The sequence below is a fragment of the Glycine max genome, chromosome 17, assembly GCF_000004515.6.
Source record: "Glycine max cultivar Williams 82 chromosome 17, Glycine_max_v4.0, whole genome shotgun sequence".
NCBI lineage: Eukaryota > Viridiplantae > Streptophyta > Magnoliopsida > Fabales > Fabaceae > Glycine > Glycine max.
This window is the reverse complement of record NC_038253.2, coordinates 32,700,296-32,844,474: the sequence shown is the minus strand read 5'-3', so window position 1 is coordinate 32,844,474 and position 144,179 is coordinate 32,700,296. Positions and strand designations below refer to the sequence as shown.

The 144,179-nt window shown below is 37.8% G+C and overlaps 2 protein-coding genes across 5 annotated transcripts; both read left to right on the top strand.

Moving 5' to 3' along the window:
• Positions 1 to 53,154: 53,154 nt before the first annotated feature.
• On the top strand, positions 53,155 to 99,531 carry LOC100788741 (protein TIC236, chloroplastic). Of its 3 annotated transcripts, XM_014769699.3 has the most exons (23): positions 53,167 to 55,450; positions 63,468 to 63,666; positions 63,765 to 63,824; positions 64,603 to 64,707; positions 72,768 to 72,908; positions 75,817 to 75,879; positions 77,940 to 78,170; positions 78,431 to 78,514; positions 79,694 to 79,851; positions 88,226 to 88,748; positions 89,748 to 89,918; positions 90,068 to 90,127; positions 92,283 to 92,405; positions 93,250 to 93,519; positions 94,177 to 94,242; positions 94,451 to 94,582; positions 94,667 to 95,488; positions 95,568 to 95,848; positions 96,029 to 96,288; positions 96,685 to 96,932; positions 97,075 to 97,266; positions 98,099 to 98,371; positions 99,071 to 99,531. In XM_014769699.3, the coding sequence occupies exons 1-23, from the start codon at positions 53,496 to 53,498 to the stop codon at positions 99,215 to 99,217; spliced, it is 6,564 nt and encodes a 2,187-aa protein (XP_014625185.2). In that variant the 5' UTR covers positions 53,167 to 53,495; the 3' UTR covers positions 99,218 to 99,531. The 3 variants fall into 3 exon arrangements, 2 of the variants coding, with proteins under 2 accessions (XP_014625185.2, XP_040866992.1); XM_041011058.1 differs by lacking the exon at positions 72,768 to 72,908; XR_005889273.1 differs by lacking the exons at positions 96,685 to 96,932; positions 97,075 to 97,266; positions 98,099 to 98,371; positions 99,071 to 99,531 and having other exon boundaries at positions 53,155 to 55,450; positions 95,621 to 95,848; positions 96,029 to 96,171.
• Positions 99,532 to 103,362: 3,831 nt separating this feature from the next.
• Positions 103,363 to 106,126, top strand: LOC100527261 (CUE domain-containing protein). 2 transcript variants are annotated; one of them, NM_001250250.2, is made up of 3 exons: positions 103,363 to 103,487; positions 104,215 to 104,685; positions 105,569 to 106,126. In NM_001250250.2, exons 2-3 carry the CDS (start codon positions 104,251 to 104,253, stop codon positions 105,728 to 105,730), a joined length of 597 nt encoding a protein of 198 aa, NP_001237179.2. In that variant the 5' UTR covers positions 103,363 to 103,487; positions 104,215 to 104,250; the 3' UTR covers positions 105,731 to 106,126. The 2 variants fall into 2 exon arrangements, with proteins under 2 accessions (NP_001237179.2, NP_001349366.1); NM_001362437.1 differs by having other exon boundaries at positions 104,211 to 104,685.
• Positions 106,127 to 144,179: the final 38,053 nt, after the last annotated feature.

Sequence of the window (144,179 nt, the reverse complement as noted above, 5' to 3'; positions counted from 1 at the left end):
GGTGTTTCGACAAAAAAAAACCCAAATATGTTGTTGCAATCACCCTTTTAATAAGGCCACAAAATTCAAATGTATTAATACTTCATTTATTGTTTTCAAACAACTATTTTATTTTTTATTTTTAAAATTCATATCCATTTACTTATATAATTAATTCATTTTGAGTATCAATAAATAAAAATGGATTCTGAATAGAAAAAAAATAGTTGTTGGAAAACAATAAATGAAGTATTAATACATTTGAATTTTGTGGCTTTATGAAAGGGGTGATTGCAACAACATGAATTCTTATAACAATTGTGCTTTAAATAGAGAAAAAATTGCTATCTAAATTGTTTTAAGGACAAAAAACATAATTTGTAATGGCTACAACCAAAAAAAATTACAAGGATGGATAAAAATAAGTGCTAAATTGCAAGAACTAAAAACGTATTTAAGCCTATTTTGTGTATGGCTGGCTAAACACCCTAGTTGGGGATTTCTAAGGAATAGTTGATGTAATTATCTTTAATATCTAATTAATTGTGTTTTGTGTGTTCAATGCTTAATTACTGCATGCTCTTGGCCTGATCACCCATTTGTGTGTACTGTTAGGTGACTTTAGCATTGGGAAATGTACTGTTACCTTAGAACTTGATAGAAACAGGACTAAATAACTACATTACAAGGGATGGATTGTGGGGTTTTGGTTTTCTGAATATGCTGTGATGATAATGCTATTTAAGTTAAGCCTAGTCTTACAAGAGGGATCTGCGGACGAAGCTTAGGTTAAATTAGTCTAAACTTACGAGGGATCAAGGTTTAGTACTTTAGGCTACAACGTAGAACACAAGAACATGATTAATTAGAGAAATATCCTCATATGCATCAACTTGTTTGTTAGAAAGACCCAACGCTTTTTACCTTTTGTTGTCAACTTTTACTTACTTGCATTTACTATTTTTACCATAGAATTAGTTTATTTCTATTTTTAACCATCAATTATCAATGTTTGTTCCAACAATGCCTTACTTCTGAATAAAACTCTGTCTAATAAGCAAGTTCCCTGAGTTTGATACTCGGATCACTCTGTTTTAATTTTAAATACTTGATGACCTGGTGCGCTTTCTGGTATTTCATTTCCCTTGAATATATTTTTAAAAATTGGAGAAAAAGGAACCATATGGGAAAGTGAACAAAGTATTTATGGCACCGTTGTCGCGTAACTTAATTCATTAGAAAATATTGACTTTTCACAACGGCAACTTCAAAGACAATTCAAAACCGTTGTAGAATGCATCCAATAAATGACTTTAAAACGCTTTATTGTAGTAGTTATCTCACCCCCTACACAAGAGAAATAGAAGCAAGGACCCCATCAAGATATGATAGTGTTCAACTACCATTCGACAGGAACACTTAGTTTGGGGGACAAGTGTAGGAAAGTTAGGGGGTGGTTCCTAGCAGGAACTTGACAAAAATATGGACCAGCAAATGGATAATTGGCTTGGGCCTTTACAATGTTGTCTATGGTACTGGCCACACACGTACTTATAGGGAACTGCTTGGGGCACCCAGCAATTTTCCAAAATATAAAAAATACCCATTTTGGTTACAAATAGCATATTAGTTTTTTCATTTCTGCAATGCCTTTTTTTTCATAAAATCGCACTCTCTTATTGTAACTTGCTTCCATTAGCATCCTTTTGTGAGTGTTTGTTATTGTCGGTGGTGCACGTGTGTTGTTTCCAGATATACGGTGAAGTTCGGTGGTTTTTCGTCACCGGAGAAGAAAAAATGTGTATTAAAAAAATTCAAAACATACAAATTTGACAATCCGTATGTTTTGAAGTTTTTTAAAAATTATAATTTTTTTATTTACAAAATTTGATAATTAAACAAATTTGATATTTAACTGGATGTTGTATGTAGATATTTATTACATTAATTAATATTTAAATAAATTTGATATTTAATTGAATGATGTATTTATATGTTTATTACAACAATTGATAATTAAATAAATTTGGTATTTTTTTACATATGTAAATTTTTATTAAACCTATGATTTTTATTTACAATTTATATATGTAAAAAAAATTAATTATTAAATATAAATTAATTATCAAAAAATTTATTATGTAAATTTACATGTGCATTAAATATATATTAGAAATTTTAGTATTATATATAACGACATTAATTATTTTATAACATAATTGGTTTATTAGTTCAGTTGGTTAAAATATTGTACTAATAACATGAAAGACACAGGTTCAATTCCAAAATTATATTTTTGAAAAAAAAATAAAAAAAATTCAATGGGCCTCTTACGGATTGCTATCTGTATTGGACTTACAAACGAGCAAAATTGACATTTCGTTATGCCGGATGTACCAGCAAAAGTTTCTCTCCAAATTCAATATTTTTTATTGATTTAAATTTATAGAAAATTAAAATATAAATCAAAACAATTAATTAAAAATTAAAATACATGCCTAAACATATTTAAGTATTTGAATCCCATAACATTTTTTTCATTAAAATTTTTCCCACAATACATTTTTCTCATTTTAAAACTTTTTAATATGTTAAGAAAATTCATATTTGCACACATCTTTTGTTTATATCTTAACCTTTACAAGGATATAGAAGATTTCTAGTACATGTATTATTTTTTAAAATTAAAATTATCCTTTCTTTCCCTTTATTCCTATTATTTTCTTCATATTTGTTTTTGGGCCTTGGTTGTACTGCTTCCTGGCCGAACTATTCTCGTCAGAACCTTTTGTGGCTTAAAATGGTACAAGACTTAATAAGATGGAATGTAATATAAATCATAAAAAAAAATTAAAATTCATACCTAAAGCATATTTAAGTATTTTATTTTAATTTCTACTTTTCAATCAAATCTTTTCAATCACGTATTTCTTATTTCCAAAAAATATTAATAATTTAAGGAAAGAGACTTTTTTTTTTGAAGCAGGAAAAGAGACGTTCACACGCGTCTTTTTGGTTTTATGATTTTATCTAAACTTTTGCAAAGGAAATAGAATTTTTCAATATAGTATGTATTTTCAAATAAAAATATAGTATTCTTCCTTCTTTTCTCCTTTTCATTTTCTTTATATTCATTGTGCTCTGCTTCTACCACACTACAACACTTCTGTATGTGCTTTTCTCTCTTAACACTTTTCTCTAAACTCTTCTTGTTTCTACTTCTTATATATAGCTTAATTCTCTGAAAGTCTGATGAAATATGTTCTTCATCCCATTTTTCTTAACGGTATGCTGTTAGCATGAGACATCTCACTCCTCAGGTACTGAGTTTCATTGTTCTTCAAGCATAACTAATTTGTTGTATTTAGGAAATAGGGTTTAGGGGCTATTATAAATCCAATTCAATCTGCGAGGTGGATAAACTGGATCCAATTCAAAGGTAGAATACAAATTTGTTTGATTTTCGAGTTAAAGTAAATAGAAAAGAGTTTAACTTGACCATTGTTTAAACAGGTATTAATTAGATTCAAAACCTTAAAATATGAGAAACCCAACTAAACTCGAATTAACTAAACTTTCTCCTTTTCCTTTTGCTCCTACATTTTTTGTTATTTTATTTTTTAAAATCATAAAAAAATATAATATATTTTCGTTACTCATATGTTTATGCCAATAAGTCATGTATTATTGTTATTTAAAAACATTACTACATCTGCTATGCATAGCAATCTCTTATCTTTCTTGAACTTAGCCACATCGTGCAGATGCTCAGCCTAAGCTACAGGCTCCAATTTATATTTGGACTTGCTCTTGTGAGATAAAGATTTAGAGATATGATTTTCATTACTATATCTCCCTCTGATACTTGTTGAATGATGTTTGAAGCTGCCAGCATCACGTGGTATGCTATTCAAACCGACACTGAAAGTGAAAACCTTATTTTGATATGAACGTTCTAATCTCTTGTTCAGTGATTTAAGATGCCCAGGGTTCAAACAGAAAGCAGGCATGGGCTATTGTTGAATCAATTATAATTTATATCAATTTTATAAAATCAATTATGCCAATGTTAATTGAATTAACAATATTTTTCCTCTATTATTTTTTCTATAGTTTTTCATACTTACATTCCTTTGGAAATGGCATACACACGTGATAGAAAAAGAACAGCATTTATTTTCAAGACCTTTCAATGTTTTAAATGATACTAATACAATAAAAAACAAATTGCACTCACACTCCCATGAGCTATCTTTTAAAATTACACATAACTCTAATTTTCTTTCTACTCTACTACCCATTTTATGTTTGAAAATGTTACTCTAACATTATCTTATATGTTACACTAACACTCATTAATATTTGAAAACATTAAACTGACACTCCTTTAGGACTTGTTTGGGGTGATTTTTAGTTGTAAGTTTAAAAAAGTTTGAAAACAACAACTAATTTTTAGTTTTAGTTCCAAAAAAAAAATTAAAAACCAGTCTTTTCTATCTTATTTTTGTTTCAAGATAAACTCATTTAAAAAAAATTAAGAGTGTGATTTAATTTGTGGTGATGACAATAGGGTTTAAGTTTGACTCAGAGAGTTCTTCTGCATCACCAACTTCACCTCACATCCATTCAATTCTTCAATATTTTCTTTAAATGCCCTTGGCATATTACTGCTACTATCACCTTTAATGGATATGTGTGTGTCTTCTTCTCATTTTTTGGTTTTCTTTCTTACACTTTTCAAGCTCTTAGTGTCATCCTCCTCAACGAATGAAAACAATTGAGAATTCACTTGTTTGTATTCTTTTGCAAGTCACTAAGGAAACTCGATCTTCCTCAAAAAGATATCAATTACATCTTCTTCATTGAGAAAAAGAACTTACGAATAGAGAAGATGCAATTGATATCATTTTGAGGAAGGGTTTCCTTGTGTGGCTTGCAAAAGAAAAACAAGAGAATCCTCAATTATTTTTATTCCTCAAAAAGGATGTGAGACTTTGAAGAGCCTTAGAAGCAAAGCCAAAAAAAAGAGAAGGCACATCCATGAAAGGTGTTAGTAGCAATAATATGCCAAGGCCATCTAAAGAAAAGATTCAAGAATTGAAGGGATGTGAGGTGAAGTTGGTGATGTAGAAGAAACTCTCTAGTAAGACTAGCTTGAACCCAAACCAAAACCATGCCCACTTCTCCAAACTTTTCCCATAAAGGTTGCTGAAATCAGGACTCGTAGATTAAATTAATTTCAAGTATAGAAGCATAAATAATCATATCTCAATTTATTAAGATTGGACAACATTGATAGATGGATTGTATAAATTAATATCATACACTAAGTAATAGAAATAACATGCATCACTATTATTATTCAATGCCTAACAAAACTCTGCTTTTGATTTGAAATTAAAAGGTCCCTATGATAGATAGATTCAATATTATAGGTATTACAAAGCTAATAAAGGTATTTTGAACATTACCTGAAAGTGTTGTATTAAGGTCATTCCCTTCCTCTACTTTCTTAGCTTCCAACATTACTCATCTATCTCATTAGGAGTAAATAGATCATGCTTCTAAACACATGCAGCCTTATCATATATATTCTCTTCACAAACATCTCTTCTAAGATCCAACTCAAGTCAATGTTATTCTTTACAGAATTTTGAACATTTGAAATCCACCACTTGTCCTCACATTATCCATGTCATACAAAACATGATAGATCCACAGCCATCTCAACATCCTTTTCAACCTGTTGGAAGAATTGACTACTCAAAAGTTACCTCACATCCATTATCAACATTTTCTTATATCAAATGAAAACCAAGAATAGCTATGCTTTTAAATGAAGCAGCACACATGTTCCAGTTGTAACATTCATCATGCATCTCCTTAAAAAGAGTCCACTGACTTCTATCAGAAACTCCAAGATTCAATCCTTCCTTACTTTCCATGTCATTGCATGTGTAAACTGATTTGTTGATCCAACCATCCAGGCTTATGTCCTTTGTATGAATACCTAGTGTATTTCTATTGATGAATGTGCATACCTTTGTTATCTTGCTTGATCTGAAACCCTAGAAAGAACTTAAGTTCTCTTATCATACTCATTTCAAACTCACTCTTCATCATATCAGAGAAATCATTGCACATAGATTCATTAGTAGCTCCAAAAATAATATCATCTACATATATTTGAACTATAATGAAATCCTTCCAACTTCTCTTCTGAAAAGAGTTGTGTCTACTTTGCCTCTCATTAAACCATTTTTCAAAAAGGAAAGAGCTCGGTGTGTCATACCAATTGTGTGGTGCCTGTTTCAAACCATACAAAGCCTTTTTAAGATTGAAAACATGGTCTGGAAGAGTATGATCCTCAAAACCATGAGGTTATTTGACATACACTTCCTCTTCAATAAATTCATTTAGAAAAAGAACTTTTAACATCTATTTGAAAAGGCTTTATGTTTTTATAAGCAATAAATGCAAACATGATTCATATAGCTTCGAGTATAGCAACAGAAACAAAGGTTTCAGTGAAATCTATACCTTCTTGATGTTAATTATAGCCTTGAGCTACTAACCTAGTTTTGTTTCTTACCACTTTGTCTTGTTCATTTAGCTTGTTTCTGAATATTCATCTTGTTCCAACAACACTTTTGTTTTCAGGCTTAGGAACAAGTGTCTAGACATCATTTTTGGCAAACTTGTGAAGCTTTTTCCATCACAATGATCCAATGATCATTTGTCAGTGTTTCATCTATTGTCTTGGGTTCTATTTCGGAAATGGGTGCATAAGATACAAGATTTTTGAATGATGATCTGGTTTGACTCATTCAATCTGATAGGGGTGGAGGGTTGCCAAAAGGTTGTGATGGCTCACCAAAGAATTGTTAGACATAATGGAAGGTTGCCGAAGATCGTCACTCATTCAGCCTCACATCTCTTTGTTGCAAAATTTTGTCAATTAGTGTTAGTAATTAACTAATAGGTCAACGTTTATGTTGATGGTAAACAAAAGATATTTGGCAAAATATCAAAATCATGAATTAAGAAACTAGGAGGACTAAATGTCTCAATTAAATTTCAAGGTGACTAAATTCATGAATTTATGAAGCTAAGAGGACCAAAATTGCAATTTAGCCAAAAGTTTATTGCACATTTGGTCCACTACATTTTGAAAATTTATCAATTTTCATCCACATTGTTATCTACTGTCTATTTCTTAACAAAAATTGTTGACAGAAAATGATGTGGCAATTTGACATGTATGCTAACATGACAATCCAAATTTTAGTCCTATTTGTCACATCAACACACTATCAATGTCAAATTAATATTTGTGTTGAACTGTCAAGTCATCTTCTTATTAGCATATTAGTGTCACATCATCATCACTAAGATGTCACGTAAGTATTTTTTTTTTCATTAAAAATTTGGCAACAAACTAAAGTGAACAAAAATAATTGATAAATTTTAAAAATATGAAATAAAATCTTTTTAGAGACCAGAATTGCAAATCCTAAATCTATAGGATGTATTCATAAAAAGTACTTACTTTTTCTTCGAATCTTAGCAATTGACATCCTTTCATTTAAGCCTAAATTTTTTAAATCATCATTGCAAAGTAAAATCAAATCTAAAAAATATTTAATATAATAATAGGAATTAGGCATAGAAATTTAAAAAAAAATCCCTTTTTCTAGAATTTAACTCAAAATATAATTTGAAGGTTTAGTTCAAAGGTCATAGTCCAAGAGTTTAACAATTGATTTCATTTGACCAACAATGAAGCTCAATTTAGCTTCATGGAGATGGTGAGCTCAAAAAACATGAGGGACACACAAGACTTAATAATTTAAAATGAACACGAGTAAGAAGGGTTGTAATTATTGAATATTAATATATACTCATAACAACATAAAAAAAAATGATAAAATCTAACTACATAAATAATATAAATAAACAAAATATGATATTATTTTTGTGGCTTACATATGTTTTAGATCCCTAATAAATTAGTTAATTTTATTTTCGGTCCCTAATAAAAGAAATGCTAAAATATGTTTGTCATCCTCATAAATATCCAAATGTTTGGAATCTGTCCCTGCAAAAAAAAATTCCTATTTTTCGTCCTTGCAAATTTTAAATCTATTATTTTTTATTCATGTGTAAGTTTGGATATTTTCGAACCTACATATCTAATGACAATGCACATAATCAGTCCATTAGCCAATTGAATGCTAACACATACAAAACTCTAACTTTATCTCTCTCTTGAATCCATGGACCAGTAAATTTAGTTTCAGCCTCAAATCCTCTTCCTCTCCCTCCCTACGATCCATCTCCACAAAACTCACAACCTTGGTCATCACAAACAACTCTTTGTGGATCATCATTGAAGGAGTGCACCTCTCTCTTACCGGTGTCATCTCTGTTGACACATTTGAACCTAATGAAGGGTATGTTCGCACCTTGGCATTGTCACAACTGCTTCTCTTTCTATGTCTTCCACAGTGGCATAGATAGCCCATGAAACCATTGAAATTGGCGATGGCGCCCCGTGCTGCAATTTTGTATGGTGTAGGGAACTGTTATTTGAAAGCCCAATTTGGGTCCCTCTCTTTAACAAAGCAATTACCCTTCTTTCTTCTATGTTCTTCTGAATGGTAAAGTGTTGTAAGACCATTTCCAATGTGGTAACCAATGTTGAAACTCTGCAATTTGTGTATGTCTTAAATCCTGGCTTATGACGCATTTGATGAGCCTAGATTCTTGTTGTTGGATTGATAAGAAAAAGATTCTCATTGTTGGTGAACAAATGTTGAGTGTTAGGTGAGTTTTTTGTGGTGGTTGTACCAGTATTGACTATTGCTGTCTTTGTCTAAAGTGGCATTAGAATTGTTATCGTTGAGATTCTTTGTGTTTAGAAAGCAACCATTGTTTCCTCTTGCCCTTCTCATGGCATGAAGAGTGGTAATGGTAATCGAGAAAAAAATGAGGATTTTTACATCGATTATAAATATAATTGATGTATAATAGCATTTTCAACATCGGTTATACATAGATCCGATGCAGAAAAGTTGAAAAACTAAATGTTGACTAGTAGGTTTTGATGTAGGTTCAAGTTATCCAAACCTAAGTTTGGGCCAAAAAGTAACGAGTTTAAATTTTGCATGGACGAAAAACAAACAAAAAAATTTGCAAGGACAGATTTTGAATATTTTAATACTTATCGGAATCAAAAACATATTTTAACCTATAAATAATTTGTTGTAGATCCCTGATAAAACAAAAATTTGCTTTTTATCCTTGTTGTTAGGTTTCTCTATAACTAGTGTCGTTGCCGTTAGCTTTTTAAAAATATGATTTATGGCAGTTTTAAAAATGCCAATATTCATTTTGAATTTTAAATTACAGTTTTTTGTGGTTAAAAATTGCCATAATCACTTAAAGGAGAAAATAAAAAAATCAGCCATCCATTTCATTTTCTCCTCTTCCTCATGTTGTTTCAACTCAAATCAAACATGAACCAAGAACTAAGATCCTAGTACAAACATCGACTAAATACCACAACCATATATCCAGAGCTAAGCTTTTTAATTAACAAGATTCTAACAAAATAATTAAAAAAACACAACAAATTCTTGAATAATTTTTAGACACTAGACGATCCACACTGGATGACCTAGACATCTTTTTCAGTTTTGATGAAAACAAAGATATAAATTTATGTTAACCACCTTGTTGCATGTAAGTCAACAAGTTTAATGACTAGAAGCAACACCGGGAGAGACATATCCATTATTGGATAACTAGTCTACTGGAAGCACGAAGTACTCATCCAGTTCATCCAAACAACTAGTGGAATAAGCACTTTATTTGAAATATCTATTTATTCCAGTTTATAGGATTCTATTTAAAAGGGAACATATTTTTGAAACTATTTTTTATTTCCTTTTATATGTTTAACGATCATATTGAATTATGAATGACATATATGAAAACTCATGGTCCTATTAGACAAAAACACATAGTATTCACTTAATTCATGAAACAAGATCAATATGCACAACGGTCATAACATTCAATTCCGAAGATACTCTCCACAATTACAAGTGTCTTTCTACCTATAAATACAACATCAAAGATAGAAGAAAATTGATGAATGTATATAAAAAGACAAGAGTCATGAATCAAGAAACGAGAGAAACGAAAAGCATTTCTGAGAAACACACTAAGCCTAAGAGACTTCATTCTTTGTAGTATACAAAGTATCAGTGAGAGATAAGAACCTTATTGTGGAAGCAAAGCTTCATGATGAATCAACAATGATTCAAAGGTGTTTTGATGATAACAATGATGACAACAAAATATGATGAAAAAAAAGCTCAAGTGAATCAAAGAACATCTCAAGAGAATCAAGAACAAGTCAAGAGTTCAAGAATCAAGAAGAATTCAAGATTCAAGAAGAAAGCCTACAAACAAGAATCAAGATTCAAGATTCAAGATCTCAAGAATCAAGATCAAGATTCAAGACTCAAGATTCAAGAATGAAGAAAAGACTCAATCAAGATAAGTATTAAAAAGTTTTTTCAAAACTTTGAATAGCACATGAGTTTTTGACAAAACCTTTACCAAAGAGTTTTTACTCTCTGGTAATCGATTACCATATTGTTGTAATCAATTACCAGTAGCAAAATGAGTTTGAAAATGTTTTCAAACTGAATTTACAACATTCCAAATATTTTCAAAAGGCTGTAATCGATTACAATGTTTTGGTAATCGATTACCAGTGCCCTTGAACATTGAAATTCAAATTTAAATGTGAAGAGTCACATTCTTTCACTCAAAAGCTTTGTGTAATCGATTACACTTATTTGGTAATCGATTACCAGTGTTTGTTTCTGAAAAATCTAAAGATGTAACTCTTCAAAAAGGTTTTGACTCTTTCAAATGGGTTTTAAGTTTTTCTAAAAGTTATAACTCTTCTGAATGGCCTTCTTGATCAGACATGAATAGTCTATAAAAGCAAGGCTTTGTTTTGGATATTCAATTCATTCTATCAATCAATTATTCCAATCTTGAACACTTTTCCAATTCATTAAAACAATCCTTTACAAGCCTTGAAACTCTTTGAACTTCTTTTTCTTCTTTGTACCAAAAGTTTTCTGAAGTTTTCTGGTTTTCCAAACCTTGAAAACTTGTGCTATTCATCATTTTCATTCTCTTTTCCCTTTGCCAAAAAGAATTCGCCAAGGACTAATCGCCTGAATTCTTTTTGTGTCTCTCTTCTCCCTTTTCCAAAAGAAGGAAGGACTAACCACCTGAATTCTTTTGTGTCTCCCTTCTCCCTTGTCAAAGAATTCAAAACGACACAGTCTGGGAATTCTTTTGATTCTTCCCATTCCCTAATACAAAAGCGCTCAAAGGTTTAACCGCCTGAGAATTCTTTTGTATCCCCATTCACAAAGTATCAAAGGTGTAACAGCCTGAGATCTTTGTCTTAACACATTAGAGGGTACATCCTTTGTGGCACAAGTAGAGGGTACATCTACTTGGGTTTGACTGAGAACAAGAGAGGGTACATCTCTTGTGTATAAGTTCTAGTGGAAGGTACATCCACTAGGTTCAAAGAGAACAAGGGAGGGTACATCCCTTGTGGATCTTTGCTTGTAAAAGGGTTTTTACAAGGTTGAAAGAAATCCCAAGGACCGCAGGTTGCTTAGGGACTGGAGGTAGGCACGGGTTTGTGCTGAACCAGTATAAAAATCCTTGTGTGTTTGTTTCCTTCTTCCCTACTCTTTTACTTTCCGCTGTGCATTTAATTTCCGCTTTTACTTTTTTGTTAAGTTTCTTTTCTACTCCATATTCTCTTAACAACATAAGTAAAAGCCTTAAAAGAGTAATTTTTAATTATTAAATTTTTAGGAATAATTAATTAAACCCCCCCTTCTTAATTATTCTGAGGCCACTCGATCCAACACTTATTGCAAATCCACTCTCTGAGTTTTGTAAAGAATATTTAATTCTATATCAAACTTCTGTTTATGAAAGACAGGAGTAGTGGCTTAGTGACAAAACCATACTTGGGTGTTCCTAGATTCAAGAGCAGTCTAAGGATTATGCCATGAGTGGCCTTAAGAATACTTGTATGCCAGAAGTGGCAGGTGTTGGACATAAGGGGAGCAACATGAAGACTTAGCCTTGAAGCTTGAAGTAGAGTTTGAAAAAGCTTTGTGTTTTACATGTCCAACTCTCTTGACTAACATTTGCATTGATTGTTGTATTGTGTGTTGCATCTTAGTCTCTATCATTTCCTATGTGCATCATGCATCATCATGTAGGAGTTAGGAGAAAGTTTCTAAAGTTATAAAATTTCTCTAGTAGTTCAAACTCTCTGTTTTAATCAATTACAGGCCGATCGTAATTGATTACTCAAGTGTTTGAAGCTAGCAAAGAAGTGTCTTGTATCGGTTTAATCGATTACAGGCTCATAGTAATCGATTACACAATTCTTTTTGAGACAATGATTGATTTTTTTAGGAGTCTCTACTTTAATTGATTACTAGGTGATATCATTGATTACACGATGGAATCTTGCGGGAGGATTGCATCATTACTTCTCTCTTAAAAAGTGTTTCAGAAGTGATCAAGAACACTTTAATTGATTACATTGAGAATCTAATCGATTACATGGTTCTTGAAGGTTTTCTGGATTTTAGGAAGAACACTTTAATCGATTGAAATAGTAATATAATCGATTACTTCTTAGAAATAATCAATTACATTGTATATTTAATCGATTACGAGCGGTTATAATTATTTTCTCTATAAATAGCCTCCTTGTGTTCTCACTTCAAACAAGTTCTAACAAGGTTTAACAGCTAGAACTGCGAGCTGACATTAGTAGAAGAAAGAAGAAAAGAAAAAATGCTTAGAAACAATGTGACTCAAAACTTCTAATTTTTTATCATGAATATCATTTTGTGAAAAGTAAGTTGTGATTCTTTCTTAAGTTCAAGAAGGCACTCATTCATTCAAGCAGGGTTCTTGCAAAGGATTGATCAGCTTGTGTTTATCTTTGACTCTACTTTTTCATGTGTTTTACACATTACTTGTTTATGCATGAATGTCTAAAGGAATGCTTAAATAGGTTTTTCTAGTTTGGGCTAAGGGTAGGTTTCTCTTAGGCTCTTATTCACAAAGGACCCTAGGGATGGATACCTTAGTCTCTTTTTCTAGGGTAGGAACTAAGATTGCTTGTGATTTTTTGTAAGAATTTTATATGCATAGTAAAAATCTAATTTGGGTTTGGATTAGATAACTGGATTAGCTTCTCTAGAGATAGAGAGTGAACTAGTATAAAAATTGTTGTACTTCTTCTCTTGATTTTATCGTTGTTTCTCATCATGGTCTTGATTAATTTACTGATGGTTAAAGAAAATATCTTTTTGAAAGAAAGAACTTTAACAAAGGATTTTGTGTAAAGGGTGATTGATTACGTATTGGTTTACCAAAGTTTGTGATACGATCCATGCAAAAGAAGTTTCTTTTAACTCTGGTTTTAAAAGTTTGTTTGATTTAGAAATCTATTCACCTCCCTCTTGGTATGTGAATTGCATCATCTTTTTCAATTGGTATCAGAGCTACATCATGTAAGTTACTCAAGATCACAGTTTTTCTAAAAATGGGCTCAAAGCAAATCACTTTCAAAGAGGGTGAATCTTTACATCGACTTCTTTTGTTTGAGGGAGAACATTTTTCTTTTTGGTAAAAGAGAATGGAAATCTTTATTCAATCAATTGATCCCGGTGAATGGAATGCTATTGTTAAAGGTCCTTGTATACCAACTAAAGAAGTAAATAGTGAATTGGTATCCAAAGAATGGGATAAGATGAAAGATGATGAGAAAAGAAAAGTGCAAGATGATCAAAAAGCTAAAAACATTTTAACTTCTAGTTATATTCTAATGAATTCTTTTGTACTGCAAGGTGAAAAAGTGCAAAGGAAATATGGAAAATGCTTGAAGTTGGTCATGAAGGCACAACGGATGTAAGAAGAGCAAGAAAACACACTCTTATATCTGAATATGAATCTTTTCGAATGAAGAATGGAGAAACCATTTCAGAACTTCAAACAAGATTCACGCATATTGTGCATCATCTTCTTGGTCATGGAAAAATGTTTGAAGATGATGAGCTGAAAATCAAAATCCTTAATTGTCTTACAAGAACTTCGGAACCAAAGATCACAATGATCAAGGAATCCAAGGACTTGGCATCAATGTCGATGGAAGCTCTCTTTGGAAATTTGCTTGCATATGAACACGAGTTGATTTAACAATCTCATGCAGAAGAAACATAAAAGAAAAGAGAAGGAATTGCACCCAAAGTTAACTCTTAAAAGGAAGATTACAAAGAAAGTTCCAGTGATGATGAAGATGCAAAGAATTTAAGCCTAATGGTAAAGAAGTTTGGTAAATTTCTCAAAAAGTCCTAAGATAAAAAATTCTCTAAACCTTCAAAGAAGATAGAAAGCAACAACAACACCTTCACATGCTTCAAATGTGGAAAACAAGATCATATCAAATCTGAATGTCATGTATACCTTAGAAAACAAATTGCTAAAATAAAAGGGAAGAAGGAAAGAAAACAGAAAAAGGCCTACATAGCTTGAGAAGACAATACATCCACATCCTCCGACTCTTCTAGTGATGAAGAAATTGCAAATGTATGCTTATTGGCAGATTCAATGGATAACTCATCAACCATTGAAGAAACTAAGGTAAATTCTGAATTTAAAGAAGTTATGTAAGCATTTAATGAAATGCATGAAGAAGCTCAAAGGCTTGCTGTTTTAAACAAAAGGCTGAAAAGTTATCTAAAATTGCATATCACTAAATTGACTTATTCGCAAAGTGAATTGGATAAATTGAAGCAAGAAAATGAAAAACTTGTTTCAAGCTATAAAGCCACTAGTTAAGTTTGTACCTCTACTTCTCTCAATATGCATGATTGCAAGTCTTTGCAAACTGAGTTTGAAAATTTCAAAAAGGATCACTATGCTGAATGTATGAAGTTGCAAACTGAGCTTTCCTATCTTAATCACTTGCTCAGTGTGTAAAAGCATACAACTGATAAGATTGGTTTGGGGTATAACAAACAGACTACCTTTTCTAAGAAAAATAAGTTAGTATCCTCTAAAAGGGTGAACCTAAACAAGGTCTCCAAAAAGAAGGACATAGTGCATTATAAGCCAAATGTAAAGACTTGTCATTATTGCATGAAAAGAGGACATACATCTTATAAATGTTATGTTAGGAGATTTGACGTTCCTAGAGGCAAATGTGTCTAGATTCCTAAAGATTTATTTGTGAAAATTAACCCCATTGGACCCAACTTAAATTGGGTACCACCTCTCTCTAATTGATTTTGTCTTGTAGGTGTGCCTAAAAGCAAGGGACTCACTATGGTACTTGGATAATGGCTGCTCTAGGCACATGACGGGTGATGAGTTCAAACTTACTGACTTTGTGTCAAAAGAAGAAGGATATTTCACTTTTGGAGACAACAATAAGTGAAAAATTATGGGAGAAGGAAACATTGGAAATCAGTATAAGACACAAATAGAGAATGTTCTATATGTTGATGGACTAAAGCACAACCTCTTGAGCATTAGTCAACTATGTGACAAGGGCTTCAAAATTGAATTCAACAATAATTGTTGTCGCATTAGTGAAGCAATGTCCAATGAGGTTGTCCACATTGGTAAAAGGATAGGAAATATCTATATGTTAAACATTGAACATGCATCACATGAACTTAGTTGTTTGGTAAGTAAGATTGATGGTTCTTGGTTATGGTGTCGTAGGGCTGCACATATAAACATGCTTCATCCCAATCATCTTGTTAGAAAAGAATTAGTAATTGGTATTCCAAAACTCAAGTTTGAGAAAAATAAATTGTGTGAAACAAGTTAAGAATTCTTTTCAAAGTAAAAACGTTGTTTCTACTTCAAAACCCCTTGAACTACTTCTCATAGACTTATTTGGTCCCTCTAGAACTATGAGTTTGGGTGGTAATTACTATGGTTTAGTTCTAGTAGATGATTACTCAAGGTTCACATGGACTTTGTTTATGAAAACCAAAAATGAAGTCTTTTATGCTTTTCGCAAACTTGCCAAGGTTATTCAACATGAAAAAGGTCTTGACATTGTTTCAATAAGAAGTGATCATGGAACTGAATTTCAAAATGAGTCTTTTGAAAAGTTTTGTGAAAAAAATGGAATTCACCATAATTCTTTTTCCCTAAGAACACCTCAATAGAATGGTGTTGTGGAGAGGAAAAATAGATCCCTTGAAGAAGGAGCTAGAACTCTTCTAAATGAAATAAAGTTACCTAAGTACTTATGGGCTGATGTTGTACATACTATTTGCTACACTTTGAATAGAGTACTTATTAGACCTATTCTATAGAAAACTCCTTTTGAACTTTATAAAGGAAGAAATCCAAATATATCTCTCCTGAAGGTTTTGGGTTGCAAATGTTTTATTTTAAATAATGATAAAGATTCTCTTGGAAAATTTGATGCAAAGGCCAGTGAGGCTATTTTTCTTGGTTATTCATTGTAAAGTAAAGCATATAGAGTGTTCAATATGAGAACTTTAAGTGTGGAAGAATCTATTCATGTAGTGTGTGATGAAACTAACTCTATTGTTCCAGATAATTCTTTAGAAGATGAAGATGCAAATTTTTAGGATAAAGATTATGCTCTTGAAGCCAAAGTTGAAGAACATGAACAAAGCAAAGAGATCTCAACCACAACTCCTAAGGACCTCCCTAGAGAATGGAGAACTCAAAAAGACATCTCCTTAGATAACATATTTGGGGAAATATCAAAAGGAGTCTCTACTCATTCTAGACTCATGATTTTATGTAACAACATGGCTTTTGCTTCTTAGGTTGAACCAACAAACATAGATGAAGTGTTATGCGATGAACACTGGTTGATGGCTATGCATAAAGAGCTAAATCAGTTTAAGAGAACTGAAGTGTGGGACTTAGTTCTTAAACTGGCCTCTCACAAGTCAATTAGAACCATGTGGGTGTTTCGAAATAAACTTGATGAATCAGGCATCATAGTAAGAAACAAAGCTAGATTGGTTGCAAAAGGGTACAAGCAAGAAGAAGGAGTCGACTATGATGAAACCTATGCTTCAGTTGCAAGGTTAGAAGCCATTAGGCTAGTGCTTGTTTTTTCATGTATCATGAATTTCAAATTATTCCAAATAAATGTGAAGAGCGCCTTTCTCAATTGTCACATTGAAGAAGCGGTATATGTAGACCAACCACCAGGTTTCGTGAACTACGAACATCCTAACCATGTCTAAGCTGAAAAAGGCTATGTATGGTTTGAAACAAGCACCAAGATCATGGTATGAGAGATTGAACAATTTTCTAATTTAGGAATCTTTTATAAAAGGTCAAGTTGAAAAAACATTGTTTATCAAGAAAGTAAACAGTGAGTTGTAAATTTTACAAATATATGTTGATGATATAATCTTTGGTGCTACTAATGAAATTTTGTGTAAGGAATTTTCCAGTTGTATGCAGAAAGAATTTGAGGTGTTTAGGATGGGAGAGTTGAACTTCTTCCTTGGACTCCAAGTCAAGAAGATGAAACATGGATCCTTCTTATGTCAAATCAAATATTGTACAAAACTAATTAAGAAATTTGGCATGAAAAAATGCAAAGAAGCATCAACTCTAATGGCAACTTCAACCTGTCTTAACTTAGATGAGAAAGGTAAATCAGTTGATAAGTCAAGATATAGATGTATAATTGGCTTACTTCTTTACTTAACTGTAAGTAGACAAGTTATTGTGCTTAATGTTTGCTTGTGTGCAAGGTATCAGGCTAATCCTAAGGAATCTCTGATGCAATCCTACCCCGCAAGGGCATTGGATAGAAGACTCCAAGTAGATTGGGCTAGAGATCCAAGGGAAGGCCCTAGGGTTCTCATGAGCCTTAGGGTAGATTTCGAGCCCATGAGCTAAGTATGAGCCCGCTTATCTTTGTAAATATTAGAATAGGTTTTTCCTTCGTTTAGGCCTTGTATTTTGGCTATTCTAGTAGTATAGGGTTTTAGCCTTGTATTTCGAGGCATTTTGAGTAGTCTTTGTAGTAGGGACTTTTTTTGTATTTTCATGTATTTTGTCATGGGGGTGAGCTTAGCTATTATAGGGGGCGTGTAGCTAAGTTCTAGCTTCTCATCTCAAGGAGGTGAGCTTAGCTATTAGAGAGGTGTGTGTAGTTAAGCTCTAGCTTCTTTAAGAATCTTTTCAAGGAAGCTTGTCAAGGAGGTGAGCATAGTTATTAGAGGGGTGTGTGTAGCTAAGCTCTATCTTCTCAAGGAAGTTTTCTCAAAGAAGCTTCTCAAGGAAGTTTTCTTAAGAAAGCTTCTCAAGGAAGCTACCTAGTCTATAAATAGAAGCTTGTGTAACACTTGTTGTAACTTTGATGAATGAGAGTCTTGTGAGACACAGCTCAAAGTTCAACTTCTCTCCCTTTTTCTTCCTTCAATTTCGTGCTCCCCCCTCTCTCTTTCTCTTCCTCTTTCTTTTCCTCCATTGAAGCATCCTCTCCAAGCTTCTTATCCAAGGCTCATCTTGGTGGTGAAGCTCCTTCTTCCATGGCTTATTCCTTAATGGATGGCGTCTCCTCTCACCTCTTTTCCTTTGTCTTTCGCTGCATCTCCATGGTGGAAAATCACCATTAAAGGACCCCATTGAAGCTCAAAGATCCAGCCTCCATAGAAGCCCCACAAGCAAGCTTCATAACCTATTCTAATATTTACAAAGATAAGCGGGCTCATACTTAGCCCATGGGCTCGAAATCTACCCTAAGGCTCATGAGAACCCTAGGGCCTTCCCTTGGATCTCTGGCCCAATCTACTTGGAGTCTTCTATCCAATGCCCTTGCGGGGTAGGATTGCATCAATCTCACTTGACATCTGTTAAAAGAATCATTAAGTACCTTAAGGGCACAACCAATGTTGGCTTGTGGTATCCCAAACCGGCTTTTCAGATTCTGATTTTGCAGGGTGCAAACTAGATTGGAAAAGCACAAATGGGACATGCCACCTATTAGGAAGCTCTCTTATATCCTGGAATTGCAAGAAACAAGCTTGTGTAGCACTATCCACTACATAAGTTGAGTATATTGCAGCTGGAAGTTGTTGTGCTCAAAGTCTCTCGATGAAACAACAACTTGAAGACTTTGGAGTAATCCTTTATCAAATTCCTTTAAAATGTGACAACACAAGTGCGACCAATCTAACTAAAAATCCTATTATACATTCTAAAACCAAACATATAGAGATAAGACATCATTTTCTTAGAGATCATGTTTCAAAAAGTGATTATTGCATTGAGTTCATTGATAGTGAGCATCAACTAGCAGACATATTCACTAAACCACTTGCTAGAGATAGGTTCTTCTTTATTAGAAATGAACTAGGAATCTTAGATGGATTTAGTAATGAATGATATTGTGTTTAGTGCATGTAATCTATTGCATATTGCAATCTATATCTCTTGATTTCTCTTAAATGTCTTAGTTAATTGATATGTGTTTTTTTAGTCATTTATTTTCTGAAAATTACGTGCTAATCTTGATTATTTCGCTTTTTCTTTCTTTTAATCGATTATGCATTCGTATTAATCGATTACTACGTGTTTATGGTTATGATCAATTTTCAAAACATTTTGTTTTAATCGATTATCCCTTGATTTAATTGATTACCATTGCTTGTTGTGCGTTATTAGTTTTGAAAAATTGTCTATTTTAATCGATTACCCGATGTCTTAATAGATTACCATTTAAGTGTTTATGGTGTTTTTGGTTTTAAAATGGTATGTTTTAATTGATTACCTATTTGTTTCATCGATTACATGCCTGAGCGTAAAAGCTTTATTTGGATTTCGTTCTGTTTTAATCGATTACCTAACGTTTTAATCGATTACCATGGCCTAGGGGAGTTTTTGTGGCATACTTAATTGATTACGCTTGCATTTTAATCAATTACTTATAGCACCTTTTGATTTTGAGTGAAAATGAGGGTCAATTTAATAGATTATAATGTTATTTTAATCGATCACTTACGTGTTTGTTGTGTGTAATTCGTTACATCTCTTCGTCTTCACCTCATCAACCACCATTATTTTTGCATTTACTTTCGCCACCAACCTCAGCCAACCAGAACGACCCAACCTCTCTATAAAAGGCAACCCTAACCCATCCACAAATCACACTAACACCTCATCTAAACACCCCTCTCTAAACCTAACCTTCTTCTACTTCCAAACCCTTTGTCTCCTTTCTGAAAATGGCGAGCAACCCCCCAGAGCTAAGAAGAAAGTCAAGACTCCCAAAAGGAAACAAGGTGAATGCTCTCAAGCTGCTCTCAAGAAGTTGGATATGTGGTTCACTGGTGAAAGTAAGAAGAATGATTACAAAATGATTTACGATGTGAAGAATGTAAGAATACCTAAGTATCTGGACTTGGAGTGGTTCTCTCAGCAAGGGTTCAACTTCCCTAATCTGCTGGAAGCTCAAGGTTTGTCCAAACTAGTGTAGATGAAAGGAACATTTTATTAGGAACTGGTCAAAGTCTTATACACTTGTGCATGTTCCGACCTAGAAGGTAATCTCTTTTCTACTATCAATGGAGTAGAAATGGTTATCGACACTAAAGTACCCAAGGAAGTAATCAAACTGGACATAGGTAGAGTCAGTAAATTTGAAGAAATGGCTGATAGGTATAGTAAGATTTAGACCTATAAGGGAATGTTTTTTGACTCAGCAAGGAATTCGACGAATCGCTTAGGAGTAGGTGGTCTAACAACAGAGGACAAAATGTTTGTGTACCTCATTACCTACATTCTCACTCTAAGGTCAAGTAATCATGCTCAGGTAACTGGCAATGATCTGCAGATTGTATATGATCTGCAATCTGGTATCAAGATGAATTAAGTACTTTTGATTGAAGACATTATGTCAAAGAGTCATTGGTTAGTGGACTACGAATTTCCTTATGTTGTGCTTGCCTCAAGATTCATTGACTACTTCAATGTCGATGTATTTAATGAGATAATGGATTTTACCAAACCATCTAGTGAGATTACCAAAAGGCATCTCAAGAAACTTAGGATGAGGTTTGTTGACCATTAGTGGATTATGGCTCAATAGCCACAAGCAATAGGAAACATGGAACAGATGGAGAAAGAAGCTGAATCTCTACAAGAGTCTCCCCATCAATGGAGTCCTTTTGAGTCTCTTATTATTCAGAAGATGGATGTTATACTTCACCTCCATCAAGAGCACTCAACTATAATTCACAACTTGCTAGAGAACATCACTACTCGACTGGAAAACATAGAAACTAGGCTAACCCTTGGCAACCTCCTTAACCCCGATGAGGATGAAGCTTAGTCTAGTTTAAGTGCTTGCTTCAATTGTTTGTTGTTTTGATCTGCTTATGTTCTATTTGTTACTATTTATCTCTATTTAATTAAAAGTCATTATATCATTTAGTAGTTTGATGATTAAGTTGTAAAAGTTTTATATGAATGAAATGCTATGGCTCTTTCTCTTCAGTTTTTTGTTTGCTTTGATTCTATGAAAACTATAACTTTATGACCTTGTTAATACCAAAACAGGGAGAAGATGTATTAGCATAGCATAATTCATTGCATTAGCATTTGTTTTGTATATTGCCTTAGCATTATGCAAAATGGGAGAATATATTGCATTAGCATTGCATCATACATTTTATATATAACTCTACCTAATGATGATGATGATATGGAATTGATACTTATCTTAGTGTTAAGAAACTTTCAGGTTAACTACAAAAAGCAAAGTCTCTACTTTCAAGACTCTACAAATGCACTCAATGGAAAATTCAAGTTTGGCATCATCAAAGCCAAAAAAGGGGAAACTGTTAGAGATAGAGGGAGCAACACAAAGACTTAGCCTTAAAGCTTGAAGAAGAGTTTGAAGAAGTTTTGTCTTTTACATGCCCAACTCTCTTGAGTGACATTTGTATTGATTGTTGTATTGTGTGTTGCATCTTAGTCTCTATCATTTCATATGTGCATCATGCATCATCATGTAGGAGTTAGGAGAAAGTTTCTAAAGTTAGAAAATTTCTTCAATAGTTCAAACTCTGTATTTTAGTCGATTACAGGCTGATAGTAATTGATTACTCAAGTTTTGAAGCTTGCAGTGAAGTTTCTCATATCAGTTTAATCGATTACAGGCTCATAGTAATCGATTTCACAGTTCTTTTTGAGACAGTGATTAATTTTTTCAGGAGTCTCTACTTTAATCGATTGTTAGGTGATATAATTGATTACTTTCCATTGAAAATTTTATCGATTCCATGGTTCTTGAAAGTTTTCCAGTTTTTGGGAAGAACTCTTTAATCGATTGAAATAGTAATATAATCGATTACTTCTTCAAAATAATTGATTACATTGTATATTAAATCGATTACATATGGTTATAATTGTTTTCTCTATAAATAGCTACCTTGTGTTCTCACTTCAAACAAGTTCTAACAAGTTTAACAACTTCTGAATGAGCTAGAGTTGACATTAGTAAAAGAAAGAAAAGAAGAAAAAGTTCTTAGAAACAGGGTGACTCACAACTTCTAATCTTTGATTCTTTCTTGAGCTCAAGAAGGCGCTTATTCATTCAAGCAAGGTTCTTGCAATGGATTTCTATCTTTGACTCTACTTTTTCGTGTGTTTTACACATTACTTGTTTATGCATGAATTTTGAAGGCATGCTAGAATAGGTTTTTCTAGTTTTGGCTACGGGTAGGTTTCTCTTAGGCTCATATTCATAGAGGACCCTAGGGTTGGGTACCTTAGTCTCTTTTTATGGGGTAGGAAGCTTGTGATTTCTTGTAAGAGTTCTATATACATAGTGAAAATCTAATTCGGGTTTGGATTAGATAACTGATGAGCTTCTCTAGAGATAGAGAGTGAACTATTATAAAAATCGGTGTACTTCTTCTCTTGATCTTATCTTTCTTCCTCATTATAGTATTGATTAATTTACTGAAGGTTAAAAAAAATATCCTTTTGGAATAAAGAACTTCAACAAAGGTTTTTGTGTAAAGGATGATTGATTAAGTATTGGTTTGCCAAAGTTTGTGATACGATCCGCACAAAAGAAGTTTCTTTTAACTCTGGTTTTAAAAGTCTATTTTGATTTAGAAACCAATTCACCCCGCCTCATCTTGGTTTGTGAGTTCCATCATCTTTTTCAGTAGGAAATAACACTTGTTGTAATCAAGGTTAATTAGTGGAACCCTTTATTGGTTGGTAAAGGAAAACTTGACGTAGCTCAGGTTGAAGGTTGAGTGAACCAGTATAAAACAATGTATGTTTTTATGGTTCTTCATTAGCTTACTAAAGTATTTAATTTTTCATTATTGTCACACTTTAAACACAAAGTTTTCTACTAAAAGACAAGTTTTGCATCTCATTGGACGACAGACCACTTTTTGTCACTAGATGAGGGTTTTAAAAACTTATTTATTATAACATCTTCCATTGCAAAAAGGTTATAGATTTTGATTAACATATGTCGCAACCTACCCTTCGACCGGAGGGCGACACGGGGCTTACGAGTGGGTGCGTCTTCCAAGAAAGGAAAATGTGCGGAGTCACCACCAACGTTTATTTAAGGAAAACGTCAAAAAAATCGGAAAAAGACGTGGTCTACGAACTTTAAGTGAAAGGTTCGGGAGTTGTATTTACGCACGGGGAAGGTATTAGCACCCCACACGTCCGTCACAAGGGATGACAGCCTTTTAATCAAGTGTGCAAACATGACTTCAATTTGTTTTATTTTCCCTATTTTATGTTCTTATGTCTTTTTATGCCTTTTATATTTTTTCTTTTTGTGGCCGACAGGGGTGTTTCCCTTGCTCCTACGTATTCCTCAATTGTGGTAAGGAAATCAGACCTACGTAGTTCTTCCAGAACTAAACGTTGGTTAAGTTGTTTTTATCCTTTTTTGCAAGATATATTTTGATTGAATAAAAGGTCATTTAAGGCGTTGGACCATTAAACGATCTTTCGATTCTTTTGAAGGGAGAGAAAACATTAAGGCATTGGACCATTAACGATCTCTTGGTTTTTTGAAAGAGGTGAGAAAGCTATGCGTTGATTTTAGGCTTTTAAAAATCCACATTTAACCAATAAAAGCGGAAAAGACCATTTCAAGGCGTTGAACCTTAAAAATGTTTTTTTTTAGGTGATGACAAAAGCTTGATTTATGAATTGATTTTAGCCTTAGTTTCATATTATTATTTTGCCTCTTTTTGGTTTTAAACGTGGTTACGGCATGAAAGATCGGTCGGATTTTATTCTAACAAAAATTAAAAGATGTTACAATTCAAATGATCGGTGGAAATTTATTTTATTTTTGATTACGCGAGAAAATGACTTAAATAAATGACTAGAGTACGTCAAAAAGGGGGTACGGAAAGTAAATGAAATAAAAATAAAAGCACGCGAAACAAGTGGGGACCACTAAGGGTACATAGAATGAATTGAAAAGTTCAATTTTGGGAACTTATCGATTGAAGACATAAGAACGACGAAGAACGAACGAAGAACGATGAAGAATGGTGCAAAATCTTCACGAAATCGCCCACAGAAACGTCTCGGAAGCGTTACGGAAGTGCCTCGGCTTAGATTTTCTTCACGAAAATAATTTTTCTCACTAATTTTAAGTGATTCTCAGATACCAAGATGGTTGAACATTTTTGTTCTGCCATCTTTCACTATTTATAAGGGAAAAGAGGGAGGTGAGGTTGCTTCCACCAAGCGAGCTAGGTGGCTTCCACCAGAAGGCATTGCCTTCTGTTGGAAGATCCTGGAAGGCCCAAGTGGGCCTGATTGCTATTTGCACACCCCTGTTTACTAAATACACTCCCTCTGCCCTTTTCTGCTGATTCTTATTCTGTAACGTTACGAAACTTTATGAATTACGTAACGATACTTGTTTTCTTTCCGTGATGTCACGAAACCTTACGGATTATGCAATCGTCCCCTTTATGGCTTCCGAAATGTTACGGAACTTTACGGATTGCGCATTAACACTTCCTTTCAACTCCCGACATGTCATAGAACTTCGCGGATTGCCTAACGATGGGTGTTAAGTACCTCGAAGTGGTCAAGCAAGGGTTGCATCCCAACAAATAGATGGTCCCCGAATGAAATTAGGGTATGACAGTTGCCCCTCTTTACTTGTCTTTTATTGGAGATAAAAGGGAAGTAAAGATAAGACACTAATTTCGTTCGAGCGGAACACCATTCGGCCGGTCAATCTCCCCGCCAGCAGAACCTGCAAAAATTTTGAAAATGATCAGTACCGAATGACCAACATCATCCTGATACTGCCAAATTCGTTCCTCTCGATTAACGAAAGGCGCGGATGACCATAAGGTATCTCCGCATGTCATCGGGCTCGTCGCCTCTGGATGACGAAAGGTTCAGAATGACCATAATTTGTCTCTACGTGCCATCGGACACGATTGTATCTGGATGGAAAAAGGTGCAGAATGACCATAATTTGTCTCCGCGTGCCATCGGACATGATCGTATTTGGATGGCAAAAGGCGCAGAATGACCATAATTTGTCTCTGCGTGCCATCGGACACGATCGTGTCTGGATGGTGAAAAGGTGTACGGAATGACCATAATTTGTCTTCGCATGTCATCGGGCTCGCCGCCTCTGGATGACAAAAGGCGCAGAATGACCATAATTTGTCTCTACATGCCATCGGACACGATCGTGTCTGGATGGCGAAAAGGTGTGTGGAATGACCATAATTTGTCTCTGCATGTCATCAGGCTCGCCGCTTCTGGATGACAAAAGGCGCATAATGACCATAATTTATCTCTGCGTGCCATCGGACACGATCGTTTCTCGATGGCGAAAAGGTGTGCAGAATGACCATAATTTGTCTCCGCATGTCACATGACCTCAGGGCCAGTATGACAGAGATTGTGGGGCGTCCGACAAAAGCGAGGCTCTTGTTCCTATGTATCCTCAATGAGGAACTCAAACCTACGTAGTTCTGGATAACTGGGAGACTAAAATAGTCTCGGTGTTTTCTTCACTAAAAATGCGAACATGCTTTAGTAAAGAGACAAAACTTCCAACTGATCAGAGCAACATATGCCTTTTGGATGAAAAACAATGTGTCTACCGGGGAAGGAGAGTATGCTGATGAAATTTTCTCATAACCATAAATGAGATTTTGGACGTTTTAGCATTTCGCTTCTAAATGACCATTTAAAGGAAACACTAGGTTCAACAAAAATAGAAGAAAATCACTCAAAGTGTATCAACCTCACACAGGTAAGTGTTTCATCCTAATTCCGAACCATAGATATGTCATGACTTGATTTCGCAAATCATTTCCTATCAAATCAAAGATTACATGCGTGATCATGGATCAATAGGATTTTTTCTTGGGAATGGATTCTTTTGGTGGGAACTTTGGCTTTGAGTGTTCCTTGGCCTTTTCCTTTTCTGTTTTTGTTTAGTGTGAGGCGAACAAGTCACCGACGCACAGGATTTTGGTTGGCAATCAACGGGAGAGGACCACTTTAGGTCGTGGTTTCCTTTCCTTTTTTTGTTTACTTGGTAACAATTTTGTATTGTTCAGATATTGTCTGGTCCAAAGACTTTTCTGCATATTTCTTTTGTTTTTCTTCCGATCCTTGATCGGGAATTCTTTCTTCTTTTTTTTTTTTGCTTTCTCTCACTCTTTGATTGGGAATTTTCTCTTTTTGCTTTCTTCCGACTCTTTGATCGGGAACTTTCTTTTCTTCGTTTTCTTCCGAGGGCAAGGTTTATGGTAAGTTGGGATTTTGGCTCAAGGCTTGTAGAACGGCTGGACATGGTATATGTCAAGGTTTAGCCAACGGTTCGGGGATAAAGGGGATGCCCCACATTATTTCCATCATACACATGCAACAAATGATGATTTGGAAATTTTATGCAAAACTAGTCATGTATGCACCCATGTGGACACTCAAGTGTCAAGTTTTTATGGTCATGTGATGCTACGGCTCAGGATTCATTTTTTGTATTTAAGTCAACCCAGTGCTTCCAAAATATGTTCTTTTATCAATTCATGCATTCATCCGAGTCTGTTTTGGGCGTTCGGGAAAATTTTCACAGCATTCACTCTTCAGGTGTATTCACATTTTTTTTCAAAAACTGGTTATGATCATTGAAAAGCTGGAAGTTATCTCCTTTCAAAAGCATGTTGGTTTTCTTAGCTAGACAACTTTTTCTTCTTTTTTTTCTTTTTTCTTTCTTTTTTTTCTCTTATTTTTTCTTTCTTTCCCCCTTTTTTTTTTCCTTCTCTTTAAGTTATTATCATTTGTTCATTTCCTCTCCTTTTTTCTTTTTCTCTCTAAAAAGATCGTGTGGACGGGGGCGCACACCACCTACTTACGTCTAACCGCAAGATAAACGAAAAAATGCATGAAATGGTAAGTCGCAAAAAACAGTGACGAAATAACTGAGAGCCATAACGCCAAAAATTCTAACAGAAACAAAAAGTAATAACAGTAACGTTAGTAACCATATAGACAATAACAGAAAACAATAATGTCAATAGCAATATAGACAATAACAAAAAACAGTAACGTCAATAGCAAACAAACAAAAAACAGTAATGTCAATAACAAAAGTGCGATGACCTCGGTCACGTGGCTCCGCTTCCTCCCAAGAAACCGAGCAAGTCCGTCATTTCTTCATCCATACGGGCCTCCTCTGCCTCACCGGGGGATCCTGCAGGCTCCTCCCCTGCCTGGGCCTCGGGCCAATCTCCGGGCCATGCGACCTCAGCCCCAAATTGCTTTGGAGTAGGACATGCAAAAGGAGCGAAACCCTGCCCCTGCTGACTAAGGCTGAACCGGTAGAGACACTCATGTATCTGCACCTGCCCCCAGTGGTTGGCCGCCTGCTGGCGAACCAAGTGTTGTAGATAACGCTCCATGCCTAGTGATCCAACGGGATCGGTCTGATGAGGTGGTGGCAGTGCGTCTGCGGCCTGATGTGCATCACCCTGTGCCTGCCTAGGCGTGCAGTACTTCTCGATGAAGGCCCGGGTGATCGGCGGTCGGATCACCTTACTGGGGGTGACGGGAACCCCGAATGACTGGCAGAGACCCGTGATCAACCCCGGAAACCCCAGGGCCCTGTTAGACTTATCCGGGTCCAGAGGGTGCCTGGTGGGTGGCATACCTGCAAACAAATAGATGGCGTCAGCAATCACTTGGGCCACGTGGACGCTCATCCGTGTCAGGATGGCATACACCAACTGGCACTTAGGCAGAGGGAGATCGGAGTTATTATCGCTAGGCAAGACATTGCTGAGCAGCAGTATCATCCACGTCTGGGTCAAGGTGGTCATGCTGGTGCGCATGATCCACACCTGCCTCCCCACAGCGGTCCGAGCGAAATCCTACCCCGGTGTGCATAACAGCTGGGTAATGGCCTCCTCGTCGAACCCGTCGACCCTGTTCCTCCTCTGGTTGAACTCACACTGCTGGCCTTCCTCCAAAACTAGCGGGCCACCCAGGAACTGGCTGAGGGCATTTGCGTCAAAGGGAATCCACTGACCCCTCACCCATGAACGCATGTCTCGCACTCCCTCCTCTATGGGCCAAGCATTAGCATAGAACTCCAGGACTATCTTTGGGTCAAACTTAGCCATGGGAGTCACCAGCGACGTCCAATGTCTGTGAGCTATCTCTTCCTGAAAGTCTATATACTCATCCTCTCTGAGCTGGACACGCCTCTCTCTGTGGAACGACCATCCTTTGATGGCCTCAAAGCGCTATTGGTGCTCGGCGCTCCGAAAACGGTGGCTATCAAACTCGGGGGTGGCACTGGACCCTTCCGCTGCGATGTCTCTTCTAGACCTCTTTGTGGAAAGCTTTTTCGGAGCCATTTCCTGTGAAGACAAACGTTTGGAAAGTCAAATTACAAGGAAGTGTCATTTTAAAGGCTGACCAAGTAAAAATGGCATACAACTGCTTCCAACACAAACATCAATTTAAATTTAGGGCAAACTCACATACATACTTTTATGATCATACATGCACGCAAGATGCTCCGATATCTAAAAACTATACTCATGTACATTCAAAGCATTTTGCTACCCAAATTACATACATGCATTTCTTTGCTAAACTTATACACATGCATACTTGAAGTATTTTTGCTACCCAAAGATCATATACATGCATGTCTTTGCTAAACTTATACACATGCATACTTGAAGTATTTTTGCTACCCAAAGATCATATACACACATGTCTTTGCTAAACTTGTACACATGCATATTTGAAGTATTTTTTGCTACCAAAGAAAATTACATTTCATGCGTATTCAAGTATCTTGCTACTCAAATTACATTTCAATTCAACAAGGTTTTTGGCGAGGTATCTTTTTGCAATCTACATGCAACATACATATATCTTGTGAGGTATTTTGCCACCTACTCTACATCTATATGTGCATGATGAACTACATTCTCAAACATCTAGGTGTAAGGCAAACATCATAGTGCAGCCCCAAAAATCAGCTGTTGGCCTAAAGGGAAATCCCTATCACAATGCTTTCATTTTCATGCTTTCTTGCACTCAAAACCAAAGGCTTGGATTCCTAGGTCCAAGTCCTTAATTTGGGCACTTATTCTAACCTCTACATGTTGTCCATACACACACAAGTCAGCCCCACAATTCAAAGTTCACAAAACCATGCCCAAATTCCATTGAGGCATTTCACCGAGCACTTGGTGGGCACACTTTTGGGTGCCAATAACAAGGGAATAGGGGCAATGTGGCCTGCCCCATCATTTCAGAACACAACCTAGGCCTAAGGCTATCCCCTACAACCCCTCAATTCAAAGAAACAAAGCCCAAATTTGCCCTAAATTGTCTCACGGAATTGGCAAAATTATGTACCATTCAAAGCATAAAAGGCATCAATGGAAAGCTAGAAACCAAAGGGTAGTGCACTTACTTGTATAGAGTGACCAAAAACACTAAGAATGGAAGCAAAAGCGCAAAAATAGCGGCCTAGGGGCAAAAATCTGCAAATCCCGTGGGTGTTTGCGTTTTTGAATGAGGGAGGAGAGTTTTGGGTGGAGAGAAACTCCCCCTCCCTCATTTTTATGTTTCCAGGTGTAGGGGTGCTCGCCTAGGTGAGCTAACCTGTATTTTTTTTTTTGGGAGAACACAGGTATGCGCTCTTTACGGGTCGACGTTCGCTTACTCAAACCCCCTTAAGGTAGATTAGGCATCCGACATTTACTTTAAAGACACAACAGTAATAATTACTGGGAATTTAAAGGATACTAGGCTGCCTCCCAGCTGCGCTTTCCGCTTGTCCAGAGCTGGGCATGGGACGACGATCTATCGATCGTGATCCTAGCCTCTACTTGCATCCATCCCTAAGTACCTGAAAGCAGGAAAAGACATTACGCAACAAACTGTGGCCGCATTACTGTTTACCTTGATTGGTCTCTGCCTCTGGATCTGGCGCGGCATCTGACCATTGCCTCAGACGATTCTGCTCCTGTCATAAGATAACAAAATATGCATGTGTATGCATATGCATGAGCGTTTTCAAATGCAATAATCCTTTTAGTGAAAGCTGGTCAGGTTCAGTTTTAATTAAGCGCTTGGGGCATCCCATGGACTGAGCAAAAAGGCTCAGGTTATCAAATTCTAGACATAGTTTGAGACACAAAGTGAGGATCGGAACCTCAATCCCATGTTCTTTCCTTTCAAAAGACTGCGATGATAAATTACAGAGGATAGGAATCCCTGGGGGAAACCAAGAAGGACAAACAAAAATAAAAGAACATGCAGCGACTTTCCTCAATTGCCCCAGATCCTAAGCGTAGTACCGCTTGACAACATCGGAGTTCACGGGTGAAGGTAGCTCTTCGCCATCCATGTTGATGAGCACTAGGGCCCCTCTGGAGAAAGCCTTTTTTACAACGAAAGGCCCTTCGTAGTTTGGGGCCCACTTCCCTCTGTTGTCTTTCAGAGCTTGGGAGACTTTCTTCAACACCAAGTCCCCTTCACTGAACCGGCGCGTACGTACTTTCTTGTCAAAAGCTTTCTTCACTCGTTTCTGATACAAACGCCCATGACTCATGGCGGCCAAACGCTTGCCTTCTATGAGATTAAGTTGATCGAAACGTGCTTGGGCCCATTTTGATTCCTTTAATCCAGATTCCGCCAAGATTCTTAATGACGGGACTTCCACCTCAAACGGTAGCACAGCCTCCATTCCATATACCAACGAGAACGGTGTTGCCCCAGTTGACGTGCGCATTGAGGTTCGGTAACCGTGTAACGCGAATGGGAGCATCTCGTGCCAATCTTTGCATGACACGGTCATCTTCTGGATAATCTTCTTGATATTCTTATTGGCTACTTCCACGGCTTCGTTCATCTTTGGTCGATAGGGCGTGGAATTGTGATGTTGGATTTTAAACTCCTCGTACATTTCCCCCATCATCTTGTTATTCAAGTTGGTGTCGTTGTCCGTGATAATCTTCCTCGGCAAACCGTATCGGCAGATGATTTCCTTCATAATGAACCTGACCACAACACTCCTGGTGACGCTAGCGTACGACGCGGCTTCGACCCACTTAGTGAAGTAATCGATTGCCACTAGGATGCAACGATGTCCATTTGCAGCTATGGGTTCAATGGCCCCAATCACGTCTATTCCCCACATGGCAAATGGCCACGGCGCGGCCAAGACATTCAGAGGCAGGGGTAGAGCGTTGACATGGTTTGCGAATGTCTGGCATTTGTGACATTTCCTCACATGGAGACAGCAATCGCTCTCCATGGTGAGCCAATAGTAACCTGCCCTTAAGATTTTTCTAGCCATGGCGTGCCCATTAGCGTGCGTACCAAAATAGCCCTCATGGACCTCCCCCAGCATGTTTTCTGCTTCTTTAGCGTTCACGCAACGTAGCAGAACCATGTCATGGTTTCTCTTGTATAGTATGCTTCCGCTCATGAAGAAGTCGGCCGTCAATCTCCTCAATGTCCTTTTGTCGTTGTCGGAAGCCTCCGGTGGGTACTCTTTGCTTTCAACGTATCGCTTGATATCGAAATACCAAGGCTTACCGTCCCGTTCCTCTTCCACCCGACAACAATGTGCGGGTTTTCCACAACACCAGAACTCAATGTACAGTAGGTCCACGTGCAGTGTTAGTTGGAACATGGACGCCAAAGTGGCAAGCACATCTGCCATTTGATTTTCCTCTCGGGGAACGTGATGGAAGGAGATCTTATCAAAGAAACCAGCCAATTCCTTGATATAGGCTTGGTAGGGTATCAGCTTGGGGTCTCTAGTTTCTCATTCTCCTCTCAGCTGGTGAATCACCAATGCTGAGTCCCCGTACACCTTGAGTAGCTTGACATTGGAGTCAATCGCTGCCTGGATGGTCAGGGCACACGCTTCATACTCAACCATATTGTTGGTGCAGTCGAACCCTAGCCTGGCTATGAAAGGTATACATTGATTGTCCGGAGAGATCAATACTGCTCCAATGCCATGGCCTAAAATGTTTGACGCTCCATCAAACCACACGATCCACTTGTCCTGGTCCTCGTCTAGCTTTTCCTCAAACAAGGCCATGATGTCCTCATCCGAGAATTCGGGATGCATGGGTTGATAGTCGTTGAGAGGCTGCTGAGCCAAATAATCTGCCAAGGCGCTTCCTTTTATCGCCTTTTGGGTGACATAGACTATATCGAACTCGGATAGCAAAACTTTCCACCGGGCGATCCGCCCTGTGAAAGCAGGCTTCTCAAAGATGTACTTAATCGGGTCCATCTTGGATATCAACCAGGTGGTATGGCTTAGCATGTATTGTCTTAAACGGTGGGACGCCCAGACTAAAGCACAACACATTCTTTCGAGCAGGGAGTAGTTCTTTTCACAGGTCGTGAACTTCTTACTCAAGTAGTAGACAGCGCGCTCTCTCTTCCCGGACTCGTCATGTTGCCCCAGCATACATCCCATCAACTCATCCAAAATCGTCATATACAAGATAAGAGACCTTCCCGGTACCGGCGGCATAAGCACGGGAGGGCTCATGAGACACTGTTTGATCCTTCCAAACGCCTCTTGGCAATCCTCGTTCCAGCGGACGGATTGGTTTTTGCGTAAGAGTTTGAACAACGACTCACAAATAGCAGTGAGCTGTGATATGAATCTAGCAATGTAATTCAAACGTCCCAGGAAACCTCGGACCTGCCTCTCGGTACGGGGTTTCGGCATCTCAAGGATGGCTTTCACCTTTTCGGGGTCCACCTCTATCCCTTTCTAGCTTACGATGAAACCTAGCAATTTCCCTGACTTGACCCCGAAGGTGCACTTAGCGGGGTTTAACCTCAATTGATATTTCCTAAGCCTTTCGAACAACTTCTGCAAGTTAACAAGGTGTTCCTCCTCGGTTTTAGACTTGGCAATTATGTCATCCACATAAACCTCGATTTCTCGGTGCATCATATCGTGGAACAAAGCCACCATAGCCCGTTGATAAGTTGCCCTGGCATTCTTGAGTCCAAAGGACATCACCTTATAATAGAACGTCCCCCACAGGGTGACAAAGGTAATCTTTTCCATATCCTCCGGCGCCATTTTTATCTGATTGTAACCGGAGAACCCATCCATGAAGGAAAACAAAGCGAAATTGGCCGTATTATCCACGAGGATATCGATGTGTGGCAGAGGAAAATTGTCCTTGGGACTGGCTCGATTCAGGTCCCGATAATCTATACACATTCGCACCTTCCCATCCTTCTTGGGGACTGGTACAATGTTGGCAACCCATTCTGAGTACCGAGCGACAGCCAAAAAACCAGCGTCAAATTGTTTCTTTACCTCTTCTTTTATTTTCAATGATGTCTCGGGCTTCATCCTCCTCAGCTTTTGTTTTACCGAGGAACACTCAGGATTTAGAGGTAATCTGTGTTGTACGATGTTCGAACTCAAACCGGGCATATCTTGGTACGACCAGGCAAAGATGTCTTGGTAGTTTTTTAGCAGGGCCATCAATTCTTCACGGATGGGTGCGGTCATACTCGTGCCTATCTTTACTTCCTTTTTCCCACTGTCAGTTCCTAAGTCTACTAGTTCCGTCTCTTCTTGATAAGGCCCCATCTCTTGGTCCTTATGGACGACTATCTTCTCCAACTCCGGGGGAAGTCCCACATCTTCGTCGTCTTCACTCTCCGTCTGATCCGTTTTTTGCTTGAAATCGATGGTCGGGTCCCAGGTATTAGTACCTTCGAGGGACTCGTCGTCGGATCTAGCGTTTTAAGCGTAAAGAAATAAACATGCAAATGAATGAGAATGGGTAGAGACGCAGGAACAGATGAAGAAAGATCTTTATATTATAAATTCAGGAACAAAAGACATAAAGCCTTAACAAAAGAAAACTCTAAAGCCTAGGCCCAACCGTAGAGTTTAAAAGCGACAAAGGGTTACATTATGCTTGTCGCGTAAATGTCTGGGCTCTCCTCTACTCGCCAATTTCCTAGTCGGAAACCAGGAGGGCATGGTCGTACCAAATCCGACCCACTCGGAGAGTCATCCTCGCATATCGCAACAACTTGGCCTTCGTGTCCTAGACTCGCGCTTATAAAGCTCCTATTGATGTGGCAGGGCGGGCCCCCTTCGACTTTTCGTCCCAATTGCGAACCTTGGCTTCCGCTCTTCCTTCCCGCGACACTCTTCCTTATGTCCGCTTGCATGGGTTTATAGCCTAACCCAAACTTCCCACGGTTTCCTCTGGTGCTTATCAGGCTGGTTCTGTCGCCGTTGTTCCTGCCTAAACCCATTTCGGGTTCGTAACCATTCCCCAGCATCACCCGGGCCACCATCATTGTCGTATCGAACAGGCAAGGTTGCCCAGAGAAGGAATCTACGGAGGCAATGCTTACTACCTTCAAAAGATTGGAAGGCTATTTCTAATGACTCCTCCGCGGCTTCCATATATGGCATAGAGGACGGGCAACTTACCAAGATGTCTTCCTCCCCCGACACAATAACCAATTGCCCCTCTACTACAAACTTCAGTTTTTGGTAGAGTGTAGAGGGAACGACTTCCACCGAGTGGATCCATGGGCGTCCCAAAAGACAGTTGTAAGCCGGGTTAATATCCATTACTTGGAAGGTAACCTGACAGGTATGGGGGCCTATCTGTACAGGGAGGTCGATCTCTCCCCTAACCTCTCGATGTGTGTCGTCGAAGGCACGAACCACCATGGAACTTGGCTTTAGATGGGAAGCATTAAATGGAAATTTCTCCAACGTACTTTTGGGCATTACATTTAAACTGGAGCCATTATCGATGAGTACCTTGTCTACTACGTGGTCCATGCATTTGATTGACACATGCAAAGCCCTGTTATGCCATCTCCCCTCGGTAGGGATTTCTTCTTCAGCGAAGGTGAGATAGTTGTTGGCGGTGATGTTATTAATGAGTCCTCCAAAGCCTTCTACAGAGATATCTTGTGCTACATGAGCTTCGTTCAAGACCTTTACTAGCAAAGCCCGATGAGGCTCAGAGCTCATGAGTAGTTCCAAAAGAGAGACCCTGGCCGAGGTTTTGTTGAGCTGCTCAATGACCTTGAACTCGCTTTGCTGAATAATGCGGAGGAACTCGTGTGCCTCCGCTAGCGATACTTCCGTCTTGCCACAACCACCCTTTTTCTCTGGAAGACCTTTTACTGGAGCATTCTCGTTCGAAGTGGGGATCATTTTGTCATCCTGTCCTTCCGTTATTTTTGTCTTCCCTTTAACGTTTGCGGGTTGTGTCGGCAGGTTAGGGGGTGCAAACACGCGACCCATGCGGGTCACGCCGCTCAGCCCCGTAGAATGAATTGAAAAGTTCGATTTCGGGAACTTATCGATTGAAGACATAAGAACGACGAAGAACGAACGAAGAACGATGAATAATGGTGGAAAATCTTCATGAAATCACCCACGGAAACGTCTCGGAAGCGTTACGGAAGCGCCTCGGCTTGGATTTTCTTCACGAAAATAATTTTTCTCACTAATTTTAAGTGATTCTCAGATACCAGGACGGTTGAACATTTTTGTTCTGCCATCCTTCCCTATTTATAAGGGAAAAGAGGGAGGTGAGGTTGCTTCCACCAGGCAAGCTAGGTGGCTTCCACCAGAAGGCACTGCCTTCTGTTGGAAGATCCTGGAAGGCCCAAGTGGGCCTGATTGCTATTTGCAACCACTGTTTACTAAATACACCCCCCTCTACCGTTTTTTGCTGATTCTTTTTCCGTAACGTTACGGAACTTTACGAATTATGTAACGATACTTGTTTTCTTTTCGTAATGTCACGAAACCTTACGGATAACACAATCGTCCCCTTTTCGGCTTCCGGAATGTTATGGAACTTTACGGATTGCACATTAACACTTCCTTTCATCTCCCGACATGTCACGGAACTTCGTGGATTGCCTAACGATGGGTGTTAAGTACCTCGAAGTGGTCAAGCAAGGGTTGCATCCCAACAAACAGATGGTCCCCAAACGAAATTCGGGTATGACAACATATTATTCAACCCTCCTTCTAGTATGATTTGTTGTATTTGAAGAATCAAACCAAATGGGTCTATGACACCTTTTACCCCGACACACATATTTATATAATATCATACATTAAAATGCAGAATTAATTAAAATGATTATATTCAATAAACATAAAAGAGCTCACATGGGTAAAAGGTTCACATTCACGTTAATCACCAAATTAAAAATTTATCAAATAAGGGTATGAAAACATCTCTGGCCCAAAATAAGGCCATCCAATTTTATTTTATTTTACAAAAGGAAACAAGTTAAGCGGCGAAATAACATAAAGTAACATGTTCGAAATATTATGCAAATAATACAAAAACTCATGTCCCAATATCACATCCTATCAGAGCATTGTGTTCCAACATCCTCAAGCATGAGGTTCTCCATAGCTATCCACCTAACCATCTACTTCCACGAACACAAAGTTCGAGATCATCACACGATCCAAACACAAATAGCACACAGGGAGTGAGTTATTACATTCCTAACTAATAGAGAGAAACGGAACAACATAGATATACATATCATATAAATGAAATACATCTTAACACACAACTCACATCATTCCACCACTTATCGCGTGACATCACATCTCAACATTACACGTCTCACACATTTTCACATCATTCATGTACTCAAGAATCAAAACATAATGTCACTCAACCAATCAATATCGATCAATACACAAGTATTATGCAATAAATATACTAAGACTCGATCCAATATGTAATATGGTACCATGTTAGTGAAAAACCTCATCGGGCACCCAGGAGTACAAGGCAAGACAGACCACACACTGGTAAGTCAAGTCACTCTCACTAGGTAAAATCATAGGGAGACCAGTCAGGGTCACACTGTTTTGTGAGAATGCTCCAACTATTTGGGGTCAACATAAGCTTAAAGGAACACTCAAACAGGGTATATTTACTCCCAAGGCCTAGACTCCGAAGAGTCCATCAGGGTCTCTCCCTCCTAATTCAGGTCTAACCCAAAAAAACATTTTAGTACACAGACTCTATCTATGAACTGTACAAAACACACAACTCCTCAATTGTTCTCAAAATAATTTTAACTCATCGCGCCTCAATGTGATTAAACTCGTCGAGTTCCCATAGTTGATCCCATCACAATACTCGTCATGAATTAACTCGTTGCCTTTAAAGGGTATTACAGTCATGTGATTGTACGATTCATAGCTCACAACTCAATGCACACAATATCTCAATACACATGTATCTCACAATTCATCACATATTCAATTTATCACTTACACAGAATCTCAATCACAATTTCATGATCCCAATATAACAATCTATCATGTTAATCTAGCAAATCTTGTCCAAAACACAAACAAATTGCACAAAAATTCTTCTCACAACATGAGGAGTAAAACCCCTCAAAAAATTTCACATAATCATATCAAAATCAAAGGAATCAAAATCGTAGGTTCAAAAACAAAACAAAAAATGTCAAGGGCAATCAATTTTATCAACCAATTCGCAACATGCCATCAATCAGCCCTTCAAACACAACAATCTCGTAATTATAATCATACAGGAAGAATAACAATACAATAAACATCCCAAAATAAACCCCAATTTAATCCTCTAAGGATCCTTACACATGTTCATTCTAATCCCAATTACAATAAACTCATTTGTTACCTCTAGCGGGCTCATGTGTGTAGTCTAGTAGTGATAGTGGAATCTCTAGCGGTTCCCTAAGATACCTCAAGTTTTCCCTCATGTTGCTACTAGGGTTTCCAAGCATTAGAGAGAAGGAGAAGGGATTGGAGCCTTCATTTCACATTCTTCGTACGAGGGACATTTCTCTCACCAAAGACATTATTTCACAAATCCCAATGGTGATAATGTGCCAAAATGAGTTATGAACCTGGCGTTCAAATTTAACGATGATCCAACGGTTACAATTTCCATATCTGAAAAAAAAAAGCTACGTGAGAGGGATATTCCACCCACCCTAGACACTATTATGCAAATCCCAATGGTGGAGATGTGTAAAAATAAGTTCCAGACCTGGTGTTTAAATTTCACAACAATCCAACGATCAACGTGTCTGGGGTCGTAGTTTTACTGAGATAAGTTTGAGTGTATATGGGGAAAAAAGAGGGTTTAGGAAGAGAGAGAAGGGAAAATGAATTTGAGAGGAAGAGAGAGCATAGAGACGTATCGTAAGAGTAAAACTGACCTAATATATCTCTATTTATAGCTAGGCTAGTCTATTATTTACTCTATTTTTTATTTTTTATTTTATAAAAATAAACTTTATTTTACTCCCTATCAAATTAATAAATAAAATCTCCTTTTTATTTTCTAAGAACATATATTTATTTTATTTACCTTAAAATAATGTTTTAATTAACAAAACTATTTCTTTTTATTTATTTAATTACAAAAACCTCATTATTTTCCTAAAACTCTATTTATTTTTAAATAAAATCATTTCTAATTTATTTTATGAAGAATGGGATGTTGCAGAGTCCACCCCCACCGAACAAACTCAAGCCCAACCTGATCAACAACCCCATCAACCAACATTGCAAGAACAACATTATCTAAAGCCCATATTTGAAACTCACATAAAAAAATACCTAGATCTAAAACCCACATCAACAAATACTCGAATATAAACCATATCAACAACCTACAAATACACAACATTAAGTACAATCAAACTTGAAACCAAGAAATTAAATATTAGGAGGTAAAATAGGAAAAGAGAGAAACGACATCATCGCGGAGGCAGATGAAATCACAAATGGCACAAATGAGGCGGAGGAATGTAGCGGTGTAGGACAGTATGGGTCTAGAAGTGGAGGCCCTTGATGACATTGATGAGGAGGAGGGCACCATCACGAGATCCAAACTTCATCTTTGCGGATTTCAAGACTGAGTTCGACTATGCATTGGGGTTTGGTTGTTGGTCATGATTTCATCAATTGAAGTGGACCGCTGAGACTCAACTCTAGCCAAACGAGGGTGACCACGGAGGAGGGGCACGCCACCGTGATGTCACCGCAAAACACGAAGGGCGATCCCGGTGACTAGATGTAGACAACAAGTGCCTTCTCTGGCAGGAAAGTAAAGTCATTGAGGGGGAAGATGCAGAGCTCATGCACCTTCTTCAGATCTCTCTAATTCACGCCCTTAAGGCACCTCAAGCATGACACGAGCCCTAATTTCAAATCTATTGTGAAACCCTTTCCTCTATTCCCTTATTCTCATTGAATATGAAGTTTAAACTTGGTTAAGTTGTCTATTTTGGGTGTTTTTCGATCTAAATTGTAATAATGGTTTATGTTGTGTGTTTATTTTGATTTAATTTTTTTCATCAATTTATTTTGATTTATTTGATTGCATATATCTTGAATCCAGAGAAAATAAGGGTTATGTTGTTTGGGAAACTTAAAATGTAATCTTAATTTTAAAATAAATAATAGTAGTTTTTGAATTGTCAAAAATTGACTTAAAAATTTTTAACGGGCACGTCATAATTTAACAGAGAAATTCTAACAATAGCGACCTAAAAAATTTTAATATATTAGGAATCCAACCAAAAAATAGATATTAGAGACCCAAATTAAAATTCGAAAATTTATTGGGAACCTAAAACATATTTTAGCCTATTTTCTTTGTAATAATGTAAAAATTTAAATTATATTAATAAAACTATTTATTTGTATATTATGAATTTACATATGTACAATTATTCTTGTCATTTTATTGATTGTTTGAAACAAGTATGTTTCACTCTACTTAGAGGCAAGTATTTTTAATTGAGTATTTTTTTTTTAAATAGGCTGCCCTTGGGATTGTCATCGAAACATTTTTTATTTTTCTTATTTTGTTTTCATAATGATTTTATTTTGAATGATTTTTAATGAGTTTGTAATGGCCCCCACACATTTATTGATTTATTAGTTGTGGTATCAAGTACTTCGGTTTCATTATCTTCTTCTTGGCATTAGAAACTATCGTTATAGCTTATGTTGCTATGTATGGATATTTGCTAACTTCGTTAACTACAATTTTATAACCTATGGATGGTTCACTCATTGCAAAAAAAAAAGGTGTGAGCAGATTTTTTAATTTCCACTCATCCAAGACCGAAACAAACCAGACCCAAATTAAAGTGTGTAGCCCGTCTATATTAGATGAGCGGGTAGTTAGATTAAAGGAAAGAGTAAGGAATTGGTACATCTAGTTGGGCTTAGTTTAATTTTTTTTATCCATAAGTACCCGAACCCGGCCCATTATATCAATATAACATAAGAAATGCCTAAGTATAAAAGCTATTCTAATCACTTTAGGGTTTCATTTTATGTTGCACAACTCTTCTTGCCTATCTCTCATCTCTTCTCTTTGCGGCCACCTACCCCTTCTCACTCTCTTTTTTGTTTTCCTTAGCTTTAATCCTGATGACTAATTCTTGTCTTGTTTGCTTGGAAATTATAGTAACTATGCAAGGGAGGACAAAGCTCAAAGCCAAAGATAACACAAGGGGAGCTTAGAAAATGGATGGACATTTACATTGCTCTATGCTACCTACAATATATTTTGAATGCACCAAAGCTTAGTGCTTTTGGTCTCCCTCGCCATTAGAGAATTAGGGTATTTGTAGGAAATTTTGTATTTTGATATGGGTTTTGTTGTTTTCATTTTATTTTTTGCTTATGTAAAACTAACAACCCCAAACCCTCATCATCCAATATGTTTTATGAGTGCTCAATGATTTAGTTGAAGTTGACAAGCGATCTAGAGGCCCAGGTACGTGTTCTACAAATTGCTCTCCATGATAATGATTATGCATATAGTTTAGATTCATTATGTAAATTTGAATGTCACTTGTAGTGCTCCTCTGTAAAACATTTCTTAAATAAAATTTTCTTTCAAATAAAAAATTCTTGGATTTTGACTAGTTAAAATGCTATATTGAACAAATACAAACTTTTGCTATTAAATAATGTATGGCCTATATTTTTAAAAAGTTCTTAAAATTAGTATAATAGATAACAGTGACAAGTTGACCAAACATGCTAGTTGTAACATCAAAATGTTTTCTATACAAATTCATTTAAAAAAAATTCTCATTTGTTTTTCCCTACTTAGGTTTAAGATCCACTATCAAAAGCTCCTAAATACTAAGTTTCTGCAAAAGAATTCCCTTATTCATTAGGGAGACACCTGCTCAATTTTGAATTATATACAAGGAAACAAAAAAAATTTCTTGCCTTTTACATACGAGGAACCCAATAACTTAGTTTAATTGGCATCATTTTGTTCATTCTTAGGTAATTGTACTTTGTTTTTTCTTTATTATTTTAAACTATAATGTCAAGTAAATGTGTTTTCTTCTTTATCTTTGGTGTTAAAAAACCATTTACTAATATTGAATGCTAAGCCTCGTTTAATTCATTGCAATTTCTATTGGACGTCGAATTGAGAAGGAAATTAATGTTAAGCATTCAAGATTGTAACTTTCAATTTTTATTCCTTTGACAATGTTGGGTTATTGTTGATTTTAAGCAAATCATATCTTGATGCATACCTTAATCATAAATAGATAATTTTGAGGATTTGAAATGTTTTTCGCTAGTTTTATCATATCCCCTAATCTTTCTGTCAACTTTATTTATTAAAAACTTTTCTTTTATTTTTTCTCGAGTCAAATTGTGCATGATGCCACTAGAGCTAAATATTGAGGAACCTCTAGTGATTTGTATCAGAGGAAAGTGTTGTTTTTAGTGCTTGGCTAAAGGGTAATGAGAAATAAGGTAAATAAAATGGACCAAAACAACACCATATATTATCACTTTTAAGTTCTCCTAACAGTGGGCCCTTTTTATGGAATTGTACAATTTAAACGTGCTAGCTAGTTTCTTGTGCTAACTTATCCTTACCACATGCACATTAAGCAATTAAGGGAAATATATATATATATATATATATATATATATATATATATATATATATATATATATATATATATATATTGCACATGTAAATGTAACAAATCGTGTAATTTTTTAGGCTTCAATATATTTTTGGACCTTGTAGTATAATGTTTTTCTTTTTTTTTGGTCCTTATAAAATTATTTTTTAAAATTTATTAAATAATTTTGGTCTTAATGGTATTACAGGTCTTGTATGAGAAAGATGCAATACCAAGAAGAACCATTTTGATCTCGAAAGAGGTGATAATTTGACAGTGGAATGATATGGTAAGTAGGCTCTTACTTATATCCCTCTACGTTGACAATTTTTTTTTTTATAGAAATCCTTCCATTTTTCATAATTCTACCACATTAGCACTTTAGAGGTATGCCATTTTTATGCATCACTTCTCCATTTAGCTAGCATACAATAAGAATTTTGAGATGTCTTTCCTAAATACTAATATCAAGTTTTTGATTATATTTCTTCGCTAATAATTGCCTAGGGATAGAGATTTACTTCTTATACAATATGTTATAGTGCAAGTGTGAATGTGAAGTCACACATTGAATAGAAATGAGCAAGTTTAGCACATAAAAGTGAGAAAGACCCATAAACCTAATGTCTTAAGGTTTTGAGTTGAAGGTGGTATCAAGTTTACTTGTTTGGTGTGCTCTTGGCCCATTGACAGAGTTTCCTTTGGTGCTTTACTCTCCTCATATTCCCTACAAAGTAGTATTAGAGTCGATAGTTTGACTTGGTGACCGGCTTGAATGAATATTTGAGGCTTAGCAAAATTGGTGGTGGATTCATGCATGGAGATGAATTGTACTTAAAGTCTTCTTGGCATTGGATCCATATATGGATTTGAAAGTCTTCCTAAAAATGTGAAAAAAGTCAGGTGATATGTCTTGTTATGGAGCTAAAAGGGAGCATACCATGTGTAAGAGATTCACACTTAAGTGGGAGATAGTTAGAGTGCAAGTGTGAATGTGAAGTCCCACATTAGATAGAAATGGAAAAGTTGAGCAAAATAAAAGTGATGGAGAAAGACACATAAAACTAATACTTTAAGATTTTGGGTTGAATGTGGTGTCAAGTTCACTTGAGTGGTGTGTTCATTGCCTATTGATGGAGTTCTCCTTTATCTTTTACCTCATTCATATTGCCAACACCATGCAATTAACTGGTAACATTTTAAAAAATATTACATTAACTTAGCACCAATTTTAAAATGTTATAAAATTCTAGAGTATTAAAAAAATTAAGGGTAAACTGTTTTTCTCTCCTAAACTTTTTCACATTTGTGATTTTGGTACCTAAATTTTTTGATGACCCAATCAATGTTCTCGACCTTTTTTTACATCACATATTTTAGTCCTTTTCTTCTACTTTGGCCATTAAGTGATGAATGTTAGATGTTCATTGTTTTTGCTGGTTGCATGGTGATTATTACTTGTTTTCATTGAATTTTCAAGTGGGTTCTTCAATTTTTGGTGGTTTTTAGATGCTAGAATACATAACCAAATAAAATAATAATAAAACCAACGCCACTTCATCACTTAATGGCCAAAGTATAAGAAAAGGACTAAAATATGTGATGTAAAAAAAGGTCGAGAACATTGATTGGGTCATCAAAAAGTTTAGGAAACTCTGTCAATGGGCCAGCGGAAATTAAAATGCACAGCGGAAAGTAAAAGAGTAGGGAAGAAGGAAACAAACACACAAGAGTTTTTATATTGGTTCGGCAACAACCCGTGCCTACATCCAGTCCCCAAGCGACTTGCGGTCCTTAGGATTTCTTTCAACCTTGTAAAAATCCTTTTACAAGCAAAGATCCACAAGGGATGTACCCTCCCTTGTTCTCTTTGAAACCCTAGTGGATGTACCCTCCACTAGAACTGATCCACAAGAGATGTACCCTCTCTTGTTCTCAATCAAACCCAAGTAGATGTACCCTCTACTTGTACCACAAAGGATGTACCCTCCAATGTGTTAAGACAAAGATCTCAGGCTGTTAAACCTTTGATACTTTGTGAATGGGGATACAAAAGAATTCTCAGGCAGTTAGTCCTTTGAACACTTTTGTATTAGGGAACGGGAGGAATCAAAAGAATTCTTAGACTGTATCGTTTTGAATTCTTTGACAAGGGAGAAGGGAGACACAAAAGAATTCAGGCGGTTAGTCCTTTGTTCTTTTGGAAAAGGGATAAGAGAGACACAAAAAGAATTCAAGCGGTTAGTCCTTGGCGAATTCTTTTTGGCAAAGGGAGAAGAGAATGAAAAGATGAATAGCACAAGTTTTCAAGGTTTAGAAAACCAGAAAACTTTAGAAAGCTTTTGGTACAAAGAAGAAGAAGAAGTTTAAAGAGATTCAAGGCTTGTAAAGGATTGTAAGAGATTGATTGGAAAAGTATTCAAGATTATTGAAATGCAAAACAAAGCCTTGCTTTTATAGACTCTTCATGTCTGGTCAAGACAACCCTTAGAAGAGTTATGACTTTTAGAAAAACTTAAAAACCAATTTGAAAAAGTCAAAAACTATTTGAAGAGTTACATCTTTTGATTTTATTCAGAAACAATCACTGGTAATCGATTACCAAATCAGTGTAATCGATTACACAAAGCTTTTATGTGAAAGGATGACTCTTCATATTTGAATTTGAATTTCAACGTTCAAAGGCACTGGTAATCGATTACCAAAACATTGTAATCGATTACAGTTTTTTGAAATTAATTAGAACGTTGTAAATTCAATTTGAAAACTTTTTCAAAACAATTTTGCTACTGGTAATCGATTACAACAATCTGGTAATCGATTACCAGAGAGTAAAAACTCTTTGGTAAACATGTTTTGAGAAAAATCATGTGCTACTCAATTTTTGAGAAAAACTTTTCATACTTATCTTGATTAAGCCTTCTCTTGATTCTTGAATCTTGAGTCTTGAATCTTGATCTAGAATCAAGAACACTTATTCATACAATCCTTTACAAGCCTTGAATCTCTTTGAACTTCTTCTTCTTCTTTGTACCAAAATTTTTCCAAAGTTTTCTGATTTTCTAAACCTTGAAAACTTGTGCTATTCATTCTTTTCTTCTCTTCTCCCTTTGCCAAAAAGAATTCGCCAAGGACTAACCGCCTGAATTCTTTTTGTGTCTCTCTTCTCCCTTTTCCAAAAGAACAAAGGAATAACTGCCTGAATTCTTTTGTGTCTCCCTTCTCCCTTGTCAAAGAATTCAAAACGACACAGTCTGAGAATTCTTTTGATTCTTCTCATTCCCTTATACAAAAGTGTTCAAAGGACTAACCACCTGAGAATTCTTTTGTATCCCTATTCACAAAGTATCAAAGGTTTAACCGCCTGAGATCTTTGTCTTAACATATTGGAGGGTACATCCTTTGTGGTACAAGTAGAGGGTACATCTACTTTGGTTTGACTGAGAACAAGAGAGGGTACATCTCTTGTGGATTTGTTCTAGTGGAGGGTACATCCACTAGGTTCAAAGAGAACAAGGGAGGGTACATCCCTTGTGGATCTTTGCTTGTAAAAGGCTTTTTACAAGGTTGAAAGAAATCTCAAGGACCGCAGGTCGCTTGGGGACTGGATGTAGGCACGGGTTGTTATCGAACCAGTATAAAAACTCTTGTGTGCTTGTCTCCTTCTTCCCTACTCTTTTAATTTCCGTTGTGCATTTAATTTCCGCTTTTACTTTCTGTTAAGTTTCTCTTCTACTCCTCATTCTCTTAACAATTTAGTAAAAGCCTTAGAAGAGTAATTTTTTAATTAGTAAAGGTTTAGGAATAATTAATTCAACCCCCCCCCCTTCTTAATTATTCTGAGGCCACTTGATCCAACAAATCTTCTTCCTAACACTAATAGTCAAATGTTGTTTTGAATTATATATTTCCTCAAAATAATCTAAGAATTCTTGTTAGAGCAGTCACCAATGTTAATACAAGCATATGTCATCAAACTAGAGTCTTCCTGATTATATATAGGTGTATGGTCACAAAAGTTTATGAGTTTCAAATTGCTCCATCAACAACTTGAAATGCAAAGAAAGAAAGAAAATGTAGGTATTTCAACAAAAGAAAAATAAAATGCAAGAAGCCTCCTCTCATCAACATCAATATACTTACGAGTATTAATAGTGGACTATACGGGTAATCCTTGACCTACTTCTTTTCCTCATGACCTTTCCATGCAAAAGTTGCATGATTTTAGTCACAACAAAACCCAACATAGGCTAACTTGCAATGTCTTTTGGAACTTTTAGAATACAATGTTGAATTACAATAACACAAGTATTAATCATGGCAAACAAATTCTTGAAAAGGGGGTAAGGCCAGAGTTACTAAACAGGATATATAGAAAGAAGAAAAAAAGGAATAAAAATAGGTGTTTGGACCCAACAATGTGAGAAGGATAGGCTTAGGTTTTGACATGGATATCAAATCTAAAGTTCCATGATTAAATCTAAGGAAGAAAGAGAAAGAGAAGAAATGGAGAAGTGTCCAAAGCTTGCCACAGTCAAAGAATGACCAATAGACTTCTTTGGTTTGGAAAAGCGATGAAGAATATGAAAGGTGCAAAAGGACAAATAAAGAGAGAAACAAGAGGGGAAGCATCCAAACAAAAGTTGTTTTATGGAAAAGGAACAACTATTATTACAATTGTTGAAGATTCATATGATGATGATCAAGTAGTTGAACTTGTTAAAGAAATGAATCCATAAAACCAAAAGAATGGTGCATCAAAGAAAAGAAATATGTCAAAAGTTTGGAGGCCAATTCCTAATTCTAGCAACAAATAGGAAGCTAAGTATTCTAAAGGTGTTTCGCAAAAAAAAAAAAAAAACCCAAATATGTTGTTGCAATCACCCTTTTAATAAGGCCACAAAATTCAAATGTATTAATACTTCATTTATTGTTTTCAAACAACTATTTTATTTTTTATTTTTAAAATTCATATCTATTTACTTATATAATTAATTCATTTTGAGTATCAATAAATAAAAATGGATTCTGAATAGAAAAAAAAAAAATTTGTTGGAAAACAATAAATGAAGTATTAATACATTTGAATTTTGTGGCTTTATGAAAGGGGTGATTGCAACAACATGAATTCTTATAACAATTGTTCTTTAAATAGAGAAAAAAATGCTATCTAAATTGTTTTAAGGACAAAAAACACAATTTGTAATGGCTACAACAAAAAAAAATTACAAGGATGGATAAAAATAAGTGCTAAATTGCAAGAACTAAAAACGTATTTAAGCCTATTTTATGCAAAACTTTCTTTGTACAAGTAGTGGAGATATATAAGGTGATCGTTGCTTAGTTAAAAGATTGTACCTTTGGTCTCTCTCTGTCACTGCCATAAGCTGGTATGTAACACAAGGAAAAAATCTATTTGTAAATGGAAAAATTGGAAGGTTCCAATCTCCACAATAGTCATATCCAGTGTACCCTATATATTCAAGATTGAAGCTTTGAAGAAAAAGAACTTTGCAATTTTGAGAACAAAAAGTGTTGAAAAACTTATGATTCAAAGGTCTCATCTCTAGAGATCATCTGTTCTAGAAGTGTTATTCTTTGCATAGCAAAGTTATTTATGTATTTTATTTGTATTGCTTATTCTCTTTGTGTGAGTTGATTTCTTTGTAAATCTTTCAAACTTCTAGTTTGAGAAAGCCAGAGTGGCTTAGTGATCAATGAATACTTCGGTGTTTATTAATCTCAGGGTGAGATTGAGAGTTTGTCATAAGTGACCTAGAAAATACATGTTGTAAGCGACCAAGAGTGACACTAGAAGAATACTTGTAATATATTTAATTAATGGAAACCTAGGGTTGAAGGAGAACTGGAAATAACTCACAGTTTGAGTGAATCAGTATAAAAATGGTATTCTTGTGTTTTTAACTTGTTTTCTTTTGAACACCCCTTTGGACACACAAGATCTTTGTCAAGTTGTTTAGTGAAAATCTATTTTCATCTTTGGACAATCTTTATCTAAACTTGTTTCCATAAGCTCGTTTTTTTGCTTGCCAAAAGATTTCAAACTTGACAAAAAAGTTATAGATTTGACTAACACACTATTCCTCCCCCTTCAAACATGTTTCATTTATTTCATTAACAACAACCAATAGATTACAATGCTTTCATGTCCTTTGCTTGATATTTATGTAATTTTTAAAATATTCATTAATTTTTAATATCACAATAAGATATACAATTTTTTTTATCTCTATAATTATCAAAATTTATTCATGGAACATATATATATTTTTATTCTAAATCAAAACTTGCAGTTTTATATAAAAAAAACATTATATTATATATAACATTTGGCATTTTTATGTTTAAATACTAATTGTCTTTCAAATTTAACACAAATGAATGTAATATATAATATGTAAATTGTATTAACATATAATTTTTCAACTGTATATTCTTAAATTTCTATTGTTTCATTCATTCACTTAATTTTATAATTTGATGTTTTGTAATTGTGGCCAAGATAACAATTGCAAAGTTTGGGATCACCCAAAATGCATTATCAACTTAAAAAGCCTACTCGGGTATTGAATGTTTATCAAAGTTTACTTGATAAGAATTGGATTTTTTAACAATAAATAATTATTTGTAACTTTGGAAAAAGAGAATCAAGTTTATTTTCTTACTTAGAATCCTCATATATAGTAACTCATTATTTTGATGAATAATTTCTTCAGATAAAAAAAAATTATATAAACAATTACCCGAAATCTCACTTATTAGATTCCTTATATCACTAATAAGATATTATATCTCACTTATAAGATATATTCCATTTTGAAAGACATAATGGAATTTGACGAATTCACCATAATATATCTTACCCATGCATAATATCATGAAAATGGATACAATTTTTGTGCTGCTACTTAGTACTGGGAGCTGATCTACTAATTCTTTGATTCCTTTTAATAAGGAAAGAGTTCCAACGAGAAATAGATTCTAAAAACTAAAAAAAAGGATATCACAAGCAATTTCAATAAATCGGTTGCATTAATATTCTCGAAATAGGAGATGCTATCACACATATAATCATAATTAATAGGATGAAATTGTTTGATCTTAAAAGGGACCTTCTATAATGATGAGCTCCATAAAAATGATTTTAATGAAATAATTGGTTAGTTCTTTAAAAATTGATTTTTCTAATTTTGATATTATTTTTGTTTGTAATTTAATTTGTCTATGGAAACTTCTTGATTTCAATAATGGAAACTACTTTTTGTTATGGATTTTGATTGAAATATATATTTTAACTTATTTTGTTGTGTAGTTTATTGACACAAGGGGTGCCAACCTACAATACACAATGAAAAAAGTAGTTTTCGTTGTTCATTTTGAATGAAATACAAAATGAAAAATAGTTTCAATTGTGTGTTTGATCCACATACATAATGGAACAAGTTTTCATTGTGTAGTTAAACACAATAGAAGCTAATTTTTGTCAAGGACATCTTTATTTAAAAATACAAAAAAAAGTGAGGGAGCCAAGATCAAAGACAAGGGGTGTCAATGTCATAGGCAAATACCTAAAGAGTGTGATTTGTGCCTTCATTTTTGCACCTTATATTTTAGGCTTTCAACTCCTCAACTTTTTTGCCCTTTTTCTTCTTTTTAACAAAAATACCTTAACAAATTCATTTTCTGTGTTGTAATGATGCTATCAAGTTACATTATATAATAGAAACATGTTTTTGTCAAGTGTATTATTTCCTATAAAAGAATATGTAATTTTGATTTCATCACGTATTCACGTAAGTTCTCACCTACTCATGCTTAGGTAGGGTAAAACCTGTCTCCCATTGCTAATCAAGTCCAGCTTCACATAGTTTAATTCTTCTCATAATTGTAGCCTATATATATTCAAGATTGAAGCTTTGAAGAAAAAGAACTTTGCAATTTTGAGAACACAAAGTGTTGAAAAACTTATGAATCAAAGCTCTCATCTTTAGACGATCATCTGTTCTAAAAGTGTTATTTTTTGCATAACGAAGTTGTTTTTGTATTTGCTTTGTATTGCTTATTCTCTCTGTGAGAGTTGATTTTTTTTGTAAATCTTTCAAAATTCTAGTTTGAGAAAGTCAGGAGTGACTTAGTGATCAATACTTGGGTGTTTATTAATCTCAAGGTGACATTGAGAGTTTGCCAAAAGTGACCCAAGAAATACTTGTAATATATTTAATTAATGGATCCCTTCTAAGGTTGAAGGAGACCTAAACATAGCTCACATTTTGAGTGAACCAGTATAAAAAGAAGTGTTCTTGTGTTTTTAACTTGTTTTCTTTCAAACACACCTTTGGACACACAAGATCTTTGATAACTTGTTTAGTGAAAATCTATTTTCATCTTTGGACAATCTTTACTAAAACTTGTTTTCATTAGCTCATTTTCTGTAACTGCTTGTGAAAAGATTTCAAACTTGCGAAAAAGTCCTTTGAAAAACTCATTTTTATCTAAAGAGTTTGTTCACTTTCATAAACACTCAACTATATGCTAATATAATCGACTCATTGTTCATTAGTGAACCTAGGCGATGCGAAAAACAATATAGTTGACTATTTCTATGGCTTAATCAATTATTTTTTTCTAAGGCCATAGAAATGAGTTTTTCCGAAGAACTTCAAGTGTGACACTTTTTCTCTCATATTTTTCACTGTGATTTTCATGACCACTTTGATCCTTTGATTGGAAACATCTATTTACATTGGGATCAATGGATCTTTGAATAGGATGACGAAGAGTAGTTGATACTACATAGGAAGTGTTTTTCAAACTTTCACATCTTTCACATATAAGGTGAAATCTTTACATTTCTTCTCTTTCTCTTTCTTGCTCAGATTCAGTCACTGGAACTTTAGTTTTGATCTCAATGTCAAAACCTAAGCCCATCTTTCTCACATTGGTGGGGCAAAACACCTATTGTAACACCTTTAGTCAATGGAACTTATTCCTTTTTTTTCCCTTTCTATATATCCTTATCAATATCTCTAGCCTTAACCCCTTTTCAAGAATTTATTTGCTATGGTTAATACTTATTATTGCAATTCAACATTGTATACTAAAGGTTCCAAAATACATTAATTGCAAGTTAGTTTATGTTGGGTTTTGTTGTGACTTAAATCATGTAACTTTTGGATGGACAGGTCATGCCGAAAAGAAGTAGGTTGGGGATTACTCATATAAGTCCACTATTAATACTCTTCGTTATTTTGATGTTGGTGAGAGGATCCTTCCTCCATTAGCTTTTTTGTTTTTGGTTGCAACACCTACATTTTTTTCTTTCTTTGCATCTCAAGTTTCTAATGGAGTAGTTTGCAACTCATAAGCTTTTATGACCATGCACCTATATATAATTAAGAAGACTCTAGTTTGATGACATATGCTTGTATTGACACTAGTGACTGCTCTAATAGGAATTATGAGAACATATTTGACTATCTGTGTTAGGAAGATGATTGAATGCCATACCATGTGATACTAGCAGCTTGAGATATTATTCAACAAATGACATAGGGAAAGGGAATTAACAATTGGATCCTATGGCCTTTGCTATGCAAAGGCATCATGTGGTTAAGGTGAAGAGAGAGAAAGAGAGGGATAAGGGATTGCTACGCGCTTTATATTATATAACATGGTGCATATTTAGAGCACTTGTTCAATAAGTAGTTTCTCTAAAATTTTGCATGAGAGATTTCCTAAAAAACGCTCTCTTTCCTCCTTACTCATCGTGCAACTCCACCAAACACACAAATCTCCTCTCCAATCTTGTCCGCAAAGTTAAAATTGGTTCAGACAATTTTTAACCGCCATAAATTGTAATTTATAAATTGAAATGAATATTGAGTGTTTTAAAACCACTACAAATCGTATTTTTAAAATTTTAATGACCATGTCACTAGTTAACGGAGAAATCCTAACAACATCAATAAAAAAACAAACTTTTCAAATATCAAGGAGCAAAAACGACTTTTTTTTTATCATGAACTAAGGGAAGTGAAGCGTGCATCTCTAAATTTTTAAATAATAAAAAAGATAGAAGTTTAATACAATTAATACAAAAAATATGAAAAAATAAAAAAGTTAACAATATAAAAGTAGCGGGAAATGTAATTTAGAAGAAAAAATAAAAATTTTAAAGATAAAATTGTTCAATAAAATATAAACGCTAAATGATCTTATTTCCTTTATTATTAATAAAAAATAGGTTAGAAGAAAAAAATAAAAATTTAAGAAATAATTTAAAAATAACATTATTCCATAAAATGTGAAAGGAAGAAAAATGATTTAAAAATAACATGATTTAAAAATACAAATATTTCCTTTATTATTAACATTACTATAAATTAAAAACAAAAATTAAATATATATCAAAATTAAGATTGGGAGTGATAAGTGAAGGGTAGAGAAATTTGGGCGAACAGGCGAACCAAAGTATGTTTTCCCAAAACTAAAATCCCTTTTTTAACCTTTCCACCTCGAAACACAACCAAACAATTTAGTCTCTCCCAATCTTAACCATTAGGCAGAGCAGAGTTCCCTGGTCATAAGCAAAACACAACACAAACAAAAATTTCTCAGACTCCACACTCCCATCGTTCTTATCCTCCGAGGTTGTCTCTCGCCTACAGAGTAACAAAACACAGTTTCACACTTTCACAACGCCCCCAAAACCACACCTTATTTTTCGTCCTTATGATGATGATGCAGAGAGTCGAAATTTGTGTTTTGTTAGAATGATGATTCTTCTGAAATGAGACCCAACAATGAGTCTGAAAAACCACACCTTGTTTTTCTGGACAAGTCTGCATGGTTCTTTGGAAAGCGGCACCACCGGCAAGAGGAACCCTTTTCGTTTGGACAAGAGGAAGTTGTTGCTGCAGAAGAATGGTCTCTGCAGTTGCACGTGCTGCGTCTCCCCAAAACGGTGTCGTTTGGTAAGCCAAGCGTTACGGTTTTCATCTTTTTCGGGGCAAAAAAACGTGGGGTTATTGGGAAAAGACGTGATTTTGAGAAGTGAGTCGAGGTTAGAATGTGCCAGGGAACCTTATTTTAGGGGTGAGTCATTGGTTAGTTATTTGACACCGTTGTGGGAAGAGGGGCTTTTTCTGATAAGGGCTTCTGTTTACACTGCTGTTATTGCTGGGGTGTGTATGTTGGTGTGGTATGGACAGAACAAAGCAAAGGGTTTGAGGCCCAATTTGTGCTTCTGTTGTGCAGCAATCAGTGAGCACATTCAGCGTGACCTTGTGTTTGGCAAGGTTCGGCGGATTTCGCCGTTGAGCATCACGTTGGAGTCGTGCTCGTTTGGGCCTCACAAGGAGGAGTTTTCGTGTGGTGAGGCTCCCACGGTTAAGCTCCGCCTCCGTCCCTTTGTGAGCTTGAGGAGGGGGAAGTTGGTGATTGATGCAGTTTTGTTGCATCCAAGTTTCTTGGTGGTGCAGAGGAAGGACTTTACTTGGTTGGGAATACCCTTCAATGAAGGAGGCAGGGAGAGAAGTTTCTCGGCTGAAGAGGGGATAGATTATCGCACGAGAACTAGGAGGCTTGCACGAGAGGAAGCCTTTGCTCAGTGGGAAAGAGAAAGGGATGGTGCAGCTAGGGAAGCTGCTGAGGTGGGGTACTTTGTTTCTGAGCGGAGTTGTGGTCTATCCAAAGGTGATGATGGTTTAAAGGAGATTGAAACTCGATCGTTGGAGTCAACTGAGTCTGCGCCCTTTTTCTGTATGAATGATGGGAAGCACGATCATTGGTTGATGGACAAAGGTGTTAATTATGATACGAAACACACAGCTTTGGAAAAATCATTTGGAGTAAGATTTCCTGGATTGGGACTTCGATTTTGGTCCAGAGTAATATCAGGGCTTAGGAAACACAAGTTGAATAGGAAGGCTAATGGGAGTAACATCTTTGCATCTGGTGGTGCTATCAAAAAGATAATATTGGAACGTAGTGCATCAGCTGCTCATGCATACTTTTGTGATCAACCACAATGGAAGTTTGAGGAGCCTTCATCACCTTCTGAAAGTTATGGTTTTATGAGTCATGATATGCATTTGGTGAAAAGTGAGGTTGACAGAAATACAATATCTGTTATTGTTAGTGATGAAAATAGAAGTGATGATAACCAAAGTGGAACACAATTCAAAGATCTGGGATTCCAGTCCCCCTTAGTAAATGAAAATGTTAGCAGTCAATCAGATTATTTAAAGTTTGTCTGTGATTCAACTTTACGGACAAGAGAGAGTGAAATTGAAAATTTGCAATCTAGTGATGATGTTGCAAAACCTGCTAATCCAAATAGTAGTACAGTGAAAAATGAGGAGTTTGTACCATATGTTGCTGAGAATCAAATTGATGATAATGATAGTTCATCAGGGGGCCAACAGGGTTTGCCATCTGAAGATTTGGGTATTGTGAAGCCTGAGCCTCAGTTGGCAACTTATTTTCAAAATCCATTTGAGCACTTGCTCGTGAAATTTGGCTTAACCTCATTTTTAAAAAATATTGAAGAGTTGATATCTCATTTTCTTTCTGGTTCCATTGAAATGTTGAAGTCTGATGTGGGTCTGAAAGTTGAAGATATTGTTTCAGAACATGTTGATGGGGTAGATTTTGTGCAGTCTGAAGGCGTTACGAAGACTCTGCCTGTTACGCTGGATTCAGTTCATTTCAGAGGTGCAACACTGATGCTACTTGCATATGGTGACAAGGAAGTTAGGTAAGAGCTGGTCTTGTCATTTACTACTGAATCTATAATCACTCTATAGATGAAGTGATGGACACACCTCTTCACGACCTTATGATTTTAATTAATAATTTAACATTAATCAATATTATGTACATACTTCTGTTTTTATCAATGGTGGATGGCAGAAGGCCAAAATTCAGCCATAGCAATGAGGTTTCTTGAGCTTTGACATAATTGTAATATGGAAAAGCATATCTTTCTTTTGTGTATCATTGAAACTTGAAAATTTTGATTTCAGTTTCTAAAAGAGTTAGTAAACACTCATTAGAAAAAAGATTTTTTTATATTTATTTTTTGAATTAAACAGAAGGGATAATTTTGATGTCACTTTTCATCATTGAGAGATTAAATTGAAGTTCGTTTTTGTTGGATGACCACATTGATGCCCTTGGTATTATTTGGGTGAACTAAGATGAGTTTACTCGATGTTATTGAATACTATCTTAATTCTCATTTAGTCTTGAAAAATTGGCAACTGGAGACTGTTAGTTTAACTGCAAAATATTTTTACTTGATTTGGTTTAGCTCATTATAAGCGTTTCCAATTTAGCTTGTCATGTTGGTATTAAGGATTATCATCTAGTTATGTCAATTTTGTATCTTAAATTGAACTCACTGAATAGTCTGAACTGATATAGAATTTTTTAGTAATTTATGGGAATAGTGTTTAATCTTTGTTTTGTAGAATAAGAGAAGATGTTAATATTTTAAGTAGAATGTTTTAGATTATTGAGTATAAACTTGTTTGGGAGATGTAGTGCCCTTTCTGGAATCAGACTTAAAACAGATATAAAAGCACAGGATGTGTGTGTGTGTTGTCATAAATAGCCAGCGAAACGATAGAATTCACCGAGAAACACGCCGGAAAAGGACAGCGATATAATAGGCAACCAAAAAGTTCTTTGCCGGAAAATAAGCAGCAAGCTGAAGGCGGTGGCTGGAAAACACGCTGAAAAAGGCAGTGGCAGAATAGGTGACTGAAGTACTTCGCTGGAAAATAAATGGCAAGTAGCGGTGGGTGACAAACGGGTACGAATGGGGATGAAACTCTGGGGATAGGAGCAGCTGGTAGGGGCTACCACCATATCAAAAAGCGCCGTCGAAACAACAGCCAAACGTGCGCTGTCATGCACCAAAAATAAAGAGGTACCATCGAACCAGCTCTGATGGAGTTGAAACTGTAGGGATAGTGGGAGAATGAGGGGGTGACCGTGACATAAGAATCATGCAAGGAAAGGGGGTTGCATGCACTGGCACGCGCTTGGAATAGGCCCTGTTTGGCTGAAGATAGCACGTCAGAAAAGCAGCCTGTGTGGGTGTGTTAGAGCTTTGATGGACATGTGGTGGCCAGATCTGGGTAGATCGGCCCTAGGCGCACCTGATCCGGTAGTTAGAGGCCGAAAGGGGAGCCGGAGTTGTGACGGCGGCTGGCGACAGTGGCCGTAAAATTCACCGGATAAGCGTAAAAGGGTTGTCGGAAGATGGGTGACGAGCAGAAAGGTCCACGGGGATGTGGAAAGAAGGACGACAAATAGAAAGGTCCACCAGAATGCAGAAAAAGGTCGCCAGAAAAGTGACACCAAAGAATAAGTGCGACGGCTAGAAAGGTCCACCAGGGTCCCTGGTGGGGAACGATTTTTGTTATTCTCTCAACTTGGCTTTGATACCATCTTCGGATGTGGGTTTGGACCTTACTCAACCCTAAAAGCTATCTCATAGGGATAGAGTTTTCCCTCACTTATATACTCTATTTTGGCACTATTTCTAGCCGATATGGGACTTGGGTTTTTCCCAATACACCCCCTCACACTCAGCACTTTTGGGCTTGGTGTGTGAAAAATATGGTGGGTGGCCCGTTTAATGGATCTAGGATAGACTATAATATCATGTAAAATGAGAAAAAATATAGAGGGATAATAGATTGAAACTTTGTGTTAGAGTACACATCGGATGCTCTATTATATAGTGGTCTTTACAATAAATACTGATAATGAGAGGATATCCAGTTTCCTACAAATCAGATATTTTTTTTTGGAAGGCAGAAAATATATATTATTAAATAAACAAAACAGTACTAGGGGTACTAGATGAAAGATAATACAAGGCACCTATGGTGCTGCAAACCCCACACAGACAAACAACCTCCTGGATGGGCACATTTCTGCTTAGAAGATTATCCCTAGTGGGGAGCCTGTCTTTAACAAGCCTCCAAGAGAAAACTGCAGCCCTTGGGGGGATTTTCATCTTCCAAATTAACTTGAAAGTCCTCCCATCTGAACTTGATGTAATGGGGTTCATCATTAATCTATAAGCTGACTTAGTGGAATACACACCACTAGGTTCAGCTTTCCATATCACGGTGTCCTTCAAATGTCTCTGAATAGGGATAGAAGTGATATCCTCCATAAAATTCACTGCTAAGTCATTTTCATAATCGAATAAGTTCCTCCTCCACTTCATGTCCCACCTCCAATTATCCTGAGAAAAGTTGCCCATCATTGAAATGAGATTTTTTTGCTGTCTACTAATCAGAAATAACTGATTATACTTCTGCTCAAGAGTGTAATCTTCCCCTAGCCACTTATCTGTCCAGAAGTTAACTTTATCCCCACACCCAACCTTCCAAGCCATATTTTGATGAAAGATGCTGTGATCAGACTGATGATAAAGCTTCCTAAGGTCCCTCCACCTGTGGGAATACCCCTCTTTGTCTCGGCCAATCTGAAATTCTGACCAACCTTCATATTTGGAAGTTATAATTCTAGCCCATAACTGCTGCTGATCAGAGGCTATGGCCCATATCCATCTGCCCAGCAAAGCTACATTGAATTTAGAAATATCCTTGATCCCCAGACCCCCATCAATCTTGGGAAGGAAAATAACATCCCATTTCACCCAAGGTATTTTCTTATGCTCATGATCTCCCCCCCACAAAAAATTCCTTTGCAAGGATACCAATCTATGAGCTACCCTTTGAGGTATCTTGAAAAAGGATAAGAGATAGATTGGTAGAGCATTGAGGATAGAGTTTATGAGGGTGATCTTCCCTCCCATGGATATATTTTTCTGGGCCTACTTGGATAATTTAGATTCAAATTTTTTGATCAGAGGCTCCCACACCAACCTGCTTGAAGGTTTAGCCCCAATAGGAATACCCAGGTAATAAAAAGGGGTTTCCATTTGCCTACAATTCAGGATTTGGGCTGCTTCATTAGCCCAATTAACAACACCTCCTAAGATCCCAAACTGACTTTTAGCAAAGTTAATCTTCAGGCCAGAGGCCAATTCAAAACCTCTAAGCAAGGCCTTCAAAACATAGACATTCTCCCAAGCAGCCTCACCCACGAAAACTGTATCATCAGCATACTGCAGAATATTGGTAGGTTCTTTTTTATTTCCAACCAGGTAGCTTCTATATAGATTTTTCTGAACTGCTTCCCTCATCAATCCAGTAATGCCTTCTCCTACTATATTAAAGAGCAAAGGGGCTAAAGGATCCCCTTGTCTCAATCCTCTAGTAGGAGCAAACTCCTTTGTAGGACTTCCATTAACTAGAATTGATATGGTTGCTGATTGGAGGCAGGTAGAAATCCATTTTCTCCATTTAAGAAAAAACCCAACCTTTGCAGCATATAATCCAAGAAAGACCAGGAGACTGAGTCATAAGCCTTTTCAAAGTCCACCTTGAAAACCATGGCTGGCTTCTTGCTCCTAATAGCTTCCTCGACCACCTCATTGAGAATCAAAATACCATGAAGGATATGTCTGTCTTTAATGAAAGCTGACTGTTTTTCATCAATTAAACCAGCCATCACATGCCTCAATCTGTTTGCCAATAGCTTGGCTACCACTTTGTACATGCAGCCTATCAAAGAAATTGGTCTATAGTCATTAAGAGAATGAGGATGATTTACTTTGGGAATTAGAGCCAGGAAAGAAGCATTGCTGCCTCTAGGGAAGCTGCCATGAACATGGAACTCATCCACAAATCTTTTGAACTTAGGTTTCACCACTCCCCAAAATTCCTTGATAAAATTGAAGTTAAAATCATCAGGCTCAGGACATTTATCCCCACCATAGCTCCACACAGCTTCTTTGATTTCTTGATCTGAGAAAGGGGCAGTCAACTCCTCCCTCTGCCTCTGATTAATTGTAGGGAACTGGACCCCATCAAGGGTAGGTCTGGAATAATTCTGTTCAGTGAATCTATTTAGGAAGAAATTAACAACTTCGTTCTTCACTAAATTAGGTTGCTGGACCCACACACCATCAATGAGAATTCCTTGGAGAGCATTGTAATTTCTTCTGAAATTTATGACTTTGTGAAAATATGCTGTGTTGCAATCACCTTCCTTTAGCCACTTGGCCCTAGATTTCTGCCTCAATAGAGATTCATAGGCATTTGAAGCCTCCCACAGATCTTGCTGTAAGGATTTCTTAGCCTTAACCTCATCATCGGACAAAATTCTATCAGAGGCTAAATTTTCCACTTCATTTAACTTTTGCTGAAGATTCTGAATCATCTTAGCACTAATATTCCCATAATCTTTGCTCCACTGCTTTATGACAACTTTTAAATTCCTCAGCTTGTTTTTGAGCACAATTCCCCCCCCCCCCCCCCCCCCCCCACCCAACCATGATACCCTTTTTGATGAAGCCACCAATCAACCACCCGAAAAGGCTTAGGACCCCAATCCACCATCTTAGTTTGCATGATGATTGGACAATGGTCAGAAAAGTCCCTTTGAAGGACATGTTGACAACTATCAGGCCAAAGAGATAACCACTGTTCTGAAACCAGGAATCTATCAAGCCTGCTCTTCACACTACCATTGGGCCTAATCCAAGTGAAACTGCTACCAACACACTTAATTTCCTGAATCTCCATCTCGGATATCCATTGATTGAAATCTGAGCCAAAGGAGTCAACACTTCTTTGAGATAAGCTAATTCTTTCCTCTTGACTTCTAATGCTGTTAAAATCCCCAAGAAAACACCATAAACCAGGGGGATTAGAGGCCCTCAGCTGTCTCAATTCATCCCAAAGGACTCTCTTCCCAACAAGGTCACAAGGGGCATAGACATTAACAAAAAACAACCTTTGATTATTATTGACACACCTCCCTTCAAGCATTAAAAAGTTTCTACCTTTCTCCCTCCTATCCACCTCAAAAACTGAATTATTCCATAAACATAACAGACCACCAGCAGCCTGAACTGAAGGGACACTATCCCAAGAGGCAATAGAATCCCCTCATATGGACTGACAAATACTATTATTGAAACTCTCTTTTTTAGTTTCTTGAAGACGAACAATATCCACCTTGTGTTTTAAAATGAGCCTTCTAATGGCAGCCCATTTAATCCCCCTCCCTAAACCTCTGGAATTATATGAGAGTATGATCATGTTTGATGTTTTTTAATACCCATCTCAGCTGCCTCCATATTATCTCTATTATCCATGTCTAACATAAGCTCCTTGACCTTCTTAGAATCCTCCCCATAAGTCAAGCCCATTTCTTTTACTAGATCACACTGCTTTTCTATTGAGTCCCCTTGAAGTGATGACAACCAATCTGTTTTTTAGACTGAGTTTGGTTCCACGTCTGGTCCCTTAAGATGTTGGGCCTTTCCACTACTTTCCATCACCTCCTTTCTTCTAACATAGACCTTTGTAGCTGACTAAGATGGGCCATTTATCCGCTGGCCCAAATCCCCTCTTACTTCCCTTAAGTCATATTGACCACTGGGTATATTGACTTTGCAGTTCTTCTTTATGGTCATATCTCTGTTGTGTGACAGAATTTCCTCAAAAGGCTTATCCTCCTCCTTATCCCCCTCTGTGTCTATAATTGTGTGTCCGAGAATATCCTCAAAATGGTCTCCCTGCTGGCCCTCCTCTGCACCTTTGACCCTGTCAATTACTTTTTCTATTTGCATGCTATCCCTCATTTGTCTTTCATCCTTAGCATTTAAAGCACTACCATTCTGAGGTACTTGACCGTTGCTGGGTTCGTGAGCCGCATCAGGACGAACACCTGGATGTCTCCCTTCGTTGTCGACATGTGATTGGGCCACATCATCACTGTCGATGACGGACCGGTCCAAACAACAGCGACCAAGGGATTGGACCCAGTGGTCACGGCGGGCCTGGATCAAAAGGGGCTTACTCCAGTGGTTGGAATAGCCGTCGTCGATGTCATCGGAGCCGCCGTCGGAGGTGTCACCGCGAGTATTAGGCCCAGGGGTTTCGTCACCGACAATTACAGGGGTGTTTGGCTAAGTCGAGAAGGGAGATGGAGGGAGCCAGCTAGTGGTTCGGCTGTTCTTCATCTGCGCACCCATTCTGATCGTGTCCTCCACAACGTCGAGAGCGTATTCAACTCCATCGATGATGGCCTGTACCGTCTCCTGAATTGCCGGTCTCAGTTTCGTCCAAATGAGAATACGTGCTACGTCCATCCGCCGCCGATCCTCCACGTTTTCATCCACTTCCACCATCTCGCCGATATCCACCAACACCTTCTCCATGTATTCCGCCTCCCACACAGTCGGCGGGAGTCCCCATAGAAGGACCCATGTGAGCCTGTGGGTTGGTTGAATGTTCGAGGACCATTTCTGAAGCTCCGAAACGGGTGTAGACCCATTCGTCATCTCTTCATTTATAAGTCGAGCAGCCTTGGATTCATCCAGGTAAGGGAAGATAATCCAATCATTAGCCCAGTAACAGGGGTTAACTTCTAAGTCTACCACCCATTTTAGCTCCTCCTCCACCCTTTCGAACATACCTCTGTTCTTCAATCTCCCTACCCAAGCCTTCTGAAGCCATTCGTTGTTCTCCATGTTTGAGCTCAAGACCACTGGCCTCTGAGTAGCCCTTTTAGCACACTGAGGGGCTTCCTTCAGATTATATGAGCTTCCTTCTCCAAGTATCACCTCCCTAGCCACCTCAACGTAGGATCGAGGTCTTCCCCCAGTAAATTTGACTTTCGTGTCCTCCTGATTACCTTTGGGCACCTCCTGAATACTCACCATTCTATGTGTGGAGGTACCATTTTGATTTGTACGAAACACCTTCCCCCTGTCAAATTTTGGACTGTTAACGAACATTTTCATCCCTCCAATGAAGATGTTGTTGTCTAGTTGCCTTTCCAACCTCTGTTCATCTGCAACTTCTTTAAACCTAACAAACCCAAATTTGTGGCCTTCCTTGTTTTTGGATTTGGGAATAAAAACTTCCCACACCTTTCCCCATTTTTGGAAAATCTGCCATAAGTCTTTCTCCTTTATCCCTTCAGGGAATCTGGAGAAATAGAAGGTCGTTACATCTTCCTTGTTTCTCCATGTCACCTTCCTATCTTGCCATTGGTGTCTGCTCCTATCCACTTTGCCTCTGTTTTCTGCCAAGTTCTTTTTCCGCCTATGTGTTACTTCGACCCATTCTCCTTGATTGGTGATAGAGTCACTATCCTCCTCCTGTTCTGTACTCCATCTCACTTCAACGCTCCTTTGATGGTTGTATCCTTCATCGCTGCTATTCCATCTTCTATCTCTGGTTCGAAATTTGCCGCCAGCATGGCGTCTTGGAGATATACGTCGTTGATATCTCTCCCTCCTCCCATTCTCTGTCCCTTTCTCTCTCTCTCTCTCTCGCTGTCTACCCACTCTCTCTCACTCTGCTCCCTCTCTCTCTCTCTCTCTCTCATCTGATCTTTTTTCCAGCTTGAATGATATGTTTCAAGATCTACAAGATATTTGTCTAATTACCCTAAAAATGCACAGCTAATAAAAAGGAAATAATGGCAATGAAATCAATCAAATGTTCTAACCCAATTTCAGGCTTTATCCCATAACATCTCAATACAATCTTATTATAATCTCAAACTTATACATAATACAAACGATGCTTTTATTTTGTAAACAAGAACCTTTCACCAAAAAATGATGGTCTGCATGAATTGAGGTGCTATTTTGCTCTTGCTTTCAGGGAGATGGAGAATGTCAATGGAAATGTAAAGTTCCAAAACCACTATAGTCGCATACATGTGGATCTGAGTGGAAATTGTAATACCTGGAGATCAGATATTATATCTGAAGATGGAGGCTGGTTGTCTGCCAATGTTTTTGTTGACACTATTGAGCAGAATTGGCATGCTAATTTAAAAATTGATAATCTTTTTGTCCCGGTAACGTATATAGTAGTTTAAAGTTCCTATATTTTCTGCTTTGCCATTTAAGTTCTACAGATTGCTTATGTAGTTTGTCTGGCTTGAGTTTGGTGCAGCTGTTTGAAAGGATCCTTGAAATTCCAATTACATGGTCTAAAGGGTGGGCTAGTGGCGAGGTGTTTTTCTAACTTAAGTGCATTTACCTTTCTATTCTATTTGATACTTCAGGAAGATTATTCTTGTTTGAGTTAAAAACTATATTTCTTACATATAATGTTAAGTAACAGACACTGCTTTTACTTGTATGTATTTGGTAAGTTTAGTACTTGTGACTGGTTTTTACTTTTTAGTGGTTCTATAAACCTAAGATTTGCCATTAGACTGGAACAATTTGAGTTAAGAGCCAAACCGACCTGGTCAGTGTGAGTAATTGGTTGTTGTTTTCTCCTATAATCAGTACATTTCTTCTTCTGTCAAAACAATGTCTAAAACCAAGTAAAATTTGTTGAATTCAATGGGTTATCCTGGTTTGAATAGGTCACATTCAATTCTGGAAGATATCTTCCTTAGCTTTTGCTTGGAATTGTTATCTGACAGGGTTGAACCCAACTTGGTTCCATTATCCCAGACTGTCACTCTAGTAGTCTGATTATCTGTTTATTTAATTCCCTCCATTATAATGTTCATATTTGTTTATAATAATTTTAAAGTCTATTTCCAAGTTTCTTTGACAATACATGTGTCCATTTGTGGATATTAGTTTGGATACATCAATGGAAGCTCCTTTTCCACCTATTTTATATATTAAAGTTATTAATTTTATAGTATATTACTTGATGAACTAGGATGTTATTTCATAGGCACATAAGTTTTATATTTTTTTGGCTCAGGTTGTTTTGTGGAACATTCTGTCATTTATATTTCTTTGTGTAATATTTGTTACCCTATGTTTAGGTTCACTTGTGCATGTCAAAGGGGGAGACTTTTCCAAATTTTCATGGACAACTTGATGTTAGAGGGTTGGATTTCCAACTGTTGGATGCTCCATCATCTTTTTCTGTATGACTTCCTATGCTCTCCTTCTTATGACACTTGAAGTTTCCATTTCCACATATTTGGTATTCCTTCTTTAGTATGATTAGGCTTGGTGTATTTTGAAAGGTAACTCAACTGTTGCACACTCGTTGCATTTTATATTGTTTGTCCAACATATGTTTTGTTTCAGTGTGAAACCTGAGTGATGAACTTATGTACATTTAGTATCTTATCCATCCTGAAATAATGAATCACATCACATATTGAAAGTGCTATTTATTGGTTAAGTGCAATTGCAGTACTAAAATTAATACATTTTCTCTTCATTGTGTGTAAGATAAGATTTGTGTAAAGCTAGGAAGGAAAGTGACAACTTTTGTTTGAATAATTGTCCTTTCTTGTTTCATAATGGTGCATTGATTGGCCAAAAATAAATTGAAGGTTTTGAGGGGGCCATCGTTACACCTTTTAGTACGAAAGTTTTAATTTATCAATTGTTCTTAATAGGGTTCTCTTTTATAATTTTTTTTAAAATTAAACAGTAACTTTTGTTACTTGGTTCTCATTTTGTTAAAAAATAAAATTCCTTGCACTGCTTGCCTGTGGCAATCTATTCATGTGAGTAGAAAATTGACAAAAGGTTTCAATCAGATAATTTAATAAAGCTATGTTGAAGCCATGTTGTGGCTGAAAAATTATTTATAAATTGAACATGCAAATGTGTCCAGCATGTGGACATGGCACCAAACTTGTGTGTACATGCTTTATGATCTCTATATAATGTTATATGGTTTTGTGTCTCAAGACTCTGACTGACTTTGTAGTCCCTTGTAACAAGAAAACAAGATCTAGTTCCAGGATTGTTATGTGGAAGACAATATTGGCTTGTTTCATAAGGAACCTGTAGTTAGAAAAATTTGGAATCTCATTTTCAATTTGAGAAACATTCCTCTGTGATTTGCAGAAGGGCTTTCTGCAATGAGTTGGCATGCCTGGAAATGTTTGGCCAATCTTATTTTGATTTCTTTTTCTTCCTCCATGTTAAAGTTAAAGGTAGAGAGATGGAAAGAAGAGAAAAGAGAAACTGAATGTTACTTTGGATAATGCTCAAAATAAGCAAATCAGTTTTCACATGAATACATGGAACCTTATATAACTAAACTTGTAACTAACTAAATTAACTTGTAACTAACTAAACTAATCTATATATATCTCTAATATCCCCCCGCAAGCTTTGGAGGTGTTGAAAACACTTCCAACTTGGAGAAGATAATACATTTGCAACAAAGGAAATGAAAATAAAGTTTGAAAAAGATATCTAAACATGTCGGAAATTCATCGGCCAAAATTGTAGCTTCTAGAAATCTTCGACCAACTTCGGTTTTCTCAATCTTCTTCCAAAAATCCAAAGCAAGCATCAAAGCTTAACCATCAAGTGAAATCAACATCAAGGTCGTTTGGCAGAAGCTCAAATCATTAATCCATGAAACTATCAAAGCTTAACCACTAAGTAGAAATTATATCTCAAAGTTTAACTACTTGGTAGAAGCAACAAGGCTTAACCATTAAGAGTAGAAGCAAAACAACAATTCAATGCTTAACCATCCATGACAAAAGCTTAATCAATGCTTAATCACCATGGACAAAAGCTTACATCAACAAAATAGAAAAATCACAAAATTTGTCTTCTATGAGGACTTTTGACAAACACTTTGTGAACCAACAATAACCAAGACTTAACAACTCATGCCAAAAGCTAAAATCATCAAAACATGCTAAAAGGCTGAAAACAATAAGCCAAAACAGACCAAATTTCAATGAAACAATGAAAAGGTTATTCACCAAACAGTTGGTGTGCACCTTTCTGAAATAGTGCAGGACTTCAAACAATAGTCAATATCTTCAAAATCTTCAGTAGCATTTAATCAAATACCTTGTAGGCAAACTGAAGCTTTAATGGATGCAAACAATTATGGTTGCTTATATGAGGCTTTGACTGTTGCTGCCATGTTATCAACTGAAACTACATTGCTACTAGGGCAGAGGAAGATTGAGAGTAAGAGGAAACATACAATATCTAACCTTCCTGATGGTTTTGGATTGGGTGATCACATTCAATTGCTGCAGATATATGAGTGCTGGGATCAAACTGATTTTGACATTGGTTGGTGCAAAGATAATGGCTTGAAGGTGTGAGGTGTAGTGCGTTATGTGACACCAGAAGGATAAGGTGAGGGCAAGAAGCGAGTCTTCATGTGTCTGGCTATGCAAATGCTTATTCCACCATTGAAGGATAAGGTTGTTCCATAAAGTGCCATAGTTGAAAATGTTATCCTTGGAAGTGGAAAATTGAAACAGTGTGGAAGAAGAAGCAGAGAGAACAAATGCATGTGGCAATGCCAATGTAGACATGATAAATCTCTGAACAAAAAAAAAAAATGAACGAGGCAGTGAAAAAAAATGGAGATGAATGCTCTGATACCATGTTAAAGTTCAAGATAGAGAGATGGAAAGAAGAGAAAAGAGAAACTGAATGTTACTTTGGATAATGCTCAAAATGAGCAAATCGGTTTTTACATGAATACATGGTAACCTTATATAACTAAACTTGTAACTAATTTGTAACTGACTAAACTAACTTGTAACTAACTAAACTAATAACTAATTTGTAACTAACTAAACTAATCTATATCTCTAATAATCTAAGTTGTTATAAGTTATAACATTGTACTCAGTGCACTTTTTTTTTTTTTTTTTGAACGGCCAAAAGTATCATATATTAGATATTAAATAAGGATAGTACCAGAGGTACTACAGAGATACAAAAAGAAAGCCATAGGCTGAGGATATAAAGCAAAACTACACAGCTTCCCCAACTAGAGACCTTACAAAAAGCCACCCATCCTTCCCAGACTAGGAGAAGGCAAAGGACATAGAAGATGACCATTGATTAAACGGGATGGCAAAGTCCTTTTCCCACCCCCTCAACCAAGACCAGGTAAGATAAATTGCATCATCCACCAATTTAGAAATGGCAAATTGATGATTTTTAAAAATCATGGCGTTCCTATAGTTCCAAATAGAAACTGTGGCTGCTACCCACCAAACCTTCCACTTTCTATTAATAGCTTGCGAAGCAGCCAAAAAGAGGTGCTGAGTGAAGTGATCCACAGGCCTACAATGCATGACTCTAGCTTCGTTGACCCAAGAGGAAAATTCCCACCACAGTGGCATAATCTTATTGCAAGAAAAGAAAAGATGGGAGGCAGATTCCACTTGGCTTTGGCAAAAGGTACATAGGTCACTGTCAAGCGCGACTTGCCGTCTAGATAAGTTATCCTTAGTCGGAAGTCTATCCCACATAAGTCTCCAAGCAAAGGCTAGGGCTTTTGGAGGAGCTTTGATATCCCATAACTGACTGAAAGCTTGATTCTGATATGCTGTTGATTGAGCTTCTCTAATAAAATAGTAAGCACTGGATGTAGAAAAAGTTCCTGTTGGATCAGCACCCCAAACCCACTGGTCCTTGAATGTTGCATTAGGAGATAAGGCTGAAACCTGGTCAATAAAGTCTGATGCACTGACCATCTCATGATCAAAGAGGTTCCTCCTCCAAGAGAAATTCCACTGCCATCCTGCTTCTCCAAAGGACCCCAAGTTTCCCACTGTCTCAGCTTTATGAGAAGATATTTGATACAAATCAGGATATCTTTCTCTGAGAGTTCTTCCATCACCCATCCAAGCATCTTCCCAGAATAAAATTTGGTCACCACTGCCCAGTTTCCATTTAATCTGATTGAGAACCCCTTCCATACTGCTGTGGAGCATTACAGCCTTCAAATCAGCCCACCAATAGGAATGAGTCTGCTTGAGGGAATTCTCCTCCAACCCTCTCCAACCTTTGTATTTTGAGGTAAGAATTCTGCTCCACAAGTAGTCTGATTGGTGGAACAGCAACCACTTCCATTTAATGAGAAGGGCTCTATTAAAGTCCTTGATAGCTTTGATTCCTAACCCTCCTTGTTTTCTAGGAGCACAGATATGATCCCAAGCCACCCAAGCAATCTTTTTCCCTTCAGCACCTCCACCCCATAGAAAATTCCTTTGGATCGAAATAAGCCTCTTTAACACTGCTGAAGGAGCTTTGAAGAAAGACAGGTAAAACAGAGGCAAGGCTGTCAAAACAGAATTAATTAAAGTGATCCTTCCTGCCATAGAGACTTTCCTCTGATTCCACTTGTTAAGCTTAGCCTCAAATTTTCGAAAAATGGGCTCCCACATCATTAACCTTCTCGGGTTAGCTCCAATGGGCATCCCAAGATAGGTAAAAGGAAGCTGCAGAGGTCCACAATTAAGGAGCTCAGCTGCAGATCGACTCCATTGCTGAGGTTGGCCAATAGCCCCAAATTGGCTCTTGGCAAAGTTAATTCTAAGGCCAGATACCATCTCGTAGCTTCTGAGCATAGCTTTTATAAGAGAGACATTTTCCATAGACGGTTCCCCAAAGAATATAGTGTCGTCAGCAAATTGGAGCATATTTACCGGCACCTTATTCTTCCCCACCAGAAAACTGTGATAAAGGTTTTTTGAAACAGCTTCTCTCATCATTCCTGACAATCCTTCAGCTACTAGATTGAATAAAAAAGGGGCCAAAGGGTCCCCTTGGCGCAGCCCTCTTTGGGGTTTGAACTCTTCTGTAGGGCTGCCATTCACTAGAATGGATATAGAAGCTGATGACAAACATTCTTTAATCCATCCTATCCACTTATCTTGAAAACCCATTCTTCTCATCATATAAAAGAGGAATTGCCACGACACGGAATCGTAGGCCTTTTCAAAATCAGCTTTAAACAGCAAACAAGGTCTCTTGCATCTCCTAGCCTCCTCCACAACCTCATTAGCAATTAAAACTGCATGAAGCATCTGTCTGCCCTTAACAAAGGCTGATTGCCTTTCATCTAAGAGGTGATTCATAACCTTGCTGACCCTATTAGCTAGGACTTTAGCAATGATTTTATAAACACATCCAATTAAGGATATTGGTCTAAAGTCAGTAAGGAGTTGGGGATCTTTGATTTTGGGGATAAGAGCAATGAATGATGAATTTAAGCCCTTAGGGAAGGTTGCATTGACATGAAACTCTGAGAAAAACCTAAGGAATTCAGGTTTCAGGATGTTCCAGAAATGCTTAATGAAACAAAAATTTAGCTCATCAGGCCCTGGGCTTTTGTCTCCTCCGCAAGCCCACACTGCATTGGTTATCTCCTCCTCCTTAAAAGCTTCCACCAGCATCTGACTTTGAGAAGAAGATAGAGCTTTGAACATAGCTCCATCTAAGTTAGGTCTAGGCATACAAGGTTCTGCAAATCTGTCTTTAAAGTGCTTGAGAACTGCTTCCTTAATGACTGAGGGTTTATCAACCCAGCCTCCATTGAGATGCATCCCCCTTAGGGTATTCCTTCTTCTACTTGAGTTGATGATTTTATGGAAGTAAGCAGAGTTACTGTCTCCCTGTTTAAGCCATTTACATCTGGATTTCTGACGCAGCATAGATTCTTGAATAAAAGATTGCTCCCATAGGTCTGATTGGAGTTTCTTAAGCTCTAGAACCTGTTGATCAGTAGGTTGAGCTATTAGGGAGTCCTCCAATTCATTCAACTTGTGCTGAATAATCTTCACCTTACTGCTGTGATCCCCACACTGATCCTTACTCCAGATTTTAAGCCTATATTTAAGTTTCTGCAATTTACATTTCAAAGCAAAACCTCCCCAACCCGTAAGCTGAGTTGCAGACCAAAAATCCTTCACCACCTTATTAAAGTCTTTATTAGATAGCCAAGCATTGAAAACTCGAAAAGGCTTTGGGCCCCAATCAGTTAACTTGGACTGCAACATGATAGGACAATGGTCTGAATAGTTTCTTTCTAGATTATACTGAGAACTATCAGGCCACTTAGCAATCCAGTCATCCGAAAGAAGTATTCTATCGAGCCTGCTTTTACAAGAACCATTTGGTCTGACCCAGGTGAAAGGTTTGCCCAAACAAGGGATATCCTCTATCTCCATGTCAGCTAGCCAGTCATTGAAATCTGTTATGATGCTAGTGTCTGGAGGCCCGAGGTTGTTTCCCACTCTTTCAGTCAGGTTCCTAACACAGTTGAAATCCCCTACAAGGCACCAACATTGGACCTGGGACTGACTCTTCAGATCTAGAAGTCTCTGCCAAAGCTGTCTTTTAACTGCTGGATCACAGGCAGCATATATGTTGACCACCACAACCCTATGACCCTCAGCCATCCAGACCCCTTCCAGCAAAATGAATCCCCTTTCAGCTCTTCTATTTTCAACCCTAAAGTTGATATTGTCCCAGACACACAAGAGGCCCCCTGCTGTGTTAACTGCAGGGACCCATTCCCAATCAAACTCAGATTGTCCCCATAAAGCCTTACACACTACCTTATCCATAGACTCTCTCTTTGTTTCTTGCAGACAGAGAAGGTCTATCCTCTGCTTCCCAACCAAGTTCCTGATAGAGGCCCACTTTATTCCTCTACCCAGCCCTCTAACGTTATAAGATAGGATATTCATTGAGAAAATCTCCTATTCCCCAACTCCTTGGCTTCATCTCTGTCTCTGCACTCCATAGAAGTATAATTCTGAAGAAACTCTGAACTATCTGATTTTGTTTCCATGCCCAATTCCTTTCCCAAATTCCATAGGTGTTGAGCCTCTGACTTCAACTCATCACTGCATTGAATAACACTACTTAATCTCCCACCAGAATTCACGGGAGGCTGATTATGAACCTCAGGCTGAGTGGCTGCTGGATTTAGACTACAAAGAGGGATTGAAGAGTGCTGGATTGCAGGTTGAGACATCCGGGCCCCAGATTGGGAAGTTGGCTTTTGTCGGGAGTAAACTTTAACAAACTTGTCTGAGTTCACTTTTAAAGAATGAGTTTCAGAGCTGGGCTCCTCTCTGTGGCACCCTTCAACTGACATTAATGGGCCTGTGATTTCGCTTGGCCCACCCTCTTTGTGAGTCTGACCTTCATAAATACCCATATGCTCCACTGGGTAGAGAAATTCCTTATTGCACCCTCCTTGGGACTCTAATGGGCCCTTTAGACGTTGAGGCCCATTCTGCTCCAGAGGAATAGGGGATGGGGTTTGCGTGATTTGTTTCTGTAGCTCCCCAATGCAGGTCTGGCCTTCTGCATCTTTCCTTTCAATATTCAAATTATTACCTTGTGTGTGATGACTGTGCCTACAACCATCCCGTGGTATGTTTTGGCCAGTATCCCTTTTCGTATAAGCTGCTGTCTTCTGAGGTGCTGCAAAGCTGTCCCCTAGGCTGACTTTACCGGAAATGGACTCCAGCATAGTAGCCTCCAAACTATTTGCCTTATCCTGGTAGGTTTCGTTAGTGTAGGTATTAACCAGAGGTTCGCCATCTCTGCTGCAACCATGAGTCCTACAGAGTACCCGTTGGTTAAACGTCGGGGAAGAACTCCGGTTGGATAACTCCGGCGAGAATGAAAAGTTGGTGTCAACGTCGTCCCCTTCATCGCAGCCCACCCCGTCAGTGCACTTGGTTCAGTCTTCCTTGGGACTCTGATAATTTTAGTTTTGACTTGTAGATTGTTTGGTATAAACTCATACAGGGTGCTGTTTTTTTGTTTCAGGTTTGCAACCTTTGTATTTTTTTTTTTCTTTCCTTTTTGAGTTTTTGACTTTGAATTGGTATAAAGCTCATAGTCTTTACAAAGGGGATTCCCTTACAGATATCATAATTCATAAGGAACTCTGGGGAGCTTTGCTCACTGATGTTTTCTGTTTTCTTTGTTTGTATTCTCACTTTTAAGAAGGACCTTTTCTCCTCATCTTTGTATTTATCTTCTTAATAAAATACTTCTTCTACTGGTATGGGCTGCATAGGCATAACTGTTGATGACTTCTGAATCTTTCATCACACATGTGTAGTACTTAGGCATGTAGATATGTATCTGAACTAAATATTTTTTCATGCCATGAACTGAAATTTGGTTTTCCCCTTTTTGTTCTGTTTTTTGTATGTCGTTAAAGAACATATCAGCGAGTTTATGTTTTCGTGGTCAAAGAATATTTTTACACAATGCAAGTGGCTGGTTTGGTAGTGTTCCTTTAGAAGCATCAGGAGACTTTGGCATTCATCCCGAAGAAGGAGAGTTTCATCTTATGTGTCAGGTACTTTCCTCTTTCTCTCATGCACGCTCACATGCACCCATGGTAACTTAGTCAAATATAATTTCTACTTTGTTTAAGAGTTCATTCAGATATTTTGGTCTCTAATTTTCCAGAAGTCATCCCTTGAAGTAGGCAAGAATTTTTCACTAATGATTGCAAAATTCTCCTATAATCTACGGTCGTACTAGTTTATTTCCAAAATGTGAGTTTTTCATTCAAGAATTAACTATTCGAAAAACTTGAGTTATTCTTTGACATGCTCCTAACACCAAAAGCTAGTACAAAAAACCCTTTGGACTTTAATTCTGGATTGAGCATAGGCCAACCTCACTTTGTGTTGAAGGAAGTTAGTTTTAATTTAATTATAAAGAGTTGTGACCCTTGTCCATTGCCATGGAACCTACTATCCTTAAAATTTAAGCATTCACTAATGATTTAGTTTAGAAATTCAAAAATATGTATTTCCTGTTGGATTTAAGTGAAGTATAGTGAGCCATAGTCATTGTACGGTTTGTCACCGGAAGGAGATTGTGAGGTCAGATTGACCTGAGCCTATGAATTGGGATTCGAAGGTTGAGAAGGAGGATCAGACTTACCACTAGACGATTTTTCAGAGGTGCCTCCAGTGAGATTGATAGAAACGAGTGACTTCTTTTTGAACCTTTAAATTCGAGCTTCATGCACCAAAAGGAGAGTTTCAACTTTGTCAATGGAGAGTTTCTGAAATCGACTACTAACTAACGAATTCATAGACTCATACTCATCAGGAAGGCCATTGAGAACCATATCGAGGTGCTCTGTAGAAGACACTGACTCACTGATGGAAGTAAGAGAGTTAACGAGTATTTGGATTTAAAGTAAATACTCAGAGATCGAGCAATTATTCTAGGGAGAAACTTCGAAGCTCGGTGTGAATTTGTTGAGCCTTGGTGCAAGTGAGAGAGTGAAAGTGGGTGCGGGTTTTGTCCCATAGTTGCCACGATGATGTGCAACCGATCACTCGCGGAAGCATGTTGTTGGAGATGGTGGACTGAAGCCATGCCAGAAGAAATCAGTCTTGTTCACCCTAACTTGATACGCCACAGAGACGACACCGACATCGCGATCTTCAACAGATAAGAACATCTGTGGAATTGTTGGATTGACAAGGTAGTAATGGTAGAGTCGATGACATTTGATGACTGATTCAACTTGTTGACACCAGAGAAGATAATTATTGTTCAACTTTTGACAAATCGAATGAGAATGTCGAAGCAGCTGAAGAAGATGAAGAACCCACAAATGGAGGTGGAGGAGATAAAGGAGGAGAATTTGCGGAAGCCATGGAAAAAGGATTCTAGTGATTGAACCTAGCTCTGTATACCATAGAAGATATTTAGAAAGAGAGTTTGAGTTTGGAGAGAAATATTATTCAACCCAACTAATAGAGATTACAGAAATGGTATTTACTATAGTACCTTAGGAGTTCTAACTACACTAACAGTATCCTAACTGACAGTTAGTTAGGTGCTACAGCTGGCACAAACTAGAGAGCCCAGAACTATGGTTAAGTGCAGTTAAGAAAAAGAATACACAGAGTAAGAATACTCTAATAAAATGGATCAGATTAGATTGGAATTTTTAAATAAATTTTTAATGGATCAAAATTGATTAATGGATAATTTTGATCCAATCCATTATGATCTTAAATAAAATTTATCTGATCCATCCATTTTGCCTCCCTTAGCCCAAGCCCATTAAGTCTTATTAGAGTATGTGATTGTATAACTGTGAAAACAGTTTTGTAGTATGTTTGTAAGGACTGTTAACTTTTGCTCAGGCAGTTAGTTTTTGTTATTGTTAGTTCAGAGGTCTATATATACCTCTGTTGTAACTAACTCTAACTAACTTTTCAGATTGAAATAATATCAGTTTTCTTTCTCTCTTTCTCTCTCTCTCTCACTTTCTCGAATAAGTCTAGTGGTAATTTTCTAATCTACTTACTGTATACTGCATAGTTGTCAATACTGTTGTCGCTATTGACTACATAGGTATATTAATATTTTAGCTTGTGCATTGCACACATAAATGTTTATTTTATATAACTAAAATTTAGGATCAATAAAGAATTTTAAATATATAAATTAAATTATAATTAAAATTTATAATAAATAAATATTTTTGAACATATAAATATGTAAGTGTAAATGAGGAAATAACTCTGATTAGTTTTATAACCATAGTTAGTTGACAGTTGTCATTAGTTAGATGACAACTGTACTTTCAGTTACAACTGAATCTCTGCAGTATAAGTACTGCTCTTGTAAGAGATTACAGTGGCTTTGTAATAATCTTTTGTTCAATATACAAATCCCTTTTTCTCTCTTCTATTCTATGCTTTCTACATATTGTGATACAATGTTATTTTTTAATTATTAATAATTTCTTTTAAAAAATATTGAAAGTCAAGTTAAAACTCAATATTGAAAATGATAGATTGAAAGAGATAAGAGGTTAAGAAAAATCCCTAAAAATGCTCTTGTTGAAGAAAAATAGTGAAAAACACTTTCATTGAAGAATGAAAACTAAAAACACTTTTGTTTAAATTGCTATTCTAATTTATACATAGAGAGGGATAGTTAGCTTTCCAAAACCCAGAATATAGTGTACAACTCAGGGAATAAGGAAATTTTGTTGTAAATGGGAGAATTTCCTGAGTTGTCTCTGCAAACTCTCTCTCTCTCTCTCTCTATATATATATATATATATATATAGAGAGAGAGAGAGAGAGAGAGAGAGAGATGATGATGGTGATCATAAGAATTCTTTATAGTTAGTTCACTTTACATAGTCATACATTATTAAATTTTGTGGTAGATAGTTGGGATTCTTTTCATCCGTATAATATTTTGTATGGTCAAATTTATAGGTTCCTGGTGTTGAAGTGAATGCTTTGATGAGAACTTTCAAGATGAAACCTCTTCTCTTCCCGGTACATTTCTTTATTCCAGTGCATTAATTTTAGTACTTAAAAGTTTGAATATGCTAGAATTGATTGAGTAAAATCCAGATATTATTTTTAAATGATTTGAAACCGAACAAATTATGGTATATAGGCTAGGGTTACTTTCTTAAAATAAAGCTCTATCTATATTAAGTTACTAACTAATTTAAAACACAACAACTTATCCCCCTAGGTGAGGTCGACTACATGGATCACATGATGTCATTGAGAGGCTAAATATCTACACTCCTCACAAACGTCTCTAGTGGCTTTCTTTGCACATGTCCAAATCATCTTAACCGATTTTTCATTATCCTTGCCTTGGTGTCACACCAATATCACTTTATATGTTTGTATACGTCCATTATGTAGCCTGTCCTCTATTGAGTTGCCACACATATTTCTTAACATTTTCACTTCTAATCCCATTTTTTTTCCAGTTGTTCCTTTAAAGTCCAACATTCACTACCATTGATTATAGTTGGCCATAGAGAAATATGATCAAACTTCCCTTTAAGAATGTTAAGTATTTTGCAGTCACAAATGACTCCTGATGTTCTTCATTTTAACCACCCAAGTTGTAATCTATCAGTGACATTTTCAATGATTTCTCTCATTTTGTAATTGATGAAGATCCCACAATAGACTGCACCTCTATCGTGTCTCTAATCAGTTTGAGTTAGTCAGCCTTAAAAGGCTTTGTTAAGATATCAGCTACCTATTCGTTAGTACAATAGTACTGCAGTATTTCAACTGTAGCTTCCCTTTAGATCTCTTAGGAAGTGGAATCTTGTTTCAATATGTTTGCTCCTTCCATGAACAACAGGGTGTTTAGCCAAGCTTATAGCTGACTTATTGTCTATTAGCTTCTTCATAGGCTCTTCTCTTTTAATCTTCAATTGTGACATCAAGTTCTTAAGCCGCAAGGCTTGACAAGCTCCCATTGAGGCTGCAATGTATTCAGTCTCACATGAGAACAATGCCACCACTGGCTCCTCCTTAAAACACCATGAAATAGGTGCTCCACACATCATGAACACATACCCTGCTGTACTCTTTCTGTCACTTTTATCACCATACCAATTTGAGTCAGAGTAGCCAAATACTTCATCAATAACATTTCTGCGATGGTTTGAAAACAATCTATAGTCCAAAGAGCCCTTCACATATCTTAATATCCTCTTAGCTGCAAGCAAATGAGAAAGCCTTGGATGATCCATAAATCTACTAATTGACCCCACTCCATAAGCTGTGTCACGCCTGCTGCTACACAGAAATCTCAATGAACCAACAATTTCTTTGTACTAGGTTGCGTAAATTGCCTTGTCACTTCCTTCCTTCGCTAACTTTACACCACAATCAACTGGTGTTTGGGAAGAATTACAATCCAACATGTGAATTTTTTTTAATATATCTGTTGCATACCTCCATGCATGAAAATTTCATCACTTGTAGTCAGTGTTGTCAAATAGTGGCCATGGCAGCGCCATGGTGGATGGCGGTGGCTGTTTTCCAACAAACCACCATGGATTATGGTGGTGGCGTGGTGGGCTTCAAAATTGGCAATACCAATGAAGTGTGTGTATTCTTGCAACTTTCAAATTTAAAATTGGAAGAACCAATTTTTTGTTTGCTTTACTACTTACACATTTGAAAGATTCTTTATATTATGATTATTACTTTTTTCCCAAAATATGAATTACATTTTGTAAATGCAGTTCCATGTAACTGATGGGTGTAGCTGATGAGTGAACTTTGATAAAGAAAAACACTACAAATATACCTAGTTGCTTGATTGGTTCAATGAATACCATATGTCATGGGACCAAATCTGGACTGTAATATATATTCCAAGTACCCCTGGTACTTCAATTAATACATATTATTATTTTTGCTGAAAAAAAAAAAAAACCTAGTTGCTTGTGACTTAAATAATAAAAGTTGAAATGTAGATTTTAAAAAATTGAAAGTCATGGCACAAACCCCTAAGATCGATTTTAACTTTCCTTTATTTCTCTTTTTTTCCCTCTCGTAATTGTTTATTACAGCTAGCTGGATCAGTAACTGCTCTATTTAATTGTCAAGGCCCACTGGATACTCCTGTATTTGTTGGCACTGGAATGGTTTCTAGGACATTCTCTTATTTACAGACTGAGAGCACTGCATCTGTAGCATCTGAAGCACTTGCTACGAGTAAGGAAGCTGGAGCGCTGGCAGCATTTGATCGTGTTCCATTCTCATATGTATCTGCTAATTTCACTTTCAACACTGATAACTGTGTAAGTTGACAGCGATAATAATTTAGCATTGGTTGTAATATCAGAAATATTCAGTGTAAAAGATTATTGTTGTAATATCAGAAATATATTTTCTGATATTTTATCTTTTATCTTTTTTATCTTTAAGTCATAGTTTCCTTATATTAGGGATTAGTTGTTCCCTTATAAAAACATGATTAAAGAATGTAATTCTGGGAACAAAAATTAATAAAACAACTTCAACTATTATATTATGGTAACACTTAATCTGCATATTGTAGGTTGCTGATTTATATGGAATTAGGGCATGCCTTGTAGATGGAGGTGAAATTCGTGGGGCTGGGAATGCATGGATATGCCCAGAGGTATATAACTGCCTGTTAGAAAGGCTTTTTCTCTTTTATTGTTTGGTTAAACTTAAGCCATTGTTCAGATTTCCTAATGGAAAATATTCTGAATCCATAACTATTTGGAAGCATTAGCATCGTCATGTATGGTGGAACCTCCATATATACGCTCATCTTTTACCTTTATTTTTTGAGGTGGAGGGGAGAATCTTTTCATCAAACTTTTCCCTTAGTTTTCTAAGAATAGTGGTTTAATACTCTTCATCAGCTTTAAATGTCTTTTATAATGACACAATGAAGTGATAATCATTCATGGAAAGGTATGATGCATATGTATGATACTTGTATCAGATACAATACATATCTGATATGACAAAACAATTATTCTAAAAATATGTAGGATATGATGTGTGTGATACATATCTAGATATGTATAAAAATTCATAAAACGTAATAAATATATAATTGCAATTATACAAATCCAAATTAAGAAACATTTCTTGGACATTACTGAAAACAAAATAAAAATTATAAATAATTGTCATTATAAATCACTTCCTATTCTCTTAAGGTAGGAATAGTATCAATTTTTATACAGGAGTATGCTTACTCGCCCAGCAGCAGTGTCTTTTCTTTTTGTCTGTTAGTATGGTTATGCTAACCATAGTTCTCTTATAGTTAGTTTTCTGTTAGGAACTAACTCAAGGTCAGTTGACAGTTACAGTTGTGTAACTGTCTATATAAACAGCTTTGTAATCTGTTACTCATTGGGTTGATTTTGTCAATACAATCTCCTTTCATTCTCTCTCTTTCTCTCTTCCTTTTCTTTGAATCCATTAATTTTATTCCATTTTTGAGATCATCCATAAAAAGGAGTTTCCATTTTTGGTTTATCAGGGGACAATGCTTCTATGCTTCCATATTATATGTGCTTTTGTCTCATATGTAGCTATATTAGATTTTCATAACTTTTTTAAAGGCTTGGATACTTCACAGATACATATTGGTGAAGTATCTAAGAGTACCAGTATCGAATATGGATACTTGAGGCAAATGAAAGTATTTGTATTTCAATCATTCATTTGGCTAAAAATTAGTGTGTGAATGTGTTCCTATTATTTTACTTTCTCAGGAAAATACATGCCTCTGGAATATCTGTCCCCTACCCCTACTAATGTATACCTATTTTGTTCGTAGGGTGAAGAGGATGAGACATCAATAGATGTGAATTTTTCTGGAAGTTTGGCCATCGATAACATTGTGCTTCGTTATATACCAAGTTCTTATCATCAGATGCCACTTAAATTAGGGGTATTAAATGGAGAAACAAAACTTTCAGGATCTCTTTTAAGACCGTAAGATGGACCTTTCTCCAGTTTTTAATATTTTCTCCAGTTTTTGGTAATTAGTTTTCATTGACTAAGATTTAGCATTACTTGTCTTGTGATAACTGATAACGTCTGCTTGGGAGGGTGAGCCTTGTGGCAGTAGTATGGTTTTTGCCTTGTGATCTAGTTGTGGAAACCAGAAACAGCCTCTTTGCTCATGGAGTTTAGGTTATGTACATTTGACCTTTGTGCTCCTCAATTATGGGAGTCTCTTGCATTTGGCCCCTCTCCTATATTATCCAGAAAATTGCTACAAAAGCCATGGCCAGCCAGGTTTGCCATAAGCTTGGCACTATGGTATATAGCTTGAATTGAAATGGTGGCTCTTGTATGTATATGGTGGAATTAGTTTCAACTCTCAAGTAGCATTGGTAACATAAGATCATGGGCAATGTTATTGTACTCTTTATTATTCTTGTAAATGCACACTGTTATTAGATATTTGGTGTATATAAATCATAGTGTGTTGAATGTAACTAAAGCAATTCACTAATTACATTCCTAGTCTATTCACAAGAAGCACAGCTGATGGTAGGTCTTGGGAAGGAGTTGAATGGTGGAGTTGGTATGCTTTGTGCAGACAGCTAGGTACAGGAGCTCTTGCATGTTAGGAAGGTGGAATTGTGGTAGATCAAGGCTACGGAGTGACTGGAATGATTGAGGCACACCTGTTTGTGAAATAACATGTGTTGCATTTACATGATAAAGTACAATATTTATATACAAGTACAAGAGAATCAATCTCATAAGTTTAGGGATTAGATTCAATCCATCTATGGAAATAATCAGAAAACAATTCAACTTAAATATATGGGCAGTATTTTCATAAATCTCTAATCATATACGTATATCTCACAACTCCCTTCAAGCTGGAGTATATGTATCATAATTGTCCCAAGTTGTCACATGTGTTATTCTAGGTCCCTGCAAGGATTTAGTGTATTAGAGTATATGAATGTATAACTGTTAAAACAGTTTAGTTAGAGCTGTTAGCCATTCATTTTGTTACACATTCTCTCTCATATTATCTTAGATAGTTAAAATGGCAGCAAGATGGTCTTTTTAGAGAAATGGAGGAAGTGTTGATGCTGCCTGGGAGGATCTTTTTCTGAGGAAATGACAATCAATTCTATATGCTTTATTCTCATATGAAAAACTAGATTAGTAGACAGGTACAAAGTTGACTGATTTTCACACATTCGGTATTAGCTCCATGGGACTAACCTTGCAGAACTGAAACTTCTAAAGTAAGTGTTTTAGCCATAAGCCCATAAGAGCTCACATATGGTGTGAGCCTGTTAGGAATCGTTCCTCTAGATGGGATAAGCCCTTCAAGGTTTATAACTGTAGGCCCAAAATTAACAAGTAAGGTTGTTCTAGAAGGTTGGGGGGTAGTAAGGGAATTGCTGAGTCTGTTATTGTTAGTCGAAGGTTGTTAGTATTGGTAGTGGGTGTGCGCTTTCTGTTATAAGAGGGAGGCTGTACTGTTGTGAGGATCATCTTGGAGATCATTAATAGAATTGGGAGTGTAGAGACTTTCTCACACATGGGGGAGCTTTGCGCTCATATATTTCCTTTCTTTTCTTATCTTCTTTTGTTCTTACCTTTTCTGCTGGCACCATTGATACAAAGCGTATCAGAGCCATGCCTTGATACTCAGCTTCCATACATGACCTTGCAATTGCAACAACACTTTGCTTTTTTACTTTTCCATGAGATAAGATTTCTACTCAAAAACAAAATAGCACAAAGTGGATCATCTGACACTTGTCCAATCTGCATTTGATTATCTAATAATGCCAATGTAAACAAGTCCACTTCCAAGTGACCCTTTGATGTATATAAGGATCCGAATGACTGCATGCCGATGGCTCTCACAAGGAGAGTTACAAACTGACAACATTGACAGGAAAAGATGTATCTGGTTTGGTCATGTTGAGCTAATTTAGTTTTCTCACTAGTCTTTGGTATCATACTGGATCAGGATGGCTTCCCCTGGTTGGGTAGTAATCATTACTCATAAATGATGCCTAGAATGCACAAATCAGGATCTGACCCTTATGACGTGGACATGGAGGTGTTAGCTTGAAAAGAGACCTCTAAAGCTGTAGGTATAGTCATGATAGGACCAAAATGTATGCAATACCTTAGGAAAGAGATTTTTGTTTGTCTGGGATCATCTGTAGTGTTTGTGATGGTAAAGTATGGTGTCTCTTCAAAAAAGGTGACATTTGCGGAGATATAGAACTTATGTGGTTTCTGCAGGGTGTAATTGAGACATCTGGTTTCTGCATTTCTTTGCTTTTATTCTCTCTCGCCACGTTATTATGGATAATGGCAACTAAGGTGGAGGATGATTAAAAAATGAGCCTATAAGAGCTAGGAGGCATAACCACTTACATTGTCATTGACCGGTAGGAAATTTTACTTTTATTAGTGTTGAATATTTAGTAGTATTTATGTATGGTTGCTTGTTATCTTGCTGAATTCAGAAGGCAGCAGTGTGGTGTCACTGTCAACTGTCCTTCTCTCTCTTATGTATCTTGTATATATATATATATATATATATATATGTATATGTCATTTGAAATCAATAAAAGCTAAGAGAGTGAGTTTAAAGTTTTCCTCACTTCTTCAAATCTTCAAGTTGGCATCAGAGCGGGTTCTGTCTGTCGTCTGTCGCCGTCATCTCCGGACGCCATTTTCTCCGGCGAGACCAAGGTTAGGTTTGTCTTGAAAAGCGTGACCACCCCTGGAAGTCGCGCCGTTACCGCCTCGTGCGATTTCTGACGCGTGAAGTCCACGCGTCGTCGCCCCGTCATCGGAAGCTCTCCCAACTTGTCCTGGAAGCTTCGTTGTCCTCCCCTGAGCACGTTTCAGGTCTTACCTTTCGCTTTCGGCAAGTTTTTGTGTCAGTCCGTGTGCTTTCTTCTATCCTTTTCCATTAGGGTTTCCGTATTGGTAAAAAATGGCTTCTGTTGGACCTGCTTTCTCCTTTTTTGGAACCCCAACCATCACAACTGCAAAACTTAATTGGAAGAACTATTTGTCTTGGTCTGCTTCAGTAGAGCTGTGATTTCTCGGCCAAGGACACCATAACCACTTGGAGAAAGGTGTTGACGCTGTTCCAAACGACAAAAAACCTTAGTGGGAAAAGCTTGACTATCAACTCTGTGCTGTGCTATGGCAATCAGTTGAGCCAGATATTTTGGAAATCCTTAGGTCATTCAAAACTTGTCACTCCTTTTCGAAGAAGGCCCAAGAAATCTTTGCTAATGATATCCAAAGCTTGTTTGATGCAATCATGAAGGTTACAACCCTCAAGCAAACCAGCCATGACATGATTGCACATGTAGGTAAGACTCGGGTTGTAATGGAAGAGTTGAGAAAGTTTCTTGTGGTTGATTCATTGGAAGAAGTGAACAGAAAACTGGACAAATTCTATATGGTCCTCATCTTGAGAAGCTTACATTCAGACTTTGATCATGTGCGTGATCAAGTGCTTGCAGGGGACCAAGTTCCATCAATGGATTCCTTCATCACTAGACTTCTTCGTGTGCCTCATGTATTGAAGGATGAAAACCCTGCTGATGTTGTGGAAACATCAGCCATGGTTGCACCTCGTGGGAGAGGAGGAGGCCGCAACAATAGAGGAGGCCGCAGTGGAAGGATTGGACGTCTTCATTGCACCTACTGCAAGAGGATGGGTCACACCCAAGAGAATTGTTATTCGTTGCATGGATTTCCTGACAAGGTAGTGCAGGTTTCTAGGCCAGAGAAATCAGAGTCTAGGTTCTCTGATGAGGAGTATCAAGAGTATTTGAAGCTCAAATCCGAGAAACCCAGCAACCAAGCTCAATCTTCATCTGTACCATGTTTTTCAACAGCATGTATCTCTCAATCCATTGAAGGTCCTAGTCCTTGGATACTCGACTCAGGTGCCTCTGATCATATTTCTGGTAAGAAGTCCTCTTTTTCATCATTTTCCTCTCCAAAAATTCCTCACCTTGTTACTGTAGCTAATGGCTCCAAGATTGCTCTCAAGGAAGTGGTCAAGTTTCATTATCTCTTTGAAATTGAATTTTGTATTATTCATTCCTCAGTGTCCCTATAATCTAATCTCATTAAGTCAGTTGACTTGTTCATTAAATTGCTCAGTAACCTTTACTACTAATTCTTTTGTTATTCAGGAACATGGGACGGGTCGACTGATTGGAAAAAGACGTGAATCACGAGGACTTTATCCAACCTACTTGTGTCCTGTTTTGCAACTTCAAAACCCAAACTTTTGTATGATCATCTGGGTCACCCAAGTTTACCAAAATTGAAGATGACGGTTCCTAGTCTTAAGAATCTTCGAGTCTTAGAGTGTGAGTCTTGTCAACTAGGAAAACATGTTAGGTCATCATTTCCTCAAACTCTACAAAGATGTAACTCGGCTTTCTCTACCATTCATTCAGATATTTGGGGACCAAGTCGTGTTACATCTTTTGGTTTTCGATATTTTGTAACCTTCATTGATGAATTCTCCCGATGTACTTGGGTTTATTTAATGAAAGATAGATCTGAACTTTTGCCTATATTCATGTCGTTTTACAATGAGATTGAGAATCAATTTGGAAAAACAATTAAGATCTTCAGAAGTGATAATGCTTAAGAGTATTTCTCTCATGATCTCTCTTTTTTATCTTTCAAAGGTATCCTACATCAGTCCACATGTCCTCACACACCACAACAAAATGGTATAGCAGAAAGGAAGAATCGTCATCTCCTTGAAACTGCATGTTCCCTAATGCTAAATTCTAATGTTCCTGCACATTATTGGGGAGATGCAGTGCTTACTGCTTGTTTCCTAATTAATAGGATGCCTTCTTCTTCCCTTGAAAACCAAATCCCTCACTCAATTGTCTTTCCTCATGATCCATTATTTCATGTTTCTCCTAAAGTGTTTGGTTGTACTTGTTTTGTCCATGATTTGTCTCCTGGTTTAGACAAATTTTCTGCTAGGTCAGTCAAATGTGTCTTTTTGGGTTATTCTCGTCTTCAAAAGGGCTACAAGTGTTACTCTCCAACCACAAAACGGTACTATATGTTTGCGGATGTAACCTTCTTTGAAGACACACTCTTCTTCTCACCCTCCGTGGACCATCCTTATTCTTTCCAGGAAGTACTTCCAATTCCTTCTCCTTGTCTTCTAGGTAACTCAGACCAAAATGTTAGTGTTGTCCCATCTTCTCCACCAAATTCACCTGAAGTTACTTCTCCACCTCTTATTACATATCAACGCAGGACAAGGCAAGTTGGATCTACAGTGCCTGAAGCTTCTCCTCGTGATCCTCATCCTTCTTCAACCAGTCCTCAACTCATGGATCCTTCTTCTCCTTCCACCTCTTCTCATCATTCTGACTCAGATTAGCTCATTGCCATCAGGAAAGGTACTCGCTCTACTCGTAATCCTCATCCTATTTATAATTTCTTAAGTTATCACTGTTTGTCTCCTTCATATGCTTCCTTTGTTTTCTCATTATCTTCCCTTACTATTCTTTCCAATGTCCATGTGGCACTGGATCATCCTGGCTGGCGACAGGCTATGATTGATGAAATGCAGGCTCTTGAAAATAATAGTACTTGAGAACTTGTTCCCCTTCCTCCTGGCAAGACAATTGTGGGTGGTAGATGGGTCTATACTGTCAAAGTTGGGCCCAATGGTGAGGTTGATTGGCTTAAGGCTCGCTTGGTAGCTAAAGGCTACACACAGATATATGGTCTTGATTACTGTGATACTTTTTCTCTCATAGCCAAAATCACTATTGTTCGTCTGCTTCTTGTTATGGCTGCCATACGTCACTGCCCCCTCCAGCTTGATATTAAAAATGCCTTCCTCCATGGTGATCTTGAGGAGGATATTTATATGGAGCAACCTCCTGGGTTTGTTGCTCAGGGGGAGTATGGTCCTGTGTGTAAGCTTCACCGATCTCTCTATGGGTTGAAACAATCTCCTCGAGCTTGGTTTGGTAAATTTAGCCATGTGATTCAACTTTTTGGACTGAAACGAAGTGAAACTGATCATTCTGTTTTTTACTGTCATACATTCCCAGGAAAGTGTGTTTATCTAATGGTCTATGTTGATGACATAATGATTATAGGGAATGATACTACTAAGATTGCCCAGCTAAAAGAGCACTTATTCAGCCATTTCCAGACCAAAGATCTGGGATATTTGAAGTATTTCCTTAGTATTGAGGTGGCTCAATCAGGAGATGGTGTTGTGATCTCTCAAAGGAAGTATGCTCTTGATATTCTAGAAGAAACAAGCATGCAAAATTGTAGGCCTGTTGATAGTCCTATGGATCCAAATCTGAAGCTCATGGCAGATCAGAGTGAAGTTTATCCTGACCCCGAGGGGCTAGCCAAATCTGAAGCTCATGGCAGATCTGAAGCTCTTTTTTCAGGTTACCCTCCAAAGTGGTTGAGAAATTAGTCACCATTCAACGGAGGTTCCTATGGGGCGGCGGACTAGAGCAACGAAAGATAGCTTGGGTTAAATGGAAAACGGTGTGCTTACCTAAGGACAAAGGAGGGCTTGGCATTAAAGATATCAAGACCTTCAATACAACTTTGTTAGGGAAATGGAGGTGGGATCTGTTCCAGCAGCCTGATGAACCATGGACCAAGTTATTAGAATCCAAATATGGTGGCTGGAGATCTTTGGAAGAAGGGAAAACAGGTGGACATGACTCTTTATGGTGGAAGGACATAATCAGAATTCACAACCTGCAAGAAAACAGTGCACTCAAGAGGGAAACTGAATGGAGGCTGGGATGTGGTGACAAGTGCCGGTTCTGGGAGGATCGTTGGGTTGACAATGACCTACCATTAATGTTAAAGTACCCAAGGTTATACCAGATCTCATCTCAGCAGCAGCAGACTATTATGCAGATGGGAAGCAATTCAGGTGCAGTTTGGGATTGGCAGCTTAATTGGAGGAGACCTTTGTTCGATAGTGAGATCGCAATGGCGGATGACTTTATTGGGAAGATAGCTCAGAAGGAAATCCTTCCACACAGAACTGATTCCTGGTGGTGGAAACCTGACCCAGGAGGAAAATTCTCATCAAAAAGCGCCTACAGAATGTTATGGGGAGAATTAACGGGGACAAATCAGGAGGCTGCTTTTAAGGATCTATGGAAGCTAAAAATTCCACCAAAAGCAGCTGTGTTCGCATGGCGGCTAATCAAGGATCGTTTACCAACGAAGCTGAATCTCAGCAGGAGACAAGTGGTGCTGAGCGACACCATGTGCCCTTTCTGCTGCAATCATGAGGAGGATGCTGCCCACTTGTTCTTTAACTGCAGTAAGACCATACCTCTATGGTGGGAGTCATTATCTTGGATCGGAGTAGTGACTGCACTTCCACAAAATCCAAGGGATCACTTTTTGCAGCATGGGCATCAGCTTGTTGGTAACACAAAGTCTACAAGGTGGAAGTGCTGGTGGGTTGCAGTAACGTGGACAATTTGGCAACAAAGGAATAAAACAGTCTTCCAAAACCAATGTTTCAACAGTAGCAAAGTCATGGATGATGCCTTACTACTACTTTGGTCATGGCTCAAGTCCAACGACAAAGACTTTACAGTACATTTTAACCAATGGGCTACTAATCTAACATTAGGTTTCTGTACCTAGCCTAGGAGTAAGGGGGATGGTTTTTTGTATTAGGGTGTTACATAGCTGGGTGCTGTGGTGCTGGCTTGGGTCCTATCAGTAAACATAGGAACCAGCTGGCCCCAAATATATTGTAATTTTAGTACCACTGGTACTCCATATTAATATATCATATATATTTTTGCTGAGCAAAAAAAAAAAATGTATCTTGTATATATATATGTCATTTGAAATCAATAAAAGCTAAGAGAGTGAGTGTAAAGTTTTCCTCACTTCTTCAAATCTTCAAGTATTAGTATCCACCTATCTGGTGATTTTATGAGTATAATATCATTAATTATTTTATTCTATCTGTCTGTTTTTTTTTCTCTCTGATGGGGTTGTATGAGTGTTATACTTTTGATAATTTTCATTTGCTACAAAATGTTTCAATTATGCTTATTGTTAAGTTGTAAATTTTTTATTGTTATTATGCAAGCCATTTTACCATATTGTACATTTTTTTAACATGGCCATCATGCTCCAACTGTTGGTCGTTATGTCATCCACCAAACATCTATAATGGATTTTCAGCTTGCCACCATGGGCTACCATTCACCATTAAGAGCACTTGGTGCCAATTCTATTCTTGATACACTTTTTCTTTCTAACTTTTTTTCAATAAAATTTAATGCAGAAGGTTTGATATAAAATGGACTGCACCTACAGCAGAAGGGTCTTTCAATGATGCTCGAGGAGACATCATAATCTCACATGATTATATTACTGTGAATTCTGCTTCTGCTGCATTTGATCTGTATATGAGAGTTCAAACATCTTATCCTGATGATTTCCATCATAAAAGAGAAGAGTATAATATTCCAAGAGCTATTCCGCTTACTATTGATGGAGTTGAGTTGGATTTACGTATGCGTGGGTTTGAATTCTTCAGTTTGGTTTCTGCATACGCTATGGATTCCCCAAGGCCTTTGCATTTGAAAGCATCTGGAAGGATCAAGTTTCAGGGAAAGGTTTTAAAACCTAATGGCAATATTAGCGAACAAAATTTTGAAATGACAAGGCAGCATGTGCAAATGTTGGAGAAAGGAATTGCAGATAGTCTCATTGGCGAGGTTTCAATCTCTGGTCTCAAACTGAATCAACTGATGCTTGCACCTCAGTTGTCTGGGTTGCTGAGGCTTTCTCCTGGGGGTATCAAGGTGATGCATAAAACATTCATCTTTCAATAATAATAAACCACTTAATTGGTGGCTTTATTCAAAATAGAGTTTGAACAATCACTTATTGGCTTAGTTGACCACCTGAACAGTTTCTTGTTCCTATTCCAAGAAATCATTTTTCTAATTTCCCCTATACTATTATGTGATATCCCTTAATTTTGGTCATATATGATGGGTAAAATCTGTGAATTTATGATCCACTTAAAACTTTCGATACAGTATTTCTATTCTTGGTGCTTATGTTAAGCAGATTATAGCTAGCATTTCTTTGTAGCCAGGGTCAAACTCTTCTCTTAAAATTGATTTTGTTTGTCTGTTGTAGAATGTGGTTAACTGGGCATACTGCTTCCCATTTGTAAGGACCATGCTTCCCTTTGAGACATTTGCTGGCAATTGATATCTAGAGTTTTAGTTTATTTAGATGATAAATCCACTTGTTGATCTTCTTATATGGTCAAATGGTCAAAATGCTCCTTTGTACAATATATATATATATATATATATATATAGAGAGAGAGAGAGAGAGAGAGCATATCTTATGAGAGGAAACATCTTATATGAGAGTGAGAGAATTAAATCTAAACCATATAACCATACATGGAGGGTTAAGATTTAATGTCAAAAAGTGGTCACATGACATTAAATCTTGACCGTCCATGTTTTGTTATACGGTCCAGGTTTAATCCTCTCACTCTCATAAGTTATATTCCTCTCATATGATATGCCCTCTCTCTCTCTCTCTCTCTCTCTCTATATATATATATATATATATATATATATAAAGTTCAATCCTAAACAAGTAAAATCCTCCCCCAGTCTACATATTATATAAGCAACTAGTCATTTAACAGGTTTTTATTCTGTGAGATAGGCATGCTTATGTTGTCAAGTATTTGCTGCGTTTCTGTGACAGTTTCAGATCATCTGGCTCCATTTAATATATATAGTTGTAACTTTCAGTTTATTTTTGAAAAACAGCTGGATGCCTCTGGTAGAACTGATGAAAGTCTTGCAGTGGAGTTTGTTGGGCCACTACAGCCCAGTAGCGAAGATGGTCTGCAAAGTGGGAAACTGTTGTCTATTTCCCTTCAGAAAGGGCAATTGAGGGCTAACATTTGTTTTCAACCATTTCATTCTGCTAACTTGGAGGTTTCTATATTTAAATTTTAGGATCACTATTTGAATCTAGATCTGTTTGTTTCTCTGCTTGCATGATTTAGGTCATTTGGTAATTAGACCAAAAGTTGGTATTGAAATCTTACTTTTTATCTCCATGCTTGGGTGGAGCTTCGTTGTAGGTACGGCATTTTCCACTTGATGAATTAGAGCTCGCTTCTCTCAGGGGAACTATACAGAGAGTAAGGCATTATATTAGCCTGTTTGAAATCATTTTTCTCTATCGTCCTTGCTCTTTGCTGTACCCTATATCTGAATCATTACGAAGTTGGTCCAATTATATCAGGGAGAGTATATCTGAGCAATCTATCTTTGACATTTGACCCTTGATTCCAATTTAGGAGGTCCTAACAAACAAATTCCAATAAGAGAAAGATAATATGATATTTGGTTAGTGATTTTTGTTATTGTTTGATTAATCATTTACCGTTCTTTGTACAAGTATTGCCCATTATTTTCAATTTGGTTAATTCTTCATAAATTGGGAATAAGTTGGCCAGGATTTCTTAATTTGATATTCTCCTGCGTTTTTGTTGCTTGACATATCATAGCCAGAAAATTTTCCAATTAATCATAGGCGTACCATACAGTGGATCATTGAGTTAAAATGGACCACCTTTATCTTAGAATCTTAGAATGTGAGTTTAGGCCTAACTCAACCCCAAAAGCTAACTCAAGGGATGAGAGTTGTCCCTCACTTATATACTCTAACTTGACTTTATTTTTAGCGAATGTGCGATTTGGGTTTTTCCCAATACTTTCAATGTTCGCCCAATTTATTAGTATAATATTGAACAATTGAGATTTATTACCGGTAACAGTTTAAAGTAATTTTAGTTTTTGAATTCTTTTTATATGTTGATATTACTTATTTTCCCATTAATTAAAGTTGACATTGATTGATATTATCATATTACTTCTTTGCACACAAACAAAACATAGTGTTCAAAACAAAAGTCCAGAACTTGTTGCATCCTAAAGCCAAATTAAAACTGAAAATGGGATTTTCTGTACTGCCACTTTTGTTTTCTCTGTTGTTTTTGCTGCAAACCCTCCAATGCCGATGCGGCATTGAATTCAGGGCCCAACCAGATTTTTTGATTAAACAGTAGTGGGGTCAGTAGGGAGTGGTGATGGAGCCGGAGGTGTTAAAAGGGAGGAAAACACACGAGAAAAACAAAAGTAGCAGGCGGCATGACGAGAACCCAAAGTCATGGTTCTTGAAGATGTTGGTGGTGACAGCGGCCTTGTCACTCATTGAACTTAGCACCGTTAACGTTGAGGAAGCTAAGTCTTCAGAAATTGATCACAAAAAAGAGCAGATTATTGTCGTTTGTTGTCGTTGCATTGGTTGCAGGTTTTGCTTCGATCATTGCATAGAGATCTGTTTTGTGTGTTGGGAGATCTATGTCGGTGCCTTAGCTGTGGTGCCATTGTGGTGGTTATTTGAGGCAAACACCCTCCCGGACAAACCTTTCCCTTTCCAATCCCTACCTTACTGTTTAACTTTTATTAATTAAGGGTAAAAGGTCGTTTCCCTCTTATTAAAATTTCATTGCGCTAAAATATAAAATAAAATAGTTACCAGCACTACCTAGACTACCTACTACTATACCAGGTCAAAACGGATGGTCCATCCTGGACCATTGGAATCACTAGTCCACTGAAGTAATGGCCTTAATCATATTTTTGTTTAAGATTGACTATCTTAATTGTTAAAAAAATTTGAGATGATGACTTGAAAATGTAGGCGTATCAGCTAGATTTATGTTCTTCGAAAATCACCAATGGTGTAATTGTTCCTCCACTTTCTGTTTAGAAAGTGAAAATTAATTGGCTCAGAATCTTATAGTGGCTTCAGTAATCAATCAGTCAAGTTAAACCAAGGATCTTTTGATGATCCATTTGTTTAGTAGCAAGAATGAAATGTCATGCCCCTACCATTCCAAATTCTTAAGCTATTGGGAGAAGTCCAAGGAATAGTTATTGATTAATATCTCTGATTTCTTCTTCATCTAAAAGCCCTTTATGAATAAAATGTGGTCAAATCAAAAGAAATAATGCCATTTTTGGACTAACAATTCCAGAAACTTAGAAGGCCAATTAATATATACATTTATAGAAGAGATGGAGAAGTTTAATAAAATTGAGTAGAAAACTCTAATGTGCAAATTTGACAATGCAATCAACTTTCCCTCATGTTTTGTCCCTCTTTTACTTTTTTCTTTATTTTTTCAGTCCTACCTTAATGATAACCTGTTTGAGGCATTATTTAATAATGGTCATGTTATAGAAGCAAGTGTGGTGCTTTTCAATCGGATGCTTCTTTGCTTTCAGGCAGAAATCCAGCTTAATCTTCAAAAAAGAAGAGGACATGGAGTCCTGTCTGTACTTCAGCCAAAATTCAGTGGCGTGCTCGGCGAAGCCCTAGATGTGGCAGCTAGGTGGAGTGGAGATGTTGTGAGTGCATAAGACCATCCTCTTATATGTTTGCACCCGAATTTGTATTACCTGTTTGTTTACTTATTGCTATCTGGTTAAACTGAAATTGTCTATTAGCCTGTCCGGAGTTTATTATGAATGAGGTATAGTGTTCATCATGTTCTTTTTTTAGTTTAAAATATGACTTGCACAGTGTTAAATCTATAGTATCTTTTTATGTTTGCACTTGGTGATGGTCCATAATAGTCTAATATATGTATAGCGATATCCTTTTAACATAAAAAATTCAGGTGCTTGGTTGATTATCTGATGGATGTTTGTGTATAGGCAATGTATTTCTAAGTGTTAAAATTAGTGATAGAATACCTAATTAATAGCTGATTAGTCTTAGAATCGGCATTCACATTTATTTGTATTCATTGTAAATATATTATATATACAGAGCTGTGTGTGATCTTGTTCAAGACACACAATTCTGAAATTCTATACATGCATGTGGGTTTCGTCCTAACATAACTCCAAAAGTTAGCTCATAGGGTGAGGGTTAAAATAAAGTGATGTGATGAAGTATCAATTATTATTTAAATTATATGGAATTTTGTAAATGTGATCTGCTTCATGAGAGCTTCCAATGCATCAATTGAATTGATAAAATTTAACAGCTGTAAAAAGCTGCTAAGTGTCATTTTACCAAGTTTGATGTCTTAATGGACTTTTTGTTGACTACTAATGGCTATTGAAGATTCTTATTTTGTTACCTTGGAATGCAAAGAGCATCATCTATTGAATCCAATTTTCTTGGAGCTGTTAATGATTCTTTGGTCTAATACTGATTCCCAGTTGGTGCACTATTATTGTTCAGATCACTATTGAAAAAACAGTTTTGCAACAAAACTACAGTTGTTATGAACTTCAAGGCGAATATGTGTTGCCCGGCACCCGAGATCGTAATCCCATTGACAAAGGTGGCCTTATAAAAAGACTAATGTCTGGTCATATTGGTAATGCTATATCCTCGATGGGCAGGTGGAGAATGAAACTTGAAGTTCGTAGAGCTGAGGTTGCTGAGATGCTTCCCCTTGCTAGGCTTCTTTCTCGAAGTATGGATCCTGCTGTTCAGTCAAGATCTAAGGTTGTATCACTATCATTATTTATGTCTTGGGAGGTTACATAAATTCAGTTAGCCAACTTAATTTAGCATAATTGATTAGCGTGCTTTGGTAATGCCTTAATTTTTCTAACTGATAGAAATGTATATCATATATCTAGGTTCAGTATGTGTTATATTTTTATTATTATATTTTTATCATAGTAATTTAGGAAAGGCTGAAATATGTTTTTGATCCCTAATAAATACCCAAATTTTGCGTTAGGCCCCTAATAATTTTTTTCTTTGCATTTGATCCTTGACATTTAAAATTTTTTGTTTTAGGTTCCTGTCATTAGGATTCCTCCATCGAATGATGACATGTCCGTTAAGTACGATTTGTGGCGGTTTTAAAATTGTTAGTATCTATTTTGAAATTACAATTTATGGTGGCAAAAAACTGCCAAAATCAATTAAAATATCAAAACAAAAAAAAAGAGAAAAATTAAAATCTGGTACTGTATACCCCATCTTAGGCCTTGGGGATGCATCGTTCTGACATCAAGTTGTGTAGAGAACTTTTTTGAGTAAAAAAATGTAATCTAGTTTTTTTACTCTATCTTTCACGAAAATCCTGTATTCATCTGTATACTTATTTTCATAAGGAAAACTTATGCATGTTGCTACACCACTTGTGTGCAGGATTTCTTCATGCAAAGTTTGCAGTCAGTAGGATTATATACCGAAAGCCTTCAACAATTGCTTGAGGTATTGTCAAAGGATCACTTTATCTTATTTTTCAAAAGGTGCTATACCTGATCTTATTTTTCAAAAGATGCAATACCTGATGCCTCTGAGTTTGTCCCCTAGTGTCTTTGGAATTATTTTTTTATTGATAATATTAATTAGCCCAATAAAATGCATTGAAAAGATTTTTTTTTTTGTGGCTGTTGTCAATGATATGCACGACTTGTAGACAGTGAGGGGGCTTCATGCTCCATCAAATGATGTTGTTCTTGAAGACTTAAGTCTGCCTGGTTTATCTGAACTCAAAGGTCACTGGCATGGATCTCTTGACGCTAGTGGTGGGGGAAATGGAGACACCCTGGTAAAATGTTTTCAGTGTTTTGTATTCTTGGGAGTTGCATGAATAATATTTTTGAATATTGACTTTCTTATTCTGTTATTTCAGGCAGAATTTGACTTTCATGGGGAGGACTGGGAATGGGGAGACTACAAAACTCAGCGTGTGTTGGCAGTTGGTGCTTACAGTAATGATGATGGTATGTACCTGGAGAGAATTTTTATCCAGAAGGATAATGCCACCATCCATGCAGATGGAACATTGCTAGGACCTAAAACCAACCTCCATTTTGCGGTATTAAATTTTCCTGTTAGTCTGGTCCCAACTGTAGTCCAGATCATTGAATCTACAGCAATGGATGTTGTCCATTCTCTGCGACAGTTGTTGGCACCCATTAAGGGTATATTGCATATGGAAGGAGATCTTAGAGGAAGTTTAGCAAAACCAGAATGTGATGTGCAAGTAAGGCTCCTGGATGGTTCCGTTGGTGGTGTTGATCTTGGAAGAGCCGAAGTTGTTGCTTCTCTAACCTCAACCAGTCGTTTTCTATTCAATGCAAAATTTGAGCCTACAACCCAAAATGGTCATGTACTCATTCAGGGTAGCATTCCTGTTGCATTTGTGCAAAATAACACGTTACAGGAGGATGTAGAATTAGATAAGAGTCAGGTTACTTGGGTTCCTGATTGGGTGAAGGAGAAGAATAGAGGGACCGTTGATGATGCCAGCGACAAAAAAGTTTCTAGAGATAGAAACGAAGAAGGTTGGAATACTCAATTAGCAGAAAGCCTTAAAGGTTTAAATTGGCAAATTTTAGATGATGGAGAAGTCAGGATTGATGCTGATATAAAAGATGGGGGAATGACATTGGTTACAGCTTTATCTCCTCATGTGAATTGGCTTCATGGCAATGCGGATTTGAAGCTAGAGGTGGGTGAAATGAATATAATTTGTCTCACATATTTGATATTTACTTCTCTGAATCTTGTCATATGGCTTGACTTAATAGGTCAGAGGTACAGTTGATCAACCAGTACTTAATGGACACGCATCTTTCCACAGGGCATCTATTTCTTCACCAGTGCTCCAAAAACCACTAACCAACTTTGGTGGAAATGTTCATGTGCAATCAAACAGGTTATGCATCACCTCACTGGAGAGTAGGGTAAGCAGAAAAGGAAAGCTTCTTGTAAAAGGGAACCTGCCACTCAGAACTAGTGAAGCAGCCCCAGATGACAAGATTGAATTGAAGTGCGAAGTTCTGGAAGTACGGGCACAAAAAGTATTAAGGTTGATTTTATAACTTCTACAGATTTCTTAAGTTAAACATCTTGACTTATTAATGGATGTAAAATGGCTGATGTGACCACTAATTCATAAATATTATTGATTTTTGGAACTGAATCTTCCAACAACCCCCCACCTCGTTATATATAGTCTCTATTAAAGCAGATGTTCTACTTTTGTCAGTGGTCAGGTTGATTCTCAGTTGCAAATAACTGGTTCAATATTGCAACCAAACATATCTGGGAATATCAAAATAAGTCAGGGAGAAGCATATTTGCCTCATGACAGAGGTGGTACTCCTGCTTCTAATAGATTTCCATCAAATCAGTCTGTGCTTCCTACTGCTGGTGTTAGTCGCATGTTTGCTTCGAGATATGTTTCAAGATTTCTCAACTCAGAATCTGCTTCTTCAAGGGAAAAAGTATCTCAATCCTCTGGCTCTGGTATTACTTTACATGTCCATCAGTTTAGCCTGTGATCTATTTTTTGCATATAATTTGGTGCTGAATGCTCTGTAATCAGAATGGACTCCCTTACTATTAATTGAAACTGAAAAGCTCTTGCTTCCCTTTCTATATCCTTAGATTTACCTCAGGAAGGGGGTTCCCCCAACCCCTATTTTATCATGATTCCTGTGGATCTGATTCCCTACATTGTTACACCTTAGTATTTATGGACTTTGCTGCAGGCTTATGAACAATGCTTAATCCAATGTATTTGCATACTTACAGAAACACTCACCTCTGTAGAATGATCTTAAATTATATGCATTATGTTATATTTTTCACAATAGTTGTTAGTATATATTATGATATCTTTCTTTCCTACAAAACCAACAGTGCCAGTTAATAAGTCAACTCAGGTTGAAAAGCAGATGGAGCAAGTGCAGATTAAACCAAATGTAGAAATCTGTCTCAATGATTTGAAGCTTGTGCTTGGACCAGAGTTGAAGATAGTTTATCCTTTGATTCTTAATTTTGGTGTAAGTGGAGAGCTTGAGTTAAATGGTCCGGCCCATCCCAAATGGATAAAACCTAGAGGCATACTGACATTTGAGAATGGTGAAGTTGATCTAGTTGCAACACAGGTATGTGTAATGTTTTATTTTTACAACTCCTGTAAATTGTACCCTGTGGCAGTGCAGTTTCTACTAGGTTGGTTTTCTTTTGGTTTGTCTTGTGTATTTCTTGACACATGTTGATGTTGATACAAACCATTTCAAAATGCAGGTGAGGTTAAAACGAGAGCATTTAAACATTGCAAAGTTTGAGCCTGAATATGGACTAGATCCAATGCTTGATTTAGCTTTGGTTGGATCTGAGTGGCAATTCAGAATTCAAGGTAGAGCTAGCAATTGGAAGGACAAACTTGTGGTGACCTCAACACGTTCTGTGGAGCAGGATGCACTCTCGCCCACTGAGGTAAAACATATTCTCTTCTTGTAATCTTGCTCGACTAATTTGGAGCTAAAAATTCAACTTTTTAGTCCCATAATCTATGTTGTTACTGTGAAACAGGTGCATATAAAGTACATATAGATAGGATGATTTTGTTTAACAATTACACTTTTTGTGTAAGTTTTAGTGTAATTTTGATCTATATAAAAGTAATAGAGGAAAATATGAAGAAATTATTTAAATTGAGAACTACAAACTTTTCACCTTGAGTTGAAAACATGAAGGAACTATCCCCTCAAATGGCTTATTCACACCTATAAAGTGTGTTGGACTCCTAGCTCCTGCACTATTGAATCCTTGCTCTTCAATTCTGACATTAAAATATAGCCTTTTATTATTATTATTATTATTTGGATTTACAAATTCACATTTCTCTAACATAAAATGTAAATAATTAATAAAGCAAATACATTCAATGATAAGAAAACAATTTAACTCATCTCATAGCAATTACTAACATAATGTAATCATGTAAATGTGCGAGTTATTGAAGTTATTTCGTGATATAGGTACTAACTTGGGGATAGACAGTCTATTTCACATCCGAGATAGTCATCTCAAGCAAAAACATAAAGAATTGAACTCTTAAATTTCATGTCCCTGTTAGTATTGGATCAGGTCATTAAGCTGATTAATCTCTCAAAATCCCTGGTTTAGGCAAAACACTTGGAGCCTAGAACTGTTAAGTGGATTTTAATAGATTTATTAGTGTGAATTGTTTCATCTGTGAAAATTAATGCCTTTGTGATATGATTTTAAGGAAGAATGGTTCTATTAATTGTTTTTATCTATGCAGGCTGCCAGAAGATTTGAGAGTCAGTTGGCTGAATCCATTTTGGAAGGCAATGGTCAGCTTGCTTTTGAAAAGCTTGCAACTGCAACTCTGGAAAAATTGATGCCACGAATAGAAGGGAAGGGAGAGTTTGGCCAGGCTAGGTGGAGGCTAGTGTATGCACCTCAGATTCCTAGTTTAGTTTCTGTTGATCCTACAGCAGATCCTCTAAAGTCACTCGCCAGTAATATATCTTTTGGTACAGAAGTTGAAGTTCAGCTTGGGAAACGTCTTCAGGTAATCATAATAAAACTATCTTTCAAACCTTTGGTTCCAATGACCTATGTTACCATTAATTTCACTTGACTTCTTTTGTCAATCATTTAAAAATCTGTATCAGATATCAATAGAAGGAAAAGAATAGCTTTGACATTTAGAGCAACAGATGATACCCATTACATGGATTTCAGATGGCAACTCTTTTTTAATCAGGATGGCTGAATATGGAAAATTACAAAAAAAAAATTCTGGGTAAAAGCCTTTCTGGTTTAGGAATAATAAGTGGTTGGTTACTTATTAACTACTCAATAACAAGTGGTTGGTTATTTAATAATAAGATTGTTAACACCAAGTGGTTTGTTGTTCACTTCATTCCTAAGTTAAATACTTTTTTGTAACAATTTTTGTAAAAATCCCTTAATATAATCTTGTTATATGATCTTTGTCTGTTTTCTTTTTCTGGACGGTGCATTTTGTTTTGCCATTCACTATTGAGGAGATGTTTTGTTTCCATTAAGCAGATATTCTGAAGTAGAAACAGATCATGCAGTTGTTAGTTGCTAGTTGCTACATCATATACAAGCATCTATAACTTTTTGTATAGTGAAATTCTAAATACTTCTCTACTTTTCACTTTGAGACCTGGGCCAATGTTAAAGCTGCAGGTTTCTACTATCATTTTCTTTCTTTATTCTAAAGAAATTATTTGGCTTTCAGGCCACAATCGTTAGGCAAATGAAGGAGTCCGAGATGGCAATGCAATGGACATTGAGCTATCTGCTTACAAGTCGTTTGCGAGTGCTCCTACAATCTGCTGCATCCAAACGCCTTCTTTTTGAATATTCTGCCACATCCCAGGATTGACCTGCATCAAATTAACTTGTGCAACTTCATTTTCTGTTAATAGTATAAGTCTGGAAATGGGTCTTGCAACTCTTGCCTTGGTAAAAAAGTGCACACATTCCACTTCAAATTTCCCTTACATAACATTATGTTTAAAGGGAAAGGGAATTTTGGGATGCTTTTTGAATGTGAAAAAGTAGCGTAGATGCATATTATTTTTTGCTCATTTTGAGCCTGTTAATATATAGATGCTTAATTCATGGATAACTCAGCCAATAGTTTTGTACATAAATTCAATTTTAATGAAAGAAATTATAGCAGGATTGTTTATTGCACATGAAGGTAAGCTGCATGCATGTGATAGGAGGAGTATTTTTTTTCTGTATCAGAACCATCAAATCCTGACATGCATCCGTAATTGTCCAATTTAATGTTTTGATTGCTTCATTGCAGTAGGTGCTAGATTTGGTATTCTTGTCGCAACTGCTTTGAAATTTTGATGTGCTTGTAATTTCACAAGCATCTATTGTATTCTTAGGGACAAGACAGGTGTAGTAACTGTAACCTGGGCACCCAATTATTTGTTTGACAGTATGTAAGCATTGTGTCAGTCTATGCAAGTATTATCACATGTAGTTTTATTGTTTTAATGTTAAACACTTACTAATGTATTAATTTGGCATCTGGAGATGTGTTTTTCTTGTTTTCACCAAAAACATTATTGTAATTATATTTAACTTTAGGCAGCCCTGATCATGATTTTTTATTTTGACAAAAATTCAGATGGTTATTCAAGCAAAGATCTGGCTTGTTATTGAGAAATGATTGATTTATGATTTTAAATGATCTATATAGTGTTAGTGATGATTCACTTATGACTCCCTAGCAGGTCATAGAAGTACATTTTTTAATTTGTCTAATTGTCTCTATAGTTTCTCATACTATGGGTCCTTAACATTCTGATTTCTTTTTTGTGCAACCCTAGTACTAGTACGATGTATTGCAGAAATTGTAGAGGCAAAAAAAATTAACATTTTGGCAAGGTAATCACACTGATACAAAGTCCCTTGCAACGTGGCCGACTTGTTATTTATAAGTATTGAAAGGGACAAAAGCATATGCTGAAAATCATGCTTTCTATAGCCAGGATTGAGGAATCTCTTCATGATGTAAGATTTTCACTTCTAACAGTTTGGCAAGGTAAAAAGTGGACCTAGTGTAAGATATTTTTCTATTATTATAAATCCCACCATTAATCAAAATTAATGTTTCTAATTTCCTATTAAACCGCATAAGATGTATGGGAGGTAAAATGATAATATCCTAAGTGTTGGAAGTGGTGTTGTTACCTGGTGTTTTTCAATTCAAAGACTTGCTTCTTGTAAAACATACATATGGCATTGGACAATATTATTTTATTACAAAATGCGAAAATCACTTTAAAATTTCTTATAGCTTTAATTATGACTAATAATGACTAATCATATTTGTAAAGATAAGAAAAAATAAAGGAGGTTGAATTGTGTTTCTTGAAAAAAAATATAACTTTTCACAAATACACTTAACGTCTTGTAAAACACATTTAAAGGATTTGATTTATCATATGACTCGACAATATCAATATCTAAGATAAATTCTCATATAGTGGAGAGAAGAACGAAGGAAAAAGGAATGACAAGTGTGAAATTCACTAAAAATAAAAGTTTGTATTTTTTCTCGATAAAAAATAAAAGTTTATCTAAAGAAAAGAAATTTGTTATTTAAAATAAGTTTTTAAAGTATCCAATCTATCCTTCACTTAATATCATTTTTAGAATAAAATAAGTTATCTATTTTGTGTCATAATATTTTTTCACTATGAAAAACCTTAAATTTTTCTTTTTTCTTTACTTTTCTTTTTTAATTAATTCAAACAATCTTAAAATATATTTTTTTGGTATACTTGTCCTCCTATTTCTTTCTATTTTATTTCTTCAACTTATTTGAGACACCAAGCTAAACTCTTGCACCCACACACGAGTTCTTCTGTTTTGCCACTCATCACTGTAACTTTCGCTTCATTGTTTGCTCCTATTGCCTCCTTTTTTGCTCGCTCCTTGCCTCGAGTTTTGTGCTGCAGGCAAGATTCATGCTCGCCCACCTTATCGACGGCAAAGTTCCGACATCGTCGTTGTCGTTTCGTGACCACGAGAGCCACCTCTTCAATGCTCAAGTTGGATCAGCATTCGGATCAACAACGACACGGTGAATTGGACTTGTTGCTCCATGTTATCTGCTCCTAATTCAAGGGCTTTGGTTCTCGTTGCGCTTTCTCGTTGGCCCTTCTCCCTTTATAGTCTCCAACCACCCCTATCTCTCTTTGGCACCATCCTCGTAGTCACTATCACAAAATCCTCCACTGTCGTTGCCTAAAGGACCGTCGTCATTGTCAATGAAGAGGAACCATTTGTTCCTAGTGTCCTTGGTATTAAATCCGGACAACCTATGTTGGGTTTGTTTTCATATCTAATGGTTGTTTCATTATCGATCTCAGATCTTAGATTTTGTCAATCTCTTTGTTTTCAATCGCAGATCTAGTGATGGTGCTTTGCGATGGTGTGGGTGGTGTCGAAGAAAGAGGGGTGGTTGGAGACTAAAGGGAGAAGCTCCAATGAGAGAGAAAAAAGAAAAAAAATCATGTTTTATTTTATTTTATTTTATCTGGTGTAGACAATTCCATCGGAGTCCATATTTATCTTAATCGTTGATTTTAATGCAAATATATCTCATAGCTAAAATATCTTTTTGCACGATGCGTAAAATGTTTAACTTACGCACCATAGTCTTCGTGAGTGAACAAACACCAATAATTTTGCCAAACCTAATTAAACAAGACCTGGACTTTTTTAATTGATGTGTCACAATCTCATTGGTGGGATAGAGTTGGGGGCGGGAAGTCCAGGTGATTTGAGTCCGGTATACACCAAACCAAACTCCTCTGCCCCTCCCTCAAAAAAAGTTTCAAGGACACAATGATAATTTTGATATGCTAATCGAAAATTTCAAAAAATTAATTTAATTATATCAATTATTAACACGGGCTAATTATAGGCGTCTAATTATATATTACATATCTTATATTACTTCATATTTAAAAGTATAAAAAATTATTGCATAATAATAAAATTATTATGCATTAAAATATTAAAGTGTGAAAACAACTTACTTGTTATTTTTATGTTACTTAGAATTGGATGTGTTATATTCCTATTTACTTCTTTTTTCTTTAACAGTCAAATATTTTTTTAAAAAACAATAAGACAATTTTAAACCATAAAATATAACCAAAATTTGCCTATAATCATTACACATGATAGACTACAAAAATTTTCCTCTCACACATTGCAAATATTGAATAATTTTTTTTTATAAAAAATTCACAAAACTATATTGAGTTTGTGAGTGTGGCCCATTAAGTCCTTGGACTTAAGAAACTTTACTCGTAGACTCGGAGACTAGACACGTAACCCGCCTAAGTCCAATTGCTAGCGTCATTAATTAATTGTGTTAGATTGTTATTGTTAATTTGTTATGTTTAAAATATTGGTGTATTTTAGTATTATAGATTTTAATTTAAAAAATGAAGTAAAATCTTTTCTTCTTCTAATCTTATACATTATTTTTTACTTTTTTTAAAAATATAATTCTACCATATAAAAAATTTGGACCCACATACAATCTATTTATCCGTGGATCACTTTGAACGGACTAGATTGATGTGGACCACTTTAAATGGATTGGATTCATCCATAGACCTATGATCATGCTTATAGGAATTAACTTATTCCAAACATTAAAATGATTTAGACCACCAAATCACTCAACTAATGTTATAATTTTAGTAAAATAATTATAACATTATATATCATATTAAAAATAATATATTTTTTAAAAATATTGTTGCTAAATATATGCATCTGTGAAGCTTAATAATTTTTTTTTTAAAATTTATAACTTATTATACAAGACTGTTAATTAATAAAAAAAAGACAGGACTGTTAATTATATTCACATCCAATTTTCTTCATATTTTTTATTTTCCAATTTTCAACAATTTTTTATTTATTTTTTTATACACTTATTATACATATTAGTTATTATATATACATACTGATTGTATTCTAACCAAATAACAGTTGCGCAGAGGAGAAAATAGTTCAACTTCTCTGTCTCAATCATTTCATTATAGTTTTCTCTCCCTTCCAATCACAGCGATCTCCAGAATTAGGGTTTCGTGATTTCTGTCTCACTGGTTTGTTCCCATTTTATTTTAATCTCCTTTCTTTTCGTTTTTTCGTTTGTTTTTTGTGCAATTCGAATGACAATTTTGTTATTCACTAATCGTTGCAGATGAAAAAGTTACGATCAAATTGTCATTTGGTATTATTGGTTTGCAATCAATAATTTTTTGTTGGATCGATGTATCGCTGCAAATTTCATTTTTTTTTTTAAAAGTTGTTTTAAAATTTGATTGAGGTTTTAGTTTAGCTTGATCGTCCTGGTGTTTCAAAAGGGATCGCTGAAAAGTCAAATTTTAAAGCCTTATTTTTGTTTTTACTAGGGTTTCTTGATCTTCTAGAATAAATTCTTGATCTGATGTCTTTTTAGTTTTTGCTATATGAGTGCTCCATCAAGGAGTGATATATATATATATATATATATATATATATATATATATATATGATTGAACCTAGTTACTTACGCATGCACTTGTTAAAAGGGTTACAAGAAAGTTTGATGATTGAATCAACATTGATATCGTGTGTTTTGGCTCTGTTGTTCACTGATTCAGAGCTTGTTCAATCATAATCTACTCTCTGTCTATCTTTTTATTTTTTGTATTTGTAGATTATTGAAATTTGAAGCTTTGAATCCCTTGTATTTTTTAGCTTCCCCGAGAAAGGAATTTAATTCTTGATTAACTTTAGTATCATGTTGACTGATTCTTTCTTGTGTATGTGTGGGAATGGAAAAGGAAGATCAAGAAGAAGAATTGTTTATCTACATCTGAATCCATGAAGCCGCAATCATCCTCTTTGAATCCATATGCAGCCTCATATGTTCCTCTCTCTAAAAGGGGGGCAGATGGTAGAATACCTTTGACAGAAAAAGATTCCAAGACTTGTGATGGGACAATGTGGTTTCAGATGACTCATCAGGGTGCTACAAATGACCCGCAACTTATCAACACTAGCTTGGAATGGCTCTCGAAACCCGAAGCTTTTCCGGCAAAAAGCCAGCCTGCTTCTAGTTCCTACACAGGCTACACTTCATCATCACAGAATGTGGCAGAGTTGACGGATAATCAGTTGGTAGATGAAGAACTTGATATGGATTTGGAGTATCTTAGGATGAATTTTCCTGGTATATCTTATCAGTCCCTTGTAGATGTCTATAATGTTAACAGTGGTGACTTGGATGCAGCTATTGACATGCTCAGCCAACTTGAGGTATAGTTTTTAATTTATTAGTTTTGGCGGTTTAAATTTGTTTATTCTTCCAGTTGATTAAGTGACAATTTTTTCTGTCTTCATATATTTAAGTGTAGTTAAATATTAGCTTCTTTCTATTCATGCTGTGTAAATGTTGAATCAGGTGATTTGCTATCACATTTGACTGTAAATTTTGGGTAAATGTGTAATAAAATGTTGATGAAATAGTAAATTGATTCCCCTTTCTGCTTCCATTCCCTTCTTTCCTGAAGATTGTCTCTACAGATGACATTGGATAGAGGAAAGCATTTCCGTCTTATCATTGTTGAACCAAAAGTGATCTGAGATTGCCACGCCAAGTTTGATTTTTATTTTAAATTCCACTTTTCTTTCCTGTAAACTGTGTTTGATATTTTTTTTTCTTCATATTCCGTGTTCCCAGTTTTTTGTTTTGACAATTGGTTTGCTTTTCTGTTTTCTTCCAGAATGTATAAATAATTGTATTTGTAGGTGCTTCATACTTTGTGATTTGATTTCATTCCCCCCCTCCCCTTTTACCTGTTCTGTTTTTTTTTTTCCAGAGCACAAATGTTGAAATATTACACATCACCGATTGGAAACTGGTTTAAAGGAAATAAAGCTATATTCTGTTCTCTGTTATATTTGCAGATATAAATCTTATCAGATTGTCTAAAACCTCCTGCGCCATTAATGTTAGTTTATCATTTAATGGATATAATGAAATTGATAGAATTATCATAGTTTAATTATGTCAATTGCCAAACATTGCTTAGCATTAGGAGGAAATACTTTGAGTTATCATGTCAAGTGTTAATGGATCACTTCTGGAACACATTAATTGCAAGTCAAAATTTGAGGATTTTTTGTTTTGATCTTACAGTTAGAGGGAGATGAAACTTCTGGAAGTCTTCCAGAGACACTGGATATTGGTGATGTTTCAGAATCTGGATTGCCAGCTGATTCTGTTTCACTAAAACAGAAGAATGTAGCAGAGGAAACCAGCACTTCATCTGGTCAGTTGGCATCAGCCAATGTCTTGTGAATTGGTTTTTCATTCACAATTGGTTTGGTTGGATATATTAATAAGTGTAAAAATTAAAAAATTTACCATAGGTGGAGATGTCTCAATCATCGATTTTATGGTCTGTATAGTTAGTTCGCTGCTTTGTCTTGTTTTGGTCATTATGATCTTGAAATATTTTCTTTTGATGAGTTGCTTGTGCAATTGGTATCCCTTTCAATTGCATGAATTGGAAGGGTCCTGAAGGGGAGAGAGAGAGAGGTAAAAGAAAAACAACACACAAATGAATGTAATTTTCTCTTGGGATTGACAAGTGTCTTGTTGACTTGCTTGCTGGATTGTACCGTGGTGAGCTAACTTGAATCTTATGCTGCTATAGATATAATACAACATTTTTATTGCCCCTTTTTTTATTCAGTTGAGTGGTGTAATGCTTGTTAACGTCAAATTTGACATAAATTGAACATTACATATATCTCTTAAAACATATATATTAAAATAAAAATAAAAATGGATTTTAAATTGTATAAATTTTAAAAAATATTAAAAAAATTATATAAATTACACAATATTTACTCCTAAAGTAACTGAATATATATAGAGAATAATAATATTTTAAAATTATTTTAAAATGAAAATGAAATAAGAAAATTTGGTTCGAATATTACATGTGGATGATCAAATTAAAAAATTTAAGTTACATTATTAAAAAAGTTATATGATATCAAAAGTTGTTGGCAAATGATTTGATAATTGGAAGTATCATTTTATATCAATGAGTATTGCAATAAAGATGTTTACCAACTTAAAGCAATAAAGAAGATAGAGACATTGTTCAAATGTGTATTTCTAAACTGCACATTGTGATAGTGGTACTTCAGATCGTTGGACTCTCCACATGTTATCATAAGGGAAAAAGATACGCAAACACCCAAACACTATTATACCCCCATTAGTCATCTGTTTGTCTGATTTTAAATATATTATTTTATTATTTCAACTAATTAATAATAAAAAGAAAAATAGAACAAAAATTTGAAATTAAAAATAAGAATGAAAAGAAGGAAAGGAAAACAACACTGCTTATACGCAAATTGAAGATCCTAGTTTGCATAGTGCTTCTTCTTTTTTGTACAATGTTCTTCCTTTGCATTCGTTGGAGGTGGTTTAGCGGTTAACATCATGCAATTAAAATAAAAATCCATTCTCAATGTCACATGCTATCAGAGCATTGTGTCACAATGTTCTCTAGTACGGTGTTCTTTAAAGTCATCCACCTAGTCATCTGCTCCCACGAACACAAGGTTCAAGATCATCACAGGATCCAAACACAAATAACACACAGGGAGAGTTATCACATTTCTAAAAAAATACAAATAAATAAAGACATGATCAAAATAATTATAGAAGTATTTATAACATAGTTCAACTTAATACAATCAATGTCACTTCACCACTTTATCATTTAAAATTTACTTTTCAATCACTAATCACATTACACATGAATCACACATTCGGGTCAAGATATAATAACACTCATCAATTTCATAATAAACAATTAGCAGATGTTATGCAACAATTACACTAAGACTCAAGCCTATATGCAATGTGGTACCACACTGGGGCGCTTATGAGTACAGAACAAGATACACCACATAATGAGTATGTCAGGTCACTCTCAGTAAGTATAATTATAAGGTGGTCAGTCAGGATCACTCTATTTTGCAAAAATGCTCCAATCATATGGGATCAACATAGGCTTAACGGAGCACTCAAACCGAGTGTCTTTATCCCCAAGGCCTAGACTCCGAAGAATCCGTTAGGGTCTCACCTTCCTGATTCAGATCCAACCCCTAAAACAATTTTTGGACGCAGACACTACTCATGGATTATACAATACTCACGACCTCACACTTGTGTTTCAAACACGTTTGACACATTGCGTTACAATTTAACACTTTAGGTTCCTAACTAGGAATTCTACATTTTTCCTTTAACACTGTGCATAAACACTTTTCTCAAGGTAAACACTAGTCGGGTTATTGTATAATTCACATCTCACAACACAAGTATTGTCCCATCAAGTGTTAACCACATACTTATTCACAACCAAATCTCATGTCCACAATTTAACATCTCATAATGTCACAATCCACCATCACATGTTTACGTGCATCTCACAAATTAACACATGTTCAACTTTGCACTTATACCCAATCTCAATAACAATATTATGATCTCAATGCAACATGTTATCTTACAATTCATCATATATTCAATTTATCACTTACACACAATTTCAATCATAATTTCATGATCCCAATATAACAATCTCACAACTATAATCATACATGAAGAATTATAATACAATAAACATACCAAAGTAAACCCCAATTTGATCCCCTACGGATCCCTACACAAGTTATTTCTTGTTGGATCAAGTGGTCTCGGAATATTTAAGAAGGGGGGGTTGAATTAATTATTAATGAACCTTTACTGATTAAAAAACTTATCCTTCTTAATGTTACTAGATTCAATTATGCTTTTACTACTAAGTTAAGAAAGTAAAGAACAAAAATAGAAACTTAACCAAAAGTAAAAGCGATAATTAAAGTGCACAGTGGAAATTAAAGAGTGTAGGGAAGAAGAAGACAAACACAAGAGTTTTATACTGGTTTGGCAACAACCCGTGCCTACATCCAGTCCCTAAGCAACCTGCGATCCTTGAGATTTCTTTTCAACCTTGTAAAAGCCTTTACAAGCAAAGATCCACAAGGGATGTACCCTCCCTTGATCTCTTTGAACAACCAAGTGGATGTACCCTCCACTTGAACTGATCCACAAGAGATGTACCCTCTCTTGTTCTCAGTTACAACAACCCAAGTAGATGTACCCTTTACTTGTACCACAAAGGATGTACCCTCCAATGTGTTAAGACAAAGTTCTCAGGCGGTTAGTCTTTTGAAACTTTGTGAAGGGGAAACAAAAGATATTTCAGACGGTTAGTCCTTTGAAATCTTTTGTTTAAAGGAAAGGGAAGAATTAAAAGAATTCTCAGACTGTGTCATTTTGAATTCTTTGAAAAGGGAGAAGGGAGACACAAAAGAATTCAGGCGGTTAGTCATTCGTTCTTTTGGAAAAGGGAGAAGAGAGACACAAAAAGAATTCAGGCGGTTAGTCCTTGGCGAATTCTTTTTGGCAAAGGGAGAAGAGAATGAAAAGATATAACACACTTTTGTTTTCTGTGAAAGAACAAGGTTTGGAAACCAGAAAACTCAGAAAGCTTTTGGCAAAGGAAGAAGAAGAAGAATAAGTAGCAAAGGTTTCTCAAAAGTTGTTCTAAAGAGTTGTAAAAAGTTATGTCAAGTGCAAGTCAAGGTCTTGCTTTTATAGACTCTTCATGTCTAGTCAAGAAAATCATTGGAAGAGTTATAACCTTGAGAAAAACCTGAAAACCATTGGAAGAGTTACATCTCTTGATTTTTATTCAAAACTTGTCACTGGTAATCGATTACCAAAACCATGTAATCGATTACACAAAGCATTTTATGAAAAGATGTGACTCTTCACAATTGAATTTGAATTTCAACGTTCAGATACACTGGTAATCGATTACCAATATATTGTAATCGAATACACCATTTAAAAATCGATTGGAACATTGCAAATTCAGTTAAAAGCTTTTGAAATCAAACTTTGCCACTGGTAATCGATTGCAGGAAACTGGTAATCGATTACCAGAGAGTAAAAACTTTGGTAACTTAGAAAATTTTGAGAAAAACTCTTTTGAAAAACAAAACTGTGCTATGTTTATTTTTGAAAAATCTTTTCAATACTTCCCTTATGAAGTCTTCTTGATTTCTTCTCTTGAATCTTAAATTCATCTTTTCTTGAATCTTGAAATCAAACTTCTCTTGAATCTTGAATCTTCTTGATTTCTTTTCATGAAACTTGAAATTAATCTTGATCTTGAACTTGTTGACTCAATCTTGAAATCATTCTCTTGAGCTTTTTGTCATCATTAAAACTACTTGAATCAACTTGATTCAGCATCATGAAGCTTGCTTCTACATTTCTGACCCAATAGCGATAAACTCATCTCTTACCTCTAAGTGGGCTTACATGTGTAGTCTGACAATGATAGCGGCATCTCTAGCAGTTCCCAAAAATTCCTCAAGTTTTTCCTTTGTTTTCTCTGTTAGGGTTTCCAAGCGTTAGAGAGAAGGAGAAGAGATTGTAGCCTCCACTTCATTGTCAATGTGTGAGACTAATTTTTCTCTGCAAAAACATTATTTCACAGATCCTAACAGTGAGAATATGAGAAAATGGGTTCCGAATGTGATCTCTAAATTTCAAAACAATCCAAAGGTTGACGAGTCCGAGATCATAGTTTTATTGGGATAGGTTTTGGGTGCAGGCGGGAAAAGAGAAAGCTCAATGCGCGGGACATTTCTTCCACCACATATATTATCTCGAAAATCTTGTGGGTGAGTGTGTGTGACAATGACTTCTGGACAACATGTTCAAATTTCACAATGATCCAACGTTTAACGAATCTGGGATCATTGTTTTACTCAGATAGGTTTGAGTGTATGCGGGAAAAGAGAGGATTTTGGGAAAGGAAGAAGGGAAAACAGATTCCAGAGGAAGAGAGAGAGAGCGTAGAGTCATGTGTCGTAAATATAAAAAGTGACCTATTACGTCTGTATTTATAGCTAGGGTACTCTTGGCCTTTTATTTACTCTATTTTTCTTTCTTTATTTATTTTATAAAAAAGAATTCTCTTTTATTTCCTATCAAATGAATAAATAAAATATCCTTTTTTATTTTCCTTCAAACCATTATTTTAATTGATAAATTTATTTCTCCTTATTTATTTAATTATAAAAACCTCATCATATTTCTAAAACCTTTTATTTACTATATTTATTTTTAAATAAAAAACCTTTTAATTTATTTACGAAAAATGGAGTGTTACATTTAACAATAATTTAAGATTGACATAACCACCTTATACGTAGCATGAATATAAATTTTCATCATATGGTTTGCCTAAATTTAAAACAAAAGTAAGAGTTATTATGTAATTTTTTGTAATTTTTAGTGAAAAATTATGTAAAATCCAATCGAATGTAATGATTTAAGTTACTACAGTAGTCTTAACTTTGGGTATAACTAACTTGTAATTATAGTTTGTGTGATTCCCTTGGTATAGGTAGAATTATGACATGAAACAAGCTTTGATCATACAAGTTCAATCTTTTAGGCATACTTAAAAGAAAATTAAGTTCACATGTGACTTTTGAGTAATAATATTAGAAGGATCAGAATTAACCATGGGTGCTAAAATGTTAACCATTATTTATGATAGATTTAACCACATTATTTATAGCATGAAAACAAATCTTCATCATATGATGTGCCTAAATTTAAAACAATAGTAACAATTAACATGTGAATAGTACACTTTCCAAATGATTTACGATCATCATTCTTTTATTGTAGTTTATAATGAAAATTTGGATTTAAAATGAAATCCAATCAAATGTAACTACTTAAGTTATCAATGTAACATTAACTTTGCGCATAACTAACCCACAAATATAATTTGTTTGACACTTTTGGTACAGGTAGAATTATTTCATTAAATGACAAGACACAAACTTTACTCATAACATTTCAATCTTTTAGGCATGAGCCAATGAAAATCTTGATTAGGTATAACTTTTGAGTAATAATGTTAGAAGGACTAAAGTTAACCATCAATGAACCAAACTTAACCCATAATTGTTATTGACTTAACAATGATATAAGTACGAGGAATATAAGTTCCCATACTATAAAATTTCCATTCATTTGATAACATGTGTTTCCATTATATATAAATTCCTCATTTACTTATAGAAAAATAAATTTTGATGACTTAGATTTTAACAACATTAAATTAACTCTCTAAAAAATGTGGTTAACCATTTTAATATGAACAATTAGTCATAGTTATAAAACAACTTATTTATAATAAACGTTAATATAGAGAAGGGTACTAAGTAATCAAGTAAAAAAAAAACAAAATAAATTCAACACATGTATTATTGACAAATTCAACAATATAACAACCTTATTCAATTAAATATTTTTCAATCCGGCCATTGCCAAAAAAATTGAAGTAAATATAAAATCAAAATAAATTTTCCATAATTTTTTTCTCAAGGGAAGTAGCTACATATATTGTGATACAAATTGCTTGTGTTAAAAAACTCCTTTCATGATTATTACCACAAACAAGACTTTCATATTCTTAACCATATGGAATTCTGTGGCTTCAAGCTTGTGTCCAAAGGAAAAAAATCCTAAAATTTTTACTTTGATATCTTGAACCACTTACTTAATGTATGAAAATCTCAACTATATAACCATACATCACCCCAGCCCCAATCAGTTCCAACTTCTTTTACTTTGATATGAAAGGTTAAAATGAACATCTATCTCAGTAAAGTGTCATAGAAGGAAGGAGAAGAGACAAAAGTCAAAGTAAACAAGAACAAAAAAGAAAAAAAATGAAAGGTGTAGGAGAATAAATTAAAGAAAAAAATAACAAATAAATGAAGCTGGAGTTTTATTTGAATCATTCTGCAAGATAATAATTAATACCCTATAAAAGGTGGTTTAAATTACAAACATGAAAAACTAAGTTTATTTTCTTATGGTTTAACCCCAATTTTAGGTGCATAATCAAAACTTCTAATGACTTTAGGGGCAAAAATGCAAGAGAGGTGAAATATTCAACTTACATGCAAGGTCAAAGAACAGTGTCTTCATGAATAGGTTTGTTGAAACAATCCTGATAGGAGCAAGGTTCTATGCAATAGACACCAATAACAAAATAGGTGTTAAATTTCCCAAATAAGTGTAAACCATGATACCACTATACTTAATTGGTTTTGTATATAGATGTTTATCAATTGTGAAAAAATGGTAAATAATAATATATAGCATATTATCTATGGCCTAATTTCTATCACTCGAATGATATTTTGCTACAAGTCCTAGAAAATATAAATTAGTGGTGACAGTGATAGTTGGTAATGTTAGATAGATAAACCAATGATCATGGCATAACATAAGTAAGCATGGTTGTAAGGAAATAAACAAGTTTGAGATCACATTGAACAAAGAAATCAAGAGGATAATGTAGTCACACAAATGAAAAGAATGCAAATAAAATGAATGACAATTCAACCTTAATCTTTTTAGATATTCATAGGCCAACATATTGGAAAAGCTTGTTTCCAGAAGCATTTTGTTTGCTCATGGACTGCACACTCTCAGAAACAAGTTCCTATCCTGCTTCTTCAACAATCACATGGGTCAAACTGTTGCACATAATTAAGCTAGCCTTAATTTATGAATATGCTATATTGTGCACAATTACCATGGTCAATTCTGTATATGTTAATCTAAAAAAATGATGGTTAACCAACTAGTAAGTTTAATTAGCAATCTTTATATGGAGTTAACAATATATGTGTACTTACCAAAATCCGGAGCTAGTATACTTCAGGGTGGACATGACTGAATTGGGCTCCTGGACTTCACACGTCGGCTTTGAGAGGTGCCTTTGTCAAGAGGACAGGAGGGGGGACTTGCAAAAAAAAGGACTCTGACACTCAAGTAAGTATATAAGTTAGGAGATAAAACAAGTATATGCTTAAGTATAAGCTCGAGTAAGTGAAAGAGAGAGAAAGGCATAGGCTTGTTACTCGTGTGTTGAAGTGTGTGTAAGCTCGAGATGTGAGCGAATGTGTTGAGGGTTCAATGGAACCCAGTATTTATAGGAGTGAAGCGTAGCTGCGTGTCCATGTTTTTAGGGACTGTTATAGCCTCTACAGATAATTCCCGGCTTATAGATAATAGCCGAGAACTTGTAGATAATGTTAGAGATAAACTGTAGCTTATAGATAAAAGCTAGTAGATAATTGTACCTTGTAGATAATGTGTGGCTTTGTAGATAATTAACTACTTGCCAATAGATAAAGATATTCAAATATTAATAGGTTAGAGATAACCTGTTAGTTAGGGAGCCCGACTGCTAAGGGCTGAGCGTCCGCACTCTTGTTGCAGGACTAACGTGGAGGGTGGACACATGTCTCAGAGTGCCATGTAGGATGCCACATACATTTTATGGGATTTTGTGGTGGTGCAAAATTTTAGGGCACCACTTCAACTCCTACAAGTTATCGAAGAGTCTGTCTCCCTTTATAAATGGAGTGGACGTTTGATTTCGGGTCACTGTTCCTTCTCGAAATTTCCTTATTTCCTTGCATACGGTTTCCCCTTTCATCTTCGTTCACTTTCTTTTATTTTTCAAGGTACTTCCACCTTCCACAATGTTTTCATTCTTGTTTGATTCCGCCATCGACATAGGTGGTAGTGATTCTGGGGGCTTGATTGAGCAACCCATGATGGACTGAGAGGTCATTTCTATTGGAAGTTCCTCGTCGGAGGATACTCATCGTGGTGCCTTTGACAACAAGTCCTCCTCTTCATAGAAAGTGAGGGCATCGCGCCGGATTGGTGGGGGCACTTCTCGCCCTTGCTGTGCGACCTTCCTTTATTGTCGGGGAGCCTGTCCCGATTAATGTGATCCTCCTTCTTCTGCTTGTAGGGTGTAAGAAGAGGTAGTGGTGGTGGAGATGTCAAGACTTCTCCCCACGTGTAACATAACCATAGCGCTAGGTCGCCGTTGTCCACCCCTGGCATCGCTGGCTATGAGTGGATGAGAGAGGACATTCTGAAATACAAGTCCTCTCTCACCTCAACAGCGAGTGTCGCTGCTCTTTAATGCCAGGTGAAGTTGGCGAGCCCTGAGGACTCCTGCAAGTTAGTTGTTCAAGCTTCTGGGAGTGATGACTTCCCTTTCTTGAGGGCGGCGTCGGGCAGTCCACCATTCTTTTTTATGTACAGGTGTTTGTTTGAGGTCTTGGGTATCATTCTACCCTTGACTACTTTCTAATGTGCTATGCTTGAGCACTTGAATGTAGCTCTTTCTTAACTTCACCCAAATAGTTGAGCAATGGTGAAGGCCTTTGAAATCCTATGCCTTTTCTTCAACATCTGGCCTAGTGTGTCAGTCTTCTTATTTTTCTTTCAAACAAAGCTAACTAGTAAGATTAGTTGGGTCTCCTTGAACATCGTGTCCAAAAAGATGTTTGAGTTTGACTTAAACATCTTTTGCCACTTTAAGGACCGTTTCTTTAAGGTCCTAGCTACTGGTGTCGTGGCTGATGGTTTGCCATTGATATTAAATAGGGACAAGGAGCCCCGCTTCTCGTTCTACTGGTCTGACCTTATCAGGTTCAAGTTATTTGATGAGGATTTATTGACCTTAGTGGAAAGGGTCGATAAAGCTATTTTGGAGCAACTGCCAACTTCACTGGAGGCCATTCCCTCTCTTCCTTCGGCGAGCGATCCTCTTGCTGCCTTGGATGGTAAAGTGCCTAACCTTGCCCTTTTTTGTGTTTGAGGTCGGTGTCGGCCAAAAATAACACTTGCTTGTGTTATTGTTGCTTGTTATGCAGGTATTATGGGTGACTTCGCCTGGAGACCACTCGTGAAGCAGGTCAGACCTACAGGTGGGATTATTCCACTGTTTGTTGCTGTTTCTACTGTTAGAGAAAGGGGTCAACATGTTGGTGAGGTTGGCCCTATTTCTATTGTTGCTAAGGTTGACCCTAGTGCTCATTCCTCTATTTTGGCAAAGTGGAAGTGGGATGATGGTGCTGGGCCATCTGGTCGTTAGAAGTCAAAAGCCCCTATGAGCCTTCGTGCCCTAAGGCAGGCTGTAGGGTTGATGCCCAGTGTGGGTCGCCCTACGATCATGTAGGATATGCCTCCGGCTCCCCAGCCATCGAGGCTTCTGCTCTTTCACCTCGTCTTGCTGTTGCTGTTCAAGAGGCCAATCCTGCTATTGCTGAAGTTTAGTGTGCTAGCTGTTTTGGCTAGTCTTGTTGTGGCACCGTCGTCCACTATTGGTGCACCTTTATTGAGTGCCAGTGTGCGACCACTAATGCTCCTATGGTGCTGCCTTCAATGGTCCCTCCTCCCTCCACTGTTTTGGTGGCGATGCCACCTTTTTTGTCTTCTCGCCCTCGCGTCTCCTTGGATCATTTGTACACCTCTAGTGATATTGACTCACTATGGGATGCAACTTACAAGCCAAAGCAGAATGCCCCAGTTGGCTTTGTGTTAGGCTGTGATAAGAACTTTATTAGGTCAGCTGGGGTGTAGAGCACTACAGATTCTACCAAAGTCTTTCTCCAGAGAAGTTTCGTGATTCTGGAGGAGAATGAACAACGGCACCAAGAGGTTTTGCACAAGGTGGCATCCTTGGAGGCAGAGGTCACCAAATGGAGGGCTATTGCTCGCACTATTTGGAGAGTAAAGTGCCTTAAGGTAGCTAACGCCATCATCGCCTTTCCTGAGGCCATAAGGTCAAACCACCTACTGTCTTCCAAAGTTGGTGTTATGTTGGCCAAGTTGCTGCGCACCAGGTTGGATGGTGATGAATTGTTCAAACGCTGCAAGGACTTGCAAGTGGAGAAAAAGGACCTAGTTGGCAAGGTGGAGAACATTGCGACTGAGAAGGGCAAGCTTGCAAAGGTGGTTGCTAATTTAGAGGCCCGACTTAAGGATTCGGAGTCCAGGCTAAAGGAGTCTGAGTTGCGGGCTACCAAGGAGAGGGAGGCCAACAAAGAGCTTGAGGAGGAGCTTCTCATTTACAAGAAGGAGGTTGTGGAGTAGCAGTAAAAAGAGTTTCAAAAGGCCTTCAAGTAGGTCGGTTTCTTCGCCAAGGACCTTGACTAGGATCTCTTTGATTCTTTAAAGGATGTGAAAGATGGTGTCTTGCTTGATGAGGAAAAAATTCCTCCAAAGGAGGAAGCTGTTGATGAGGAGCAGGGCGCTACAAAGTAAGGTGATGATGCCTCTGTTTAGGTTTCCTTTGTCTTTATCTTTTTTCTTCATTTTTTGAACTTTAGCCGTATAGGCCTTGTAACTATGACAATTATTTTTATTTTTCTTCAATACATATGTTTTCCTTTGATGAAGAATTGCGCACTGTTTATGTATGTCTTGTGTGTATGTTATGTATGTTGCCTTTGTCTATGCAACGCTCCGTACTCATGGTAGTATGAATAGGCCGTTGTGATGATGAGTGTGAAATCTTTGACGGCATAGGAAGTAAGACCTTGTAAATGTAGAGGTAGCATTGTGGTGGTCTTGTAAAAAGTAGATGACACAAAATCATCTCAGGTTTGATTTCAACCTGGTTAAAGATCTTGCCATCCATCTAGTGGGGCTTCCATCTGCTTTACGGAGCTTCTCCCCTAATGCTTGTGAGGAGTATGTTTGACTTGCCCCTAGTTGAAGGTCTTGCCAACCAATCTGGGGGTAGATTGCTTGACTTGCTGAGTTTCTCCTCTGATAGTTATGAGGAGTATGTTTGACTTGCCCCTAGTTGAAGGTCTTGCCAACCAGTCTGGGGGTAGGTCGCTTGACCTGCAAAGTTTCTCCTCTGATGGTTATGATGAGTAAGTATGAGTTGCACCTGATTGGAGGTCTTGTCATGCAATCTGGTGATGGGTCGTCTTGACCTGCGAAGCTTCTCCTCTAATGATTTTGAAAAGTAAGTATGACTTCCACCTGATTGAAGGTCTTGCCAAATAGTATGGTGGTAGTTCGTTTTGTTGAACTTGGACCTTTGACGGTGGTCGTCATAGTTGCTGCGTGTGAGCGGACCAAGGGGGTACCTTGGGTTTTGTATAAGTGTGTACCAAGGGCGGACCTTCGGTTTTGCAAGAATGTTAGCAAGGGTGGACCTTGGGTTTTTGATAGACTTGTATTCTTGCATAGATACAAGTAAGGGATAGAAAAGATCGTCAAAAGAAGACCTTGCGTACCTTGAGTTCCTATGAAGATGAAACTAAGTAAAAGAAAGGGCTCACCAAGGGTGAACCTTTGGGTTTTTCTAGCCTTGTACCCGAGACATGCTCGCCCTGGGTTTTATCAAGCCTGTGGAGCTGTGTCGAGGCTTACCAAGGATGGGCCTTAGATTTTTTAAACCTATGAGGATTACCAAGTGTGGAGCTTGGGTTTGACAAGTCTTGTGTGCAGCGCAAGTGATGTGCACGTGCATACATGGCACTCACCGTTGGTGGCATGTGCTAGAGGCGTAATGGTGTACTCTTGCATACGTGCTTTTTACAAGTGGCACGTATTGGAGCCATGGTGGTGTGCATCAGTAGGACTGACCAAGGACGAACCTTGGGTTTTGAGAGCCCTTTGGAGGATCGACTAGGGAATTGTTTGACCTGAGTTTTGGGCGTCGTGCTGTTGCATACATGTCACTCGCTATGGGTTGCACATATTGGAGACGGGGTGGTGTGCTCTTGCATATATGTCACTTGCCATAGGTGACATATACTAGAGTCATATTAGTGTGCTCTTGCATATAAGTCACTTGTCGTGGGTGACAGGTACAAGAGACCTAGTAGTATGCTCATGCGTACATGTCACTCGATGTAGGTGGCATGTACTAGAGACGTAGTAATGTGCTCATGCGCATAGGTCACTCGCCATGGGTGACATGTATTGGAGTTGTAGTAATGTGCTTGTGCGCACATGTCACTCATCGTGGGTGGCATGTATTGGAGACGTTGTAATGGTATGCTCTTGCATATATGTCACTCACCATAATTGGCATATACTCGATATGTAATGACATACTCTTGCATATGTGCTACAAACTCGCACGTACTGGAGATATGGTAGTGTGCTTTTGCGTACATGTCACTCGCTGTGGGTGGCATGTACTAGAGACTTAGTGCTAGAAGGAAGGCTCATCAAGGGTGATCCTTGGGTTTTAAGAGCCTTGGAGCTGCGACTATGGATGCTCTTGTCTTGATGAGAGAAATGTGAAAAGGAAGGGATGCATAATTTTTATTCAATGTATTTGATTGAGTAGAAATTCCCTTCGTTATCCCAGATGTGCCTAATTAAAACCTCTTAAGCCAAATCCCTGATTTTTCTATTTTTGGGACAAAAGACCTGAGTAGGAAAAAGATTACAACATTGGGTTTGCATTTAGATCAACTGAAGTAGAACTTTAGGTGGGTGGCATTCCATGCTCTTGGAATTGCCAAGAGTCACAATTTTTAAAGTGACTGGTTTTTGAAGAAATAGCCAAGAGTCACAACTTTTAAAGTGACTAGTTTTAAAGAAAGTCACAACTTTTAAAGTGACTGGTTTTTGAAGAAATAGCCAAGAGTCACAACTTTTAAAGTGACTAGTGTCATACCCTAATTTCGTCCGGGGATTATTACTTGATAATATGCAACCTTTGATCGGCCGCTTTGAGATACTTGGCATCCTTTGTTTCACAATATGTGAAGTCCCGAGACATGCCGGAAATCAAAAGGAAGCAGGCTTACGCGATCCGTGAAATTCCGTAATGTGGCGGAAACCAAAAGGAGGTGTTGTTACGCAATCCGTGAGTTTCCGTAACTTCTTCAAAAGCTAAAAAAGAGTAAATACATGATCCGTAAGGATCCGTAACCTTACGGAAAGAAAATAAGTATCGTTACGAAATTCGTAAAGTTTCGTAACGTTACGGAAAAAGAATCACCAAAAAAGGGAAATGGGGGTGAACTTATAAAGATAGGGGTGTAAATAGCAATTCAAATCTAGGCCCTTCCGGAACATTTTGGAAGTTGGGTTGCTTAAGGAGGAAGCAACTGGGCGGCAAGCTCTTCCATGTTTTTGAAAAATGGTTTCCGGGGCTTACGCGGCTTCCGTAATACTTCCGTAAAATCTCCGAAAACCTTGGGTAAGCATATTCCCCTTAACATTGGTGAAAGGGAAGAGAAAAAAGATGAAAATCAAATTCGAAAACACTTTCATAAGGCTTCCGTAACTTTTCCGTAAAATACGTAAAGGGGGGGTGAACTTAGTAATTCGGGTGCGCTTAGAAATCTTCTTCATTAAGTCTCTGGGCGGCAAGCACCTCCTTTTTTTCTATAAATAGGGGAGGGGGGGAGCTGTTTCAAAATGTTCAAGACCCCTTTGGCTATGCATTTCGGCTATTTTGGGCAAAAAACACGTTTTCGTGAAGAAAAATCGAGTCGAAGTGCTTCTGTAACGCTTCTGTAAGCGATTATGTGGAAATTCTTCATCGTTCTTCGTCGTTCTTCATCCGTTCTTCGTTCGTTCTTCGTTCTTCAACGGGTAAGTTTTCGAATCCGAGACTTTCAATTCATTTCTTGTTTTGTGTACTTTCACTTTAATTTCGTTTACTTTCAGTTTTCTTTTCTTCCGTTTTTAACGTGCTTTAACCGTTTATTTAAGTCGTTTTCTTGCCTAATCTAAAAATAAAATAAATTTCCACCGATCATTTGAATTGCATCATCCGTTAATTTCGGTTAAAATGAATTCCGACCGTTCGGTCGTGCCGTAACCACGTTGGAAATCAAAAAAGAGGTAAAATAATAATATAATAATCCAAAAAATACCTTTTAGTAAAATGAAGCGAAAAAATCAATCGGACGTTTTCTCTTTGGGATTTTTCATTCTTAATCGAATTGACTAATAACTAAAGTGAAACTAAGGCTAAAATCAACTCGCCTAGTCAAGCTCGTCCACAAAAAAGTCCACAAAAAATAGGGTTTTGAAAGTTTATCATTTGAGTTTCTTACCAAGTAAAATGGATCATTTTTAAGGTCCAACGCCTTAAAATGATCACCCTTCAAGTAAAAAGAATCACTTGATTCACGTATAAGAAAGAACTACGTAGGTCTGATTTCCTCTTCGATAGAGGGTACGTAGGAGCAAGAGCCCTGCTTTTGTCGACCTCAAAATAAAAAGAAATAAAAGTTAAGGTAATGCAATTTCCACAATTCTAAAAAATAGGCTGTTGTCCTTCGAGACAAACGTAAGAGGTGCTAATACCTTCCTCAAGCGTAAATATAACTCCCGAACTTAGAATTTTTATTTTGACCGGTTTCCTTCGGTTTTCCCGACGTTTTCCACAAATAAACGTTGGTGGCGACTCCGCGCATCTTTCCTTCTTTGGAAAGCGCACCCGTGAGCCTCGCCTTCGCTCGCCCGCAAAAGGGCACGTTGCGACAACTAGTTTTAAAGAAAGTCACAACTTTTAAAGTGACAAGTTTTGAAGAAATTGCCAAAACTCACAACTTTTAACATGATTTCTTCAAGAGCCATCAAATGGCTATAAATATGTGACCATGGCACAAATTTCAAAATTGATTCATTCAACCAATTCCTCAACTTCTTTCTAAGAGTTTTTGATCAACACTTGCTTTGTCAAGAAAAGTTCATTGGGCAAAAACTTGTGCTATTCTATTTTCCTCGCCTCCTCCATTCTTACAAAAAGCTTTTCAAGAGACCTACTCTTGGTGACTGTTTTTCAAGAGAAGGTCTTCTTGGTTGAACACTGAACACAAGGGATCAACGTTCCTTCGGTTCATTGCAAGAAGCAGGATTTGCTTCTTGGTTGATCACTGAACACAAAAGACCAATGTCTTTTGGGTTCATTGCAAGAAGTGGGTACAACTTCTTGGTTGTTATCACTGGACACAAGGGACCAACGTTCCTTGGGGTTTATTGCAGGAAGTGGGCATAACTTCTTGGTTGTAATCACTGAACACAAAGGAAGGGATTCCTTTGTGGTTCATTGCTTGTAAAGGATTTTACAAGGATAGTGGAAAAATCTCAAGCGGGTTGCTTGGGGACTGGACGTTGGCACGAGTTGTGGCCGAACCAGTATAAATCCGGTTTTGCATTCTCTCTTCCCTTAAACTCTTTTACTTTCTGTTGTGTTTATATTTCTTTAAAGTTACTTCTCCTTATTTATTATTCGAGTAACTTATAATTAAAGAAATAATTGAATCTAGGGAATATCTAAGAAAGGGAAATTTTCAATTAGGAATAGTCAACGAAATCTTAATTCAATCCCCCATTCTTAAATTTTCTGAGGCCACTTGTCCAACACTTTGCACACACGGTGAGTTATTAGGGCCCTATACCCGGTTCCATGAGAACATAGGAAGTGGAGGTTGATCTGTGGTCATGCTGAGTCTCCGACTCGCTTGATGACAGTGAAACCTCATCTAGAGTTTTCTCTATGATGATACGTTGTCGCTGGTAGTCCCTACCGCCACAATGTTTGTCTAGAAACCTTTGAAAGTTATGTGCAACCACCTTGGGAGTTATCAATAAGTAGCAAACCTTTAGTCCCTCCCATTAGGTTCCTGAAATAGGGGCATGGAGCAAAACACTATGTTTTGTTCCCTTGATATTGCCATGCATATCTTTATGATGTCATGATTGTGTGCGTCTTTTCTGTGCTTGCCGTGTCATTGTGTCATTTTGGCATTGATTGATTGCGTTACAATGATCATTCGTCTAGTATGTTTCTCTTTGTGCTATCAACTACGTGCTCTGACGCATGTATACCCATACTGTGTTGTCACTCGTGCATTGAATTTGGCTCGTCATTTTTTCATGGGAAGTCGGAAGGTCCGCATCACCTTCTTAAATGCATGCATGGGGCACCATGGTAATGACTGCGAATGAACCATGATGCCCAGTGCATTATGGGTAGAAGAGACGATCTTTCAGGCTCTTGGGTCTGTAAATAAAATGCATTTGTGTCATGCATAGCATAAACATTCCCTCATGCATTCATCATATTTCCTCCGTGATAGGGTGTCGAAGTACTGATCAGCAGAGTTTTTTTTTTTTTCATTCTAGCAAACATGGGATTAAACCAAGCACCCTCTTTTAAGAAAAGGTTCTATCATGTCAAAATCAAGAGCCTAGAAGTAGCCAGTTTGCAAGAGCTAGGGCAACAAAGGGTCAACTCCAACGTCAAGCCTTCCACAAGACATATGGAATGATCTTGGATTTGGCTATGATAAAAGTTTCTATTATAGCCATTGCATCCCTCGCTCAATATTACGACCAGCCGCTAAGGTGCTTCACGTTTGGGGACTTTCAGTTAGTACCGGTCGTAGAAGAATTTGAAGGGATCTTAGGATGCCCGCTAGGAGGAAGGAAGTCGTATCTGTTCTCTGGGTTATACCCGTCCATGACAAGAATAGCCAAAGTGGTCAAGGTGTCGACTCAAGAATTGGACCGAGTAAAATAAAATAGAAATGGGGTGGTCGGAATACCAAGGAAGCACTTGGAAAAGAAAGCAAAGGCTTTGGCTGGTCAAGGAGAGTGGGCTTCATTCATTGATGTTTTAGCGCTATTGGTGTTCAGGGTCGTCCTCTTTCCAAATGTGGATGGGCTGGTGGATCTAGTGGTGATTGACGCTAGTCGTTGCTGTTTTGGCCGATGCCTATGATACATTTGACCGAAGATGCGAGAAGAGCAGCGCAAGGATTGCCTGTTGCACACCTACTCTTTATGTATGGCTAGTCTCTCACATTTTTTGTCATGAAAGTAGACCCGTCTGTCCCTTACAAGGTCATCGCATGTGTGCCGAGAAAGGGAAAGTAAATTAGGAAGAAATCTTGGCAGATATGGTAGGGGTGTCCATTAATTGGTTCCCCCGATGGAAGGAAGGAGGGACCAGAGTTTTGTGCTTATGTGAAGGGTTCCCAAATGTTCCCTTGATGGGAACGAGGGGTTGTATTAATTATAATCCCGTACTTTCCATAAGACAACTAGGCTACCCCATGAGAGGAGCGTTGTCGGAAGAGAGTATTACACCTTTCATCGCACGAGGCTTCAGTGACCCTAATGCAAGAATGCTTCAAAGAGTCTGAAAATCATGGAATGTGGTGCAAAGGAAGGATAAGGAGCTTAGAGGAAGCAACAATGGTGTAATTGGTGGATATCATAAATGGTTGAGGGCTTGGACGCAAGGGATAACTTGGCTCCCGAAGCTAAAGATTTACAATGAGGAAGAGGCTGAAATCCTTGAGGAGAGCGATGAGGTGCAAGCCTTGAAAGTGGAACTTCAAAGAATGCGAGTGGTCAAGGAAAAGTTCAAGACAACAGCCATTAGAGTCAGGAAGGAATGTGACAAGCTGAGGGTTGTCAACGTGGCCACAGCCGAAGTATTAGAACGAGAAATGAAGAGGGCCCAAAAAGAAGAATGCGGCCGAAACTAGTTCTGAGGGGCTTTATGGGCCAGCAATAGTAAACTCAAGCTTTGAAGGGACAAGTCGAGAGTGGAAAGTATGATATTAGAGGACAAGTTGAAGGCTTGTCAAAGGTCGAAGAGGAGCTTGACCGAATAGTTGAGAAGGATGGAAGAGAACATGTGGGCTATCATTGACCAGTATAAAGAGAAGCTAAATCTAGCAGCTAGCCATAAGTAAAGGCTAGAGGACGAGCATTCAAAAGTATCGATCCTACAAGTAGAAAGGGAAGCAAGGGAGAGTGTGATATATTCATTACACAGAGAAGCTATGATGTGGATGGATAGGTTCGCTTTCACTTTGAATGGAAGTCAAGAGCTTCCAAGACTGTTAGCCAAAGCCAAGGCAATGGCGGACGTGTACTCGACTCCCGAGGAAGTTCATGGGCTTTTCGATTATTGTCAGCATATGATCGAGTTGATGTCCCACATAATTAGGAACTACTGAGGTGTTTGTAATTAGGCTTTGACTTTGACAAGATAAACAATATTGTCTCTTAATGAAAATGAGATTTCATTCAATCCTATGGCTCTGCTAAAATTTATGCGTGGGTCCAATACTTCGGCAACTTATCATTATCATGCATTCATGTTTTGTTCATTGTCACATTACTCATTGCATTTTGTTCTTTTAGCAGTTATAGTCAAAGTAAATACCATAACCAAAAAGGACAAACACGCTTTACGACACCCCTATCAAACCCGTTCCAAAACTAAAATCATGAGTGAGATAGAAGAAGTGCAAGAACAAATGAAGGCCGATATGGAGGCCATGAAGGATCAAATGACCTCCATGATAGAGGCCATGTTAAGTATGAAATGAATGATGGAGAACAACGCGGTCGCAATTGCCACCACCAGCACCACCGCTGAGGCGGATCCGACCCATCCATTCGCCATAAACCAAGCAAACCAAGCAATCCCAAACATGGTGGGTCAGGGAGGAGAGGTGTTAGGCAGCATGGGCAGTTCTCACATGGGGCAAAATAATAATGCATTCCCATATGGCTTACCCCCCAACTATACACCACCTAATACCATGCACATGCCCAATGAGAACGCTAACCATGTCGTTCCTGTTCCCTTTGAAGGCCAGCAACCCCAGTTGGGGCATACACCCTTCGCTTAGCCTGTGGGGGAAGCCTATGAAGAGCCTCGGGTCATGCTCTAGGTGACTTTGAACCATACCCTATGTTTTCCACTGAGGGACTGACGTGTAGTGGTATGCCTCAGCCCAATGCCATGGGGGTTCCTCAACACCGCCCGTTGCAACCTCTACACTTCTCCGTGGGGAGACTGCCTCTGGCCGTGGAAGGAAGGGAGAAATTGGATCTCATTGAGGAGAGGCTAAGGGACATCGAAGGGATTAGTGATTATCCGTTCGTCGACATGGCGGAGTTGTGTTTAGTACCTGACGTCGTCATCCCTCCAAAGTTCAAGGTGCTAGATTTCGATAAGTACAAAGGGACTATTTGCCCCAAGAACCACCAAAAAATGTACTGTAAGAAGATGGGGGAATACTCTAGAGACGAGAAGCTCTTAATGCATTTTTTTTCGAGAAAGCTTGGTCGGGGCGGCAGTCACCTGGTATACCAACTTGGGAGCTTCTCGGATCCGCTCTTGGAAGGATTTGATGACTGCCTTCATCAGGCAGTATCAATACAACACCGAAATGACTCCTGACAAAACCCAATTGCAAAATATGAGCAAAAGGGAGCATGAGTCCTTTAAGGAGTATGTCAGAGGTGGAGGGACCTGGCAGCACAAGTGGTGTAAATCATGTAGGTTTTGATGATGTCAAAAAGAATTTGCTTGATAAGGATTTTCATCATCAAAAAGGGGGAGAATGTGAATGTATGAATACATGAATTTTGATGATGTCAAAGAAGAATCAAACAAGGTTGCTACAAAGGATAAGCATTGCTTCAAGACTAATACAAGATTGCTTCAACAAACAAAGCCTTGCTTCAAGATTACTTTAAGATCAAGCCTTGCCTCAAAACAAAGTGTTTCCAAGACATGCAAGGCTTTGGTAATCGATTACCAGGCAGTGTAATCGATTACCAATAGACAAGTTTGAAAAATAGCTGTTAAAAAGGGTTTTGAATTTGAATTTTGAACCTGTAATCGATTACCAGATGTTTGTAATCGATTACTAACAACGAAACTCTTGAAATTCAAATTCAAAAGTGATGACCCCTTCAAAATATAACTGTGTAATCGATTACCAAAAACCTGTAATCAATTACTAGTGAAAAAAATTCAGAAAAAGCTTTTTTAAAAGACACATCTCTTGAAACCATTTTGAAAAGGCACGAAGGGCCTATATATATGTGTGTTATTTCAAAAAGCAAGAGAGAGATATTCCAAGAGAAATTCATTGTCAAATGCTCTCTCAACAACTCTTGGGCAAACACTTGCAAATCTATTGAGAGTTCATCCAGGAACTTCAAATTGTACTATCCACTCTAAAGGAGAGAAATCTTTTTGTTCTTCTCAGAAAGTCAATTGTAATCAAGAGATTGGTTGTCTCTTGAATTGTGAGTTTCCTAAACACAAGGGAAAGGGATTCCTTGGGTGTTCAGAAGTTGTAAAAAGGATTTTTTTACAAAGATAGTGGAAAATCTCAAGTGGGTTGCTTGAAAACTGGAAGTAGGCACGGGAAGTGGCCGAACCAGTATAAATTAAGTTTGCATTTCTCTCTTCCCTTATCTCATTTATGTTATTGCAATCAATTTTGTCTTGCATGTTTAAAGAACATTATTAAATTGATTGTTGCTTCTTCTTCTGCATTCTGAGCCTATCATTTAGAAGGGGGTTAAAAGTTTAGTGGAAAAATTTTGAAACTTAATTCACCCCCCTCATAAGTTATTGAGGCCACTTGTCCAACAAGTGGCACCCCCATGATGGAAAGAGAAATGACAACCATGATAGTGGACACACTGCCAGTGTTCTACTATGAGAAGATGGTGGGTTACATGTCCTCTAGCTTCGTAGATTTGGTATTTATGGGCGAGGGGATGGAGGTAGGCTTGAGAAGGGGGAAGTTCGATTATGATGCTCTCGCCAGCACAAGAAATAGGAGATTCGAAGCGGGTGGGGCCAAGAAGAAGGAAAGAGACACCCACGCTGTAACTTCAGCTCCTGCATGGCCTAAACCCCAGTAGACCCCTCACAACCCCACTTACCAATATTCCCCACACCAATCGAGCTTCTCGGCCAGCGTCGGAAACCCTCTTAATCCAGCGGCCGTCCAACAAAGGTTGCCCACTCAACCACAAAGGCCTCCCCCACAAAACTCATTTCCCGCACAATCTCGTCCCGCCGACAACTCCAAATCCAGCACAAGCGCCAATCCGGGAAGGAATTTTCCAGTAAAGAAACTTGTGGAATTCACCCCGATCCCGATCCCGATGCCGTATGCTGACTTGCTACCATCCTTGATCACCAACCAGATGGCAGTGGTGAACCCTGGGAAGATCTACCAATCTCCCTTCCCTCGATGGTATAACCCCAATGCAATCTGTGCCTATCATGGGGGTGTCCTGGGGCATTCAATAGAGCAATGTGTGGCTTTCAAACAAGAGGTCCTAAGTTTGATTGACTCATGGTGGCTGACATTTCAAGAGGACAACCCGAATGTAAGGATGAATCCTCTTGTTAGTCATTGGGGATCAACAGTTAATGCGGCGGAGGAGTGTGGACCTCGGGGACCGAAGCGGATGGAAGATGTGTTAACCTTTAGGAGGTTCATATTGGAAGCGCTGCTCGAAGCGGGCATGGTTTGCCTTGACGGGGACATGGGAGATTCTTGTTTGGTACATCCGGGAGCATCACACGATGTAGAGGCATGCTCGATGGTGGAGGACCTGCTACAGAGGATAATGGACAAAGGCCTAATTAAGGTTTGTGGCTCGAGAAAGGGGGGAGGTGATGTGTGCATGCAATCAGTTGATAAAAGCCCAAGCAAACCTAAGCCATTGGTGATCCACTTCACCAGAGATGTTGCTGCACAAAAGCCTCGAGGTTTCCAACCTGTCCCAGTTGAGAAGCCCGCCCCTTTTCCCTACAAGAGTGACAAAGCGGTGCCATGGAGGTATGCCTCACAAGGGCTTGACAGAAGGAAGTACGCATCTGTTGTACACGTTAAAGGTGATTTATCCTCTGCTAAGGTCACTAACATCTCTGGCACGAGTGACATGACCCATAGCGGGCGGATCTTCACGACACTTGAGTCACCAGTGCAATCCAACGACCCAAAGGGGAAAGCAAAGGCGGGCATGGAAGAGAGCAATAATATGGGCCCGATTCCAGATGAGGAAGTCTCGACTGGAAGGTTTGCCAAGGAGGAAGTCGACTTCAGTAGAAAAGGAATATATGCTGAAGAGGCAATCGAGTTCCCGCGAATCATCCAGTAGAGCAAGTTCAAGGTAATTGAACAACTAAATAAAACCCCAACTAGGATCTCTCTGTTGGGACTGCTTATGAACTTTGAGCCACATCGGGCGCTACTGGTCAAGATTTTGAAAAAAGCCCACATGGCACAAGACATATTTGTGTAGGGATTCGGGGGCATAATCAACAATATCACGACCAATAATTACCTCACATTTGTGTAGGGATTCGGGGGCACAATAGAGCCTTGCACGTATCTATCAAATGTTTGGACCATATAATGGCCAAAGTGCTTATTGACAACGGCTTTTCACTCAATGTCATGGCCAAGGCTACTTTGGACAAGCTGCCTTTTAATGCATCACACCTGAGGCCAAGTTCCATGGTAGTGCGGTTGTACCGGGATGTAAGGGGGGGATATCGATCTCCCAATCCAAATTGGACCCCACATATGCCAAATTACTTTCCAAGTGATGGACATAAATGCTGCCTATAGTTGCTTATTAGGCCAGCCTTGGATTCATTCAGTTGGGGTGGTCCCTTCAATGCTACACCAAAAGTTAAAATTTGTGGTGGAGGGGCAATTAATTATAGTCTCGGGAGAAGAAGACATTCTTGTAAGTTGTCCTTCTTCTATGCCCTATGTGGAGGCCGCGAAGGAGTCCTTGGAAATGTCCTTTTAGGCATTAGAAGTGGTAAGCAATGCTTACGTCGAGTCTCCCCCGGTACAACCGTGCCCATCTGGGGCTGCATTGATGGTAGCTCGGGTAATGTTGGGACATGGATACGAGCCTGGAATGGGTTTTGGCCAGAACGACAATGGCATGGCGAGTTTGGTAGAGTTTACAGGGAAACGTGGAAGGTTCGCACTGGGATATAAGCCTACACGTGCCGACGTGAGGAGCATTGTCCTAGAAAGGAAGGGAAGAAGCATGGGCCAGCCGCAAGGACTGCAAGTGAAAAAGGGTTCCCTTGTGTCACATCAACGAGAGCTTTGTCAGCGCGGGTTGGATGTGCGAGGGATTGGTCGCCATGATACATGAAGAAAACCCTCAAGAGCAACCAAATTGGGTGCGACCGTGTCCTCCGAAGTTCGAATTGGGGAACTGGCGAATCGTCAAACAACCTGGAATTTCCATGGTGAGCTCAATGTAATTCGTTAGTCCTAACCCTATTGCTGGGCCTAGGCTTTAGGGTTTTCTCCCTGTTTGGGCATGTCTTTTGTTACCACAAAATTAAATATACAATCCTTCTTCATTTGTTCTTGCACTTTCGTTCATTTTCATTCTTTTGCATATTTATTTTTGCTGTGATTAAATGGTACAAATCTGATGATGAGTCCTGCGAAGGTAGTGATACCGAGGACCCAGACATTGATTTTGAGCAGTTAGTAAATCATGTTGAGGAAGGGGAAGATAAGGATTAGGGGCTTCCCCCAAAGCTAAAAAGAATGGTCGAACAGGAAGACGGGGAAGTAAAGACACACCAAGAAGAAATGGAGATCGTAAACTTAGGTGTTGGCAAAGAAAGAAAAGAGGTCAAGGTTGGCACGGGCATGTCCACACATATCCGGGATGAATTGGTGGCTCTACTACGAGACTACCAAGACATCTTTGCTTGGTCATACCAAGATATGCCTGGCTTGAGTCCCGACATCATGCAACATAGATTACCTCTGAATCCCGAGTGTTCCCCGATAAAGCAAAAGCAGCAGAGAATGAAACCTGAGATGTCCTTGAAGAAAAAGAAGAGGTGAAAAAGCAGTTTGACGTTGGCTTCTTAGCTATGACTCGATACTCGAAATGGGTCGCCAATATCGTGCCAATCCCTAAGAAGGATGGAAAGGTCCGAATGTGCGTGGACTATCGGGATCTAAACCGAGCCAGTCCAAAGGATAACTTTCCTCTATCGCACATTGATATTCTCGTAGATAACACGACCATTTTTGCTTTGTTCTCTTTCATGGAAGGGTTCTCGAGCTATAACCAAATAAAGATGGCACTGGAGGACATGGAGAAGACGACCTTCGTCACCTTGTGGGGAACTTTCTACTACAAAGTGATGTCCTTTGGGCTTAAGAACGCTGGGGCAACTTACCAGCGGGCTATGATAGCATTATTCCACAACATGATGCACAAAGAAACTGAGGTCTACGTGGATGATATGATTTCCAAGTCAAAGACCGAGGAGGAACACCTTGTCAACTTACGGAAGTTGTTCAAGAGGCTGCATAAGTACCAATTAAGGTTGAATCCCACAAAATGCACTTTCGGAGTCAAGTCGGGAAAGTTGCTCGGTTTTATCGTAAGCCAAAAAGGGATAGAGGTGGACCCTGACAAAGTGAAAGCCATCATCGAGATGCCCGATCCATGCACCAAGAAGCTGGTCTGAGGTTTCCTAGGGTGTCTAAACTACATAGTGAGGTTCATATCACAGCTGACTGCCACTGGTGAGCCTCTCTTCAAGCTATTGCGTAAGAACCGATCTATCCAATGAGACGATGACTACCAAGTGGCGTTCGGAAGGATTTAGCGTTGCATCATGAACCCTCCTGTGCTTGTGCCATCGGTGCCTAGAAGACCCCTTATCCTATATATGATTGTGTTGGATGAGTCGATGGGATGTATGTTGGGGCAGCATGACGAGTTCGGAAAGAGGGAACAGGCCGTCTATTACTTAAGCAAGAAGTTCACGACATGTGAAATGAATTACTCCTTGCTCGAAAGGACATGCTGTGCCCTGGTGTGGGCAGCCCACCGTCTAAGGCAGTACATCCAGAACTACACCACTTGGTTAGTGTCCAAAATGGACCCAGTCAAGTACATATTTGAAAAACCCACTCTCACCGGACGGATCGCTCGGTGCCAGGTTCTGCTGTCAGAATTCAACATTGTTTATGTCACTCAAAATGTGATAAAGGGGAGTGCCTTGGTAGATTACCTGGCTCAATAGCCCATCAACGACTACCAGCCTATGCATCCAGAATTCCCGGATGAGGACATAATGACCTTGTTCGAAGAGGAGATAGAGGATGAAGATAGGGACAAATGGATTGTGTGGTTTGACGGTGCGTCTAACGCACTAGGCCATGGAGTTGGGGCGATTTTGGTTACCCTCGATGATCAATGTATACTCTTCATGGCTAGGTTGGGTTTCGACTGCACGAACAACATGGCTAATTATGAGGCATGCTCCCTTGGGATCCAATCAGCAATTGACTTCAAGGTCAAGTTGCTTAAGGTGTATGGAGACTCAGCCTTGGTAATCCACCAGTTGAGAGGAGAATGGGAGACCAGGGATCATAAGTTGATACCCTACCAAGCTTACATCAGGAAACTGATAGAGTACTTTGATGACGTATCCTTTCACCATATTCCTAGAGAGGAGAATCAGATGGCTGATGCCTGTCATACCCTAATTTCGTCCGGGAACCTTTGCTCGATGACGTGCGACCATTCTTTGGTCCTCGTGAGGTGCTTGGCACCCATCATTAGGCAATTTGTGAAATTTCAGGACATGCCGGAAAACCAAAAAAATATTGATGCACAATCCGTAAGTTTCCGTGACACACCGGAAATCAAAAGGAAGCATCGTTGCATAATTAAGTGAGGTTCCGTAACATTCCGTAAGTCAAAAAGGGGATGATTATGTAATTCGCAAGGTTCCGTAACATTACGGAAAGAAAACAAGTATCGTTACGAAATTCGTAAGTTTCCGTAACTTTACGAAAAAAGAATCACCAAAAAACAGCAGAGGGGGGTGTACTTAGTAAAAATGGGGGTGCAAATAGCACCCAGGCCCATTTGGGCCCTCCAGAAGATTCCTCCAGAAGGCGGTTGCTTCTGGAGGAAGCAACCCTGCTCGCCTGGGCGAGCTGGGCGGCAACCACCTCCCCTATTTTGCTATAAATAGGGGAGGGAATGCAAGAAGAAATGGATCCCAGCCCCTTAGGCACTTCTCTCTCTTTGGAAATTGCTTGGAAAAATTGTTTCCGTGAAGAAAATCTAAGCCGAGGCGCTTCCGAAACGTTTCCGTAACGTTTTCCGTGAGGAATCTCGCAAAGGTTTAAACCGTTCTTCGACGTTCTTCATTCGTTCTTCATCGTTCTTCGATCTTCAACGGGTAAGTACCTCGAACCAAGCTTTTCGATTCATTCTATGCACCCGTAGTGGTCCACATTGTGTTTCGTGCATTTTGATTCTCGTTTTGTTTACTTTTTATACCCCCTGTTGACGTGCTTAAGCCATTTTACTTAAGTCATTTCTCGCTTAACTTAAAAATAAAATAAATTTCCACCGAACATTTGAATTGTATTATCCATTAACTTCGGTTAAAATCAATTCCGACCGTTCGGTCGTGCCGTAACCACGTTGGAAATCAAAAAGAGGTAAAAAATAATATAATAATCAAAAAGACATCTTTTAGTAAAATAAAGCGGAAAATCAATCGGACGTTTTCTCTTTGGGATTTCTCATTCTTAATCGAATTGATTAAATAACTAAAGTGAAACTAAGGCTAAAATCAACTCGCCTAGTCAAGCTCGTCCACAAAAATAGGCTTTTGAAGTTCGTCATTTCAATTTCTCACTAAGTAAAATGGATCATTTTTAAGGTCCAACACCTTAAAATGATCACCTCTTAAAATCAAAAAGAATCACTTGAGAAGAAAGAACTACGTAGGTCTGAGTTCCTCATTGAGGATACGTAGGAGCAAAAGTCCCGCTTTTGTCGACCACCCCAAGAGATCGTTAATGGTCCAATGCCTTAACGTTTCTCTCCTTTCAAAAACAAGAGATCGTTAATGGCCCAACGCCTTAACGTTTCTCCCCTTTCAAAATCAAAAGACCGTTTAATGGTCCAACACCTTAAATGACCTTTTGTTCAATAAAAACATATTTTTGCAAAAAAGACAAAAACAAACTTAACCAAACACTTTGTTCCGAAAGAACTACGTAGGTCTGATTTTCTCATCCCAAATTGAGGAATACGTAGGAGCAAAGGGAAACACCCTTGTCGACCACAAAAAAAGAAAAACATAAAAAGGGTATAAAGGATATAAGAACATAAAAGGGAACATAAAAATCAAAGTCATGTTTGCACATTCGATTAAAGGCTGCCGTCCCTTGGGACGGGCGTGTGGGGTGCTAATACCTTCCCCGTGCGTAAATACAACTCCCGAACCTTTCACTAAAAAGTTCGTAGATCGCGTCTTTTTTGGTTTTTCCGACGTTTTCCTCAAATAAACGTTGGTGGCGACTCCGCGCGTATTCCTTTCGTGGAACACGCATCCCGCGAGTCACGCGTCGCCCTCCCGCCGAAGGGTAGGTTGCGACAGTTGGCGACTCCACTGGGGACTGTTTTTTAGAGAGTTAGGCCATTTAATCTTGTGCAATGTTTTATCATGACTTTATCCTTTGTTGGTTTCCCTTTATTTGTCTTATGTTCTTGTGTATATAAACTATTTGTTGCTTTTTAGTGTGTTTTAGAATGTATGCATGAGGTAAATATTTATTCATTTGATGCACACAAACACCAACACTATTTGCACGCACTGTGAGTGAAAAAGGGCCCTATACCCGGGTTCATGGGAGCATAAGGAGTGGAGGTGAATCTGTGATCATGCTAGGTCTCCGACTTGCTTGATTACAGTGAACCCTCATCTAGAGCTTTTCTCTTTGAAAACCTATTGTTGCTAGTAGTCCCTACTGCTACAATGTGTTCTTCAAAGGGGATGATACCTCTAGAAACCATCAAGAGAGATATAACTACCTTGGGGATTATTGCTAAAAGCCTAGTTAGTTCTCTCCCTTATAGGTCCCTTAAATAAGGGCACGAAGCAAACACGCTGCGTGCCATTTTTCACACTGCCATGCATGAGTATCATATACCCTTTTGCTTATGTTCAGTAAATATTGTCATACTGTGTACATTCCCGCATTGTGTCTTTTGCATAGGCATTGCATATGGGTTCTGTCTTGATCCCTACTGTAAACAAACCAACGGAGGGTCCGTGTCGCCTTCTTAAAAACGTGCGTGGGGGCATTTTGCTACCCCTAGACGTCGTATCTAAGAAGGGGACAAATTCCCCGGACCCCCGCATTCCTAGATTGCATCTGTGTCATATGCATTCCATCATGCATTCATCCATTCCACCCATGAGATATCGGAGTTTTGATTTGCACCAGCTTTTATCTCACTTTGGTAAGCATGGGAACAAATCAAACCGGCAAGAGGTTCTACCAAGTCAAGGTCAAAAGCCTAGATACCACCAGCATCAAGGAATTAGGGCGGTTGATGGAACCCCTCCAAATGCAAACCTTCCGCAAGACTTACGGAAAGATCTTAGAGTTGACCATAGCAGAGGTGTCCATTGAAGCCATTGTATCACTTACCCAATACTACGACCAGCCTTTGAGGTGCTTCACATTCGGAGACTTCCAATTAGTACCAACCATTGAAGAATTTGAGGAAATTCTAGGATGTCCCCTCGGGGGAAGAAAACCATATCTTTCCTCCGGGTGTCTCCCCTCTTTGAGCAGAATTGCAACTGTGGTCAAGGATTCAGCAAGAGGTTTGGACCGCATAAAACAGATTCGGAACGACATAGCGGGCCTACCACAGAAGTACCTAGAAGACAAGGCGAGGGGTATGGCCCATCAAGGAGACTGGATCCCGTTTATGGATGTGTTAGCTTTGCTAATTTTTGGGGTCGTCCTCTTTCCAAACGTGGATGGTTTGGTAGACCTAGCAGCAATCGACGCTTCCCTTGCCTACCACCATAGCAAGGAAAGTCCGGTGGTAGCTGTCTTGGCAGATCTATTTGACACGTTTGACCGAAGGTGCGAAAAGAGTAGCGCACGGACCATCTGTTGCTTACCCGCTCTCTGTGTTTGGTTGGTTTCGCACTTGTTCCAACAAGACACAAGACATCCATGTCCGCTCCTGAGCCATCGCTCGTGCACTGAAAAGAGGAGAATAGATTGGGACCGGCTCTTGGCCGGGATAGGAGGTAGAACAATCAGTTGGTTCCCCCGATGGAAGGAAGGAAAAGAAGGAGTCCTTTTCTCATGTGGAAGATACCCAAACATTCCGCTGGTAGGAACGAGGGGTTGTATTAACTACAATCCCGCGCTCGCTATAAGACAACTAGGGTACCCTATGAGGGGAGCACCGACGGAAGAAAGCATGTCTCCTTTCCTTGTGAGGGATTTCGGCGCACAAAATTCCAAGACTATACAAAGAATCCATAAGGCATGGGAAACCCCGTTAAGGAAAGATCAAGAGCTTAGAGGCATTCGTAATGGCATCATTGGTGGGTACCACGAATGGCTGAAAGTTCGCATACGAGGTTTAGATTGGCTCGCCAAGTTAAAAGTCGTCAGCGAAGAGAATTTTGAAGCACCGGAAGAAGACAAAGAAGTCCAAGCTCTCAAAAGCGAGTTAGGAAAGGCAAAACTTGCCAAGGAGAAGTTCAAGTTGGCCGCTACACACGTTCGGAAGGAGTGTGCCGGGTTACGGGAAGAGAATGCAATTACCGCAAGAGCCCTTGAACAAGAGACCAAGAGGGCTCGCAAGGAAGAGTATGGCCGGAACAAATTTCGCGGAGCTCTATGGGGTAGCAATAGTGAACTCAAGTTGCGAAGGGAAGAAAGGGACCAGTCGCGAGCACATGGCATGGTTTTGAAAGAGGAGTTAGTTGCCTGTTCAAGGTCCAAAAGAAGCTTGTCTCAGCGTTTATGCGAGACGGAGACCAACATGTTAGCTATCATCGCCAAGTACCAAGAAGAGTTAGGTCTAGCCACGACCCACGAGCATAGAATCGCGGATGAGTATGCTCAAGTATATGCGGAAAAAGAGGCTAGAGGAAGGGTGATCGACTCTTTACACCAAGAGGCAACTATATGGATGGACCGGTTTGCTCTTACCTTGAACGGGAGTCAAGAACTTCCCCGATTGTTAGCCAAGGCCAAGGCGATGGCAGACACCTACTCCGCCCCCGAAGAGATTCATGGGCTTCTCGGCTATTGTCAGCATATGATAGACTTAATGGCCCACATAATTAGAAATCGTTAGGAAACTTGTATGGTCTCTCAGACCTTGACTAGATACGACTTCCTTTTTGAAATAAAATGAGTTGGTCCCATGTTTCTACTCCAAAAAGCTTGTGCAAATCAAGTCACTCCCGCATTTTATCTCTAGCATGCATTGTATGTTGGTCTCGTCCTTTGTCACGGGAAGCCGGAAGGTCCATATCACCTTCTTAATTGTACATATGGGGCACTGCGCCCCCAAATGCGCAAGTAAGAAGAGATAATTTTCCGGGCTCTCGTGTCCGTAAAATGCATTCATATCATGCATCGCATAAGCATCTCGTCATAACATCATAATGGACATATCCTGCATTTGTCCGTTATCATATTCCGGCCTCACATTTTGCATGAGTCATGGCATCATCATGCATATGTGTTCAACAAACTTTTTGATCTGCAAAATTGCATACCATTTGTTTTCATGTTTGCTCATCCTTGCGTTTTCCTCTACAAAACAAAAACAAAAAAGGGGGAAGCGTGAAACTTCACACTACATTCTTAGTTTCATATGTTAGGAGCCAACCATGTTGGGATCATAAACCCGTTTCACTTAATAGGAGCCAACCATGTTGGGATCATAAACCCGTTTCACTTAAAAACAAAATAATTGAACATGGTACCTAATGCATGGTTAACCGTGCATAAGCTTAAAGTATGCCCGAGTCATTCATCCCTATGAGATGTTGTTGAAGTGTTGGCGATCAGAATTGCCATTCCTCCCTATGAGATGTTGTTGAAGTGTTGGCGATCAGAATTGCCATTCCTTGGATTATAGGGTTGAACCAAGCTCATGCTTTTACAAAAAGGTTCATCAAGTCAAGTTGAAATATGGAAGTAACCGTCTTGCAAAATTGGGGCAAAAGATGAATCGAGTCACATCACTGCTTCGTCTACTGCCAAACATATTTAGGATTATTGATGTCCTTGTTACTTCCAGTTTCACCTTGACAAAGATGTCATGGACCATGTTGAAAATCTAAATTGATTCAACCCCATATCTTGCGTAAAAATTCGCAATACTTCAACTGTACATCATTCGCATGCATCCATGCTTTTCATTGGTTGCATTGCTCGTTGCATTCTTTCCTTGAAAAATAAAATAAAATGAACTTAATCATTGTTATAAAAAAGAAAGGGACACGCTTTACGACGCCCTTACCGAACTCGTGCTAGAGCTAGAGTAATGGGTGAAGTAGAGGAGATACAAGAGAAGATGAAGGCCGACATGGAGGCCATTAAAGAGAAAATGGCCACAATGATGGAGGCCATGATGAGCGTGAAGAAGATAATGGAAGCCAATGCGGTTGCAATTGCCGCTACCAGCGTTGTTGCTAAGGTGAACCCGACGTCCCCATCCGGCCTCAAGCAAATGAATCATCCAAATATGGTAGGCAAAGATTTAGGAAGTACGGGCGACCCCCATGATGTGCAAATTCAAAATGAGCACGCCTTCCCGTCATATGGCTTGCCTCTCAACTATACGCCACCCAATGTGGCGTACACTCCCAATAAGAATGTCAATAACTCCACTCCTATGCCCATTGAAAGCCAGCAACCCCAAACTGATCATGAACATGTCTCTTAAACCGTGGAAGAGACTCATGAAATTCCCCATCACAATCTAGCCGACTTCGAGCCTTGGCTCGGATATACCACTGAAGGGCAAGCAGCTGGTGGTATACCCCTACAAAACCCTTTGGAAGGCCCTCAGTATCACCCACAACTACACCTCTTGCATTCCACGACAAGTAAAAACCCTCATGCTATAGCAGAAATGGGAAAGTTGGATCATCTAGAGGAAAGGCTCAGGGCCATTGAAGGAGGTGAAGATTATGCCTTTGCTAACCTAGAAGAGTTGTTCCTAATACCCAAACATGGTCATTCCCAAGTTCAAGGTGCCGGACTTTGGCAAGTACAAGGGGACTACTCGCTCCAAGAACCATCTAAAGATGTACTGTCGGAAGATGGGGGCATACGCAAAAGATGAGAAACTGCTGATACATTTTTCCTGAGAAAGTCTTACTAGGACAACTGTCGCCTGGTATACTAACTTAGGAACCTTCTTGAGTCCATTCTTGGAAGGACCTAATAGTTGCCTTCATTAGGCGGTGTCAGTACAATTCTGATATGGCTCCGGATAGGATGCAACTACAAAAAGTGTGCAAAAAGGGGGCACGAATCTTTCAAAGAATACGCCCAAAGATGGAGAGACTTGGCAACTCAAGTAGCACCCCCAATAACAGAGAAAGAGATTATCACAATGATGGTAGACACGGGACCGGTGTTCTACTATGGAAAATGGTAGGTTACACACCTTCAAGTTTTATAGATTTGGTCTTCGCCAACAAAAGGATCGAAGTGGGTCTGAAAAGAGGCAAATTTAATCATCCTTCTTGGACGAATGAGAAAACTGGGGCAAATAAAGAGGGTGAGAAAGAGGGAGAAACCCATGCTGTGACTGCCATTCCTATACGGCCAAGTTTCCCACCAAACCCAACAATGTCATTACTCAGTCAATAACAAACCCCCTCCTTACCCACCACCCATTTATCCACAAAGGCCATCCCTAAATCTACCACAAAGTCTGTCTACCACACTTCCAATGACGAACACCACCTTTAGCACAAACCAAAAACACCAACCAAGAAGTGAATTTTGCAGCGAAAAGCCTGTAGGATTCACCCCAAATTCCGGTGTCATATGCTAACTTGCTCCCATATCTACTTGATAAACGCAATGGTAGCCATAACCCTAGCCAAGGTTCATCAACCTCCATTTCTCCAAGAATACGACTCGAACGCAATGTGTGCTTGTCACGGAGAAGCCCCGGGGCGTTCCATTGAGCATGGTAGGGCTCTGAAGCGTGAGGTGCAAGGTCTAATTGATGCGGGCTGGCTGAAATTTGAGGAGAATCGCGTGTAAATCCTGACATTGACAAGAGATGCCACACATGGGGCAATTTTGAAAGCTGTTGTTAGGTGTCCCTAATGACTCATCAGGGCTTCCAAGTTTATGCCATTATTGTAAACCACAGCTACAATGTTAAATGAAATGGATAAAGTTGATATCTTTGTCCCTCATCCTCTCACAAACGCATGTTTGCTTATTCAACTTTCACCGGAATGTGGGTGTAAGCCATTGGTCTGTTTGCTCAAGCAACCTGCGCTCCTGAGTGTTGACTTCCAAGACCGTTCAATCAGAGATTACTCATCTTGCACGTTGGTGGGGGTGCTGTAAAACAACGAGCAAAGTTCAAAACAAATAAGTTTCAAAATAAAGAATAAGTTTCAAAACAAGGGAAAAAAAAAATAAAAAGGCATTTGATTGACTGTGTTTTCAAGTAAAAATATAGACGTTCATGTGACCTCATTTTGTCTTTTTAGAGAGAAGTGAGTTATCAAGAATAGGATGTTGGACAAATGGCCTCGGTTACCTTAAGAAAAAAGGGGGGTTGAATTAAGATGCAAAGACTATTCCCCAATTGAACTATCAATCTCTCTTTTCGGATTAACAATGCACACAGGGATAACCCTTCCCTTGTGTTCAGGAATCCTCTACAACAAGAGACCCATGGTCTCTTAATCCCTTTTCAGAAATAAGAAGAAGAGAAGAATAGGTCTCTCGTAAAAGAGGTAGATTGTAAAATGAAGATCAATAAAAAAATTCCTTATTGAATAAGCAAGTGGTTGACCAAGGAATCTTTTTGAGAGGATAAGACATTTCAGTTCAGAAAAAAACTCTTGATCTTTTGAGAGGATAAACTTTGTGGGCAATGAAAACTCTCTTTAAATTCGTGCTTCCAAGCCACCTTTGATGCCCATTCATAAACCATTTGAATAGATGTGACTCTTGGAAATTATTTTCCGAAAATCCCCTCTGGTAATCAATTACAAGACTTATATAATCAATTACAGGTTTTAAAAATTTGAATTAAAACATTTTCAAACTGCTGGTAATCGATTACCAGAGAGCAAATCTCAATTTGAAAGGATAGAATTCCTTGGTCAAACCTTTTGCTTCTTCAATTTGGAAACTTCTTCCTAAGATTCTAGAGATCAACTTGATCATATATCTTGATTTTCTTGGATTCTTGTCTTGAATAAAACTTAGAAGCACTTGATCCTTTAGCATCATCAAGACATCAAAACATCTTGCTTCTACATAGGAGTCATTTGACTTAATCCATCAACTGAAAGATCCTTCAACTATTTCTCGTCCCTGGAAAACTCTTTTTGCAAGAATCAACTGCTTCTTTCATTCTTCCTCACTACGAGGTCGTGAAAACAAGACAACACTTGGTACCTCAAAGCCTTACACTGGGGCAATGAGGGGCACCGTGCATGAGCCTTAAGTGAACCTAGGGGCAGATTAGAAGTTCTCACCCAATAGGTTCCCTCCTACAAGGTCATGACGAAAGACAACGATTGGTACCTCAAAGCCTTACACTGGGGCAATGAGGGGCATCGTGCATGAGCCTCAAGTGAACATAGGGGCAGATCAAAAGTTTCAAAAGTTCTCACCTGTCGATGTTTTTTAAAAGAAAAAGAAAAGGGGGGACAAACCCTAGGATTTCAATGGATTGATCAAACATCAAATGACTCCATTGCCGTCACTCCAAAATGGTCAAGTGACTAAATCAAAAAGAACATACACTCTGAGGGAGTTCCCGGAGAGATTTGCAAAAAGATAGGATGAGGTTGCATGAATTATCACCTCTTTCAAAAGGACAGTCAATCTGTGTTTTCCAAAAAAATTAAATCAAAATCAAAATCACAAAATAGGGAAAGAATGTCATGAACATTGTACAACTTTCCATTACATTGCATTGTTTCAAATGAAGTCCGCATTTACCAAATTTCACGACAAAGGTTGCATGCATCTGCATCCCCAAAAATTATGTTAACTGCATAGATTTCCTACATCTAATGTCCAAATCTTGTGGATTTGGGATGACCGACCCTCTCGATGAGTCGATCTCTTGCTTTCTCATAAGGATGGACCCTTGGGTACTTGTACCTATCACCTTCAGAGGACTACATGTCCTCGCCTTGAGAGGGCTACATGCCCTCACCTTGGGTACTAGTTACCCTCACTGTTGAGAGGACTACACGTCCTCACCTTGAGAGGACTACACGTCCTCACCATCAGAGGGCTACACGCCCTCACCTCTAGAGGACTACATGTCCTCGCCTTGAGAGGGCTACACGCCCTCACCTTGAGAGGACTACACGTCCTCGCCATCAGAGGGCTGTACGCCCTCACCTTCAGAGGACTACACGTCCTCGCCTTGAGAGGGCTACACGCCCTCACCTTGGGTACTAGTTACCCTCACCAGTGAGAGGACTACACGTCCTCGCCATCAGAGGGCTGCACGCCCTCACCTTCAGAGGACTACATGTCCTCGCCTTGAGAGGGCTACACGCCCTCACCTTGGGTACTAGTTACCCTCACCGTTGAGTGGACTACACGTCCTCACCATCAGAGGGCTACACATCCTCACTTTCAGAGGACTGCATGTCCTCACCTTCAGAGGGCTACACGCCCTCGCCATCAGAGGACTGCGCGTCCTCACCTTCAGAGGGCTACACGCCCTCGCCATCAGAGGACTGCATGTCCTCACCTTCAGAGGGTTACACGCCCTCGCCTTCAGAGGACTACACGTCCTCGCCGTCAAAGGGTCATGTGCCTTCACCTTTGTAGGGCTACATGCCCTCACCTTTAGAGGACTACATGTTCCCCATTTTCAAAGGGGGGCATGCCCTCACCTTCAGAGGATTGCACGTCCTTGCCATCATAGGACTACACTCCCTCGCCTTCGAAAGGCGACACGTCCTGAACTTCAGAGGGCTACACGCCCTCGCCTTTAGAGGACTACGCGTCCTCACTTTCAGTGGGCTCCATATCCACACCTTAAGATAATTTAAGGTCCTCTGTCCTTAAATGCTTAACCGAGACTTGCACTTCCGGTTAAGGGGCCAGTAGTTTCCTTTTAACGGTTCCTGGGCCACCCCCTGATATTGGAGGAGGGCCAACTGTGCGAGCACAACCAGAGAGGGAGGCTATTACACAGCTACTATGCATACCGGGGCAAGATTTCATTCGTGCCGCTGCAAAGAGACAAGTGCGGATCATGCGCACCAACATGACCACTCTTACTCAGATATAGATGACATTGCTACTTAGCAACATTCTGCCCAGCGACCGCAATGCCAATCTCCCCCTGCAAAAGTACCAGTTGGTCTGTGTCGTCCCGACATGGGTAAGTATGCATATAGTTCAGCTGATTTCTGATACCATCTATTGTTTGCAGGGATCGCACCCAAGAGACACCCAGTGGACCCGGAAAAGTCCAACAGGGCCCTGGGGTTTCCAGCTCTGGTTACGGGCCTCTATCAGTCCTACAGGGTGCCCGTACCCCCCCCGGCAAGGTCACGTCATCATAGGTAAGTATGCACATCGCTCAACTGATTTCTGATTTCATCTATTGTTTGCAGGGATCGCACCTGCAAGACACCCAGTGGACCCGAAGAAGTCCAACAGGGTCTTGGAGTTGTCAAGCTCTAATTACGGGTCTCTGTCAGTTCTACAGAGTACCTGTAACCTCCAGCAAGGGCATCAGGTCCCCAACTAATCGTGCTTTTATCTAGAAGTGTTGCGCCCCCAGGCAGGCGCAGGGCGAAACACCACAGCAGCATTGGGATGGCCGGTAGCGGGCAATAGACACACCGCCACCACCTCTAGAGTTCACCTCAGCTCATCCGCAAAAAGGTTAGAGCGTTGCCTATGACACATGGTCGACCAGCAGGCTACCAAGTCCAAAGCCAAAGGTAAGCAAAGTACTAGGTCCGTGACCTACAAGCCATCATGCGTCCAGCTAAAGACGTTAAAGAAGCGCTACTAGGAGGCAACCTAGTACCTTTTGAATTTCTGCCTGCTATTTGATCACTTTTTATAGTAGGACGCACCTAGTTGCTCATGATCCTGGGAATTTAAATAAAACGAGCACAAGCTCGGAAGGTAGTCATACCTCACAAAATATATGTATGCGTGTTTAGGTAGTGAAAAATACCTTAGATATGCATGTATGTAATTTAGGTAGCAAACAACTACCTCACAAAATATATATATGTATGTTTAGGTAGCAAGATACCTTAGATATGCATGTATGTAGCAAAAAGATACCTCACAAAATATATATATGTATGTTTAGGTAGCAAGATACCTTGGATATGCATGTATATAGCAAAAATACCTCACAAAAATATACACATGTTTAGGTAGCAAAATACCTCATGAAAAAAAAAAAGGGGGGAAAAAAGAAAACAAACAAGAAAAAGAAATAAACAAATGATAATGATAAAAAAAAAGAAGAAGGAGAAAAAAGAAAATAAGTTGTCTAGCTGAAAAACCAACATGCTTTTGAAAAGAGATGACTTCCAACTTTTCTTTGAAAAAAATTCATTGATCATAATCAATTTTTGGAAAAATGTGTCTACACCTGAAGGGTGAATGCTGTGAAATTTCCCCGGACGCCCGAAATGGACTCGGATGAATGCACAAATTGATAAAAGAACATATTTTGGAAACATTGGGTTGATTAAAATAGAGGAAATGAATCCTGAGCCCTAGCATCACATGACCATAAAAATTTGACACTTGAGTGTCCGCATAGGTGCATGCATGACCAGTTTTGCATAAAGTTTCCAAATCATCATTTTTGCATTTGTGTCATGGAAATAATGTGGGGCATCCCTTTTTGTCCT

Bases quoted from the DNA above. Each gene is read 5' to 3' on its own strand.
- LOC100527261 (NM_001250250.2), top strand. From the start codon at position 104,251: ATGAAGCCGCAATCATCCTCTTTGAATCCATATGCAGCCTCATATGTT. The intron at 104,686-105,568 runs GTATAGTTTTTA...TTGATCTTACAG, and splicing joins ACATGCTCAGCCAACTTGAG to TTAGAGGGAGATGAAACTTC.
- LOC100788741 (XM_014769699.3), top strand. From the start codon at position 53,496: ATGAGTCTGAAAAACCACACCTTGTTTTTCTGGACAAGTCTGCATGGT. The intron at 78,171-78,430 runs GTAAGTTGACAG...TGCATATTGTAG, and splicing joins CTTTCAACACTGATAACTGT to GTTGCTGATTTATATGGAAT. The intron at 97,267-98,098 runs GTAAAACATATT...TTATCTATGCAG, and splicing joins ATGCACTCTCGCCCACTGAG to GCTGCCAGAAGATTTGAGAG.